The 144179-nt window shown below is 34.8% G+C and overlaps 10 protein-coding genes and 1 non-coding gene across 11 annotated transcripts; 4 read left to right on the top strand and 7 right to left on the bottom strand.

Annotated features, from left to right (window-relative positions):
* The first annotated feature begins 25889 nt into the window (after nucleotides 1-25889).
* On the top strand, nucleotides 25890-27690 carry LOC132055492 (gibberellin 3-beta-dioxygenase 1-like). The gene is made up of 2 exons (XM_059447346.1): nucleotides 25890-26503; nucleotides 26948-27690. Exons 1-2 carry the CDS (start codon nucleotides 26043-26045, stop codon nucleotides 27567-27569), a joined length of 1083 nt encoding a protein of 360 aa, XP_059303329.1. The 5' UTR covers nucleotides 25890-26042; the 3' UTR covers nucleotides 27570-27690.
* A 5615-nt stretch (nucleotides 27691-33305) lies between these two features.
* On the top strand, nucleotides 33306-33377 carry TRNAD-GUC (transfer RNA aspartic acid (anticodon GUC)). The gene has a single exon. It is a non-coding gene; the product is annotated as a tRNA-Asp (tRNA).
* Nucleotides 33378-34281: 904 nt separating this feature from the next.
* On the bottom strand, nucleotides 34282-37656 carry LOC132055491 (uncharacterized). The gene has a single exon (XM_059447345.1). It carries the CDS (start codon nucleotides 37642-37644, stop codon nucleotides 34501-34503), a length of 3144 nt encoding a protein of 1047 aa, XP_059303328.1. The 5' UTR covers nucleotides 37645-37656; the 3' UTR covers nucleotides 34282-34500.
* A 4399-nt stretch (nucleotides 37657-42055) lies between these two features.
* On the bottom strand, nucleotides 42056-43780 carry LOC132055490 (molybdate transporter 2). Its single transcript, XM_059447344.1, has one exon. The coding sequence runs from the start codon at nucleotides 43670-43672 to the stop codon at nucleotides 42260-42262; it is 1413 nt and encodes a 470-aa protein (XP_059303327.1). The 5' UTR covers nucleotides 43673-43780; the 3' UTR covers nucleotides 42056-42259.
* A 7838-nt stretch (nucleotides 43781-51618) lies between these two features.
* On the top strand, nucleotides 51619-56546 carry LOC132055188 (uncharacterized). The gene is given in 9 exon segments (XM_059446896.1): nucleotides 51619-51891; nucleotides 53366-53481; nucleotides 53583-53701; nucleotides 53842-54004; nucleotides 54093-54319; nucleotides 54454-54772; nucleotides 55088-55147; nucleotides 55149-56008; nucleotides 56070-56546. Coding segments are annotated over 9 exon segments (2283 nt in total). The 5' UTR covers nucleotides 51619-51732; the 3' UTR covers nucleotides 56330-56546.
* Nucleotides 56547-56728: 182 nt separating this feature from the next.
* Nucleotides 56729-59972, bottom strand: LOC132055489 (pentatricopeptide repeat-containing protein At1g15510, chloroplastic). Its single transcript, XM_059447343.1, has one exon. It carries the CDS (start codon nucleotides 59810-59812, stop codon nucleotides 57155-57157), a length of 2658 nt encoding a protein of 885 aa, XP_059303326.1. The 5' UTR covers nucleotides 59813-59972; the 3' UTR covers nucleotides 56729-57154.
* A 651-nt stretch (nucleotides 59973-60623) lies between these two features.
* LOC132055488 (root phototropism protein 3-like) lies at nucleotides 60624-64037 on the bottom strand. The gene is made up of 3 exons (XM_059447342.1): nucleotides 63679-64037; nucleotides 62703-63223; nucleotides 60624-61371 (listed from the first exon to the last, which is right to left on the bottom strand). Exons 1-3 carry the CDS (start codon nucleotides 63947-63949, stop codon nucleotides 60814-60816), a joined length of 1350 nt encoding a protein of 449 aa, XP_059303325.1. The 5' UTR covers nucleotides 63950-64037; the 3' UTR covers nucleotides 60624-60813.
* A 10277-nt stretch (nucleotides 64038-74314) lies between these two features.
* Nucleotides 74315-78281, bottom strand: LOC132055487 (plastidic ATP/ADP-transporter-like). Its single transcript, XM_059447339.1, has 5 exons — nucleotides 77395-78281; nucleotides 76110-76364; nucleotides 75882-76025; nucleotides 75446-75793; nucleotides 74315-74965 (listed from the first exon to the last, which is right to left on the bottom strand). Exons 1-5 carry the CDS (start codon nucleotides 78145-78147, stop codon nucleotides 74597-74599), a joined length of 1869 nt encoding a protein of 622 aa, XP_059303322.1. The 5' UTR covers nucleotides 78148-78281; the 3' UTR covers nucleotides 74315-74596.
* Nucleotides 78282-100032: 21751 nt separating this feature from the next.
* On the bottom strand, nucleotides 100033-102603 carry LOC132055486 (caffeoylshikimate esterase). Its single transcript, XM_059447338.1, is given in 3 exon segments — nucleotides 100033-100629; nucleotides 102038-102412; nucleotides 102414-102603. Coding segments are annotated over 3 exon segments (984 nt in total). The 5' UTR covers nucleotides 102570-102603; the 3' UTR covers nucleotides 100033-100176.
* Nucleotides 102604-121477: 18874 nt separating this feature from the next.
* On the top strand, nucleotides 121478-127156 carry LOC132055485 (uncharacterized). The gene is made up of 7 exons (XM_059447337.1): nucleotides 121478-122153; nucleotides 122898-123202; nucleotides 123466-124131; nucleotides 124615-124743; nucleotides 124981-125184; nucleotides 125841-126041; nucleotides 126763-127156. Exons 1-7 carry the CDS (start codon nucleotides 121886-121888, stop codon nucleotides 126880-126882), a joined length of 1893 nt encoding a protein of 630 aa, XP_059303320.1. The 5' UTR covers nucleotides 121478-121885; the 3' UTR covers nucleotides 126883-127156.
* A 2516-nt stretch (nucleotides 127157-129672) lies between these two features.
* LOC132055483 (exportin-2) lies at nucleotides 129673-135912 on the bottom strand. Its single transcript, XM_059447336.1, has 2 exons — nucleotides 132777-135912; nucleotides 129673-130167 (listed from the first exon to the last, which is right to left on the bottom strand). Exon 1 carries the CDS (start codon nucleotides 135716-135718, stop codon nucleotides 132794-132796), a length of 2925 nt encoding a protein of 974 aa, XP_059303319.1. The 5' UTR covers nucleotides 135719-135912; the 3' UTR covers nucleotides 129673-130167; nucleotides 132777-132793.
* Nucleotides 135913-144179: the final 8267 nt, after the last annotated feature.

Genomic DNA, 144179 nt, shown 5'->3' with positions numbered 1-144179 from the left:
CAATACAACCTCCTGCGTATTATTTGGCCATTAAGTTTGGGTATAAATGTTGGAATTGAGTTTGGAGATTGTGGTTAATACTAGTAGACAAACAAGTTTCAATATCTTGTAAACACAGCCCATAAGAAAATGAGAAATTACACTTTGTGTTTTACTCTCAATGTTGTGATGGTTAGCATCTTGATCTTCACATCAATATTTCAAATTGCAACTACTGCTGAGGGATCTACAGGTACGGATATTATTTTGTTGTGGTTATTACGTACAATACTACGTATATTAATAATAAATATTGACTAACGATCTTAATGTTTTTTCCCGTTTGATGAATGTAGGAGTATGTGAACAAGTGGATTGTGTCAAAGGGAAGTGTGTAGAAACAGGAGAATTTCTGGGGCTTGGATTCAAATGCGTTTGCGATCCTGGTTGGAAACAAATGCAACTTGGCCCAATTGGTTTTCCTGCATGCACTGTTCCTAACTGTGAGTCTCTTTGCCTTGTCAAATTTTCAAAATTCACTTTTTTTGAAAAAAATATTTTTGTCAAAAATGGAAAGGAAGTCTTGAAGCAACTATAAAATTATTTCTGTGTGACCTATAGCTTAAGCGTCTGAGTAGTGGAATCAGTCAGTAATACTTTTGAAATTGTAGGTACACTCGGCTGTGGGAGTTCACCACCCTCTCTACCTCCGTCTCCGCCAAACATTACTGACCGTAATTTCCAATATTGGCCCTAGCAACATTATTACTTTAATTGGTAGTGTACATAATACTTAGTAAAATCCGTGCCGATGGTAGAGTTTGTAGTTTTGTTTATTTCAATTTGTTCTTTTATCGTCGTTAAGAAGTAACTTTAATTTGTTATATGAACACTTGAGGGTGAACAACCCAAATTAGTCTATTTATTTTTGCTTTTATATTTTCTCACAGCTTGCAGTTTAATATGGTGTGGTAATGGAAAATGTGAAGTTGCCGGAAAGGGACACTACTGCAAATGTAATGAAGGCTCCAGCCAATACATGAATATGTCTAAGTTACCTTGTCTCGATGAGTGTAAGTTTCATCTCCCAACCAAATTTACTCTTTTCAAGAAATAAAATATTTAAAATTTTAAACACCAATTACTAATGAAAATATTCTTTTTTTAAACTTACAATTACGATCAAGAGGCTATTAAGATTCAAGCTTTGCACTATGATCACATGATCATGTTTAAAGATGAAATCTACTTTTATCAATTCTAAAGAAATAGAGGTGAATTTAGTGCCTAATGAGTGTCAAAGGTAAAGGTAATGCGCCTTTACTATTTATTGTCAATTTAGTTGGAAATCTTAAGTTTCTACCATGTCTAAATTAAGTTTTTTTTTTTTTTTTTTTTTTCACCACTTGAAATTTGAGTACCTAAAATTAATATCAAAATTAATTGTTCTTAATGGGACAGGCGTTTACGGAGCAGATTGTCCCCAGCCGAGCCTTCCACCCCCCGCATCTCCAGGGCATGGTACCTCATAATTAACCTAGTGCTAATTCTTTCTTAATCTTAGCTGATATAAAATTATAAATATATTTACGATATTTATATTCGTAGTTAGTTACAACTCTCCATGTTATCAAGGAGAACCAACATTTGAGTTGGAAAAGAACCCTTTTATTGGAGAATAAGTTTCTTGGTGAATTCTTGGAATTTTATTTAAGTTTGTCATATTGTTATGGTATCAGTGAAATCCGAGGCACATTACACAACCAAGTATCAAAAATAGAAGTTGCAATAATATGTTTATTTCCTTCTCCATGTGCTTTTGTTATGTAACTTAATATATAAATAGGGGCCATGTTCTAACAGCCTAACCCCACCCCTATGGTGGTCTTTTATTATATAAAATATAAAAAGAAAACAATATGGTCTTGGAACATTCACCTTGATTTGTAGGTAAGTTCTGCGATGGTTTGTTTGTTGTTGACTAATCTTCCAAACTGTAGTACTTAATAGAAATTTAATCAGGAGTCGTGCATGGCCCACATCAGAGCCCTCAATCCCATCTCCCTTTCTCGAATGGTAAGTCAACCAAGCCAAAAATCTCTTTGCACTTTTACTTTCTTTTCTTTCAGGAAAAATCCCTAAGACTAATTTTTTCGTGTTACAACGATAAAGTAATACGAAATACTTTTAGAGCATGTTTGGATGGGCTTAAAAAAAGCAGCTTATAAGCTTTTTTTTTTTATATAAACTTTTTAGATAATTTAAAAACATGTTTCCAATTAATTTTTGGGGGGCATTTTAAGACAATGGGCTTTGTTTGGCCAACAAACACTCAAAAAAAAGCTAAAACGAAACATGAATGACAACTTATAAGCCAATCCAAACGGGCTCTTACTTTCTCGAAATTCGAACTATGTCATGTAAATTAGAACGGAGGGAGTAATATATAGGGCTTTGTTTAGTCTTCAATTTGTAATATTAGTCCTGGCTATCTAAATACTCTTTCGGGCTCATGCTATATCACAAGATCATTAGTATTTGAAAAGTAACTTAATGTTGTTAAGCTTGAGATGTTGTGTTATATTGTTTGATGAATAGATGGAATATGCAAGTATGTGGACTGTGGAAAAGGGAAGTGCACAGAAACAGGAGAATTATTACCGGGATTCGAATTATTACGGGGATTCAAATGCGTTTGCGATCCTGGTTGGACACAAATACAACTTGGCCCTATCGCTTTTCCTTCATGCAATGTTCCCAACTGTGAGTCTCTTTTCTCATGTATGCGTGTTTGATACGATAAAAGTCATTTTTAATGAAAAGCAAATTCAAAATAGTTGTTAGGAAAATAAATTATACTCGTAACTCATAGGTAAAGGAAGTCATTTTTCTCAATTTGATTGAAAATGTTTTCCAAAATATCTCATAGAAAATGAGGTCGGTCATGTTAAGCACTTAATGTTGCTCCGGTATTAAACTAATGACAGAAAGATTGAACCAGCATGTGGAGGTGTTAAATAGAGGGGTTGAACTGAATTTGAGTGATTTAGGATGAGTTGAGTTATATATAGACGGGTTATTAACCCCGCTTAAAAGTTACTTGGGCTAAGATCATAGACTAAGTCAAGATGGGACAATGTGTCATAGCCTAACCCGGCAAACTATGATCAAGTATTTAATTTCTTTCTTTGTTTGCTTATAATTTGTTTAATTATAAAAAAACAAGTAATAAAAAATCTTTATCAAGGCTACATGTAACATGCCAAACAAAAAGAATTCTCTTAAAAAGTATTGTGACAAAGTTTCTCATGAGTCAATATGAGCTACATATTTAGCCCAAATCAATCTAACTATTAAACTAACTGAATTAAACGAATCAAAATGAACTGAGTTAATAAATAGACGGATCATTAACCCGCTCAAACTTAAACGGGTTAACAAATCATGCATGTTCTAATGGGTTAATTTGGTCCCTTATTTGCAGGTACGCTCAATTTAGGTTGTGGGAGTCAAGCAGCCTCGCCACCTGCGTCTCCAGAATCCAGCTTTAACATTTCTGACCGTAATTTTCTTTGTTCCCATCAACTTGTAGCGTTTCATTAATTTTCCCCCTATTAATTGGTAGATAATAACAAGTTGATCCATTCATTTTTGCTTTTTATTTTCTATTTTCTATCAGCTTGCAGTATAGCATGGTGTAATAATGGAAAATGTGAAGTTAACGGAATGAAACCTTACTGCCAATGCAATGAAGGCTCCGAAAATTTGATGGATATGCCTGCGTTACCTTGTTTCAATCAATGTGAGTTCCCTCTTCCAACCCAACTGTCTTTTTCAATTTCAAAATCTTGAAGACAAATTACTATTTGTGAACAATACTCCCTATGTCCCATATTAATTGTCCTGTTTTACTTTTCGAGAGACAATTAACTAATCTTCGGAGCTAAATTAGATTAGATCAGTTTCATATTTTAAAATTATAATTTAAATATTCAAAAACTACATGAAAAGTACTACAAGTTGCAATTTTTCTCGTATTAATATGGTGAAAAGTATATCTCAAAATACTGGTCAAGATTTATATAGTTTAACTTTTAAAAAAGAAAGTGGATCGGACAAGTAATATGGGACAGAGGGAGCAATTTGTTGTGTCCAAGGTTAATATTCTATTTCCAGAAGAGTTTAAATTCGGCATGTGTAAATAATAGATGCAAATAAATCGTTGTGATAAGCATTAACTGATAACTTGGTAAAAATAATTATCAACCTGTATCATAATTTTTTTTTACTATCAACGCATATAGCTACTTAACTAATGAATAGTTCTTAATGGAACAGGCGAACTGGGAGTTGATTGCAATGGAGTGGAGCTGGGTGGTAGCCCGCCGAGCCTTCCACCACCTCCGCCTTCAGGTGATATAGATATATTTACAACATTTATACCGGTAATTAATTACTAATTAGTGAAACTCTAACATATGGTCAAAGATAATTATTTTCATAATTAAAGCCATGGCCATGTATCCCTGCTAATACGTACCCGATGCTACAGAGAAGTTTCACATTGGGCCCTACCTTATAATTCGACCATTTTCGTGAGGAGGAGAGTATACAATGTTAGGAAAGGTTTTGGTTCTAACAATAGCATGGAACTTAGAGGAGACTCTATAAAGTGCAACTTTTCGTTCAGTTCCTTCATGTAAAACTGAGTTCTACTGAGTTTTTATATAGCAAAAGAAAAAAATGGCCTGGACTGGATTGAGCCATGTAATATGGGCCTTTTTCGGTCATGTTTTCATTTTGAGCATTTTACATAAATAGCAAACATTTGGGGTTTGATCAAACTGTATAGCTAATGTTTCAATATTTACGTTCAGAAGAATCAACCTTTTCCCACATGTGTATTCAATTTTCTTTTTTAGCTGTATTTATGAATACAATAATTTTTTTCATCGTATTCATGAAATATCTATCTGTATTCATAAACTGGCTTGTTGTATTCATGAATACAACGAGTAAAAATTGAATACATATACACCAATAATAACAAAAATACATCATATTTTCCGTATGTATACAACAGATACGGAGTGTAAAAAAAAATACGGTATAAAACATTCATACACCAAAAAATTAACAAAGATGCCATATTTTCCGTATGCATACGACAAATACAATAAAAGCATTGTATACACGGTAAATATACAACAAAATAAAGCGAAAATTTGGACTTTTTCCAGATCTGACCGGAAAAAATTCCGGCGAATCTAGATCTGACCGGAAAAAATTCCGGAATACGATCCGACCTAATTTCACTTTGATGGCTCGAGAACAACAAAACCCTAGTAAAACCAAATCCCCTAACCTTCTTTTGGCCATCGATTTTCGCCTCACTATTTTTTTTGTAGCGAAATCTCAAATTGTAAGTGCCTTCTTTGCTATTTGTATTTCGTATGGATTCCTCAAGCAAAAATGTGACTTTCTTTGACAATCCTAGATGTTTTTCACCGGACGTTGGAAAAAAAGCCTCCCATTTTCGCCGAGCTCGCGGCGGTGATGGGCGGTGGGCGGTGGGGAGAGCGGCGAGGAGGGGGGGGGGGGGGGGGGAATGGGATGAGTTGGAACCGAATAGTGGAATGAGTATTCTATTTTGTGTGTGTGTATATATATATGTGGTTACTAAATGGTATTAATACACAAACGTTTGCTATGAAAAGTAATTAAGTTAAACTATAGCTACTAAATGTCAATACCCACCATATGTTTGCTATATCACGTAGTTATCCCTTTCATTTTATTGTGTTTAGTAGTATATGTTAGGCCCTATATGTTATCATGCTAATGAATTGTTTTCTGCACGGCAGGATCCAGCGGCGTCCCTAAAGATCGCAACTACTCGAGGAGACTTCGTGCTTTGTCTGTTTTGCTGCTATTTACCATCTTCCCAGTTTTAATGTAGATGCTTATTATTGTACTTGAGCAGCTTATCTTGGTGAGAATAATTAAAAGTTGCTAAAGGAATTATCCACGTCTAGCTATAACAACTTTGAGAATATAAATGAGATATGCGAAAAAAATTCTGTCTACTTTTAATTACATGGGTTGGTTATTTAGTCTATTAAATAAAATAATGGAGCGGGTCATGTTTAGTTGGAATAAATATTGGAGGAAATTGTTTCCAAATGTAAAAACTCACATGTCATGTTTGTACCTGCGTGCATTATTTTATTGTATTGAAGTTGATTTCAGTTGTCACCCAACTATTGGTAGTTATCGTAGAAAGTCACTTTTTTTTGTCTTGCAGAATTTTGGCTGGGATTGGACTTAGTGAGAAATCATATTTTGTTTTTCTTTTCTTCTTCCTCTGATTCAGGAGCAACCGCACCTGCGAGCTATGGGCTGCATCTGCGCTTATCAAGGTTCTACTAGACATTGTTCTTGTACTCGTGAAACCGGTAAACCTAGTTATTGTCATTTCGCGTATCAAGTCACTCGGCTCATTCAAGTGATAATTCCAAAGAGATATTTTTGACGTAAATCTTTTTAAGACAAAATTTTTAAAAAGTAAAGAGATATCAATTAAACCAGTTAATTGACCCGCTGCACTTACCCAACCTGCTAGAATTAAATGGATCGAATATATAGATGTAACTGTATATTCACTCCTTAGATATATATACACTTATTGAAATAGAAGTCATTTAGGCAAAGAGCTTGAGATAGCCCTAATCAAAGGAGGAAGAAGATGCAAAAATAGCCTTAAATCGAGAGAGAGAGCAAGAAGGAATTCATGATTATTCTGACAGAGAGAAAGGGGTCATGTATGCTATATATTTGACCCGTTTAATTTTAACGGGTCAAATAAGTGGAGCGCGTCAATTTACTCGTTAAAATAGATAATTTTTTATTTTTTAAAAGTTTGGCTTAAAAAAGAAATTTTTCATCAGTAATATCTATCGGTAATATTACCTGAATTAATTAAGTGACTTTACAGGTGAAATGTCAATAATTAATGTCACAAAACAAAGCAAAGTACTTCAATTTTTTCGGATAATTACCAACAGTCGAATGACTGCGTGAGAAAATATCTTGATATTATTGCTAGCTAACTAAACAAACGATTATGGGCAAATAGGAGCAGGATCGATGATAGTCGGCAACAACTCGTCTGTACTCTGTACCTATACAGACACATAAATTTGGAGATTGATAAGGTTGTCGGATTGCAAAATAGTACATGTCCACAACGTCCCTTCCAATCAAGTGAATAACCAATGGAAGTATGACTGCAGGTGTGGCTCTCTAAATAATGCAAAAATTTAAAATGTATGCCAAAAGATTACAAAGAAATTTCAATACTGCTACTATAGTTTAGTACAACTTGTTACTAGAGAAACACAAAATTTTAGAAAAGTTTGGGATAGGATCCGACGTTTGTGGTAGTGATTAAGCTTGCGTTCTATGTATTCAAAGATTAACCATATCTCTGCTACATTTGGTCTTCAGCATTTTCGTCTGATCCCAGGATCTGATCTCATGTGTAATATATAGTAAGATTTTCACTTGAACGAGACAAATAGGAAAATTTAAACTTTATGAGTTTGAGATTCTAATCTCTTTAATTATTGGGTGTTGAATTACTAATTTGCACATATTCAATAAATTTTTTAATACAAATACAGAGTCTAGAGCAAAATGATTAAGTTGGCCTGAACCCAGAACCCCTGATTCACTCTTGCATGTGTTGGTACTAAGAAAACTGTTTTTCGAATCATGTTTGAATGCAGATAACTTTCAAAATATTTTCTAGGAACACAAATTCCTTAAACATCATGAAAATGACTGTCTTCGTGAAACGGAAACAAGTTTTACAGTGATTGTCTCCTCCCTATCTCCAACTTCATCCCTATCCTTAAATTATAAATTCAAAATTTAATAATCTTATTCATTGAACCTGATAGATAAATTTCCGATGCAAAGCAACATGCATATAGCCCAAAAGAAAGGTAGAATCCCCAAAACATTGTCTGTAGCCATTGGCGGCAACCAATGGGAGACTAGAAAAGGTGAAAAGTATGGGATTTAAAAAGTGAAATTTGGAAGATACATATCAGCGTTCAGGAAGATGGTATGATTTCTGCAGCTCATATACACGGCGGTGGCATCCGCCGCATACAGACGATTATTTATTTATAATAATTTATAAAGTAGATAGGATAAGAATATCATTCCATGCCGCCCAAAGGGTGATCATAATAGATCATCGTGTTTGATTGGCCCCAAGTATAGGAAAAAGGTCATTTTTGGAATTTAATAATCCAAAATAAAATTTCAAATGTTTGTATAATTATACAACATTTTAAATAAAATGAAAAGAAAAAATAAAATAAAATTAATTTAAATTAGAAAATATAATATTTTTTCTGAAACATTCGGTAGAAGAGTCATATAAATTGAGAGGGAAGAAGTATCTTGTTTGTACTCTTACGGGTCATTTGGTTGGAAACAAGGTATCCTAGGATAACTTCTCCTGGGATTAGTTATCCTGAGATTAGTTATCCACTCTCTCACAGGAATAAAATAACTACAATCCTGGGATAACTAATCCCGGGATTAATTATACCACCATTTTATTTCAACCAAACGTGAGATAAATTCATCTTACGATAATCAGAAATTATTTATCATTATCCTTATTGCCAAACGAGCCATTATACTTTTACTTCTTCAATCTTCTTGGCATTTCTGTTGGCTTGCCAACATTTGATTTATTTAACTGGAAGAGCATCGCTATGTATTTTTTACTCATGTAATGCAATCTTTAGATTTTTATTAAATTGTGAACGTGTGCATACGTATGTGATTATGTCATTATTTTGTGTGTCTACAGACTACAGTAGAAAGCATGGGGAAAACTGGAGTTTCCAGTTAGTGCTCAGTGGCAAGCCCGATGGGATTCAGAAAATTATTAAGAATGTCCTCCTGAAATTTCAACCTATGATCTAAGTATAATTGGAAAAAAAAAAAAAACGAATAAAAATATAAATATAATAAAAAATAACTTTATCTTATATGTCATACAATTGTTCGAAGTGGAAGCTGGTGGTGTACATGTGGAAGCTTTTTTTTTTTTTTTTTTTTTTTACTCTAAGAAGATAATCCAAATCTGTTATTTTCTTTAATTGTTCTCTCCTTCTTCCGTTCCAAAAAAAAAAAAAAAAAATACAATTGTTCGAAGTAGGTGATTCAATCGAACCTCCTTTCTTCAACTTAGTAGACGTTTGGCCATCAATTTTCAAACCAGCGTTTGGTCATCAATTTTCAGTCATGGTTTGAAACCTGGTTTGAAATCATGGTTTGAACCCAAATCATCCAAAAAGTATGATTTGGGGTTTGAAACCATGGTTTCAATTTTCTTAAATACAAAATTTAACCCATAAGTTGGTAAATATTTTTAACAATTACCCCCATTAATTATTTACCAATCTCATTAACTTCCACCAACCTTTATTTATGCCTACCAACCTTTAATTTAGGTGGGAAGATTATATTAAATAGTAGTTATATTACTATTCAATAAATTTTTTAATACAAATACGAAGCTAGAAAAAATGATTAAGTTGCTTTGAACCCCGTAACCCCGATTCACTCTTGCATGTGTTGGTACTAAGAAAACTGTTTTTCGAATCATGTTTGAATGCAAATAACTTTCAAAATATTTTCTAGGTGAACACAAATTCCTTAAACATCATGAAAATATCAGTCTTCGTGAAACGGAAACAAGTTTTACAAAATGATTGTCTCCTCCCTATCTCCAACTTCATCCCTATCCTTAAATTATAAATTCAAAATTTAATAATCTTATTCATTGAACCTGATAGATAAATTTCCGATGCAAAGGCTACATGCATATAGCCCAAAAGAACGGTAGAATCCCCAAAACATAGTCTGTAGCCATGGGCGGCAACCAATGGGAGACTAGAAAAGGTGAAAAGTATGGGATTTAAAAAGTGAAATTTGGAAGATACTTATCAGCCTTCAGGAAGATGGTATGATTTCTGCAGCTCATATACACGGCGGTGGCATCCGCCGCATACAGACGATTATTTATTTATAATAATTTATAAAGTAGATAGGATAAGAATATCATTCCATGCCGCCCAAAGGGTGATCATAATAGATCATCGTGTTTGATTGGCCCCAAGTATAGGAAAAAGGTCATTTTTGGAATTTAATAATCCAAAATAAAATTTCAAATGTTTGTATAATTATACAACATTTTAAATAAAATGAAAAGAAAAAATAAAATAAAATAAATCTAAATTAGAAAATATAATATTTTTTCTGAAACATTCGGTAAAAGAAATTATAAAATTGAGAGGGGAAGAAGTATCTTGTTTGTACTCTTACGGTCATTTGGTTGGAAACAAGGTATCTGGATAACTTCTCCTGGATTAGTTATCCCGAGATTGATTATCCACTCTCTCACGAATAAAATAATTATTAATCCCTGGATAACTAATCCCTGATTAATTATACCACCATTTTATTTCAACCAAACGTGAGATAAATTCATCTTAAGGATAATCCCGAAATTATTTATCATTATCCCTTGTACCAAACGAGCCATTATACTTTTACTTCTTCAATCTTCTTGGCATTTCTATTGCCTATTGGCTTGCCAACATTTGATTTATTTAACTGGAAGAGTATCGCTATGTATTTTTTACTCATGTAATGCAATCTTTAGATTTTTATTAAATTGTGAACGTGTGCATACGTATGTGATTATGTCATTATTTTGTATGTCTACAGACTACAGTAGAAAACATGGGGAAAACTGGAGTTTCCAGTAAGTGCTCAGTGGCAAGCCCGATGGGATTCAGAAAATTATTAAGAATGTCCTACTGAAATTTCAACCTATGATCTAAGTATAATTGGAAAAAAAAAACGAATAAAAATATAAATATAATAAAAAATAACTTTATCTTATATGTCATACAATTGTTCGAAGTAGGTGATTCAATCGAACCTCCTTTCCTCAACTTAGTAGGCGTTTACCCATCAATTTTCAAACCGCTTTGTCATCAATTTTCGATGGTTTGAAACTAAATTTCAAATCATGGCTTGAACCCAAATCATCCAAAAAGTATGGTTGGGGTTTGAAACCATGGTTTCAATTTTCTTAAATACAAAATTTAACCCATAAGTTGGTAAATATTTTTAACAATTACCCCCATTAATTATTTACCAATCTCATTAACTTCCACCAACCTTTATTTATATCTACCAACCTTTAATTTAGGTGGGAAGATTATATTAAATAGTAGTTATATTACTATTCATGTTAAATTTTCGATTTTATTGAAGAAAGTTTGATTAATTGATGTTGCATTTTTAGAAAAGTCTTCTAGTGGTGTACTAATTTTGTTATAAACTATGATTTGCTCATTTGGTACGATTGTATAAGATTTGAGAGTGTTTTGATAATTTTCACAATTTGTGGGGTTTTTATATCTATAAGAGAAAATACAACTTAAAATATCCAAATTGTATGTCCAAACATGATTTGAAACCATGGTTTAAAACCAGGTTTCAAACCGTGTCCAAACGGGGCCTTAGTAGGCGTTTGGCCAACCGATGGTTTGAAACCATGGTTTCAAACCAGCGTTTGGACATAATTTGGAACCATGGTTTTAAACCCCAAATCATCCAAAAAGCGTGATTTGGTTTAAAACCATGGTTTCAACTTTTTAAAATATAAAATTTAACCCATAAGTTTATATTTTGTAAAAAAAGACCCATAAGTTGGTAGATATTTTTAACAATTACCCCCATCAATCATTTACCAATCTCATTAACTTCCACCAACCTTTATTTATGTCTACCAACCTTTAATTTATGTGGGAAGATTATATTAAAGAGTAGTTACACTACTATTTATGTTAAATTTTTGTTTTTATTGAACTAAAGTTTGATTAATTGATGTTGCATTTTTTAGAAAGGCCTTCTAGTAGTGTACTAATTTTTTTTTATAAACTATGATTTGCTCATTTGGTAAGATTATATAAGCATCTGAGAATATTTTGAGAGTTTTTCACAATTTGTGGGGTTTTTATGTCTATAAGAAAAATACAACTTAATATGCTCAAAATTACATGTCCAAACATTAAATCACAATTTGAAACATGGTTTCAAACCATGTCCAAACGGGGCCTTAGCTTCGTCCGTGCTAATACTCACAAATTAAGAAATTATTTGTTATTCAGAAATATGGTACTTTAATTAGAAGTTCTTTGATCTATTATTAAATATATAATAATGTTTGACAAGAAATATAATGCTGGAACAACGCTACCAACACCATACAATTTATAATAAACTAATCTAATTTGACAAAACAAAAAATGGGGCTAACTGCTAAGTTTTATATCTCAGATAGATATAGTTGTACGAAATAACTATTAGAAGAACAAAAAAGACATTAAAAGGCTGTTTTAATTAATCAATCCTCGTTACCAATTTTTTTTTTTAAAATCAATCCTCATTTCCTCCACTTTTGGCTGCAATTATGAAACTTTTCAGCTTCATAAATAGAATTTGCCCTTAAAAGTTGTACGTAGGGTCTTGAATGGAATATAGATTTGTGGCGTTGAAGAAAATCATTTTCAAAATTTTCATGTGAATAAACGATACCACATTATAATTACTACCGTAGAATATTCAAAATAATACAATGGAGTAACTTTGTGCAAGACAAATTTAACAAACAAAAGAGAGAAATCAATAAAAGAGAATTCAATGGAAAATATGGAACGAATATGCAAGACACTTTCGTGTTTTAGATAATAATTTTCCCAATAATCGCGGCAAGTGGTTAACGAGAAAGTCCATCCCCGTATCACAACGCCTTCTGAAAATCAAAGTTGCACTCTTTGATTTCTTCTACCACAAAAACTCAACCCTATAGAATAGGAGATTTTGGAAGAAGAGAATAAGAGAGACGAAGGAGTATGGTTTTTAACTTGGAGATGACAGAATATTATAAAAACATAAATACGTGCAACTCCTCTTAAGATTTCTGCCAAAAGCCTTTTTATCGGAAAGGTTTCAATTCGTGCCAACGGTTGCACCTCTTTAGAAAGATCATAACCAATCACTTAAATTTCTTCTTATTAATTAAATACTATATATTTATATATATATACACACACACAACAATCCCCCACTTATTATTTAATAGTAATGTATTGACTCGAAACTGACAAATAACGGAATTGGGTATTTGTCTAACACATAACTAAAGGTAGCTAACAAGCCTTGAACCTTTAAAATGAATATGAATATAAAATCCATATTCGTATCATACATGAGTTCTTGTTCAGCAATGGTGGCGCTAATGAATATGGGTCATGCGCTCAATCCTGTTTCAGCAAGTACTCTAGGGTTTATCACTAAATCCACAGAAAATGGCATCTCACTTTCTTACTTGCATAGGCAGTCTCATCAATAGTGTCCACAACCGCTCTATCACTCCTCTTTAAACTATGAGACTGTTAAGAACAAAGTTCATTCTTCTCTTTGTGGAAAATCTGTGCATATGGTCAAATATGGGCTTTAAAGGAATAACAATTCATTTGTATGTATTATCAACCCAACAATTCCCTGAGTATATTTATGCACTGAAAATGTAACCTCGGCGTCAACATTTCTCGGATAATTCGTGAAGTCTAATCCTTAAACTCTTAGAATATGAATTTTCAGTTATGACTGACATTCACATGAAAGAGTAGACGTCATTCAAGATTATTTCTATCAAAGTGGTAATATCCCATTGTTTCCCATGACTACACTATCTTCTTACATAATAAACGTTTAGTAAGAAGATCAGTCAATATTTGATTATAAGCTACATTAATGTAGTATCACGATACATAAGAATAGTTAGCATCCCTTGTGTGGCCACACTTTATATATCAACCATTCTCTTCTCTTTTATCTCAAACTCTGCTAATATTTAATTAACTGCAGGAAGATACTCACCAAATAAATTCTACGTACCTTTTCTTCACAATAAGTATACTGCACATGATTGTGCCTCGATCATTTTCAAAGTACTTACTAACTGAATGGAAAGGAGATTTCTTCTTTATGAGGAAATTTTTTTGTCAACCTTTAAACCCTTGTTCAACTGATGTAGCGAAACAACGATCTTGTTCTCCAAACACGAGTCATCATCTTCCATTAGTTTTCAGCGGAAAGTATCTCCTTTGTATTTCTTGCACAACAAAAGAAAAACTCCATTAAACAGGAAATTTACTATCCTAAAATTATTATAGAATATTCAAAATAATACAATGGAGTAACTTTGTGCAAGACAAATTTAACAAACAAAAGAGAGAAATCAATGAAAATGAATTCAATGGAAAACATGGAATGAATAGGCAAAGCACTTCCAGAGAGCATTCTTTAGGATAGTGACTTCCTCTCCCCTCCGTCATCTGTGGTCGCCGCGAAGGGTCTCCCCTCCGTCATCTATGGCCACCACAGGAGAATCTGTGCATGAAGATCTCCCATCCCTCATTTCATTGTAAAAAATCCTACAATAATCCCAACTATGACCCCACGAAAAAAAATTCACTCAATCATCAAAATTCGAAGCATTTATTTACAACGTGTATTTACATAAATACCGGCGGTAACGCAGATCAATGCATAATCATCAAATCAACGAGGAATAAGGAGTGATTGATTTAGTTCCTGAGAAGAGCGGTAGGGGACAAGATCAGCAAGGAGCAGACAATTGCGCCAGAAACCGGTAGCAAAAATGCGCCGCATTGGTCCGGCGATCGTGCTGGAGCCAACATCACTTCCCGGCCGGAATTCATGGCTTCTTCTCCTTCTTGTATCTCAGATCTGAGTGTATTTGCTCAATTTTCAGATGAACTTTTACATCTCTGGCCGAAATCCATGGCTTCTTCTCCTTCTTGTATCTCAGATCTGAGTGTATTTTTACATCTCTGGCCGGAATCCATGGCTTTTTGTCCTTCTTGTATCTCATATCTGAGTGTAATTTATTTCTTGTATCTCCAAATCTAAGTGTATTTCAGTGTATTCGTCATTTTTTTAGTGTAAAAATAATGTATATTATTTGGCTAATTGTATTTTTGGGGCAAACTAGATGTAGTTGATCGTATGTGTTGTTTGACTGATCTATATACATATGCATTTGACTGACTGTATTTTAAACTGTGTATTTGAATACACTGACTCGAATACACGAAATAGGTAAAACATAACGTATTGGTATCGTATTTTGAAACGGTGTATTTGAATACTATCAAATACACGGGAAATAGCTATAAGGTAGCTACGAATGTAATTAAGGAAAAAGTAGCTACTATTGGTTAGAAGCCTAGAAACTATAACTATTTATGTAAGTTACCCTAAAATATATTACTATTAGGATTACGTAAGCTTTTTACTAAATTGCAAAGAGAAAAATGGCCAAATGAGCCCGCAACGTTTTACCGAAATCCCAACTACACACCTTATCTTTGTGGGGGTTCTATTACCCCCGTGGACATTTTCAAAGTGGAATTATTTACTCCCTGAAATGCTACACCCAAAACTGGAGTATGCGGTGACATACACGCGCCAACCAACATTTAACACGTGTATTTTTCATTTAAATCTGTTTTCTTTTAATTACTTTTTCCTTCCTTCTTGTTCTTTCCATCACCTTCCACCATTAAACAATTTCAAAGCTCCAAATGGAAGAAAAATTAGAAACCTGTAATTCAAAAGCTACCAAATCAACATAAAGATACGAACTATTGTTTCATTTTAAATCAAAGATTAGTATGCAATTATTAGCTATCAGAAAAAGGTATGAAATTCTTACCCGAAAAGATGAAATCTTTGCAATAGCTTAAATTAGATAATGTGATGTGGGTGTCAAGGATTAACAGTAAAAAAAAGGGAAAGAAATCATAATTTCAAGAAAAAGCATAGGAAAAAAGAACGCCGTTGTTGTTGTCTTATTATTGTCTTGCCGAAGTTGAAAAGGAAGATGGTGGAGGTCGCCGGATTTTCAATGAAAATCCTTATATATTTGTATGATATCTCTAACTTTAATTTGAAAAATATGCAATGGCCCTTCCCGATTTCACGATCGTTGTTGCCGACTCTCTCGCCATCGGCGCCGCCACCACTGACCACATCCTCTCAAAATTCCACATTGCTCTTAAGAAATCCAAAATGTGAAATCTAGAGTTTGAAAAATGCGTTTGAAGGGTCGTGGTTCCAACGGGCAGATCTGGAGAAAGATCGGTGGTGATGGTCATGGAGCAGGTTTGGAGGACTGAGGTGGTGTCACCGGTTATAATGGTGGCGGCGAGGTGATGAAGAGAGAGAGAGAAAGAAAACTAAACAAAAAATATATTTGGTTAATAGAAAAATAATTTCTTAACATTTTTTGGCTTCTCATTCTCTTTGGGAGAGTGGGATATACTCTCTCTGTCACATCAGCGCTCAAGGAGCAATATATTTCATTCTAGGTATTTCAGGGAGGGTAATAGGTCCCCCGCAAAAATAAAGTATATAGTTGGAATTTCGGTCAAACGTTGGGGGCTCATTTGACCATTTTCTCAATTGCAAATTAGGCACCACCTTATGGACCCATTAGATCCAAGATATCTTCTTTTTCCAGTGATCGAAGAGATAAGCTAATGATTGTAATTTTGTGGCCACTACAGATGATGATAAGAATCTTTCCTCATAAATAGATAACCTATGCATGGAAAAGAGAGAGCGCGCGACAGAGAGTGAAAAGAAATGGATATTGAGGTTGTGTTTGGTATTCTGCAAAAAGACTGGTTAAAATATTTTGAAAAATATGTTTTCCAAGAAAATAAGTTACTTAAAGATTATGAAAATGATTTTCCTCATTGGAATAGGAAAAACAAGTTCGCGAATATTTAAGCTCATGATCTCGTTCCCCTCCACACATGAACTCCCACATCCCGCACGACGGCCTCTCCCCTCCTCCCCCCCCTCCCCCCCCACCTCCGATTCTATAGTACTATTTTCCTATATTACACACACATATATATACATATATAAATGTTCTTGAATAAATATTTTTTTACTTACTTATCAAATACCAGAAAATATAGAAAATCATTATTTAAAAAAAAAAAAAAACATTTTGCTATCGTACAAAACACACCCTGAATCTAACTCAACCCGCCAAAAAAGCGGCTCACGAGTTTAGGCTTGCCCAAGATCCTATATAATGAAATCCATTTCAAATAAACCGGTGTGGCATGTGGGATCTAATAACACCCCATCCACGCCCATGACTGTATCTCTGGAGCGTGAATAATATAATATGAGAGTCCAACATTAGGTAAATTAGGAAAACTGGATGATGTTATAACCTAAGATCTGTTACCATGAGAAGAAACAAACATATTAGACGTAACTTAAACTCAAAAGCTAACTCATGATAAGATGATAATTGTCAAAGACGGGATCTAAATTCAAAGTCCAAGTAATGTGGGATCTAATAACACAGCGAGAGACAGAGCAGGTACAAGGTCATTATAGAGCAATTCGGGGATTAATGTGGAGCATATATGTATTTGTCATGGCCAAAAACAAATTGGAAGAATTGAAATACTAAAGCACGCAATTGATTGTTTAAGTTATGTTTTAGCTTAGAAGGTAAAATAAGAGGGTCCATGAGCCAAGGATTGAGAAGATTTGCCTCTATATTGTTAGTCTTTACTATTATGGATTTAACAACTTTTTCCCTCAAGAATAGACTTCCTCATAAAATACTGCAATTAGTTTTTCTTAATCAATAAGAGGAGTACTATCTAATGTTGTTCTACTTAACAGCAGCTTTCAAAACTTCCATTGTTTAATAAATTTCACGCTTAGAAAGTGGTAAGTTGTGTAAACGTAAACTTTCAACGATACCGTACGCGTTTAGCAAATATTTTAATTAGACAAATACTAATATTTATTGGATGAAGGAAATGTTTGAATAGTTGAATGGATGAAGGGTCTGTCAAAAGATCGGCTGCAGTAGAGTTTAACTACAACATATTAAGAATATATAAAGCTTTTTATATTATCATTAAGTTGATCATCTATATTTTTTAGATAACTGCTTATAATAAGTGGAATACTTGATAAAAAATTGCAAACAATTACTGTAACAAGTTAAATTATGTTATAATTTTGTTTTATTACTACTATATATAAGTGTCAATATGGGACTTTTGTAGTCCTCACATCATTTTTGACCAATGAGGCTGCTACACATCACAAAGGGCACCATAGAAATTTCAACATTTGTGCTTAATTACACCTGGCTGCATGCTCCAATTGGCTTTTCTACCTATTCTCATTTTTGTGCTTTGCTCATTTTCTTAAGATATTGTTGTCTAACCCTTTACTATTGAAGTACAGTGTACTTATTTAAGGATTTTGCCCCTTATTTGATTATATTTTATATTGTTTGTTCTTTTGGTAAAATTTAAACTTTGAAGCCAAATTATTTTCTTTTCTAGCTGAAGGGGTGTGTTTGGTATGAAGAAAAATATTTTCTAATTTTCTCATGTTTTGTTGGTTTTTTGGAAAGCATTTTCTCTTGAAAATAAGTTTCTTAAAAATAAGGAAGATGATTTTCCTAATGGGAGTAGAAAAAACAAGTTTCATAAATTAGCATTTTAAGCTTGTTCTCTCCTTCTCACCTTTCAATGTCCCTAACCCCCATCCCTACATCACCCTCGGACCCAGCTCTCCACCCCACCCCATATGTATAATGTTTTCCTAAATATTTCTGGGATTATATCTTTTTGCTTACTTATCAATAATAAAATAAATAAAAAATCACTTATCTTCCACCGCTCTATATTGTGTGTATTTATCTCATCCACCGTTATTGTTACTTTACATATTTTTAATTAGTATTTATCTCATCCAACATACGTTAATTTGTTGATGCACCTTACATCATGTTTTTCAACAAAACGCAAAACGCGGGATTTAAAGAAAATCAAAACCTTACTCTTTATGGGTTTAATTAGGAAAATGGTACAAAATATTTAAAATCAATTAATTAAGGTATTTTTATGGATACGATTTTTCTTCAAAAGAACATTTATTTTAATTCTGACTTTGGCTTAAACTTTAATTTCTTTGCATGCACAAGCCATTTTCTTATAGCTTTTTCTCTTTTTCTACAAAAAGTAGAATTTTTATTAAATATTTTTTTTTCCACAAAAAGAGGTTAGTGCAATGACTTTTAGTAGATTAGTGTATAAAATATTTATCAAGAAATTAATTAAAGTAATATTTTACATCTTTTAAAGAAAAAATACAAGACAGAACCTTAATAATTTTCCTTTAAAATTTGTTTTGTGCAATTACATTGGGGGTTGAAGAATTATATAGATATTATAAAAAATGATCTATTTCTCTATCTATAGCTAAACCCTAAATCACATGCCCACAAATGAAAATTAATAGATATATAAAAATCTATTTCTCTTGCAATTATTATACTTTATCGTGTTAGTTTATATAATATCGAATCACTTGTGTCTCTCTAGTATTTGTTAATTTTCTTGCTAAAATTGCTTCCTCATAAATAATTTTTTCTTTAAAACTTATCTAATTATTTGACTAAGAGACTTTATAATTATGAAAAATTGTAAGCAAAACATGATTTATGTGCAACTACAATAAAAAGATATAACATATATTATACTTTTATAATTTAACGAAAATTAGTTTTACATCTTGAGCCTCCTGCAACTAGTTATACTTATTACTACTATATATAAGGGAGAATCCTCATTTTTTGTAGTCCTCACATGAATTTTTTTTATCCTTTTTTACCCCTACTTGAAATTTTTATGACTTTATAAATTGTGAACACATTTTGATAAATTTTAAGAACTTTTAGGACTTTTTTTATGCCACTAAAAAAGATGATGTCATGAAAAATGTTATAGTGGCCCCCACAAAGCATACTCATACATATTTGAGTCTTTTATGTGAAAATATTATTAAACTTGTTTCAATATATCATTGTTAAATACTTTTAAAATTAATCAAAAATGTAAATAATAGCCCTTCCGTCTCAATCGAAAAATAAATTCCCAAGTATGGTAGTTAATTAATCAAATTTTATGTAAGCGCACTTATAACATAGAATTAGCTAATAAATTACTATATTAAAAGAGGAACTATAAGATATCTAAAAATGGTTGAAAAACATTGTATTTAAAGAAATATAATTTGATCTCGATACTGTAATAATACTAGACAATTGCAAAAAGTATATTTTTTTACTTTTTTTTACTATTAAAATATTTTGTAAAAAATCGGACAATATATTTTATATAATTTAGGAGTAATAATTTTTTTCATATTGAACTTAACTATTGTCTTAAAAAATAACATATGAATTATCCGTTATTTTGCAAAATATGTTTTGGTAAAAAATAAATTGGCCAATATGAGTTCAATTCAAAGAAATCAAAAGAAATTAATTTAACATTTGAAAAACTCAATTTTGATCATCCGGGACTTAGTCTCAAAAAATTAAATTAGAAGAGCGTTTAATTATCGATTTTTTCAAAAAAAAAATCTAATATATAAACTAAGAAAAATATTTTCATTTAATATACGTTTTTAAACTTTAATATTTTAGAAGTCTTTCGAAAATATCAAACTGATGTTACAAGAATAAAGAACCAAGAGGAGAAAAAATTTAAAAAATATCTACAAATTAAATTTTTTAATATCGATTTGGGTGGGAATTAGAATACTTCAAGTCAGTACTATACTGTATATAACACGGATAGCAAAAATTTGTCATCCTCACATGGGGCTAATTAGGAATTTTAAGTCTCTGATTAACACGTAGCTGCTGTACTTGAACTTTTCCTTGCATTGCATTTTCTGAAGACCATCAAATGGACCTTTATAGTTGGTGGATTTGGCTACTTTGTAAGAATGTCTTCTCTTGCAGTGGGTCCCACATCAATTCAACTTTTGCAGGTTAGTCATTACCCCTGCTTTTCATCTTATTTACTTCAATTACCTAGTATATTTTTGCAAATAACATCATCTTTACATGCCTTTCGACGAGGCTTAAATTTCTATTCCTAAAGCATTCTTGATCTAAATATAGCATAATTATTACATTTTAAAGCTTAAAAATGATTCTAACCCTTCACAAATGTGTTGTAGTCTTATTTTTTATCTACTCATGTATAAGTTTACTCGGGACTTGGGAGTATGTAGTGTTTATAATTTTTATAATTAGTAAAATATAAATGATTTTTACATAATTATAAAGGTATTAATAATTTTTTTAAATTTATTTTTGTTGAGATAAGTGAATTTTTGCATAACCGAGAACCCATAAGGATAGTTTAGTGAAAACACTTTTTACTTTCCAGAGGTGACTGATTTCTTAAGGGGTGTGCTCAAGCTAAAAATACCTACAATATGGACCGTAGGGGTACCTTATAGATTAATTTAGGTAACTGCGAGCAAAGTTTTCTTTTTTAACTGAAGCCTTTATTAGGTCTTTCTTTACATTTAAACATATCCCATGTCATATATTCCTCTCCATATTATTATCTCTATTTGTTTTAAATCTCCAAAATTTTACTTCTTTAATAAGCTCATAAATGCTTACAAATATAAAAAGTAAAAATGGTATCATATAATGTTGAAAATAAAAGCAGTGTTATCAATTAGATCAAATTGTCTTTAAAACCTCTTGTTTGGTCAACTAAGAGTTAATCTTTTTAAGCTTAAAATATATATAAAGAAAAATTGATTCTTAAGGTTCATTTTATTGAATTTAAGTTATATTTTGAATTTTGTTTAATATTAAGGTTAAAACCCCCATTTAATTGGCATCAAGCCTTGACATATAAAATTGAGTGAAAAATTAATAAATATCAAAAGAAGACTACCCTATTAATAAAAGTAAAAAATCACATGCTCACAAATTCATAAACATACAAAAGTATTTTTCAATTTATGATCTTCGCCGAGTTGTAATTTTCATACTTTATGATATTAATTTATAGAATATGAACTCACTCGTGTCTCTTTGATATTTGATAATTTTCCTACTAAACTTGTTTCCTCATAGATAAATCTTTCTTCTAAGATTATTCAAATATGTCGAAGAAACTTCAATAATTATGAAACTTATCAACAAGATATGATTAACTTACACTTTCATTAAATTAATTATGTAGTAGAAGAATGTGACATAAATGATGCTTATTTCATAAAAATTACGTACTATTTTTGAAGAAATTGCACGGTTTGCCTTTCATATGGACCGGTCTCTAATTAATTTTTGCCCTTCAAATGGGATGATCTTTAATATTTGCCTTTTAGCAATCGAACTTATGTCTAATAGCATAACTTGTGGAATATTATAATTCAACAATATAAATTTACGCTCCGCCGAAAAATGTTATTTATAATGAGGGTAAAAATTAAAGACCATCACAAAATAAGGGCAAAAGTGTAAATATATATTTTGTGCCCGGCCCTCCGGTAACTGGTCAGTATAAATAAAGTTAAATCCGACCATACTAAAGTATCTGACACTTTTTAACAACTACTATATAAGCTTAAGGAGACGACAAGTAAAATAAAGCAGAATATCCTTTTAAGTGTAATCCCAAATTAAAATATTAGCGGTTCATAAGCATAAACCAGTCCAAGTAAAAGAAAGAAGAGAAAAGACGCTGATTGCGATTAATGAAGTATATGATTACTCAATTATAGGAAAATCGTGGTCCCTCAATCTATACTAGTTGGGGTTTACCGACAGCTTAATCCGTGCAGGATGATATAATACCACAATTAAGTTCTCTTCTTTTGCGCTAGTAATGACGTCACCCAAAAATTAAAGTTAATATATCATCCATCAACTTGACAGTAACTTGAACTATGTGTTCGATCACATAACTGCAAGTCTACAATCATAACTGTTGGATGAAATTAATTTCTCATATAGTCAGGCATTTAATACTTATTATTATCTTAGAAAATTTCTTTTTTTTTTTGGCCAAAAAAATTGAAATCAAGAAGAAATGTGACTTTACAAGATAATAACTATTACTAGTTGAGTGATCATATGGGAAATCAAATCCCTGTCAGATGAGAATGAGTGAGCTTTAAACGTTGTTATAGTTTCTTCCTTTTTGCTCTATTCGATAACAAAATTGTGAAAGATTTGTGATGGTCTTATCAGAATTTATCAACGTGTCAAATTTTTGACGAACTCTTAGTCACAAATTTTATTTTGTATCGTAATATGTTGTGCACAATTTTTTTTGTTGTAAAGTGGGGCATGATATCAACTTATTGTTAGAATTTCCATAACCTCTTTTATTTGTAATTGTCAAACAAAGGGTTTAGTTAATAGTACTTTAAAAATTGGTAGACATGCGTGTTGGGACCGAGCAGACATGTAGACATATATTACCGGAGAGTAACACAGTCAAAGGAGAACCCAAGTGTAAGTAAACAAAAGCAATTAAATGTGACCATGCCGTATTAATGTAAAAGCTTATAACTTGTATCGGGTGTATATGCCACACAAATAGATATATGATATGAATTCGTACATATACTTTTATCACTTAACCATGATTAAGTAATGCATATTTTCACTATTAAATCACTAACTATAAAGAGTTAAATTGATTTGATGTAAATATTCGGTGAAGAATTATTTACCCTGTGGGAAATACTGCTCTGAGATCAAAACAAACATTAGTAGCCTCCTTTCGTAAAGTTCGGAACGATAGAAGCTTTCATGGCTCCTTCCGGAAAGGGATCGTAATGTGAGCGAATTTGAAGACTTCCGTCGAAGGCACTTTCGAACTGGCATATCTGGCAAACAACAATGCAGTAACTTTTTTCTTGAACGATATGCTCGTTGGCAAACAAAGATGTATGGCATTATATTACCCACAGATTGATTCAACTTCCTCTCTACTGTAGTATTACTTATGTGGCAAAAACATACTACATTAATTTCATATCGTCCAAGGACGTACGTTAGCCTCAATTTGTAGTACATTAGCCTAAAATATAATGTTGTAAAGCCAAAACACAAAAGCAAAATGCCCCAACCTAATCACGTCCATACCACGTGAAGTGCCTATGCAACAAGGTGGTTATTTCATTCATGTGTCCTTGTATATATCCTCCTTTTGCACATGCCCCATCCATGATATGATTGTCCCAATAAATGAGTAATGATCATAACATTGACGCTCTTATTAACGATATAATTTGTTCTCTTTATGTTGTGTGACCATCACCACCACACAATTTATAGCCGGGATAACAAAAAGAGATTTATAAAGAATTTTGTAAAGCTCTTATCTAACGTAGAAAAGAAAAAGTTAATGGAGACAAAAGCACACCAATCAAACAAAAAAAACTATAAATTGACAAATTAGTGATTGCTTAAAGAAAATTATATGTTTGATTAAGAATAGATATTTGCCCCACCAGTGTAAGATGGGACAAAAGACACAAAATCTAACCGTGAAATATCAAAATTGACATTACTGCTTGTCGTAGAAATGATCAAAATAGAAAAGTATAAATGGCAAAAAATTGCAATAGTTTGACGACAAAAATACCCTTGCAAATGCTTCCAATAAAGTAGTCATCTTCTGCCCTTTCTACATCAATCACGGAACAGGTGCAGTACAAGTCTTAACAAGTTCTTGAGTTTCATAGTCACCAGAGAATTGCAAAGATATATGATTTCTCCAATACCGAAAGGGCAAACTACAGAAATTATATGGAAGGGTATTACTGTCAGTTTAATAGGCCAACAGGAAAGGGGAATTTGGTTGTAAGATGTGGGACTTGTAGAAGGCATTATCTTGTAGGATTAAAAGATTAGGACCTAGTAGAGAAGTGATGACGTTGATGTTTTTCTGCTGAGGACAAGACAAAGGCACATGAAATAGAGAGGGATAGACTCTGCCGTTTCATGGAGGAAGGAGCGTAATACTCCACCCATCACTAGCAATTGCATAAAGTATCCCGTGTCAGGGGAAGAGCCGCACTTCAAAGGGTGTGATGTAGACAGTCTACCCTAATGCAAATATTAATGGCTGCTTCCATGATGAGCACTTAGAACTCGAAAGAAATTCGTCGGAAAATTTGCGTTTGACAAATCTTAAATCGGCGCAAGAAAGAAAAGTTAGGATCTATATAAGGCAAGATCAGAAATTGAATCGTTGGGGCGCTGATGTATTAAATTAAACCTAACTATCGAACAAAATTGTGAAGTGTGAAGTTTCAAAGGTGTGATCATCATAAATGACTTGGCCATTTGGCCAGGATTACTAGTAGTATCAAGTCGATATCTCGTATAATATGGTGGTGCGTGGGATGAACCTCAGCAAAAATGCTATACTAAAGAGGAGAAATAATGTGTGCGGAGGCGAGTTTATGAGTTTGAACTTGACACTAAACTCATAGCTTATTTTAGTTATTCGATTCACAATGATATATTTGTACATATTTAATAAATTTCTTAATACAAATATATATAGGATCTAAGCAAAACTTGTTGAATTCATCCAAATATGTACCTAATATCGTAGTTCCATCTCCCGAATGTGTCAGAAAGCATTGAGATGCCTTAACATGGAGTATATTTTATTTATGGATTTTATTTTCCCTAGAGGACAAGATGGGACAAGATGGTCCATTCAACTTTTGTTCTTTCGTTTGTCCAATGATAGTCTATCCCTTACTCGCTTTCATATCTTGTCCCCTTCCTTATATCGACACTAACACTTCCCCCAAACCACTCAAAATTTACAGTCCTTTCATTTTTATATATTTCTTTCTTCCCAGCATTCGTTGTCTCCATCCTCATACATCACCTGTATATATACTCTTGCCATTTCCATCACCTATTCACAACAGATTCCCACTGTTCTTCAATTCTTATCCACTAACTTTCTACAATGCCTTCAATAATCTCAGATGTTCATCAAAAACAACTTGACTTGTACTCAATTAAAGAATTACCCGAATCACATGCATGGAAATCATCATCATTAGATGATTATCCTTCAAGTGATTCGCGTAATGTAGAGTCTATTCCAGTAATCGATCTAAACGACGAGATATTCGCCATGGAAAAAATTGGCCATGCATGCAAAACATGGGGTGCGTTCCAAATCGTAAACCACAACATATCTCAGAGACTACTCAACGATATGAAGGCTGCCGGAAAGGGGCTTTTTTCCCTTCCGATGCAGCAAAAATTAAAAGCCGCTCGTTCAACCGATGGCATCGCTGGCTATGGGGTGGCTCGAATTTCTTCTTTCTTCCCTAAGCTCATGTGGTCCGAAGGGTTCACAATTTTTGGTTCCCCTCTTGAAAATGCCCGCCAACTTTGGCCACATGATTACAAGAAATTTTGGTAATTTAATTTATATCATCCCTCGAATTTTAGTTCTCATGCACGTCAATTTGTGTAGATGAAAATTTATTCAACTTTATAAGTACAGAGATGAATCTAAGATTTAAACTTCTAAACTTTTTACTTGTGACTTTTTACATACGGAGTATATCTCTATGATGCTTGTGTTGAAAATAGTAAGTTTAATTGAACTCGTTCCGCCTCTACAAGTGTTAAGGATAAGGACGTACGATTATTCAAGAACCATAAGAAAGATCAGACAGATGCTACACTGAATAAAATCCAATCCACCTTTTTCTCTTTTGTAGTTTCCTAAGTTCATAAATATCCATTAGTAACTAGCGTAAGTGCGGGCTTACGACTTTTTAAGTCACTTAAAAAGTAAGTAATGCTTATCCTTTTCTTTTTTCGTTTCTTTAATTTTTTTCCTTTTTGAATTTTCAGTGATGTAATTGATGAATACGAAAATGAGATGGAAAAGCTAGCAAGAAGACTGATGTGCCTGATGCTTGGGTCACTTGGAATAACAAAGGACGATGTGAAATGGGCTATAGGCCCAAGAGGAGGATGCTCAGCCCTACAACTAAATTCATACCCGGCTTGTCCGGATCCAGATCGGGCCATGGGTCTTGCTGCACATACGGATTCTACCATATTAACCATCCTACACCAAAACAATACAAGTGGTTTACAAGTATTTAAAGAAGGGAATGGTTGGGTCACGGTTCCTCCACTTTGTGGTGCATTAGTTATCAACGTGGGTGACTTGTTACACATATTGTCAAACGGGTTATACCCGAGTGTTCTACATCGGGCCATAGTGAACCGGACCCGACACCGTCTATCTGTGGCCTATTTATATGGGCCACCATCAGGGGTGAAAATATCACCACTTTCTAAATTGGTAGACCAAAGGAACCCTCCAATGTATAGGCCAGTGACGTGGAGTGAGTATTTGGGCACTAAGGCAAAACATTTTGATAAGGCACTTTCATCGGTTCGGCTTTGTGCTCCTCTTATTGGATTTGCCAATTCTAAAGATCAAAGTGGCGTCCAAGTAGGATAATACAACTAGTACTCAACTTTTTTTTTTTTTTTTTCATTTTGTTTTCTGAAAACACGTAGTAGTATCTTTTAGTGTTCCTTTTTAACCTTTTGGAAGAATTTTTGTTAATATCTTGAGAGAAGTCTTTGTTGTTGTCAGAATTTTATATTGTCAAAACATTTAAGATATATTTACAAATAATCCTCCATAATACAGTAAATAACATGAAGATAAAACAGTAACCTGCTACAACTTAATACAATTAATTGATAATGTAATTGCATGGTTACGACTTACGCGTCCTCATGATATATAGATGGATTGGTAAAAAGGATCAACAAAAACTAGAGCATGAGTTCAGAGATAAATCCATAACTTGAAGTTTATGGTTCCTACAATAATTTCAAGTTAATTATACAAAGATTAAATGAGTTCACAATCAAATATCTATAAAAGTTTAGTAAAGTGTTTATGTATAGGGAAAATACATTAAAACCCCCCCAACATATAGCCAGATTAATTATGATGCACCCAACCTTTGCGGGCGACCTATTACCCCCCCCCGCTTAATTTTTCTCGTATTTTTGTACCATTTTTTGACCGACGCGGCAAAAAAAAAAAAAAATCGTTCACAGATAGACAGTGTTGCACACACTCTCCGCCACATTGGTGCCACGCTGCTGCCACATCACTGACACGTCACTGCCACTTTTTTTTCATTTCATTTTACTTTTATTAATTATATTTACACTAATTAACCTCTAATTAACCATTAAACCATTAATTTTGTCTTCTTCATCACTAAACTCTTCTTCTTCATCACTAAACCCTTCTTCTTCTTCATTTCAAGAAATTCATAATCCATTTTCTTCCTCCATTAGCACACACACATTCAATCCATTTTCTTCCTCCATTAACACACACACACACACATTCAACCCATTTTCTTCCTCCATTAACAACACACATTCAACCCATTTTCTTCAACCCATTTTCTTCCTCCATTAACACACACACATTCAACCCATTTTCTTCCTCCATTAACACACACATTCAATTTAATCATCAATCATAAAGAGCTTATTTTCAAGAAACATTCAACTCATTTTCTTCCTCCATTAAAACCCATTTTCTTCAACCCATTTTCTTCCTCCATTAACACACACACATTCAACCCATTTTCTTCCTCCATTAACGCACACATTCATTTGAAGGCAAATCAAACACCAAAATATTTTTAACCATTTTCTTCAACCCATTTTTAATATTTTTTGTACCTCCTGTTGCTGCTGCTGCTGCGGCGGCGGCGATGTGGCGGCGGCGGCGGTATGGCGGCGGCGGCGGTGGTTGAGGAGAAAGAAGAAGAAAGAGAAAAAGGAGAAAGAAGAAGAAAGAGAAAAATAAATTGCATTTAACAATTGAAATGTGGAAGAGAGGGAGGGAAGTGTCTTCAATGTCTTCTTTCTCAATTTTAAGATCCGAGTTGCAACATTTCATTTTTTTCAATTCACTCGCCATAATTTTTTTTTTTTTTTTTTTTTGCCACGCGCCGAAAATGGTACAAAAATACGTAAAAATTAAGACCGGAGGGTAAGGTCGCCGCAGCAAGGCGCGTCATAATTAATCTCGGGTATACGTTGGGGGGGGTTTTATGTATTTTTCCTTTATGTATATATATGTGTGTATCTAATATATATATATACATATGCATACATATGTATATATATACATATGTATACATATGTATACATATACATATGTATACATATGTATACATATATATAGGTATATATATCTATATATATATATATATATATATATATATATATATATATATATATATATATATATATATATATATATATATCATATATGTGTGTGTGTGTAAAGTATGAGTGAAAACTACTGAATTTCTGTGAAGCCATAAGTTAAAATTTGGATTTGCCCTGCACGAGCTAGCTGATCTACCGACTTGCATGCAGCAGTATAAGTTAAATTACAAAAGTAAGGTAATTAATTCGAGATAGAGTGAGTAGGCATATACTGTACAAGACATTGGACGTGATCGATCGAGGGTTCCCACAGAAATGGGGCGCTTACTAGAGGATAAGTTAAAGATCAATCATATCACTAAAAATAATGAGATGCAAACAAAGAAACAGGCTGTGTTGGTTTTTCTGTCGCGGTGGGTACAGATGAAGAGGGAAATAAGATGAGTGAATATTTTAAGGTAAGAAGACAAAAGAAAAAATAGTATGTTTTTAGCCCCGTTACGAAATCCACACACTAGGACAACGCTGGAAGTACGTAAACATATAGAAATATATGGACAATTAATTCAAAATTAGATTGGATCAAATTAATATCACGACTACAAATCTACAATACGACCGCTGAGGTCAGGGGAAATCAATCTTTCCAAAGTCCTTTGCAAAATGATAGTACTAACCGAGTAGCAAAACAGAAGAAAACAAAAGCCCACTATCGTGAGAACAAGACTTGAAACACCATATAGTGGCCATGTTTGTCAGTTTTCAAAATTAAACGTACTCATCTTGAGAATAGGTAGGACGTACGACTAGCACTTAATTAGCTTCGTGTCTTTCTGTAAACCTGCTGGTGGGTGGACTCATGAGTTAGTGATGGAGTCAGAAATTTTATAAAGGAGTGTCAAAATATAAAAAAATAGACACATGTAAAAAATACAGGAGTCAACATATATTGTGTGTATATATATATAAAAAAATTAAAATTTTGACCAAGTTAAACAGTTCAATTTTCAGATGGGTGTTAATTGACAGCCCTTAGCATAATGTAGCTCCGCCACTACTTGGGGCCATGGGCAAAAGGTACCAGAAGGGGCAGGTTCATCTGGATCGCCTTCGTTGTAAAAATACACATATATAATTACATACAAGATTAAAATTATTTTTCATGTATATATAGTAGATGTTGAATCCTCTTAACTTCTTCATATGTTTATTTTTTTATTATATTTAGAATTATTTTACTGAAAATTCTGACTTCGCCACGAGGCTATTTTCGGAGAGGATGGGAAGCTATAGGTAGGCAGCGCCTTATCCCTCCAACATGCTAGTATGGCTTAGCCCAAATGATTTCCCTCAGTAACCATCTGCCTTTTCTCCACAAATATAATATGCCAAACGGCCACCCAAAAAATACCCATGTCTTCCACTGTCTTCACACATGCAAATTTGACGACTTATTTTGAATTTCTCGTATTGCATAGATCAAAAATATAATTTAAAATAATATAAGATAACGTACAATTTAAGTTGTTTTGGTCATCAATGTGAAATCCTTAATTCCAACCGAGGTCGGATAGGCCAAGTTTTCTCTCCTTCTACTTCTTCATCGTAATTCGTACGATATATATATAGTTAACAGTTTCAATGGGACCTGACTTGCCAAGGTTAGGGCTTAGGAGTGAAGAAAAGACTTTGCCATATATAGAGAGCTTCAAAAGTGATAGCCTGATAGAACCTCACATTATGGGCTCACAGGTCTATAACAAAGCTTACTTAACAATCAAGCTAAAATCTATACATGAAGTGATTCAGGCTCAACGTGAGATCTAATAGATAAGAGGCGCAAGTCATGCTCACCATCTATAATTTTTTATATCTGAGGAATTTAAGATAATGTTAAAGTCCTAGAGTCTTCATTGGACCGAGAGAGTTCTGCTTATTACTGAGCTATGCAGGCTCAATCATTCCCGCCCCTTCTGTGGGATAAAAAATCATGTGTACTAGACTGGAAATATTCAGGTGAAAATAATAGAATAAAACTTATGAGGCTATTGGATGGATGCGGTTGCGAATAATTTAGTGAACTTTCAGTAATTCAAATTGGTTGCCCTTTAGAAAATTATACTATATAATAATTAATCCGCAAAAATGTAAAAGTACCATGGTAAGACAAAAAGGTTGTGATGTCTTTTTAGCCTCAAATTTGATTATTTGGTCAATCAGTTGAATTACTTGAATAAGGTCACAAACAACGTAATTAATTCAATCAGTGTTAATCCTCTGATAATGTGAATAAAGCAATAATGAGATAATTGAAATTACGATGCGAACAAGTTTAAAGTAAATAATTGACAAGTGAAGCCAGAGAGAATGATTCTTATTGATTCTCCTGAGTTAGTTGATGAATATTGCCGAAGAACAATGATGATCATGATCAATCATGTTTACAGAGAATAATCATAAAGTTATGAATAATCAAGTAGTACAATTGTGGGGACGTTAGGGACTTTATATATGGGGTAGTTAACAACAATTATTTTTCGTGATCTCCACCCGTTTCAGCCGTTATAGGTATGGCTAGGATCGTGGGAGTGCTGGGATTAACTGGGATTCTTAGCATCTCATAGCCTGGCCGTTATCTGAGTTATTCTCCATCTTGACACATTGAACCTTTTCATATAGATCGTTTTGGATCTCCATCGTCCGGTGCTAACATAACACATATGGGTAATAACTCTCGGTTGGTCTACTGACATTGACCCATTCAATGGTTGGCTGTGATCTTTTCTACGCTTGCACGTGCTCGGTCAAACAGTCTTTCCTTCCGTCATATTCTCACCAACACAATGTCGTCATATAAAATTGGTAAATTTGCAAGAATTTATGTGATTATATATACGGAGTGATTTACCTATACTACCATTTATTTTAAGTTATCACATCAATGGTTTGCTGAATGAAATTATTTTCAAGTACATTTTAGGTGAATTTGACAAGCTTTCGTTAATCAACGTACTGACAGTTGTTAAGTTCAAATCACCAAATCTCCCACAATTGCTAAGCCTTAAAAATCTCTATAATCGCCTCCTTGCGTCTAAGCAGAAAATTGTAACTAAGGAAAATGGTGATGCTTGCGGGCCTATTCTTAATTTGTGTATATATGAGAAGTGGCAACACGCATACACACACTAAGCAGACAATTGAATTCATATAACGCCTAGCTAGCTAAGAATACAGTCATATACTATCATGACCTATCGTTTTCCCTTTCCAAATCCGTTTGTGTTCCATTATCTGGCCAAAATTAATGAAAAAGTTGTTTGCTAGCTGATCCTACAGAAATCAATAGCTTACAAGATTTCCTAGATAGCGCATTTCGGTTGAAAAGCATCGATTTATTGTTTTATTACATGTTTGAATTAAGACACCTAAGTTTCATCTTTTCTCTTATTTGTCTCCTTTTTCTCTAATTTGAAAATTCCTTTTTGTCTCTTTCAAGGTTTTTGGTATGCAGAGTTGACTAATACAAGGCTGTGGGCTTTGTGACTTTTTGGATGAGCTTTCGAAAGCATGTATTTTTATTTAGAGACAGCCTCTTCACTGATCATTAAGAGTTGCTAAATTTTGTTGTTTATGAAATTTATATGACTTACACATGTTGGATTGAGGTGTTAAGAAGGGAAGGATATTATTGAGGAGAAAATAAACAACAACAGAAAGTACCAGAGATTCGCAGTTGATAATTACTACGAAATTATAAAACTTTAACGGTATAATTCTTAGTATCAATTTTCAGTCCTCCGAATTTAATAGGTTCAATTACTTCAACATATAGCAATTCTACAGAATAAAGTTCTATAAAATAATAAATGTTTTGAAGAAATAAATTCATTTAACTATTTATAAACCAACAAACAGCTTAGGAACAAGAAAAGCCTTTCTTCAATCATTAGATTATATAGTTTGTGGCGTAAGTTATACCATCAAAGTCGTTGTAGTATAGTGGTAAGTATTCCCGCCTGTCACGCGGGTGACCCGGGTTCGATCCCCGGCAACGGCGTTTAAACACTTTTTTTGAGGCCAGTTTGTTTTGTTCGGGTTTGATTGTGTCGTAGCTCCTCGCTGGGTTCCCTTTCTAGTCTTTTAAAATTTTTGCGGGTTTCCTCTACAATTTTATAAAAATTACTGTACATAGCAATCCTTCCCCTGATTGTTTCTATTTTGATCTTTCTGCTCTTACTTTTGAGTTGCAAATCGCTTTTTTGTTTCATTTTTTATTTTTTATTTTTAAATAACAGAGCAAAGATTACAGAGCTATCGATCTTTCTGATATTTCTACTCTTACTTGAGCAAAGTATTATATAACAGAATAATGATAAACAATATTGTTTGATTGAAGCTAATATCATGTTTACCGTATTCATCTTTGATATCCAGTAGAGTTATTAACATCCTTGGTGCAAAATTTTCTACGGAATAAAAAAAGAGAAATGAAAAAAGCACTGTAATTAACATCTTGAGTGAGAAATAATTATTAAGCTCTCTATTTTTAGGAAAACTGAAATGTTAAGCGAGTTTTTTTAAGCTAAATAACAAAATGAAAAAAAAAAAATGCGGGTTTATGCGGGGCGGTGCAGGGCGGGTTGGGTTGCAAATAGAAAAAAATGCCATGCGGGGCGGGTTGAAGTCTACCGCAACCGCCCCGCCCTATTGCCATACAGACAGGACAGACTACTGGCCATAATGTTTACTTGGTTTTGGTTAAACTTCTGACACTATTTCTTGTCCATATAAGCATTAGTCCTAGCTTTAGTGTCACTGCTTCGAGGTCCATTATACTTTTTTCATGATCCAGAGAAGACGATTTAGCCGAATTCATATGTGAAGCTTTCAACGACTAAGCTCTCCAGAATCATCATCCTTAACATCTGATCCAGTTCTAATAGTTGCATCTCTAATCAGTGTTGCCGTCAATAATAAACATGTTAAAATATTGAAATAACTGGAGTACCACAGGACTTTTAGTAAATTATGTGCCTCATTATCAGACAGGTGAAAGCATATTTGAGAAAATAAACAAAATTCTGCAAGACTCGATAAAACTGCTCGAAATGTACATACAACAGGTCAGTAAACTTTCTTTTTCAAGAGTAATCTCACTCATCAAGTCAGTAAAATCTCACTCAGTTGACATCCCGGTCTTTGACGTGATTATTTACCCCCGAGGTAAGTTCAGCTTCAGCAGAAGGTAACCTCTCATATACTTTGGACCCCACTGGTAGAAGCTTAATGTTTCCCAGTTTAAGCGTTTCGCTAAGCTTCTCATAATTCCACCTCTGCTGAATGTACACTAAAACTGCCAGAAGAACTGCAGCCACCGGTATGGCGATGTCTCCAAACTTGGTGTAAAAATCAAACCGGGGGTTCACAAACTCGTATTCTTCAGAGAAGTAGGGATTAGGAACAGGAGATCTGATGTAATCATATACATGAGGCAGAAGTCTAACGGATGTAAGCCCGATATAGTATAGCTTTCTGAGTGGTTTGCAATTGATTTGCCAAACAAGGTTGCCTATTACTTGAGGAAGCAAAAAGAAATCTTGAATCAAACCCATGTACTCCTCCAACTCAGTTTCCCATTCCCTCAATGTGTGGAAATTTCCAGTGGAATCTACGTAATGTTCAGCATGAAGAGGTTTCTGACTTGTATTAAAGGAGTGCATAAACAAAACAACAATATATCCAACAGCATGTATTACCAGTGTACTGAGAAATACCCACTTGTCACTTGGAACACGATGTGGTTCAAGAGGGCTCCTTGTCAGTAATCTTACACGGGATCTCCACACCTTTTGGCTGAGCCTTGCTGTTACTAAAAAGGCAACAAGCACAAGAACCTTGACGGTATAATCGATCAGACGGATCCACTGGCTGTTATCAAGATCGTCAGATGGAGTCTCATTGACGTCAGCACCCATCATTTTGAACAAAGCCTCTGCACCTGTGATCAATGGCAGGCCGTAGCCAAGAGCTTGGACACCTAGCATGGCAAGCGAGACATAAAGAACCGATTCCGCATTATCTCTGATGTATAATAATTGGCTGAAAATGCAAAAGAGTGCCAGAGAGAGGGTCAAGATACGGAGAATTCCCTCTACGCCCCTGCGGGAAAGAATATCTTCTCGCTGCTTCCTGTACATAATGGGGAAAGTTTGGAAGTTCACAGGATTAAAATAGAGTGGATCATCCTCATTCCTTTGAGAGGATACGGATATTTTAGCTGTCGGATTGACCAACCAACGAGCAGTGGTTGGTGGGTATGCTATAACCACCTCAATTAGACAATCCAATCCAGCTTCAAGGTCCATACTTTCGTATAGGATTTTCCAGGAGGCTCGAACATCCCTGCAACCAATGAGGTACATCTTTCCGACATGTGGATCATATAGCCCCTCTACAAAAAGCGAAGAGATGTTGTTGTATGACGTCCCAGTGACAATCAGTTGAGCAGAAACATTTAAAAGAAGCTGTTTTTCTGTGTATTCAGCCTTAGCATGATAAGTATTCTCTTTTTCACCGATCGAACCATTTGACAAAGGCCCAAACATTGGACCAAGAGAAAGAATCTCAATTTCAATTTCAACTCTTTGGTTAGCTGAACCAGAGGCAACTGCCGATGTGTGAAGAGAGAGATCTTCAGAAAGAATCGAAAGGCTGATGGGAAAAGAATCTGCATCTTCCAGTTTTGGGAATGTCAACAGTGATTTCTTAAACATTGAACCAAAGTTGAAGGGCTCATTTTTTTCAAGGACTGTAGCAGCTCCATCGATTTTTGAGTACTTGTAGTATGGGCGAGAAGCGGTATATTCATCCCACAGCTCAACTGGGCGGATCAGTTTCTCAAATGATAAAGGGACGTAACTTCTACTGCTTCCATCAACGCTGGAAAAATGGCCAATAATTATGCTCCTTTGTGTTATAGAAAAGGAGAGGGGAACATACAAGCAGATTCGAGAATCGCAGTTGCTATCTTCACGGCAACCAACCATACAAAGCTGTCCATTGGAAGATTTCCAGATTCCCTCAGCCGAAAGAGTCATGTTATTAAGCCCAGTCCTTTGTGCTGCGGTGAACTGATTCTCCAATGGAGAAACCACTCTAAACATGGAAGAGATCCTTAAAGAAAAAGTGGCATTATCTTTGAAAGTGATTTTATCACATCGAACATCTTGAAGGACAAGTTTGACGTCGTTAAAACCCCCCTCCGTGGCCTTTATCTCCTTGTCTGATTTAAACGGACCCAATTGACTGCAAAAATCATCCGTACCGTTGCATTTCCAGTTTGGCACAACTGTTAAGGCTTCTTGGTGAGTGAATCTTTGAAGAATATTACAAAAGTCAAGCCCTCTATATGTATTTATCTCAGTACTCAAACTATCTTTGTACGGGTACGGATCACAAGCTTTTGACACAAATTTTTCAGACCCAAATTCATACTTTGATGAAGTTCCGAGCCAAGAAGACATATGAACTTCATCAAAGTATTTAAAACTGGTCTTTGGGTTTAAGCTTTTCATGGTTCCTAGAATAGCTCTATTTGTCAATGTATTTGTTTTAGGATAATGAAGCACGAGTAAAATTCGATCATCTTGCATAAGTGGTGGCTGATTAGTATAACCCGATTCCTTTACCCACTCCCATGGATCAGTAGACTCTTGCTGACGAGAAGGCAACATGGTGGATCCTAACAAACACATCACTCTTTCTTCTCGACTTTTTTTCGATTCAATGTATACTCCTTCGAAAGACACAGAAAGCTGGGAATGACTGGGCCATATATCAAAATGAGGACTTTTTTCGAATGGTTTACTCGAAAACAAGCCATCAAGGGTAATACCAATCTGCAATATTCCACTCACACTCACAGACCTTTTAATCCGATGGGCACGATCGACATTAGTAACCCAGAATGAAACTAAGTTCAACGGGGATCGACGATCTGATGATCTCTTTGAATCTCTATCATCAAAAGGCATTACTGAAACCCCATTGGACACTTGCCACCAATCACCATTCATAAAAGATAATTCTTGTTTTATGCTATAGATTCTGTTATCATCATCAGGTTTCAATTCAGAAGCATAGGCTAAAACAGAAGCACATTCTTTCTTGACCTCATCAGTTCTTTCATATTTGTAAGTCATAGAAGTTCTAGTCCTAGGTCCTAACTCTCCATCTACCATGTAAGAATTAACAAAATCAACTGACAGCAACATCAACCAGATAATAATACCGCCCATTGTCCAATAAGAAGGAAAAAAAGACATTTTCCCAAGAACAGCTAATACTAAATTGCAAAACAACCCTTTAATCAAGATTCCATGACTAACCCACTTTAGAACTAAGATTGAACAAAGCAAAACAGCAAAAACAAAATTGGGAACTTTGCAAAATTAAGTCTTTGTTCAGAGCTATATATAGCAAGTGCACTAACCTCGTTATTCAGTGGTTTTACTCAAATCTTGATAGCAAGAAAATGGAACCTAGAAACAAAGGGAAAGTGTGGTTTTGAGATGGGATTGTGAAAAAGATTAGTTGGTAATTTGATTTTGATTTTGAGTTTTGATTATTAGGGTAAGTAGAGAGAGTAAGGTGTGAAGTTGAAGTCAAGGCAAGTGATGATGGCGACACTAGTGAGGTTTAAGTCAATCTATTTCTTACAAGCCGTGTCTCTAACTTCTCTAATCTCTGTTTTTCTTATTCGGAAAAGGACAAAAGAGTTCCTTAATTGCTAAGCAGATCTCAGTTAATCACTTTACTTAAATTAAAGAGAATTAAACCTCCTCAGCTCTTTTGGAATGGAAAAATTATTGTGTGAATGTGATAAGCAATCCTCTTCAACTATTTTCTTTAGTAATTCTAGAACTTTGAGGAAATTTTTAACAGAGGCAAATCTAGAATTTCTAGAGCATGGGTTCACCACTAAAAAAAAAAAAGAAATATATATTAAGTGGGAATTGATCACTAGACCTCTAAGTAAATAACTCAACATTCAACCAAGTGCACCATTTAAATTTTCTCCCTTTGTAGAACATATTCCTCAGTTAATATTATACCAATTTTTAAAAATATATACATAAAATACCTAGTTTTACGGAGAGACCATGTGTTCACGTGATCCAAAATTAGTACATAAAATTGCCCCTGGAATTTTATATCACCTATAACTTTATTGTATAACAATTTATATTGTTATTTTTTATTTGTATTCATTTGATAATATGTTCAACTTATTACCAAAAATTATATAAGAAAATTGTATGAAACGATAAATTCTTTGCTTAAAATTAACTAGTTAAGTTAACTAGTGAGGAAAAAATAAGTACCAAGTCACATACGGAATATTTAAACTCAGGGGCAGAAAAAGAAGTGCAATAATAAAGAATGAGACGTAGAAACTCAAAAGAAAGCTAAAGAAGGAAAGGAATGTAAATTGGGTAATTATTTCATAATTGAAAGAGAACGTGTTGTGACTCATGATAATTGAAGATTATAGTATGATTTTTTAATTTTCGACATCAAGAATCTCATTTTGTTTGTTGATTTTCGACACCAAAAGGTTAGAGTGATAAAAGAGGGATTCCTTCAAACGAAAATCAACACATATTTCAGTGCAAGTATTACTTTAACAATTTGGTGGGGAGAAAATGATATTTGAGCGATAAAAGAAATGTTTCTTTTAAATGCAGGGATCTTGTTTGTCTCTTCTTCACCAAATCCAACCATCCATTTTGAAAGAAAAAAAAAAAGATCTGAATAAGTGAATGCGTGGCCCATGTGAGCTTCATTAGAATCTTAGATGGTGCGTACTTTTTTATTTTTATTTTTTAAATCTAAATGGTTGCTGTATTGAGATTGCAAGTTAGCACTGTGCAAATACTTTCTTAGTATAATTTTGCAACAACCTCCAACATATGAAAATATTTATAATGATTGGTGACAATGCGACTCGAATTCAGGCTTTATATGAAGGAATATTTGTTTTAATAGACCAATCACGTAAAAATATTTTGATAAAAATTAAGTAGCAAAATATTCCGAAGACCTCTGTCGTCTAATTTACCATGTTAATTTGACCATCCTCTTTGTCGATTTATGTTATTAGATAACTACTTACGGTTCCGTAGTTATAATTTCAACAAAAAGCACAAATTATGCGTCAATGTACTTTTCAAACTTGTTGGATTAAGATATTCACTTCCCTCAGCTTGCAATTCACAAGGGAAAGTTTATTGGCTAGAATGAAATAGGTGAGCAATTGAATAAGTAAATACAAAAGCTCCACGCGAATCCGGTTAATGGGCGCCAATAATAATAATGGGACACCTAAATAGGGAAACCAAATTTAAAAAAAAAAAAAAAAAAAAAAAAAAAAAAATCGGCATTGAATATAAGCACTTAAGTAGGTAACAATATAACTAAGGTAAAGACTAGAAGCGGCTTTAACAAAAATAACAGATTCTAAGGCCCCTCTTCCACATACTGCAACAACAACTTGAAATTGACATTATCTATCATAACTGATAACTGCAGAAAGATATCATTCTTTGTGAAGACCTTTATTAGTGCAAAAGCATGTCATCAAGAGCAAAGGCTCAGCAATTACACAAAGTTGAAGCTTGGATGATATATCTAAGTTTGACAGGAAAAAAATAACTAAGTGCTACACTTTCATCAGTACTTAGTAGGCGCTGAAAATAGGATCTCAGGTGGTGAGAGTCTTATAGAGGCGCTGAAGACAGGATCTATCAGGTGGATATAATCTCATAGACGCGAAGTAGGAGCCTCAGAACAAAGAATCCAATGAAATAAAATCTGCTGAATGGCTTAGCCTGGATTACGTTCCATGTTAGCAATTCGAGGAAAGAAAAAGCAATTCTGAATCGCACACCAGTACTTGCCAATTGAGTCACTACCTATGTTTCCACCAGGCAGCAAACAATGTCGCGAAAAAAGAGAACTGCAAAACAAATTGAAAGGAGTCTTTCATCAACCACCTGTTATTCTTCTTCGAGTAATCTACCTTGGCTTTTATTAAGCAATCCATTTTGTTCTCAGCTTTTGTGCTACTAGAGAAAAACTTGCTGGAACTAGGAAAATAACTGCAGCCTACATCTTCTATCACTCACAGGGATGGATCGTATCACTGGAAAGAAACAAAGTAGGTCACACTTCCAGTTAAGTATATTCTATCCGATGAGGCCCCTGGATGTCGAACAACTGACCTAAAGAGACGATCTCCAGTACTATGATATATGTTTGGGAATTATTTTATTCCACATGGGATCTGGAAGAGCTTTAACATGGAAAGATAGCTCATAGATAAAATAGGAGCGTTTAGTTTCTATTTCCTTCAATGCTTGAAAATTACATATCATTTTCTGCATCAGCAAAGTCGAGTTATAACTGTTGTTGTTTTTCATAAAGCCACAGGCAACATCTATTTCAGTGTAGCTGTAAGATAGGTAGGATTTACTGTACACATGATACCTGTCCTACATTTCCAGAGGATGCGATTCTTTTCTGAACTGCAAAGGACCATAAGCCTGTTCATGCTAGAGATGGTTCAGAATGAATGTTTTGCTGAGTGAGTGAAAATGTTCTGGGTTAACCACAAGTGTATTCATGAATCACCTCCATCAATCACTCTAGTCCCATTCAAACAAGCATGCAGAGCTTCTCAGAGGAAGAATGAAGAATCCCGTTGTTTTTAAAATAAATGGTTGTTCCAAAGATCTTGCTCATGAAAGACTCTAAAGGAAAGAGTGCTTTCAAGACAGAAGAAAAGCGTCATTTAGCTTCGTTTCTGGTGAACAACACAGATCTGTACTGAAGAGCTTATAATTCTTGAACGTGGCATCATTCACTTCAGACTCCCAGGCTAGGATGAATGGTCCCTGATTCTTACAAAAAAAATATGGCCATTTGAAACTATATCAACTTCAAATGCTTCTTGCATTGCAGAACTATCTTGACACAGGCATTTCTAAGCTATAGATGCCTGCTGTTAGAAACTAGCTTGTTTTTTAGCATTGGGCATGGATTTTGCCCAAGAAGTTGATGGTGAACGGAAAGATGTGGAAGATTATCCATAGTCATTACAAGGAAGATTGGTCTACTTAGTTCCATATAAGCCCTGGCTGCTCTGATCTGAGAATGTTTTTCTTGACTCTATGTAGTGGAATCCGGTAAACGAGAGCGCCTAATGTGCCTACTTTTTCAGAATGCTTTGAAGATTTCTATAATGGTCCTAGACTGACTGCTGCAGAAAACACATTTAGCTACTGTTCGTGAAGGAAAATTGGATAATGCTCATTCTTTAAATCCCTCAGACCTTAACTCTCGTTAGCGAGTGACTTTTGAGGGAAGAGAAGTCTAACTAGAAAATCAGACGCTAAAATAAGACAAGGTCTATATTATTCAAAGCTGAGCTATGACTCGAATTACCATTTTGTATCTTCAGCACCACTCAATCACCTGGAGGCGCATAAATTTTTCAGTAGGCTCAGATTGCTATCTTATGTATAAAAACTCTTACCATTATGAGAGTGTTATAGTTGGAAGAAGATCTTCCCCTCACTCGAACAAAATGTATTTCCTGATTCTTCCTCACCTTTTTAGAGTAATCTTTTAGTTCAAATATATATATAAGTTCAAGTTGTTTCCTTTAGTGCAGGATCAAACAACAACTGCTTATTGCCTCCTTGGTATAGTCTCACATGCTGAGAACAATATCCATAACAAACAGATATCAAAGATACATAGATTTTGAATGATCGGAGCTCAAGAGACAAGCGATTTTGTACTTACGCAAGGAATAGGTATACAAAGTTAGCATAGAACATAAACAATTTCTTGAAGAAATCTATATCTTCTCAAATCTTACGGATTGAGACTAGCTTCATCAATGTTTGACCTGGAGTTTGATCTCCCAACGCGGCCACCAAAGCAGTCCAATTGCCTCAATTTCAACAGCAAAAATAGCACAATACCACACCCAAATCCCAGTGCAGCACTAGACCCTGTCAACGATACAGCCGCACAAACCAACATGACAAAAGATTCTTCCTTTGTGTTCATATCCCTTGAAGCCATAGCCAATTCAATCCCAGCAAACAACAAAAGCACCCCAAGTATCCCAATAGGAAACTGACTCAAAATCCTCACAAATGAACTCCCAAATACCAATCCAAGAACCAATTTACCCAACCCAAGAAACGCCACAGATGCGCCACTCCTCCCACCAAACCTATATTGTCCGGCTAGTCCTCCTGCCCCGTGGCAACACGGCATAGCTCCAAACCAACAACCCACCAAATTCATCAACCCAACACTCACAGAAACTCTCGTAGCCGAAACTTCCTTTTCTGGAAACAAATCAGCTGACAATTTACACACAGCAATCACAGAATTCAATACGGATAACGGAATCTGGGGAATCGCACCCCTTAAAAACCCGGTTTTCCAGTCTTCCCACGTGATCTCCAATACATGGATTCTTGATGGACCAAATTTAATATCGCCAATAATTGAAGGATCACGCACAAAACAGAGAATCAATCCCAACAAAAACACAACAAGAGCTGCTGGAATTGCTGATAGTATTCGTAATCTGCTGCGTCGAACTCTACTCCGATCAATTCCATTAGTACTATCTTCATCGTCCTCAACGACTTCACCAGAACCAGTAACAAGAATAACAAAAGATACGCAAGTGAGAGCCAAAATAACTCCGTCAAGACCAAACCATGCACGTGGGGTATTACTGCTAGCCTTTGTAGTACTAGCGAAGTCTTGATTATACCGAATATATTTGATAGCAGAGAAAGCAAAAGCTAGGCCTTGAGAAAGCTGAATACCACGAACAACAGGGAGTGGAATAAACCGATAAAAGAAGGACATAAGTCCGGTAACTCCGAGGAATAACAGTGTACCAGCTGTGCATATTCCAGCAGCAGCGATTTGAGGAACAGTAAGATGAGGTGTCTCAGAGACAGCAACGGCAGCAATGGATTTCATGGGTTGGACAGGCATAGGGATACCGAAAAGAGCACCGGTTATTATGTTGTAGAATGCGGTGAAGATAAGGGTAGTGCTGAGATCAAGATTGGATACTAAAGTGAGTGCTAAGACAATTGGGATGTATGTGCCTAAGTCGCCGACTGAGCCACCAAGTTCGGAGAGTAGAGAGGTTTTTAAGCGGAGTGAGGCGGTGAATGGAAGGGTGGAAAGGTGGCTGCGCCACCAGTTGCGGTGGAGGAGGGGAGTAGTATGGTCGGAAGGTTGAGAAGTCATTTTTGCTTGTGGGAGTTGGCAAGGGAGGGATGGATCGCAAATGATTAGATGAAAGTCGCCCGCACGCAAACACAAGACACAAAGCCTTTTCTAAGCAATCAGTACTCCACATGTTCAATCATATCTGAACTTTTTTGGGGGTCAAACTTTATAGTAATTTTTATCTTAAATTTTGATATAAATTTTTTAAGTTTATAAATATAAAATTGATATAAATATAAAATTTATATATTTATAAACTGTATTAAAATTATCATAAGTCATGATAATTTATAATTCAAATAATTTAAAAGAAATATAAGAAAAATATGGTCAAAGAATCGCCTCTTAGACTTCCCAAATAGGAAAGGAACATAAATTAAAATACAGGGAGTATTTCATTCTCACTGTTTCTTTATCAGTAACACATACCAAAAAGAGTAATAGTACTAATTTTGTATTTGGACAAAATTTATAGTATTTCTTTCGTGCTAATTCATGTGACGCTCTCTTAGTTTTAGTCTATTCAAAGAAACTTTTAGTAATAATTTAAGTTTAAATTTTATTCTTTACTCTTAATGAGATGATTTATAAAAATAAAAATTAATGAAAAAGATGATTTATAGTCACGCAAATATATATAGCTTATTGTAAACCACAAATTTTAAAAGTGTTCCTTTCATTCTTGAACTTCATGACTAGAGACAATTTACCAAAAAAAAAAAAAATTATAGCCACACAAATATTAATTTAATAATGTTTAAAACAAAAACAAAAAAAGTTTCCGTTTGTGATAAATCTATATATAATATAAAGTTAAGCATAGCCAAGGTGATGTGACACCTCTCTATTTCCTTCATTGGCATTTATCTTTTTACTCAATTTTTTTGACTTTTTCTCTATTTTTTCTTTATTTTTCTACTTCTCAATTATTGCATCACAAGAGTGGTTACATATATATTTATCATACTGAAGCGTTTAATTTAAGTTAGATTTTAAAATTGTTCTTAAAAAACCAGTAAATGAATGCTTCAAAAAACCTCTACGTGGGTGGTTAATTATGGGTGCTTTAAATAGCCTGTAAGTAGATAATTTATTGCTGCTGCTATGTGTAGCCTTAGGTTTGCATATTCCAAACAGCCATATATATTTATTAGAAATAGAGGTCAAGAATATATCGGCTTTCCTACCTCTTTGTAAGCATTTGTTACATTTAGCCTTTTCTATTTGTGCCATCATTCACGCACTTCACAAGGGTAATTACATGATACTATCAGTTCTTTTTTTTTTTTTTTTTTAATTTTCAATTCAGACTTTTTCTTTATTTTTCTACTTCACATTTTATTGTTTTGATCTTAAATCCTTTATCTTCCTCAATTTTTGCTACCTAATTGTTTAACTTTTCGTGTCGCATTAATAATAGTATCTCTTCGTCCCAATTTTATGTGGTGATGTTCGGATTTTGAGAAACAAACTATTGTATATTTGATCGTGATCTTTTATATATCTTTTAAATATCTTAAATTATAAATTATTGTGATCTATAGATTTTTATATATCTTTATAAATTTTATTTAAAAAGTTGGGAAAATACATAAAAAAAACCCCAACGTATACGTTTAATTATGTACGCACTAACCTTCGCCAGTGATCTATAATTTTTCTTTTTAATTTTTCGATTGAGTTATGGCGAGTGAAAGCAGTAAAAATATTTGTTATATTTTAATAAAAATTAATTTTTAAAAATTTATTTATATTTTATCTCTCACCCACCCCACCCTCCCTCTCTTCCACATTTCAATTGTTAAATGATTTATTTTTTCTCTTTCTTCTTCTTTTCTCCTCAACCACCGCCGCTGCCTGCTGCCTCCACACCGCCGCCACACCGCAGCAGCAGCAGAACTAGAAGAGGATGAAGAGAGTTTTAGTAACTGAACAAGGAGGAGAGAAATATGTTGGCTTGTTGACAACACAAGAAGAAATGAGCATCACTCTTTGTAGCTCTATATATATACTAGTATATAACTGGTAATTTGATATATGTAGTGGGTATGTGATATTTTTAATTGTGTAGATCAAAATTTCAAACAATGATGACGGGTTTGGTAGGTGGGGCAAGTGGGTATATTTGATGGAACGATGTTTTTTTTTTTTTTTTTTTTTTTTTTGCAGGGGTAGGGGTAGGGCGTGTGGAGGCGGCTTAAGAGTCGTGTGAATTTTTTAAGGAGAAAATAGGAAATTTTTGCTGTGAAAAAATGGTAAAAAAGTGAAGATGATGACTATGATTTGAGGGGGAAAAGGATATACTGGGATTTAATGCTTTAGAATTTAGATGATTCAAAGGGTAATTTAACAACTTTGGAATTTTGTGATGTCAAGTAAGTGGATGTGAAGAGATGCAAAAAAAATTAAAGTTACTTAATAGATATAAATGGGTTGAAGAAAATTGGTTAAAGTGTGTTTTTTATTAAACTTTATGATTGATGATATATGTGTGTTAATGGAGGAAGAAAATGGGTTGATAGTGTGTTAATGGAGGATTCTGGGTTGAATTTTAAAGGAAGAAAATTTAATGCGTGTGTGTTATGGGTTGAATGTGTGTGTGTTAATGGAGGGAAGAAAATGAGTTGAAGAAAATGGGTTGAATGTGTGTTGTTAATGGAAAAAAATAAATTGAATGCCGTGTGTGTTAATGGATAAGTTGAATGTGTGTGTGTTAATGGAAAGAAAATGGATTGAATGTGTGTGTCCATCATAGATTCGAAATGAAGAAGAGGAAGAAGGGTTTAGTGATGAAGAAGGAGTTTAGTGATGAAGAAGACAAAATTAATGGTTAATTAGAGGTTAATTAGTGTAAATATAATTAATAAAAAGAAAAAATCAAATGAAAAAAAAAAGTGGCGATGACGTGGCAAGAAGTAGCGCGCAACACTCTTGAGTTTTTTTTTTTGGCCACGTCCTCTTTAGGTTAAGGCTGGGTGCAATTTATGTTGGGGGGTTTTTATGTATTTTTTTTTTTAAAGATTTTGTGTTCGAATTACGATCAAAACTTTTGACTCTCAAATTTTAAACTATGACACAAAAATTGTGACTGGGAGTACTATTTTGAATAATGAGTTTAAAAGATGTTATCTAAATTCTAAATATTCATCTAAAAAGCAAGTTACTTAAGATATATGCTTTTAGTGTGTTTTTTATTACTTTATGCAATATATACATAGTTATTCTAATTTTAAATTTTACTAATATTTGTTCTCTAGGGAAACAAAAGGGAAAAGGATCCTAAGATAAGTTGTCCAGTTAAGAAAGAAATCTTCCCATCAAGATTCGTTCGTTGCGGAAAATTCACTTGAATATAAATTCCACAAGAAGTAGCAAGAGTTTTTTTTTTTTTTTTTTCTCTTTAGGTAGGCTGTGTTTTTTTTTTTTTTTTCATTTTCTTCTCATATCAAATAGTGTGTTACTAATTTGGCAATTACTAATTTGTAGCTTGCTTGGAACTATATCCCATTATTAATTCTTTCTTTGTCCTTGAGGCAAACATGATCTAGACATGAGCTGTTATATTACTGAGTTGTGTTTCTGTTAAGGCTTCCTAAAACATCTCAGTTGTCACTGATGTGAATGTGTGTTAATGTGTCCTTCACGACATGTTGTTATTTGCTCTCGAAATTATAGTAATATTTTGCTTACTGTAGAGTTCTTATCTTCATTATGTTTGTGTGAAAGACTTGAGTGTGCAACATACAGTAAATCATGGTCTTTTTTTTCCTTTTTTTTTTTTTTTTTTTTTTTTTGGTTCCAGAAGTTATTGGACAAAATCTTAATCATATATTAATTCGAAATCTACTCGGTTCAAAAAAATGTGTGCAGCATTGATTTTGATGAAGTACCTGCTGAATTATTAAATCAAATGTTCGTTGGTAACTGTTATTAATAGTGTAAAAGATAGACTATTCTTTGTTAGCATATCAGCAGTTATAACTCTGATCCTCTCAAATTAACGTCCATTGTTCAATTGGTGCAAGGGATTTTGATGTTTTCTTGAGGTTAGTAATTTTTTAGACTCGAAATTCGAATATTGTACACTTTACTTTAATTAAGCTCGCGGTCAATTGTTATGTACATATATCTATGAATACGTACTTGAATTAAAGTGTTAATTCAACAAAAGTACTTGAAACTGAAGAGAAAATGTTCATAGTCCACTTGGTGAGGGTATTTGGCATTTTCTTGTAGGGTTAGAAAATATTTACATTGGAAATTCGATTGAAAGTAGTATCTTTCTGATCTAATCAATATAAATAAAATTAAAATATGCCCATTTTTCTCAATTAAATTTATAAAATTATTATTTCTAAATTTATTGAAAAATTTTATCGCGTGAAGAAATAATAAATTCACTAAAGATAGGAATATATGTAAGAAAAATTGTTTAATAGGATATTTAAATACGTATAACTAAGCGCTATCGGCAATTAGATCATATTCAATTACAAATTAGGATGCCCTTTTTAACTGGTGAAGGTTGGAATATTTCTCTGATTTAAGATATGTGAAGAGTCGTTGATATTTCGATCTGTGATAGCAGTTGATGTTGATCGACAAAAGCACAAACATATATCTAACCCAAAGCCTGTAAAATAGGTGTAAAAACGTTAGGCCAACTGGACAATTTAAGTCCAAGATAAGGAAGGTGTCAAAAGAAGTACAGGTATCGAGCTCTTATTTACACGCCAATAGTGACCTCGCACAATTAGCTTATCACTGCACGAAAAGCCAAGCACACTTTATAAATTGTGACTTCAAAAAATCTGAAAGGCGCTTTTGCTTTTGGGTTGAGAGTTCAGACTGCCCGTTCTTTGCAAAATTGGAAGGTGGTGATATTGCCCCATCTATTTAATATAATATATTTTTAGGTTATGTAGCTATAACAATCCTATTTATAATCCAAAAACTGCAAAAGAGAGTAGGAACGGAGTTCGCTGTCATAATTGTTGTTGGTTAGTGAAAAGAAAAGGAAAAAGAAACATGAGAACTGTTAGGCTCCAAGAGGGGCAATTAGCAGGAATACCCTATTGTGGGGTGGTCTTTAATTTTTTGCCATCAAATTGGTGGTCTTTAATTTTTATCCTTCGCCTAATATCACGTATATTTGGGATTTGAACCCAAATTAGTATATAAAAAAAAAAAATTTTTTAACATAGTTAGGTATTCTAACAAAGTTAGGTTTATTGCATAGTTTCTTTGCAAAAAGTTAAGCCTCATGCATAGTTTTGCAAGTCGAAAAAGTTAGGGCTGGAGGCGTAGTTTTGTGTGGATAAGGCAAACTATACCCGATTGGGGTAGAGTTTGCGAATCTAAACCTCTGCCTTGCGATTTTTATTTTATTTTTATCTGAGCGGGGATTCGAACCCGGAACCCATGGGTTTTTAGGCGAAGGCCAAAAATTAAAGATTTCAAATTTGAGGGACAGAAATTAAAGACCAATGCTTTTGAAGGACAATCGGCACAAAAAAAAGGAAAAGGACACTGTGTGTCCAGTCAGTCAGCCATTTTCACATTTAACCAATATTTGGGCTTAATACCACAGGTTGTTCGGGTGGCCCAAATTAATGTCAAAAAATGGCTTGCCCAACAACAGGAGCTTAAAAAAAAAAAAAAAAAAAACTTTTTCGCCACAAAACGCGCCACTAAAAGGCTACAAAAAAATCGAACTTTTTAGTGACAATTAAAAAAGCGCTACTAAAGGTTAAATATCCCAAAACATGTATAATATGTGTATATATTGTAAGAAATATCCCAAAATATGTATAATATGTATATATTTAATAAGTATATACAAGAATGATACATTTTTATATATATATGTTAAATTATATATATATTCATATATACAAGAATGATACAAATTGTTTGTATTCATATGCTGGAATTAATTGTACACTTTATATACAAGAATGATGCAGTTTATATACATATGCTAGAATTAATTATACACTTTATATACAAGAATGATAAAGTTTATGTACATATGCTGGAATTAATCATACATTTATTATACATAAATTATACGTTAATTATACATTTATTATACACATATTATACAATAATGATATGATATATTTTTTTACATATACAATAGTGATACATATTATATACCACAATGATACGATTTCTATGATACATTTTTTATACGTATGATACACTTTCTATATAAGATTGATACAGTTTATATACACATGTTGGAATTATATATACATTTTCTATACAAAAATGATACATATTATATACAAAAACGATACAATTTTCTATTCTATAATACACATTATATACACAAATGATACATATTATATACAAAAATGATACATACCTTAATGATTCATATTTTATACAGTTTCTATACATTACAGATAGGTACTGATACATATTTTTATGCACAAATGATACATATTATATACAAAAATCGCCTCAGAATTTTTTGGAATATTTCTTATTAAATATACACATATTATATATATTTTGGGATGTTTAACCTTTAGTGACGACTTTTTTAATTGTCACTAAAGAGATTGATTTCTGTAGCAGCTCTTTAGTGGAGACTAAAAGTCGCCACAAAGAGTCTGTTTTTTTTTTATTTTTTATTTTTAAAGCGCCTGGTGCTTTTAGTGGTGACTTTTTAAATCTTTTAGTCGCCACAAAAGACTTGCTACAGATTTTGGCTAGCGAATGGAAATAGTTTATGGGCTAATTTTTGGATTTGGGAATAGATGGGCCAGCGTATGGGATTATTTATGGCCTAGAGCCATTTGTGTCCTTTCCCCCACAAAAAAACGCTCCAAGAAATCCCAAGCCCACATACGGCTGGACTTGGATTTGGAATTTGGGCCGCGGACAAGTTCGAGAAAGATTTGGGCTTGGACCTTCCAATTTTATACGGATAGGTCAACCCGCCTGTAGCTTGGACATGTGTTAGTTGTGGATGAAATTGACAAATAGCTACTTTTTAGATAGCTAATTAAGCTTTAGTTAGTGTTTGTGTTGGAATTTAAAAAATTTACATGTATAACTCCAATACGATGTGTCAGAATTCGTAAAACTTCTAAAATTTGAAAATATGCAGTTTAAATTCTAGAAAATTCATTAAACTTTCAAACTCCATCAAATTATAATTGGAAGTTCACGTATGAAAATTTGAAAATTCATATTTGCCCATTTCTTCAGTTGTAACAGAAGTTGATGTCTTTCTAGAATTCTAGTCATATCCAAATAAGAATGTCAAAAAACAAAACAAAAAGGAAATATCAGTATTTATCGCGAGTGCATTGACAAAATTGGAGCTTTTAGTACATGAAAAATTTCGTGTACCGTAATTAGTTATTTTATATAATGTCTCATTCATATCACGATTAACTCTTGTATCTGTGTGTGAAAATCATACAAAGAATTTATTGCTAATATCTTTTAAACAAAAATGCTTGCTTATTTCCTTTAAAGATAAAAAATAAAAAAAAATTAAAAAAAAAGGGATTCCCCTCCTACAATAAAAAATAAAGTACTTGAACTATGCAGGTATGACAGACATCGAATTTAGGTAGAGCCTTAGATGTGTGTTGGAATGTACTTGATTTGTCGTGCTAAAAGGAACTTTTCACTTTGACCTCTTTACTAGGAGTAATAGATTTGGTTCACTCGTTGGTTTTCTTTTAAACTCGTTCAAACTTAAATGATGACCTATTTTACAACGGTTCCATTTCTTGGACCAAATTACCCCCATAAGTTATCAAACATCCAGGTCAGCACATATCTTACTTCATAAGGTTAATATTGTCATTTTAAATCTAGTTAGACTTTAATGACAAACATCTGAATTTATATGGGAGAGCTGTTATTGAAGTAGGCCAGCATATCTAGCCGTTACACCTCTAAAAAAAAAGCTTTAAACCTTTTAAAAATGACATGACCGTTGGTCTCGTATTTTGTTTCATCAAAATCACCTAATTCTCTCTTTCTGTGTTCTGTTCTGTTCAGTTCTTGTTTTTCATTCTTCACTTTTCAGCAAGAAACAGAAGCCCTCTCTAATGGCTGGCGATCTTGTTTTTACCCCTGAAGAAATGGTGATTGATCATGGATTGGGATACCCAAAAGCCTATTCGAATCTCTGTAAAGATCGGAGTTTTGGTCCTTTCAGCCGTGGCCCTCCTTTCACTTTCACTCCCTATGCTTTACCACAACATGAGGTAACGTGACTTGATCTTTTTTCCAAGATTAATCAGTTATTTATCAGAAGGAGGAATTTCGTGTTCGAAATTATATCAGATTTTGATTAAATTAATGTATGGAGTACTTTGTCTTCTTCTGGATTACCATATGGGGTGGATTGATCTGTTCATTTGGATCTTCTTTGCCCAGAACTTTGTGTTGAATTTCACTGTATCTGTGGTGCATATGAATTATGATTGCTAGTTTCTAATTGTAAGTTAGTAGGCGTTTGGCCATGCGTTTTCAAACCATGGTTTGAAATCATGACCCCAAACTAGCGTTTGGACATGCGTTACAAACCCCAAATCATCCAAAAAGGCATGATTGGGGTTTGAAATCATGGTTTCAGCTTTTTTAAATATAAAATTTAACTCATAAGTTTATATTTTGTAAAAAAAGACCCATAAGTTGGTAGATATTTTTAACAATTACCCCCATCAATCATTTACCAATCTCATTAACTTCCACCAACCTTTATTTATGTCTACCAACTCTTAATTTATGTGGGAGGATTATATTAAAGAGTAGTTACATTACAATTCATGTTAAATTTTCGTTTTTATTGAACTATAATTTGATTAATTGATGTTGTATTTTTAAGAAAGGTCTTCTAGTAGTGTACTAATTTTGTTATGAACTCTGACTTGCTTATTTGATAAGATTATATAAGAATTGAGAATGTTTCACAAGTTGTGGGATTTTTATGTCTATAAAAGAAAATACAACTTAAAATATCCAAATTAAGTCTCAAAATACTAAAACCAAACATTTCAAACCATGTCCAAACGGGGCCTCAAAGTCGCTCTCTTCTTCCATTATAAGTGAAAGCGACCTTAATAGGTATCTATTTCGCAAAGTGGATATCGCAATTATAATCAGATCAAGCGACCATTATGTTCTCACAATTATTCTCAATTCACATTTGCAATAACAAGTTCAGATTTTAACATTTGTTGAAACTTTAGTAATTTTCTTACATATATATATATATATATATATATATATATATATATATATATATATATATATATATATATATCTTGTGAATATTATCCGGTTTAGGCTCGAATTTCGATCCGTGATTTTTTCAAGTAGAAGTTGCGGTGCAAGAGGCGGATCTAGAATTTGAGTTTATGGGTTATGAATTCTAGAAAATATAGCTTATTGGGTTTAGGATAAATTATTACTCCAATAAGTAGATTTCTGAACACAAATATAGGATTTTGGCCAAAGTTACTGAATTTTGTCGAACCCACTGCTAAAACTCTAGCTCTGCCCCCGTGTTTCGAATCACTTACCTGATCTTGGAAAACAATGGTGTCACAAATTGTAGTTTCATTTAGAACAAATTAAGCTTAGAAAGACAACGTATTTACTCCTATTCCTGTTTTTTGCCCTGAGGAATTATGTGCTGTCTGATATATTGATCGTTGTTATCTTGATTGGTAATAGGTTTTGAGAGCCAAGGAATTGGATGACATGTTCCCCATCATTGATCCGAATGCACAACCCAATACAAAGCCCAAGATTTTTGTGTCTCTTTTGTGGAAGCAACTCAACCACCTGGGGTAAAAATGGATTCTGATGCAATAATTCTATTTATCCAATATGAATAATTAGGAAATGCTTAAAAGGGGTTTCTGATTCTTGATTATAATTTGAACTCCAGAAATGCAGGATTTGATCCTGAAGTATTTCGAGTAGACGCATACGGCAATGTTCTGTATTATCATGCTGATTCTGCTTCACCTCTAGCATGGGAAATTGATCACTGGTTTCCTTGCTCCAGTAATTACTCATCATCCTTCCGACTTCTTAACTCTATCAGTTCACCTTTACCTGTTATAAAAATTTACACAGCCAGTTTATATAAGTTAAACTTTCTGCATAGATGAATTTTGAACATATGATATTCGGTGAAATTGCAGGAGGAGGACTAACTGCTCCAAGCAATCTGAGAATAATGCAGTGGCAAGCATGCAAGAACAAGAATAATAAGCTGGAATTTCTTATACCCTGGTGGGATCTGCAAGTTGGAATATCAATAAACCAGTTTTTGTCCATCTTTTCTATATCGAATTCAGATTTCAGGTCGGTTGCTACTGTATGTTTGAGTACATTTCCAGATTCAAAGTGAGATTTTGCAACTGCTAGATGCTCACTGTGTCCTTATTTTCAGGCGTAGAGCATTTTCTTGGTTGTTCTCTGAAGGTGAAAATGAAGAACTTAACGCCTCACAAACTGTTGATTCACATGTTTTTCCTCAACATTTTGTTGAATCAAAAGAAAAGATTGGCCTCGCTCCAGCAGCTGTTGTTCTATCTCGAAGGGAGTCTTTTGATTCTTCCTCAACTCTGAGATCATTGGATATCAATAGAAGACCAAGATCAAACACTCCTATTGTAGGTTAGTCTCCAAAAAACAAAAACAAAAAATTGACCATTACACGTTTCTTGGTTTCAATGTCTTGTGAAACCAGACAAATGAGACCGCTCTTTGTTTCTTCGGTATTTTTTCTTCTAATTCTTCTGTTGTGACAGCTTGTAAAAGATCAAAAACGGATCTGAAAGAAAATGAAGATCCAGGGATGGTAACCAATCCATACCAGGCTATTGTGATAGCTAGAGATTCTTTGAGACACAGAGAAGAGACAGCAAAGATGCAGGCAGAAATACAGAGATTAGATGATGAAGTGGGTGAATTAAAGCAGAAGACTGAAGAGGAGAAAGCAGCAGCACAAGATTTGGAGCTAATCCTAACAAAGAAAAGAAGGAGAGCAGAGAAGTGTCGACGACTAGCTGAGGCACAATCTTCTTATAGAGCTATGCTAGAGAAGATGATTCGAGATGCCATGCACCAGTAAGATCTCTGGAAAAAACATGCCAACTAGAAAAATAAAAATACATGTGGACTTTGTTTTCCTGATATAGTGTATTTGAATATAAGTCGATTACATTTTTGGACCGCTCTAAAAAATAATAGCTTGCAAATATATATATTTTGTATATTAAGTATAAATATACATCAAATATATAATATACATAAATATGCATATTACATACATAGTCAGTATAGGTTTTGTATATTTTGGCTAGTGCCCGTAGTTAATTTTGGTCTACAGGACAAAAATGGAAAAAGCCTAAATAAAATGCATGTGGTTTATGTGATTTGCAGGAGTATTGTGTATAAAGAACAAGTGAGGTTGAATCAGGCAGCAGCTAACACCCTTATGGCAAGAAGCTCAAAGAGCAATTTGTGATTCTGCAGAGAGAGACCTACACAGGAGATTCAAACAGAGAGATGAACTCGAGCAACAGATAAGACCTGAGTGGGACCAAACAAGAAAAAGATCTAGGATGGATGAATTTCCGGATGAAGAGGGAGGAGATGAGAAGACTCTTCTCTTTCTGCCTAGCAGCTGCTCGGGGGCAGAATTAGAGAACGATGATAAGAGAGTTCTATGCTTGCCCAAGATGGATCCCAAGGACAGTATGCATAAGGAGTTAAGAATATTTTTGGAGGAAGAGCAGAAAGCATACGAGGATAGACTATCTCTAAATGGAGGAAAACAGAAAGAAACTCATCACAGAATCAGCATGGGACTGCCATCTGAACACAGCAACAAGACTATTGTGCAGGCAAAGGATGAGGATCCAGCAGAAGAGAAGGTTCAAAATTTAGAAATACAAGAAGAAGGGATAACATACAACCCCGGGTTTCCCATTTTTCATGAAACTGAAAGAGAGGAGGAGGAGGATGAAGATAGCAGAAAGCAACGTGGGAAAGGAAATATTGAAAAATGGCTTCAGTTGCTTCTGGACAACTCTCAAGAACCTACCAACATTCAGACTGCTGAGGAGAATGATAGTGGTACGAGAACTCTTAATGCAGGAGAAGAAGATAAAACTGATGAGATTGATGGCACAATAACAAAGCTGAATTTCAAATATCCACAAAAGGAGATGAAGATATCTAAACCTGAGGAGACAGGATTAGTTGAGGATGTGAAACAGTCACAGAAGGTGCAAAATAGAACGGAAGCTGTCCAAAATCAAGTAGGAACAAAACGAGAGGAAGTTGTCGAAATGAAAGGAAGTTCCTCAAACAGCAAAACTTCTAACAGAGCAATTCCAGACAGGAGAGCAGGGCTTCTAAGGGAGATCTAACAGCTGTGAAAGAACTGAAAGGAAGAGTGAGAAGGAAAAGGAAAGGGAACTCTTGAGGTCGGACAGTGCTAGGTTGTTTAGGCGTATCCCGTCCTCCCCATCTCTCCTCTTGAGTGGCATGAAAAAGAGAGTGGATTGCATAAGGAAGAAGCCCTCAGTAGTTGGTGATGATAGTGATGAAGGACAGGTAGGAGGTAACGGCTTCATAAGGTCATCCATCAAAACAATCAAGAGAGCAGTGAAGATGTAGGACCTGGATATAGAACTAAGTTTTTCATATTACCACCAAAATGAGTGTGAATGGTGCTTTGTGCTTGATTTCTTTGTACAATAGTGTACTCTATTATTCTTTTTGAAAGATTTGTAATAACAGCTAGTTGTTTGACAAAAAGATCTCTAATAAAGTGGTTATATTGAACAATTTTAAGAAGAGTAGTTTGCTGGTCAGATACCACAAGGCTAAGCAATAGTGAAAATGTCTTTAATTCTTTATGCACATCCACAATATAGTGTGGATTTCAGCAGACAATACAAGACATCTTTCTCCTTCAGACATTCTATTTGAAGGCAGAAGATTTGGAACATGTTTATGAGAAACCAATGTTTGTTTTCAAGACCCTCCATGTTCATGCAGTTCTACAAGCAACAACATATGCTATAATCTAAACAAGTTTCCCCGCTCTTTGAGCACCAGTCATACCACCACCAAGATATACAAGTTTCGAAATCCACTTCGCTAAAGTAACAAAGAACTAGTGCCTATCTTCAAGTATGAGAGAAAGGTATGTGCTATTTACAATACGTCAGGCATCTCTATGTTGAGTATCCACAAAGTGTCTTTTGATCACAATATTCTAGCTTTCGAGAGCATTATCACAAGGGAAATAACCAGTTGATGCTGTCTGTGGAAGCAGCAGATGTGCAGTGCGGGATTGTGGATGAGACTTTGCAGTCTACCACATTATCAAATATCAGGGCACCTTGGGGCGTGTATCTCTAGCCAGGAGCTAATTCAGCTTCCATTCTAACTACGAATACCGGCCTCTGCCTGTCACAAGGAACAGATTCTATTTTGTCACCTGTGAATCGATTCTTTCTGGTTATGACTTGCAAGTTTTCCCAAATAATTTTCATCCCCACATGTGCATCTTCCATCCTTAAAATGGTGGAAATGCTCAGTATCTCTAACTGAAATCTCCCTCCGCACAACCTCAGAGATAAACTTGATTGTGTCGTGACAGCTCTTGCACATATAAAGATTCTTTGTGACAAAAATTGGCGTCCCCGGAGCCGTATTTATAAGCCCAAATGCAATAGCTAGTCTCTCACTGTGTCCACAAAAGATCTCGGCTTTTGAATCTTCAACCTCATTCACTGTATATCTTTCTGATTCACTATGATGTGCTGCCTTCATTTTTTCATAAAATCCTTCTAGAACTGCATTAATTTCCTTACTTTGGGGGTGTAAGTTATCACCAATAAGAAATGCGTGTACATTTCCCTTTACTTCTATCCAGCTGCAACCAGGATCGATAGTCAGTCCTTTTTCTATCATAATCTTCCTTAATCTTACAACTTCATCCCATCTGCCATTGTCAGAATAGAAGTTGCAGAGGAGAACATAATATCCGACACCCCTCTCATCTGTTTCAAGAATGTGTTTAGCTGCTAGTTCTCCAAGTTCAACCTGCCTGTGGATCCTACACGCATTTAATAAAGCCCCCCAGATAGCGGAATCGGGTTTCACAGGCAATGATACAATAAAATCATAAGCATCGACCACTAGACCTGCACGGCCTAGCAGATCAACCACACAAGCGTAATGCTTCAGATTCGGAATAATACAATATTTACTCTCCATGCTATTCAAATAGTCAAGGCCTTCAGCCACTAAACCAGATCTACTACAAGCACGTAACAGAGAAATGAAAGTAATCTCATCTGGCTTTACTCTTGAAGTTATCATTCCATCAAAAAGCTCAATTGCAAGCACACCTTGCCCTCGCTGAGCATAGCCAGTCAGCAAGATATTCCAAGCAGTAACATCCTCTTTCTGCATATTAAACAGATTTAGTGCTGGGGCCATCCTTCCACACCTCACGTAGAAGTCAAGGAGTGCATTGGGTAAGAACCCATGAAATTCCATTCCGTTCCTCAATACATATGCATGTATTTCTTTACCACACATCAGTGCACCGATTCTAGAACATGCAGAGAGGACAGACACTAAGGTAACAGAATTGGGATCCTGATGGCGTTTCATTTCTCTAAAAAAGATCAAAGCTTCCAAACTACGATTATTAATCCGGAGACCAAGAATAATAGAAGTCCAAGATATGACGTTTTTATCCGGTATCGTGTGAAAAATTTCCAACGCCTTGTCAATACAGCTGCACTTCGAGTACAAGTCGATCAGAGTGTTTGAAACAATCACGTATGATATAAGTCCTCTCCTTTCAGCTAGTTGTTGAAGCTTAACACCCATTTCTAGAAGGCCTAATGAAGTGCAGGCAGATAGAACAGAAGCAATAGTAATTTCATCCGGCATAACACCTTCTAGCTCCATCATTTTGTACGTATTAATGGCCTTCTCGGGAAACCCATTACTCTCATAACCCGAGATCATTGCAGTCCATGAAACTACATCTTTGCACTTTATCCTATCGAAGATCTTTTCTGCTTCCTCCCAATACCCAATAGCTGAATAAAATTGAATAAGAGAGTTGTGCACCGAAACATCACTATAAAAATCCATTCTTGACACATACCCGTGAAGGGCCCTCCCTAAACTCTCATCCCCGAGAGCCTCACAAGCTGAAATCACACTTGTCATGGTCATCAAATCCGGAAAAAACCCAACTTCCCGCATTGACGAGAACAACATTAACCCTTCCAAAAACTCACCATTCTCAAAGTAACCCGAAATCATAGCATTCCAAGAAATTCTATCCCTCTTAGACATTCCATCAAACAACACTCTTGCATTGCCAACATCACCACACTTCACATACATCGTCATCAACGCATTAACAACATCAATTTCCGACTCATAGTTAAACCGTATTACATGACCATGTATCTCCCTACCCATTCTCCAATCAGGCAAACCCCCACAAGTCCTTAAAACACAAGGAAAAGTATAAACATCAGGTCTAATACCAACCCACAACATCCTTTGATACATATCCAAAGCCTCATCAAAATACCCGTTTTTCGCATACCCACCAATCAAAACATTCCAAGAAAAAACATCCCTTTCCTCCATTTTCCCAAAAACATACCACGCATCACCCAAATTCCCCAACCTAACAAACATACTCAACAAAGCATTTCCTAGCCTCAAGCTCAACTGGTTCATACAATTAACTATGCAAGAAAATACCTCACATCCCTCATTCGACGCCCTTTTAAATTCACAAAGCCTAGCTAAAGAAACATATGTTTCTTCTTCTATGGTGCCATTTATTGACTTTAAATAGACTATTGCTTGTTCTAGCTGGTTTTGAGAGCATAATTGGATAATATGGGAATTTGGGTCAGTTGTAGGAGTAGAAGTGGATGAGTTGGAGTTAAGGAGAGAATTTTGATGGTTTTTTTTAAGGGAAAAAAAGTGGGATTTTTGGAAGATGCTAGAGAAATTAAGAGATTTAGAAGAATGGAGTTTAGAGAATTGAGGGTTAGGGGGGTCTAAAGGGAGAGATGTAGTTGGGGTTTTAGCAGAGACAGCAGCCATATTGGGAGGTGTAAAGAAGGAGCATGTTGGTTTCCAGGCGGGGGTTTAAGGAGATGGTTTAAACGGCTATCAAACACACTGGGGTTTAGCAGATAAGAGGCACTTTGAAATCCGTTATACGACGTCGTGTAGAGTTTCTATATTTTGGCCAACCATATCAGATTTTAATTGATACAAAATGGAATTAGTTTGTTGCTATGTTCTAATCTCTCGGCTTCTTCGTTTGATTAATAATTCAATTCAACTAGTATATTAGTTATAGGGGTTTGAAATTGGTTAGTTTTTTCATTCAAACTAGAGCAACCGTTAGGGGAGGCATTTTTTAGTTAGTTGGCTAATGTCGAGGATATAATTGAGCTACTTATTAATGGTAAGGGTGCATCGTTAAATACTTAACCGCATGGTATTTACAATGAGCTAATTAAAATTAACCATGGTTAGATGATTTAATAAAGTGAAAGTATGCATTAATTAACCATTGTTAAGTAATAGAAGTGTATGTGCAAACATATATATATATATATATATTAGGGCAAAATTGGTCCTATACCATAAAAGTATTACAGTATCATTTTAGAAGCATTCTCCTATAAGATATTTTTAAAGCATCAAAAATCGATTAGAAAAATGAAGCCTTTTTTTTTTTCATATAAATTAATCTTAAGACACTGCACGACATTTGACGCAATGTAATCTACAAAGTATCTGTTAATATAATTAGTGATTGATACATTGGATAAGCAATATGTCGATCATCAAACATTGCTCGTAAAAGCGTGCACATCAAGTGCGATAATAGTGCTATCACGAGTGGAATTATTTCCGCTATTGACAGAGGAGCAAATTTAGATATACATATCTTTAAATGAAATATAAGGTACTAGTCAAATTTAGGAAGATATTACAATAATTAAGCTTATATGAATCTTAATTATTCCTAGTACTTTTACATTGACTGATAACCTGCACCTATTCCAAATTCAACGCTCAAAATTTTCTTTTCAGGACAAAGATTTCCTCCACTTGTTAGAAGTTTTGCCTCGAACAAGCCTAGTCTTCATATCAATAGGAGTTTGTCTTCCAATAAATCCCACATCAGTTTCTCTATCAATTTCTCCATATTTATCAGCCTTATTCACTAAGGAAGGCACAATAATTTTCTTCCAGCTAAAAAAACGGCCACCTCGTTTCTTGTCCAACAACTTCTCAATTTGCGCTTGCATTGCCATACACTGACTCTGTAACCTCAAAACATCTTCTTTCAGCCTCTTTATCTCCATCTGTTGGATATGTATTTCGCGCTTAGACGTACACCGAGCTGAAGGCTCAGTAAATCCCTGATTATTGGGGCTTCGTGTTCCGCTTACAAAAGAACCGCTCCAATCAATTTGCTGCTTGTTGTTAAGCTTTGTTTGTTCGGATAACAGTACTTGAATTACTGCTCGCACTGGCAAACGTTCGTTTTGTGCTGCATGTAGGGACGCTTCAGGTGATAGCTTTCTGCTGTCGATCAATCTGCATAGGGTTTTTCTTTCTTGTTTTGTCACCCCGGGATGCGCCTGCCATATTCAACGTCAATTCACTTATAAGATAATATTAGCATTAATTGGCTATACAACTTGATAAAAAGGTGTTAAATTGTTCTGACGTGTTACAAATCTTTACACTATCGGGATATACACTTTAAATCCTATTTTCAGTACTAAATCATTTAGGTATTATATGAATGTGTACTTAAGGCGCTAACAAACTATAAACACAAATTCTCATGTCTTTGTATAATTTAAACAATAGCATATTCTCGTGGATGTATGGTGTAAGGTGCGGGTTCAAGTGTACTCAATACTTTTGACACGTAATTAAAATACTCCATGTGTGGACAAGAATTACTAAAATGTCACCAAAAACCACATTTTGAACTCATAATTTTAAAATTACAATGGATTCAAGAGTAAGAATAAAGATTAAATCCATCATGTTAAATTCATGAATTTACCTCTGCATATCCTCTTGATTGATGAGATATAGACTAAAGCTTTGAGGACCTTCTGACAAAATTTACTGAATCAAGTGCAGACTAATGCTTCATTTTCTCCACAAATTACTCTGGTAATATTAATTTCAAAGAGCCACAAGAAAAGCCAAATTTAGGATAATAGTGGTTTGTGTTGGGTCAGGAACTAGAAACTTGGACAATACTTGAAAATGTACCTTCTCGGTTTGGACTCTTTGGCTTTCGGAATCTCATAGTAGGGACAAACCCAAATCTTGTACCCCTAATCTAGACAAATAGGTACTCGATCGGTTATTTTCCTTTTTACAACCTCTTTTAGGTTTCACATCGATTTTAATTTGATATCTCTTTTTTAGCTTTAGACTAGTTTGGAATCGCTCCACACCACATAAAGCCCAGTAAAAGTAAAAATATTTTTTATTAGAATATTTTTCAACTATGAACTCAAACTCGAAATCGTTATAATTAAAAATAAAGGCATCATGATATTCATTTAACCACAACCTTGATAGATAATTTTTACAACCATTATCCACGTCATCCACCCCAAATGCTCTTATGGTCAGGACGAGTTGGTCACACCGGCAATTTATAAATAAATATAATATATACTCATGTTGTCCTATTTTATAAGATACTTTTAACCTTTTCAATATTTACCCAATAAAAATGCCACACTATATAATAATTGAAACTTTTTAACCTTAAGCTTTTTAATTTGGATTTAATCACATGCTAATATATATTCAAATAAATATCATGACATGTTTAAAATTACTTATATTTTTCTTAAACTCTATATCTAGCAAAATACCCCAATAACCAAATTTAAGGAGCTATAATTAACAATCAGGAAAAAACCAGTTTTCCACTTACTTTGAGGTAGGTATCAATGGCTCTGTACAAGCCATCATCTGTAGAACGAGCATGGCCAGGAAGTGCACTAGCAAGACCAATAAACTCCAACAACGTCAAATTCGCATCAACAGCAGCTTCAGCTAAGTAATTATCCACAAGCTTAGCAACCTTAATTAAAGCACTTCCACTTCTTACACCTTCATCTAAACTCATAAACCTCTCAACCAACCTAAGAACAAGTTCAACATCCAATAATGTCCCACAGGTGTGAACAAAAGATGGAATCATTAGTTCCTTCAGTGTAGCCTGGTCTAGTTGCCATGATATCCGTTTCTCCAATTCAACCCGGTAACTAGGCTCGACCCGAACCATATTGGCGATCCGAAGCAACCGCAAGAGGAAATTGCAAGGGATTGAATCTTTCTCAGGTGGGAGAATTCCGACTAATGTTTCTACAAAAAACCTTTTCTTCATCCATAACGCTGTTACGCTTTCCAGTGAGTCCTCAAAATCTTTCGAGCCTATTAACACTGGTGAACCTGTCGAAAAAATAAACTAGATTCATTTCGAGTAACGTAATTTAGAGTTAATGGTCAAACATACACCTGAACTATCACTTTTTCGTGAGTTTCATACTCCAACTAGTTGTTCCCTTTTTCCTACCTGAACTATCACCATTTATGTATTAAAACACACTTCGAAACTGATTAGGCCCACTACCAATTGTTCTCTTTTCTGGCCTAAACTATCACCATCTACTCAACTAGGGGTGATTGTTCTCTTTTCCTGCCTAATCTATCAGCATCTACTCAACTAGGGGTGTTTTAGTTCATAGCTGGTGATAGTTCAGGGTAAGAAAAAGGGAACAACTGATAATTCGGATATGAAACTCGCGAGAATGTTTAGGTGTGTTTTTGACCATTGACTCTTTAAATTAAAATAAATGTACTACAGTACTAGATTAGATACTTATTAGAAGAATTTCCATCAATACCTTCGTCAGGAGACAGGTCCGGAAGCCATTTAGATGCATAGTGAGTTATAATCGAGCCAATAAGGTCGGGACGAACACCTTTGGCCTTTATGCCGGAAAGTGTCTTGACAAAGTAGTCCATGTCGAGGATACATGTGTCGTCGAACCAACATTCGGCTGAGAAATGTGTGGATTTACCGGGAAGAATGTCGGAGTCCGACAATGTTGGTCTGTTCATTTTAGAGTTTGTGTGAACACTAGAGTAATAAGTACTAGCTAGTAAGTCATTCATATAGATGAAGAAAATTTCTGGCCAAGGATTTTTTGTCTTTCTCGTTGTTACGTGAGGTTATTACCTTTAGTGGCTAAAAATTTGTTACGGGTGACACCACCACATAATGTTGACAACATTGTTTTTATTAGTAGTGACAAGAATACTCTCAGAAAGTGGCGTATGGTGTTTATATGGAGTCCGCAACTTTTTTAACCCAAAAAGTGTCCAAAGGCACCAAAATACCTCGCTAAAAATAAAAAATATAAAAAAATATTAAAAAAACAAACTACCTTTTGCGCGCAAATTTAGTGCGCAATAGGATCAAAGTGTAAGTTTACACTTTGGCCCTATTGCGCACTAATTTTGTGCGCAATACTAGCTCACTAAAATTCCCATGCCTTTATTCTTTTGAATAGTTTTGAAATTCATGTTTTTTCCGTACTTTGACCAAAGATTAGTCATGTTTAAAAACACCGGAATATCAATATTATATATAGAACCTGATATCTTTTTCTGCGAACAATAATGTAGGCTTAATGCATTAAGTATACCTATACGTTTGGATCGTCGTTTCAGGAGTTGTAAAGTGTCCCGAAGTAAGTTTTGTTTGTTTGGAAACTTGTTATCTTTAGGTTTAAGTATTTTATTTTATAGGGTTTTGATTAATTTAGGATGTAGCACGAGTTACTATTAAACGATAATAAAAACTAAGATAACTAATTATCATTAAAAAAATAATACCAAAAAAAAATATAATATTAACATAAAATGTACATCTTATTTACAAATATACTATCTCCATCCCCCTAGGTCCCACACGTGGGAGGCTTAAGAATAACCTTAGGCCTAAGGCGAACTCCACCACCCCCACCACTCTTACCATCATCTCCATCCCCCCTCTTCCTCTTAATTTGTGCACGCTCTATGGCGTGATCATCCTGCGTTCTCTTCGTAGGAGGCTTGTTCAAACCATGCTTCCTATGGGAGACGACGGTGGCTGAAATGTGATCTTCAGGAGATAACTCTATCAGAGTATGAGAGGGATCCACAGGTGCAAAAGAATGTGCACAAATAACATATAATCAATTTAGTTTATTTTATGCTAAACTAAACATAAAATAACATATAGACAATTAATTTAATACACTATTTTATTGTAAAAAATCAAACATGTGTGTCGATGGGCTCCCGAGACGGCCGGCTGTAGGATCCTTAGAGGGCTCGCGAGTCGTCTGTCTCCTAGTTGTCTCCCGAGTGGGCCGGAGCCGGACGTAGATGGTGCCGGAGCAGGAGATAGGTCCACAGGCGCAGAAGAATGAACCTAAAATAAGATATAAACAATATAGTTTAGTTTTATGCTAAACTAAACATAAAATAACATATAAACAATATAATTGTAAAAATTCAAACCTGTGTGTCGACGGGCTCCTGAGATAGCTGGCTAGAGGGCTCCTGAGATGGCTCCTCAGCGGTCACCTGAGCGGGCCCTGGAGCCGGAGACATGTCAAAATTCTCGAATAAGAAATCGAAGTCCAGCTCCGTGCCACCCCGTAGATCGCGAGTTGGTCGCTCACTCTGTGGATGACGAACTGGCGGCTGTGCAGGCGATGGCCAAAACATGTGACCTGAAAATAAATTCGGCGTATATACAGGTGTCGACGGACGCTCTGAAGTAGACGGGATCTCTGAAGTCGACGAGCGGTGAAAAGTCGACGGATCTCTGAAGTCGACGGAGGTTCTTTGGCCGTTAGCGGTCCCGGTATATAGTCGTCGAGCTCATCTACTAGACCATGACCCCCTCTCGTGACCGACCCAGGCCCTACCACCTGCCACCTCGGCCCTTTCCGCACGACCACGAGCACCGTGCCGCCAATGCGGACCTCTAGAATGTGCTCGTCGACACGTCTCTTCGCGCCCGCCGCATACCACCGCGCCGATCCGAACCATCCGCGCTGCATATCCCGTTGTCTTGGAGGCATCCATATGATCCATGCTCTCCTAGCGCATCCTCTCCGTACGGTCGTCCGTACCGCATTTGTTTGCAAATATTAATGATTGAATAAATTTGAAACTTAATACATAAAATGATTAATTAAGTTTGATGACTAATAAAACTTACCAACGCGTCATACCGTCCCGAGAGAGCCGCATATCTCGGCCGTACGCACGAGGCCTCGCGGGGTTACAATCAGCGCGAGTGATCCGAGCATACCACCGTACGTCCGTCGGGGACCGAGTCGCATGTCCGACGGCTAGCCGTCCCCACCTTCTCGATCCCAACGGTGGGACCTAAAGCCGCATAAAGGCCCCCCGCATCGACGGCCGTCGCTGACGTCCCGTGTAATGGTTTGTGCTCCCAAGTCACCCACTGTGTAAATTCCGTACATGGCGAATCGTCTGTGAAGACGCGGTGCGCGCGCGTGCTCCTCAACGATGTCCATATGTATCAACGGACACCGCGACCTCCACAAGGGCTCACCAGCCCTACAAAATATCGGCAGCTGATCCAAAATCTGATCATACGGCGTCCATAAAAAAGCCTGTAAAAATAATTGAATTAATTAATAATAAAAGACTAAAATAGTAAAAAAAAAATAAAAAAAAATAACATACTAATGTTAAATAAAAAATACTTACCGGGTCCGACGTCATACGATCTAGCTGATCCTTGAACGGGAGAATACTGTGCTGCATATCCACATCTCGAATAACGCCTCCTCTCGTCCATCTCCACGCGTATGGCATCGCCTCAACAATATAATCGAGTGGAGGGGCAGCTGCTATGGGCTGAAAAGGTCTCATCCTAGTCCATACCCATATCTGAAAGGGTTATTAAAAAAATATTTTATTAGTCATCGTTTCAAAAAGCTATATTTAGAATAAAATTACACACACTTAAATATAGTGCCTGGAGGAGCGGGCAAAATGCAGCGATATCGGTCCTCACGCCAATAGATGCTCGACAGAATCCGCGATACATGAAAGCCAGAACAGCAGCGCCTCAACTGTAACATCCCAACTAGTCCGTATGCTTGAAGGGCAAATACTATCGAAGCTCACATACGAACCCGATGTGTTCGGGAACAGAATGCCCCGAATATAACGAGAAGGTACAGACGAGCACGTCGGTCAATATCAGCCTTAGGTGTGTCCTCTGTAATCGAATGTTGCATGTCTATGAGGCGCAAATGCTCGAAGAGGAAAGACATTAACAGTCGACTTTGTCCCCATATATGACCTCCTAAGGCGCGAAACCAGTGAGCCTGGTCAACTCCTGCCAATACGACGGCATCTGTTGGGCTCCTCAATATACAAAGCGCGTCTATCGACCTAGAGACCATAAAGGACCTCCACGTCCTAAAAGGTGATGGTGGCCTCACCAGTACGGAGATGATATGTATGGGTCTCTAGTCGCCATCGCTCAATCATGGCCGTCACAAGAGCCCTGTCATGCTGTACGTGACCAGCAGCGACGCAACGGTAGATACTGCCCCTATATAGTATCTCTAAGACACGAGGATGTGGGAGCCGAGCTGCTAAAATATCCCATGCTTGCTCCACAACCCTGGGACGGACCAAACGGGTGGGATTTATATCTGAATCCTATACTAGCTTGGACCTATGCTGCTGTTGTAGGTGAAGCAACTACGCTCAAAGGGTCCCGGATGAAGGGGGAGCGGGATCCATGGAGGCGTTGTATCTGTTTTACGCATTTTTAATTAATCATTAACATGTACTATTAATTATGTAATCTTTTATCGAAAAAATTATACTAAGAATGTTCAATCCTAAACTAAAGATGTTCAGACCTAAATTAAGGATGTTCAATTATACTAACTAACTAAGACTTTAATGGGAAATTATATTAACTATCTAAATTTGCGAATTAATTATTTTTAATTAATTATTGTACTAACTACAATTAACTAACTAATATTAAATTAATGTTATTTTAACTCTTAAACTAGGGATGTTCAAACCTAACCTAAGGATTAAATACAATTAACTAACAAATAAACTAAGGATACTCATATATACTAACTAACTAAGACTTTAACGAGAAATTATATTAACTATCTAAATTTGCGAATTAATAATTGTTAATTAATTATTATACTAACTACAATTAACTAACTAATATTATATTAATGTTATTTTAACTCTTAAACTAGGGGTGTTCAAACCTAACCTAAAGATTAAATACAATTAACAATTAGCTAGCAAATAATTAACAAATAAACAAATAACAATTAGCTAGCAAATAATTAACAAATAAATAATTAATTAATGAAACTATTAACAAATATTTAATAACTAATTAATAAATAATTAACAAATAAACAATTAGTTAATCCGACAATTAAGGGTTACAAAATAAATAATCAACAAATAAACAATTACCTAATAAACAATTAACAATTAATTAATAAAAAAATTGAAAAAAAAAACAGTGGACTGCCCATTGCGCACAAAAAAAGTGGGCGATATTTTTTTTTTCTTTTCATAATCCACAACTATTACACAACAATCATACGTATGATAGTAATATATTGAACAATGTAATACAAAATTCGTAGTGAAATACCTAGAATGAAGGTGGTTTTTAGTTTTTGAAATAGAGTTTTACGCCGCTTTATTCCGAGATCAAAGCTTTAAAACTTGTTCCTTGCCTTGAATATACCAAGAATATTGACTTTTAGATTAAAAAATAACACGAACTAGATGTTTTTAGACGGTGGGACCACTAGAAAACGACTTGGAAAGTCTTTTTTTTTTTTTTTTTTTTTTGGGGTTGTCGGGTGGGAAAGAAGACGAGGGGGGTTTTTAGTAAACCCCTATTGCGCACAAAATTAGTGCGGAATAGGGCCAAAGTGTAAATTTACACTTTGGTCCTATTGCGCACTAAATTTGTGCGCAAAAGGTAGTTTGGTTTTTTTTTTTTTTGGAGTGGTATTTTGGTGCCTTTGGACACTTTTTGGGTTAAAAAAATTGCGGACTCGTTTATATGCTATGGATTCTACTGAATCCAATGTTGTAGACGCATAACGTATACACGTATGAAATTCTAAATTTGTTAGATATTATATTATAAGCTCATAATTTCAAAAGTGTTACGGTTAATTTAGAGTTAAGAACCATAAGTGTTGAATTCAACAACATACTCCGGGTAATCCTATGTACAAGCAAAGTCCGGAGAGGATAGTAGGTAAGCAGACCTTGATCCCTTACCACTATCTTGTACATGTAGTGAGGTTATTTCCGATAGATTGTCGGCTCAAGGATGAAAATTGAATTCATAAAGGATGAAAATTGAATTCATAATGACTAAATTAATTAGAACATCAGATGACGTTTTCGTTGAACGTCCATCGGAAACAATTACTATGAGTACGATTCTGATATATTTTTTTATGAAAAGTCCCTCAAAAATTCTACTTTCTAGTAGTGTTACCTGATCATATATGATAGAACTGGGAATAAGAGCAAAAAATCATATAGTAAGCCATAAGATTTGCTGGATTCAGGATATAAATTTATGGGTTCAATATTTAAAGTTCTTAATGTTAAACCCGTTGTACTATTAAAACATTGGTTCATACCTATTTAATGCAATTTTAATAGAATTTTATACATAAATATATACTCCACGTTAAAAGTATTGGGTTCAGATAAATCCGGTGCTTACATGTTGCATCTGCCACTGGCCACTGCCAAGTTATACCTGAATAATAGAATTTCTAGTAGCCTTTCAATATGAATGAAGTGTTAAAACAGAGAGAAAAGGCTGAGAGACATAATAAAGTCACAGCCTCAAAGGGAAAGAAATATTAAAAGGTACGTAAATGTAGATTCATACTTGATTATCGCAGATGTATTAGGAAACACATATTAGTGACATCAAAAAGTGAAGACATAATAAAGTCCCGTATAAGTCGTTACTGTTAGTAACGTATTAGCCTTAATACGTAACTCACAGTAACGAATTATAAAAACATTAATGACAGTAACGTTTTATATATCCATTTGCTCCGTCAGCCGTTAGATTTGTCCGTTGGATTTTTTGAATAAAATAATGTCTAATATGTTACTAGAAAATACGTTTATACTAATGTAATATTTCGTTAATTCATTTAAATAATGAATTATTTTGGTCAAAAATTCTAAGTACTAATTACTAGTAAGTCATTCATATAGATGAAGAAAATTTCTGGCCAAAGATTTTTTTTGCCTTTCTTGTTGTTACGTGAGGTTATTTACCTTTAGTGGGTAAAATTTTTTTACGGGTGACACCACCACATAATGTTGACAACATTGTTTTTATTAGTAGTGACAAGAATACTCTCAGACAGTGGCGTATGGAGTTTATATGCTATGGATTCTGCTGAATCCAATGCTATAGACACATAACCTATACATGTATGAAATTCTAAATTTGTTAGATATTATATTATAAACTCTTAATTTCAAAAGAATTACGGTAAATTCAGAGTTAAGAACCCTAACTGTTGAATTCAACAACATACTCAGGGTAATCCTACGTACAAGTGAAGTCTGAAGAGGATAGTGGGTAAGCATATCTTGGTCCCTTACGACTACCTTGTACATGTAGTGAGGCTGTTTCCGATAGACTGTCGGCTTAAGGATGAAAATTGAATTCATAAAGTTTAAATATTGAGTTTTTCTTTTGTTTTTAGGGATCGGATTCAATATTGAATTAGTCCTTTTCCCCCTTTTTTTAGCCCCTCCTCATGAGCTCTCTCCTTGATTCCTTGATGATTTGAATCCACAATCTTAGAGTTGAAGGTGGAGAGCGCTTACCACCTGAACAACCCTCTTCTCGAATTCGCCTTTGTTCCAGAATTAATTTGGATGGATTTGGAAAGAATTGTTCATGACTGTTAGTGCTTTCAACATGGGTGATGAGTGCTGTAGGAAGAGGGATGGAAAAAGGGATAAAAGGCCGGGAGTATTGAAGACAAATGATTGGTTCAAGTCATTTTCCTTTCTCATGTGGAGATTATTATGAATTTTGTTCTCTATACAGCAGAGAAGAAGCCATGATATGTCACTATATACACAACGGAATATTTGCATTAATTTTACTTGTCTTCCTTCTTTTTCACCTCCTCCCATGAATAATCAATTGCTATCCCCCACACGGCAACACACTTGGGGTCTAAACTTGTTTCTTTTCTCTTTTGCTTGCTGGAAATTTGGATTTTATTACTAAGTGATGGGAAGACTAATGCAGCAAGTAGGCAACAATTGGAACTACCGAGTATGGATGCTAAAAGGGTTAGGATTGAATTTTGGCAGGTCAAGTGGTTAAATTAATAAATATATGAGTTACTATTAATTTGCTCAAAGGTAAAACTTTCATAGCGGATATCCTATTTGGATACTGCTATTTAACTTGTACTTAATTCTTTAATATTATTTAATCAATACTCATTGTTGAAGTTGTTAGATATTCTTTAATGTTGTTGGAAAAGCTTAAAAACATTAAAATATCATCATTGTTGCAAAATGGATTTTTTGATTTGTTCTTGTTTTGACAAGTTAATGATAAGGGTTTGTTGTTTTTTAATATTTGGAACTTATGTCTCAAATTTGAGCTCATTTGGGCGTTGAATTATGTGTTGGATTGTTGAAATTCAAATAACAAATTTTAGTTTTTGGTCAAAAGCTAATTTACCTGAACTTCAAGCATAAATACCTAAACTTCAGCCACATATAGCCGAAGTTCAAAGTTCAGACACTGTATGTTTGATTGTTCCGAATTAGGTGGACTTGCAAACATTTATAAACCTAGGGCATAACTTAAATAGCGATTCCTAAATCGAGTATTTGTGCACCTAGCCGCTCAAAGGTTACTTGAGCTCATCGGATGAGTTGGTTCAAGATGAGGTAAATATTACTAGGTGATAGTCCAATCCGCTCAATCATTACCAAGTTTTAATGTATGTTTTGATTAATTACCAAACTGAACTAACAAATCTTTTTTTCTTCTTTTATTATGGATACATATAATATATCAATTTTTCTCGTCGTCAATTTGGTCTAGGCTCAACATTTAAATGAGCTAAACTGAATGGGTCATAATAGACTGAATTATCAAATAAGTGGATCATTAGCCCGTCCAAAATGGAGCGAATTTGGCAGAATCATGTTATCGTTGGTTGATTTTATCAACCATATTGCACATGATAATTAGGGTGATAGGAGAAATTTGTGAGCTATGAAGAGTGAATAGATAATTGATTAAACAGTACGACGGACGCTCTGCCTCATTTAGGATTACGCGATGATTCCAATTTGTACGGAACGTTTTGAAGATGACATGACCTCTTACGTTGAATAATTCTTTTCATACGAGACCTACTTCTGTATATGAACCGCACATGTTTAAATCACAGAAAAGACATAAGTTAGGCCTGGCGTGATTTATAGCTTGTTTGGCCAAATTTTAGGGAGGCCAAAAGTGCTAATTTTTTTAATATAGTGCTTGTTTAAAAAAGTATTGGAAAAGATAAAGAGATTACTCTACTGAAGATATTTCACTGGACACTCTCTTCAAATTGAACTTTTTGGTTCGTTAATAGTCGGATTGAGCTGAAAAATAATTATTAAAATTTTAGGGAAAGTGTCACGTAGATAGGGTTGGTTCGGATTTTTTAAACACCAAACCAAACCAATTAAATCGGGTTTTAAAATTTATACACCAAAACCAAACCAATAAAATTAAGTTTTTCAACGTTTGTTCGGTTTTTCGATTTTTTGATTGTTTTTCCGGAGTAGTCTTGATACAAAACATATAACTTTTACTTTAAATATTTCTTTAGTCCTAGTAAGATACAATTATATAATTAATGTGTTTCTTAAGAAAATAACACAAAATGTGAGAAGAGTGATGACATTGTATTAAAATATTCAACAAAAGCTGATATAGTCGGTTAAAATAAATATTGCTAATTAACAAGCCATAAAAGAAAATGACCATAATCTAAAAATACTAAGTCATGCTAAAATAAGTATTAATTATATGACAAAGAAAAAAAACTTAAGTTATGTATTTTTATTCTCTAAATCAATTATGCAAAATTAAAGAATAGATATCCAACATTATTGTCATTTCTAGTGGTAAATTGAATTTCTTTTGTTAGGATTAGTGTTGAGTTGGTTTTGGTTTGGACTTTATTTGAGTTACTAACATCCATAGGATATAAAACTTATTTCAAAATTCTAAGTTCAAGCTTGAATAATATGATAATAGATAAAAAATTACGAAAAATTTAAGAAATATTTATAAATTACTTTACAAATAAATATTTTTATGTATAAAATATTTTAAAAATTGAATACATGTAATGTCGGGTTGGTTTGGTTCGTTGACTTTTTTTAGTTAAAATCAAACCAAACCAATTAGGAGTTCTTTTTCCAACACCAAACCAAGTCAAACCAAACCACTAGTCGGGTTTTTTTCTCGGTTTCTCGGTTTATCGGTTTGGTGCGGTTTGTCGGTTTACTTTGTACACCACCACTAGTCGGATTTTTTTCTCGGTTTCTCGGTTTATCGGTTTGGTGCGGTTTGTCGGTTTACTTTGTACACCCCTAAAGCTGGGTCTTACCTTTCGTTCTATGTTCTGAACGGTAAATGTTATGTTTGAGGTCTAAATAGCTCTATGTAACCGTTGTTCGGATCATGAAAACTAGCTAGTTTTTGTAAATCTTTCTCATTCTTCACCTGTTCAGTTGTTGTTTTTGTTACTATAATTTCCCTTTATTTGGCGTTGATATTTTGACCATTTACACGCATTTTAGAAGACTTTTGTGGCTTTCTTTTGATATAGTAGAACCTTTTGTTGGACTGAAGGTTCTGTTATTCGAAGAGGTTTCCACTTAAAATCTTGGTGCTTCTTGTGTGTGATTGTTTGTCTGTCCAAAATTATTTTGTTGCATATTGTATTTGTCGCCCACGTCAGTTTGCACTAAAATTTCTTTACTCTTATTCAAATAGATTGGAAAAAAAATAAAATTCCGACTTGTGTGTGCCACTACAACTATATCTTGCATTATTTTGGACTTTTGGTGATTTCTCTTCCCAACATGAACTTATTTTGTATCTGGTATTCTAGTTCCAAGCTGCTACAACATAAATGCCAGGACAGGAGAAAGTGTTTCAAGCTGCTACAACATGAATGCCAGGACACATTTTAAATAGCTTTTAAAAGATAATTAAGATGGTTATAACTAATCCATGTCAAACATAATCTCCTACAAAATCAGTCAAAGGTTCTTTTCCAGTACAAATTCTTGAGTGAAATTGAAGCACTCCCAGACAAACTAATTTTCTGGAGACACAAAGCATCTTATATCAACAAGTTTCAGCTAATAGCATTTTCATATCATGTAACCAACGTACTCAAGCGAGCTATAAAGCTGAATTGGTTACAACTACTCCAATATGCTTACAACATCTAAGGGCTGTCAAGTCAGCGACATTCTTTCTTCTATTTGTATTTATTTCTATCTGATTAAAAATAAATTCCTACGACCAAGAAATCCTTGGAAACTTCATTCAATTGTTGAAATTAAGACCAACACGCATCACCTATTCTTCTTTTCATATTCCTCCTGCTTTGCAGGTGATATCCAACAATGATATTATACATTCCTTGGGGAGGAGGGCTCAGATGAAGCACTGGCTGAGTCACCTCCCGTGGGATTCAGTGATGACGAGTCACTTGTAAGAGAACCATTTCCACTTTCATCTTGTGACACAACAGGGATCTTCACCGCTGCTCTCTCCATTTCCTTCTCGATCTCTTCCTCACGACGCAATGCAGTAAATTGGCCATCTAAAGACCTGGCTGCTCCCAACCATGCAAGGACAATTACTAGGAGCACACCTCCAAGGTAAGGAGTTGAATTGGCAAGGGAACCAAAGGTCAAAATCATGAATTGCTGTATTAAGGCTCCTCCAGACTTTCCCAATGGATTGCAGACAACATCAATTGCTGCCTTCCCTTTAACCTGTTATTACAAGAAAATAACCAAGCTTAAATCTCAGGAAACAATTGGATGTTAAGTAACATCTCTGTTTTCCAGTTAGAAAAGTCCGTACAGAGGTATTTGTCAGTCATATAACCAATATTAGAAGCGGCAAACGGGCGGGTCAAAACGGGTTAAACAAAAACGGATATATATACGACCCGCCCATATTTAACACGAATAAAGAATGGGTTAACCGACTGGATAATATGGATGGTTTCAGGAATAGCCAGGTGAGAACATAAGTTAAAAGCCAAAATAAGCTTAGACTCCAAAAAAGTAAGAAATCATGAACAATAACAAGCAAACAAATGGGTATTATAATTTGGATAACATATTATCCATCTAGATATCCATTTTTTAGTGGATAATATGCATATTTGATCCATTTTTAAATGATAGTTAACCAACCCATAGAGCACTGATTCAATACAATTTTAAGACAGGAGTAAATTAGTATACCTTGGTGTCTTCATCCAAAGGAATGTAGGCCATTTCTTTGCAAGGATCAAACAAGCTGTACTTTGCACTCTTACTGAAAATGTTTTGCATTGCACCTACATAGACAGCTGCTAGAAGAGGAGTCATTCCGAACTTTGCAAGAGTAGGAGCTAGAGGGGCACCAAACAAAATCAGGGAGAAGAATCCAACTCCAGTAAGAAGCAAGACCGTCGGTGTTATCTTAGCCGCTGTTCCCCAACCATATTTGTCAAAGATCCACTGGCTTAACAGCATCATCGTGAAAGTTGCTATCCCAGTAGCAGTAGAAAAGTCGCCCATGAAGGAAGAGTATTCATTTGGGCTAGGGAACTGCAGAGTTAGCAAAGGGCAGAGTGTGAAAATTAGAGACAAACTAGGGTTTACATATAAAAACGCATAACACCTAGTAATAACTTACCTGAGCTTTGAGCTTAGATTTCCATGTAACCTCAACAAGGTTGATACTAATACCATATGCTACGACTAATGTTGCAAGATCCCTGATATATTTTGAAGAGGCCAAAATTTTCAAGCTCTCCATCGTACCCAGGTTAGGCTTCTCCTGCAAAAATACATTTTCAGTCAGAAAATGATACTAATAAACACAGCTAACGTGATCATTTAATAGCTCCTCATGGCTGTTTACCTTCTTCTTCTTGCTACGGGTCGGTAGAGGAACATTGTGATTCACCCACCAGTAAATGAAACAGATTGCAGCACCCATCCCCACTACAATGCTCATCATTGCTTTCAAGGAGACGGCCCAACCATCAACTCCAGGACCCAATGATTGTCTCAAATTCGAGAAGTACTTCACTGTGCGCCCAGAGAAAATAAGAGCAACATTTGCTCCAAGTCCAAACAAAGGATAGAATCTTTTAGCCTCATCAACTGTAGTAATCTACAAAATAAAAAAATTTAAAGGCAACTTAAAAACAGTTTTCTCCCAAAATAAAGCTCAACCACCGATAATGAAGATGTCTAGATGATTTGACCAAGTTCACAACTGGCCCTTCAAACACATGGAAAAGGAAAGAGCAGGTGATAGACCGAAACCTTTGTGAATTTTTATAACTGGATACAATGAAAAGATAAAATATAGACATGTAAAACAATGACGAAAACCAACGTATTAGTAATTTATGAGCAGAACTGCAGTATAAACGGGACAGTCTCCCACCTTATTCCCAAAAATGTGATGCAACTTATTCCAATATTTACTCTTTATTAGTGTACTACTCCGTCTGTTCAAATTTATATGACATAATTTTTCTAGTCTATCAAGCTAGATCCTCTGAACTCTCCAGTGAACAGATAGCATAAAAAAGAACGATGAAGGAGGATAGTTGTAACGTCTAGGGGTGGATCCACCATTATGGTATGGGGTTCATCTGAACCCAGTACTTTCGACGCGTAATATTATGTGTAAAAATCCACTAAAATTGCAACAGAACGTAAATAGGAACCATAACTTTTAAAATATAATGGGTTCATGCAAAGAACATTAAAGGTTGAACCCGTAGAATTTAAATCCTGAATCCACTTCTTGACTACCATCTAATCCCAAAAGTAATCTAACATTAACCTGTTCATATCACCCTAAAGTGTAGCAGTTTAAGGAATCCATTTAAATAATAAACAAAGAGCTGAAAATTCCAAACAAAGAGCTGAAAATTCCAAATACTATGTTCTACTCCTTAAATTAATACAAGAATCTGACAACATGGACTAACCAATAAAATAATTACATAACCTATGAAATGATTACCACTTATCAGTGAACAAATGAACCATCCTAGAGTAAAGAAGACATTAGGAATCTAACAAACAGGATTTAAATGGAATATACTAAGATATGCCACCTAAATCAAAATAGTAAATCAGTTCTTAAAAGGATCTAAAAAAAAGGATGAGAGTGATCATATATTTACCTGATTAGCAAAACCCCAAAAAAGCACTGAAATCACCACACTTCCCCAAAGTTCAGCCATGACATAGAACAAACAGAAACTCCAGATCCTTAAAATAGCTATTGGCCCAAGGAACCTTGGACCCAAAATATTCAAAAGTTGATCAGCAAGAGCTGTAGGGTGAAAATAATTGCTTAGGGGATACAAAACAAACCCAAATGCCCCAAAGAAAGCAATAAAGGGAAGTATAACAGTATAAAAAAGAGCCTGTTTTGACAAAACATTAGCCAACTTTGTATACAACAGCATGAACCCTACAGCCATAGGCAAATTCACCCATGTTTTCAAGAAAGGTATAATTTCAGCACTTGACCCTTTTGCTGTTACAACCAATACATCCTTTGTGTCCCTAAGGATTGTATAATTAAAGAGAATACAAAAGAACATAGCCCCAAGTGGAATAATTTTCTTGAGGGTCACAATTTCAATTCCCATAAACTTTGGTGACTCATTTTCTGCAAAAATTTGTTCACCATCAGTAGCAGCAGCACTACAAGCTGGGAAAAGTTTGTTTTTTTGACCAACCAATTGTGGCTTAAATTTTTGGAACCCATTAGAAGATAGAGATAAAGATAACCCTTCAAGGGGTTTAGGTTTTAGAGAATTAATGGAATTAAATCTATGCCTTAAAGACCCTTGAGGTAATGGGTAAAATGCCCTGGTTTTGGGTTTTGAAGGCAGAGAAAGAAGGCCTCTTGTTTGTAAAGCTTCCATTTTTCTCTATCTCTACAAGTTCAAGAAATGTAAATATTTGAGCTTTTTTAAGAGGTAAACATGAGAGAGAGAGATAAGGTTGGCGATGCAGATGGTTTTTTTTTTTTTTTTTTGGAGAAAAAGCTTTCGAGAAGAAAGAGATACAACAATCTGTTTATAAATGTGTCATCAAGAACTAAAACCCTTGAATGAAACTGAAAAAGGACAAAAAATGAAAATTTAGTGCATAATTTGCTTTATAATTGTATTAAGAAAAACGTTGAATGTGGGGTAAATTCTCTGTGACAAGTTGTGCACATGCACTCAACAACTCTTCAATTTGGAATTAGTGCTAAAATTGTTGGTTCTTAATTTAGTTCTACAAAATTAGGTGTTTAATTGTAGAAGAAATCTAATATTTGATTTATTGAATCTAACATTTCCTCCAAAAAGAAAAAAACGATTGGGTGGCGGCAGAAAATTTGATTTTTTTTTTTTTAAAGAAAATTTACATTTGTAGCTCTTTATAAACTTGTTTTTAGTTTTATGTTTTTATAAGAGATATTAACCTTTACACATAAAAGATCTTTCAATTTTACATACAATAAAATAATCTGAAAATGTTAATTCGTTATGTGTTCATGAGACCATAAGAGATCATTTTCTCCCAAATTCACGTTTTATAAAAGAGAAAAGAATCACGTCAACAGAAACTATGAGCTCATTCAAAGGTGACCCCTCAAGTGTCAACAATGATCAAAATGAGGGACGTGCACTTTTTGTAAACAGCAATCTAAGCCTTTGGAAGTAAATGTCCCATTCGCAGTCGTTGGTGAACACGCACCAAAATCCATTTTTTTCTTTAATTAATTTTATTTTTCTGGTCATAAGCGAACACTTCTAGAATTAGTATAATCGAATCTTTTAGAATTTTCATATCACTTCTGACCAGTTTTCGTTAAACATTCTATTAAATTTCTTTAAATACAGCTGATGTAAAATAATATTTTAGAATGACTAATTATTTTTCCTTCTTAGTCAACCCCAAGAGGATAATTAGTGGTTGTCTACTTTTTTCCCATTTAGACCCCAATGTTTTTTTTTAAAAAAAAAAAAAAAAAAAAAAGAGAGATTAATTTCTCCTTTTTATTAGCAGGCAAATTGGTCCAATAATTTTGCGAGAAACGAGCAATCAGGTTGACAATCCCGACTTACCAGGGATTGATCACACCTTATCAGCTTTAGGGATAAGATTACATCATCTTAAAAGCAAGGAACCTGAATTAACTTCATAGGATTAGTTTCCAGGGCAATTAAATAGATACAACAAACCAAATTCTTTTTATTGCTCCCTTCGATTTTATTTAGTTGTTACTTTTATTAAATATAATTGTTCAAAACATTTTGGTCGGTATAGAAATCAAGAAAGAAATTTTCCAATTTTACTAGTATTACTAGTTACTAGTCTAAAATGACAAGTACATAAGATTTGAGGTAGCCAACTCAATTTCAGACTCTTCCTAGGATTGAAAAATCAAAATCAAGTTGGATCTTCACAACAAGTTCACGTTTCACAAAAGCTTTGTGGCTCACGTCTTGTTGTCTTGAATCTAGTCCATCGCTCGTAGTCTCAAAACATTACATTAAATATATATATATATATATATATCTTTTCCAATATATATCACTTCTTTTTAATGAAGATTTCTTTTTTTCATATGTCTTTTAAATGTTTTAAATTATTAATTATGATAACTTATAGTACTTTTTATGTAGTTTTCAAATATGTAAATTTTATTTTGAAAAATTTAAAGATTATATATTCAAACACACAGTCAAAATTAAAAAAGTTGATTCTCGATAAACGAAAAGTGTCAAACAATTTGGGATGGAAGGATTATTATATTTTATATATAGATTAAAAAATTACTTTATATATATATATTAAACTTTGAATATCCTTAGTGATACTTCTGACCTTATCACGGGTTATTCCTTCGTAACAGTAATTGTTCTTTAAATTTATTTTCGCTTCCTTTTGTTTGAATTAAGGACTTACATTAATGTTAAGAATATTTAATCTACACGGCAATTTAATCGTGTGAATTAAAACTAGGCTGTCCAAACAAAAGACATTTCAATCGCTTGAGAAATAGGCTGTCCCAACAAAATAGAGTATTTATGTCTGGCCGAATAAGTTAGGAATAGTGGGAACCCAAATAAAAAGAAATTTTAATAAAGGGTACAAGCTATATTGCAAAAAGACTCTCATCAGCGGTAGAATTTGAACGAAATGAACACGTTTATTTATTTGCTGTCCTTTGAATAAAGTATTGGTTGAACATATATTGGTCAGACATGTCTAATAGGCATCAAATATGAATCGCATTAGTAAAAAAAAAAGTTGAACTATATATATGTATATATAAGTAGTTTTCTTTGAATATCCTGGCACCTTGCAATGCAATGCGCATAAAGTCTTTTCTTTATCGAAAAATTCAATTAGTTATTTGATAAAAGAGTTTTTCTTATTGCTGATTACTTATGTAACAAATTTTAAATACGGAAATAATTTCCTTCCTTCATAACCTATTTATATTTAATTAATCTTAATATTAAATAGACTAATTTTTACTCAATAGCTTACCATTTTAAGTTTGGAAAATAATATTTCAAATGTTAAAAAGTAGTAACTTTTAATTATGAATAACTATTATAGAGAAATAAATAAATCTCATCTTAAGCCCTAATATTATCAAATAAGAAGATAATAACTTATTTAATTTTTGCATGAAATGAAAAAAAAAAACTTTGAATTAACATTTCGGGTGGTTTTCAAAACTTTGAAATATCATATAACCTATAAACTATATTATCATTCGAAGTTGTTACTTTTTAATTTTCAAACTAATTACCAGGCCTAAAAAATAGACGAGTTGAGATAAAGTTTCAGTACTAATAACTACACAAGTAACAAAATGATCACGACATATTTAAAGTATGAAGCGCTACACACACACACCAAAAAAATGTTAAAAATTAAAACTTAAAAGATTAGTCCCTGGTAGTTAGTTTGAAAATTAAAAAGTAACAACTTCGAATGATAATATAGTTTATAGGTTATATGATATTTCAAAGTTTTGAAAACCATCCGAAATGTTAATTCAAAGTTTTTTTTTTCATTTCATGCAAAAATTAAATAAGTTATTATCTTCTTATTTGATAATATTAGGGCTTAAGATGAGATTTATTCATTTCTCTATAATAGTTCTTCATAATTAAAAGTTACTCATTTGAAATATTATTTTCCAAACCCAAAATGGTAAGCTATTGAGTAAAATTAGTCTATTTAATATTAAGATTAATTAAATATAATTAGGTTATGACGCGTGCAGCAATGGTTGACGAATAGGCTAGAGGAAATTATTTCCGGTATTGCCAAATTTAGCAACTTGTACATAGTAACTATGCAATGGCAAAAAACTCTTTGGTCAAATAACTAATTGACCTCTTTTTGGATAAAGAGTACTTTATGCTATTGCTACCGTAGGTGCCATTCTGTGAACTATTCACGCATTAATTTTATAAGTGATGGCCAAACTATTATTTTGCAGTTTGGTCCTTTCACGCACTAAATTAGTGTGTGAAAATTACTTATGTATTTTTTTTTTTTTTTTTGTTATATACAAAGTCGCGGATTCCATCAAATATAGATAGCAGCCTAGCAACCATTGCCTTTTAATACGGCCACACCAACTCATGAGTCATATCATCTGAATTAAGAGTGTTTATGTCAAATTAATAAACTTAATTTACAGTTATTAAATTAAGAGGCTAAGTAAGATCGACTAACCGTAGGGAGATGAAGTATAAGTTAGGGAAAACCATTCAAAAATATGATTGGATAGATGAAATTCCTTCATGATGTACTAGAAGTCTCGTGCTTAAATTTTAAAATGGAGAACTACTTGGCAGAGAACTCTTTTTCCCTTAGTGGCCTACTTGATACGAATTCAAATTTGTCTAATCAATCAATTTTGAATATTGTATGTATAAAAAAATGGTTAGATAAACCAAAAAGACAAATTCTAGCGTTATTTTTTAACCAACCTAGCTTGAGTTGTTCTGAACCATTTTTAAAATTTGTGGATTTGTAGGTAAACAAACAGTCACAACAAATGGACATTCATATATTTTGGTGCGCGAACTTTATGGCATAATCCTTTGACTCTTTGAGAATCAAAAGCAACTCACATGAAAGGTCTGTAAGTTGTAAGGAAGACTTTTTTCCTCTTGATGAATCTTTATTTATTTTCCTTCTTCTAGTCGGTGAATCTTGAATCCATGTGTATGTTTAAAGACTTTTAAAATAACAAATAATTTTAAAATAGAATTATTTTTTCTATTTAAATTATAAAGAAATATATCGACTCATTTTCTCCTAAATTGTACGTGTCCCAACATTAGCACGTGCAAGAACAGTGTAACAAATAAACTTTTCTTTTGGTACCTAATTAATTAGACATATGGGAACAACGTTCCTGACAAATACGAAATCCAAAAGAGTTGGGATGAATTTCAATGGGAGATTTGTTAGCGCAGTTTTACTGTACTACTACTATTCCACCTGGCCATTGGAAATCGTAGTATATTTGATTTTACGAGACATGAATCAAAATAGTAAAACACGTATAGACTTTGGACTTGGAGAGGTAACAGTATTGTCAATTCTTTAACACTCATTTCTTATATCTCATATTATCAGAAGCTGATAATATCTTATGGTCTTTAATATTTTGTATTGATTCCCATGTAGAAGGCAATGGATATGCTGAATTAAAGAGTTTTAAATGTCAATTTTTCAACAGACCAAAAGGAAAGAGGAATAATGTTGTAACATTAACAGTTACTAATAAAATGGCAAGGACTTGACTTTGTTTCCTGCTGAATCTTTTTCTAAAACTGTTAGAGCGGTAGTTTCATATAATATCATAGATGGCTTTGGCTATTCTGATTAAATTATTGGAATGTGAGCTTATCTTTCTCTTGTTTTTTCTATCTTTAAACCTTTTCTTGTCTTGCAAATAAGACTCTAAATACAGAAAGAGGTTCAATAAACATTTCTAATAATCAATTCACTATGAACCTTTACAATGGATCTGGCTCCTCTCCATTTCTCTTCTCTCCATTTTCCCCAAGTTTTTATTTGGATAGGTGACATGTGCTTTATTTTAAAATAAATGGTCTAGATTAAATTAACTAGCCCATGGGTCTTAACCACAATTAAAGTAATAAATATTTCCCTATATTTCTCTCAAAATATTTGGTAAATTAAGGATACAATAATTAATATTCTACTAATAACAAATTATCCCGCAGGAATTAACCCCTCCAAAGTTTAACGTTTTATATTTACAATTTATTTTTGCCAACTCTCTTTTTTTATCATTGAACTTGGATATTTCAAGCTAATCAATTTTGAGAACATCTCTTATTTCTTTTGGTGGCAGAAAGCTACCTTTAGATTTTTTATTTTTTTTTTACCATCGATATACAACCTATATATTAATTAAGACTTTTTATTGCGCGTGATGTCAAAATGAGATATTTAGAGCAAAAATCAAGAACATACTTTCGAATATGAAGTCAGATTTATAAGAGATTGATAATGATTTTTTTCAATTTTTTATAGAATAAGAGAAAGTTCTTTTGAATTGATTAACATGAAACAACCCTTTTTCAACGATAAAAGAAAAAGAAAAGCATAAGAATAAATAATTTAGCTACAATGATTGTGGAATATTGTCAAAAAATTTTGAAGCATATATATATAAAATATTTGGGAGTTCTTTAAAGCTATAAGGAAGTAAATATATTGAATTATTAATTATCTAAATCATGTTAGGGTCTTGCTTTAGTTAATTAAATTTTAGCCTTTAGTTTTAACTCATGCCATGTGTCACCAATCCAAGTAAGAACTTGGGAAAAGGACTCACATAATAGTAGTCATACTCACACTCGGCCCTCAAATCGTGATACAACTATACATAACAAAATTTCATCGAAGAATAATATGCTTTTTTTTTTGCTTTTCTTCAAATCAAATAAAATCTTGCAACATATGAAACTTATAACACGACACATAATAATATACCGGCTTACATAGCCTTCTACATAACCGACATCTAATACCCACAACACTGTCTGCAAAGTCTCTAACACGGAACACGAATCCATATCATAAAGCTCAGACCCGGCAGGACTCCGGAGAAAATGGAGCTCGCCAATCCCGCTAGACATCTTCTGCTAATATCTTCAACTCGTCTGGGTGTACCTGCGCGGCATGAAACGCAGCCCCCGAAGAAAGGGGGGTCAGTACGGAATATGTACTGAGTATGTAAAGCATGAAACATAGTAAGCGGGATCATACTGAAGTAAAGAGTACGGAAAAATCATAAGACTTGCCTTTTGAAAAACATTTGTCATACATATACATATAACGGTAAATAAAAATCATGTCATAATCGTATCATCATATTATCGTACACATATACCGTACCCGGCCCTCTAATGAGGGGCTCGGTGAGTAAAATCATATCATAGTCATGTATGCATGCAGATGTACATATATACATACCGTACCCGGCCCTTCAGTGAGGGACTCGGTGAATAACGTACCCGGCCCCGCTAGCAAGGGACTCGGTATGCCATCCTGACCGCCATCTCCATCATCACATCATCATATATATATATACATGTATAGCGTACCCGGCCCTCTAGTGAGGGACTCGGTGAACAATGCAGAGAAGTGTGCACGATTTCGTACCCGGCCCGGGACTCGGTGAAAGACGTATTAAGCTTGCACGAACAGAGTAGTGAGAAAACCATATGCAATACATAACATACAACACTTTACAGAGACTCGAAGGCGTAGCACAGATAACAGATCTCACGGCGGACCTTTAATAATCAGAGCATAAGTCTTTCGGATGTCGAAATATTTCATGTCAGAATAATCTTTCTGGAGCATTTGCAAATTCCAAAGTAGATCATCAAACTCAAATAAATACATATAACAGTTATTCTGTAGAAATTAGAAAGGTAGCTAAAAACTCTCCTTAGTTTTTATTTATTTCAAAAATAGTTCAAACGGAATAATAGGAAAAACTCGGACAACGTGGACCCACCTCGGTCAAATGAGGTGGCGTAGGTAAATTACGCATATCAAACTTCATAACGTCATCTACGAGTATTTTAAGGTAATCGGGTCTCATTTGCACAAGTTTTAGAGATTAAAGCAATCTTTCCAACTATTCACACCATAAACCATTCAATTCTTTTGAATGAAAAAGGGGCGTTTCTAGACGTAGATTCCGAAGAGTAGAGTTGCCCCCAAAGTTCAAACTCGAGCCTAGTACATCTAAGACATGCCAAGAGAAGAAATGGGAGAGCTTTACATACCTTATTCGTCCTTTACGCTCGTCCAGCTTCAAGTCCCGTTTCGTCCAAAATCTACATTTGGTCATATTTACCAAATATTAATCATAAGGTTTTAAGGATTCGATCTTAACCAATTCTTGGCTACAAAAATTTGGGCAGCATCTCCCCTATACATACAACATCCCCGAGATTTTTAACTCGGCCAATCAACAACAACCAAGCCAACAACCATACTAACAATATCTATAAGTGATTCAAAATGCATCCAAACATTAATAATTCCTTTCTACACAATCCGGCGACATTCACATATATTCAATTCGGTTACATATATCCAACTAATATCAACGATCGCATACTCAAATAACAATCCAAAACCCTTCAAACATGATTCAAGAACATTCCAAGCAATCCATACAATATTCAAAATAACTCCAACAATGTACTACTCCACCCGAAACTATCTAAACTTGGCAAGAACAACACAATGCATTCTTTTCTTCCAAATTCATCAATGACACCAATAACCCATGCATTTACAACATTATTTCCATAATTTCAAGCAACTATTTTAAGATCATATTAACCTTCAAATCAGCCCACACGTTCATAACCTTTACTTGAATCATTAAGACTCCATTTTACGTCCTAGAATTCATGACGACGACAACTAAAGTACTAAATGAAATTTGTTCATTCCTTAACATACAAAACCATCCATTTTCGGCTAACACCTCCACACACAAGTTCCATGATTTTTATCCATTTCCACACACTTCAACGACATACAAACATGCTAAATACAATGACTTCACCATTCCTATACAACACCATACTCACACGGCCACAACACACTACACACGGCCACAACACAATACTCCATATTTTCATGAGTTTCACTTGTTTCTACATATCACAACATGCATAAACATCTATAAAACATATAAAGAAGATTAAACCTCACCTTGTTTCCACCTAGTTCTTCACACGGCTAGTCTTCTCTATGGCAACAACGAGCGGTTTTCTTGTTCCAACAACTCTTCCACGTTAACGAGGGCCTTCCAATTGATATGAAAGCTAGAAGAAAAAAAAAATTTTGATCACTCCTATGGGGCTGGTTCGGCCAGCCCCTTCTTGGCTGTTTTTCTCCTTCTATTTTTCTCTTCATTTCTCTCCACATTTCTTGAAATTTCTAGGAGATTAATTGGCAAAGATGACTAAGTTGTCATCTTATATTACCATGTATTAATAATACATGTGGCCTATGGCCCACATGTCACATGCAAGGCCACATGGCCAATTTTTCATGAAAAAATAAATTTCCAAATTTTCACTTTTGGCCCCAAGTTTTCATGAATTGCTCATCTTTCCATAATTCATTTTTGGTCCCATATTTCATGAAATGTAAATTTTTATAATTCCACTTTTAACCCCAAATTTTTCTTAACATTTCCATCCAATGAAATTCATAAGCAACTTATGTCCTAAAACAAAGTCGGAAAAATAGCCTTGTCTTTAACTCGTCGCAAACAACTTAAAATATTCCGACGTACAAAACGCGAGGTATAACATCCTTCCCCCCTTTAGAACATTCGTCCTCGAATGTTCAACTAGTCGTATAGGGTTTCAGGGATCTCGAGGGGGGGGGTTCCCTTTACTATCATAACATGCAGTCTCTTTTATCAACCATAAGCGTGTCCCCTTTCGTTCTCGCCTAGTTCCACCTCGGTGATTTATCTCAAACCATCCTAACATCCTTCCTTAATGCACCCGTAGTATTATCATCGTATTGTCGTTACCGACTTTAAACTTTTCTCGTTAAGCATTTGCTTGGTCTCACCTCCAAGTGTAATTATTCGTAGATAACATGGCTGCCCTTGCACGGTACATTATCTATTTAATCTTAGCCACGATCGTTCCTTCTCCTGACTTGTACTATTTCATCATGTCTCCGTAAGCTACTCGTTACTTTCTTTTGTCGTATTCCCTCTTCAAGTCTCCATTCCCTAATATCCTGTTACTCCGGATACTTACAATTAATTCCCAGTGCCATCTCGATTATTACCTTGACTTCTATTCCTTTACTGCTGACTTTTCGATCTCCCTAGCTTGTCTCAGCACGGAACTTTACCTGCGGCCCCAAGCATGCGTATCCAGGACATTGTAGCGTCACTTGTCTTCATCTTACACTTGTATCTCTTGCTTCCCCCCTTTAGGGGTGGACTCATTCCATTGCCCAATGTTACCTTGCCCTAAATCCGTATTTTCGATCTCAATTAAGCAGTACTTTTATTCCGACATTTTAATTCCCTTGCCATTCATTTACTCATTTTCTTTCCTTTCCAAGTATCGTCATATTAACACTTTCCAAGCTTAACTTGTAGTGAAAACAACATCAACTTGCCTTGTGTCATTTGCACTCCTTATATATTCTTTTTCCACTCGAACCTCATTACTCTGTCCGACTAATGCCTTCCATTTACCGCCACGTGGATTATCAGAATACATATATCTGCTGATCTAACTATGTGCAGGATATCCCGTGCGTACTTGTGTACACATATAGTCCCTACTATCTTGCTTACAAGATATCTCCAACCACCATTCCAATTCACCCTAATTCTAAGGCTGCGATGTACCTTTTTCCTCTTTATCGGTCTAATTCGCCCCGTTCTGCGCGATCTCTTAAGGTTTCTGCTCACTCTGCAGAATCTTAATTTGTCCTTAAATCACTCTGACTCCTCATTTCCTTCTTGCGTCTGAATTTGTAGAATTTTTAAAAACTTCCCAGGGGGTCACCCATCATGAAATTGCTCTCACCCCAAAGACGCTTAACTTTGAAACTCCGGTGAAATTCGACGCTTTAACACTCGTATAACTGCGTCCGCCCTACCGCATCACCTTTGTCACGTATTCTGGAGTAAGTCAAAGTCTTGACGGATTTCGAAACGCTCCCATGGCATAATTACTATTTTACCCCTCTTTTGGTCCTTGGATTTCTGCCCTCACTTTACCTCGTTCCTCGTCCTTCCTATCACTGTGTCCTTCGTAGTTCCATCATTTACAGTACTCGTATCCTTGACTACACGTATTATGGCTTATTACTACACCATTATCCCGCTCCCTTCTAATATTTTTCTCAACTACGCTTTCCTTTCTCATACTCGCTATCATTTCCACTATTATATAACCCGTATTCCAAACTTTCCATACAAAACTTGACAAGCTTCCCTTATTCGCTCTCCAGCTCGCTTTTCTGTTTCGCACTTGCTTTTATATTCTAGCTACATCGATCATATCATAACTTTGGCCACCTTCTCCCTGGGCTTTACTCATCTTCATAACCATTCTCGTTATATTCGTATTATGTCGTATCCGTCTCTTACTCCTATTTCTTAACCTTTTACCCCTTTTCCGATCTACTTTATCCTTATCGTTCCACAGGCTGCCTTATCTATACATTCGTGCCCGTCACAATTCTTTTCTCGGTGTCGGCCGTACTCGTGATTTAGTCAAATCTTATCATTGTTATTGACACGACTTTCCAGGACATATTACAAACTTATATCTTATTCTTCCTTTAGTTCTAGAAAAATTTCGGCAGAGTTTCCTCTGTAACTGTTACTATCTCAAAACCTGTACACAGAAATACCAGCAATGCCTCACAGGGCCAACATATATATACGCATATCATATCATATCACAGCCTCACAGGGCTCCCAACATTACTGACAATACAAAAATAATGAACATACCTTGCGGGCTCAGCTCAAACTGCACCTATTACACTTTCTCGTTTACTTTCCCCTTTGATCTTTTGTTCGTATTCCAGCCGTACTTCTATTTCTTACCTGACTTGTATCTTTCATACCGTCACTTACCTTCATGCTTTATGGCTTCCAATAGCACCAGTCGTTTTCTTCCGTCGATGCCATTTCTCTGCTAAAATCAGAGGTTAGCGCAAATAATCTCATTTCCTATGACTTGGCTCTATGGCACGATCTAAGATGTCAAGAAGAGTAACCATCCTAAATGCCCCGTAGCCTCCTGTTTATAAATGTGGCGCGCTTCACACCATAAACAGGACTCTACCGGACACGACTTTGCAGACAACCCCCAAGACGAACCGCTCTGATACCAATTTGTCACACCCTAATTTCCGTTAGGGCGTGATGGGCACCCGACCCTTACTTAGGGCCGAGCGAACCCGCGGACTCACATAATAGTAGTCATACTCACACTGGCCCTCAAATCGTGATACAACTATACATAACAAAATTTCATCGAAGAATAATATGCTTTTTTTTTTTCTTTTCTTCAAATCAAATAAAATCTTGCAACATATGAAACTTATAACACGACACATAATAATATACCGGCTTACATAGCCTTCTACATAACCGACATCTAATACCCACAACACTGTCTGCAAAGTCTCTAACACGGAACACGAATCCATATCATAAAGCTCAGACCCGGGACTCCGGAGAAAATGGAGCTCGCCAATCCCGCTAGACATCTTCTGCTAATATCTTCAACTCGTCTGGGTGTACCTGCGCGGCATGAAACGCAGCCCCCGAAGAAAGGGGGTCAGTACGGAATATGTACTGAGTATGTAAAGCATGAAACATAGTAAGCGGGATCATACTGAAGTAAAGAGTACGGAAAAATCATAAGACTTGCCTTTTGAAAAACATTTGTCATACATATACATATAACGGTAAATAAAAATCATGTCATAATCGTATCATCATATTATCGTACACATATACCGTACCCGGCCCTCTAATGAGGGGCTCGGTGAGTAAAATCATATCATAGTCATGTATGCATGCAGATGTACATATATACATACCGTACCCGGCCCTTCAGTGAGGGACTCGGTGAATAACGTACCCGGCCCCGCTAGCAAGGGACTCGGTATGCCATCCTGACCGCCATCTCCATCATCACATCATCATATATATATATATATACATGTATAGCGTACCCGGCCCTCTAGTGAGGGACTCGGTGAACAATGCAGAGAAGTGTGCACGATTTCGTACCCGGCCCGGGACTCGGTGAAAGACGTATTAAGCTTGCACGAGCAGAGTAGTGAGAAAACCATATGCAATACATAACATACAACACTTTACAGAGACTCGAAGGCGTAACACAGATAACAGATCTCACGGCGGACCTTTAATAATCAAAGCATAAGTCTTTCGGATGTCGAAATATTTCATGTCAGAATAATCTTTCTGGAGCATTTGCAAATTCCAAAGTAGATCATCAGACTCAAATAAATACATATAACAGTTATTCTGTAGAAATTAGAAAGGTAGCTAAAACTTTCCTTAGTTTTTATTTATTTCAAAAATAGTTCAAACGGAATAGTAGGAAAAACTCGGACAACGTGGACCCACCTCGGTCAAATGAGGTGGCGTAGGTAAATTACGCATATCAAACTTCATAACGTCATCTATGAGTATTTTAAGGTAAACGGGTCTCATTTGCACAAGTTTTAGAGATTAAAGCAATCTTTCCAACTATTCACACCATAAACCATTCAATTCTTTTGAATGAAAAAGGGGCGTTTCTAGACGTAGATTCCGAAGAGTAGAGTTGCCCCCAAAGTTCAAACTCGAGCCTAGTACATCTAAGACATGCCAAGAGAAGAAATGGGAGAGCTTTACATACCTTATTCGTCCTTTACGCTCGTCCAACTTCAAGTCCCGTTTCGTCCAAAATCTACATTTGGTCATATTTACCAAATATTAATCATAAGGTTTTAAGGATTCGATCTTAACCAATTCTTGGCTACAAAAATTTGGGCAAGATCTCCCCTATACATACAACATCCCCGAGATTTTTAACTCGGCCAATCAACAACAACCAAGCCAACAACCATACTAACAATATCTATAAGTGATTCAAAATGCATCCAAACATTAATAATTCCTTTCTACACAATCCGGCGACATTCACATATATTCAATTCGGTTACATATATCCGAACTAATATCAACGATCGCATACTCAAATAACAATCCAAAACCCTTCAAACATGATTCAAGAACATTCCAAGCAATCCATACAATATTCAAAATAACTCCAACAATGTACTACTCCACCCGAAACTATCTAAACTTGGCAAGAACAACACAATGCATTCTTTTCTTCCAAATTCATCAATGACACCAATAACCCATGCATTTACAACATTATTTCCATAATTTCAAGCAACTATTTTAAGATCATATTAACCTTCAAATCAGCCCACACATTCATAACCTTTACTTGAATCATTAAGACTCCATTTTACGTCCTAGAATTCATGACGACGACAACTAAAAGTACTAAATGAAATTTGTTCATTCCTTAACATACAAAACCATCCATTTTCGGCTAACACCTCCACACACAAGTTCCATGATTTTTATCCATTTCCACACACTTCAACGACATACAAACATGCTAAATACAATGACTTCACCATTCCTATACAACACCATACTCACACGGCCACAACACACTACACACGGCCACAACACAATACTCCATATTTTCATGAGTTTCACTTGTTTCTACATATCACAACATGCATAAACATCTATAAAACATATAAAGAAGATTAAACCTCACCTTGTTTCCACCTAGTTCTTCACACGGCTAGTCTTCTCTATGGCAACAACGAGCGGTTTTCTTGTTCCAACAACTCTTCCACGTTAACGAGGGCCTTCCAATTGATATGAAAGCTAGAAGGAAAAGAAAAATTTTTGATCATTCCTATGGGGTTGTGGTTCGGCCACCCCTTCTTGGTCGTTTTTCTCCTTCTATTTTTCTCTTCATTTCTCTCCACATTTCTTGAAATTTCTAGGAGATTAATTGGCAAAGATGACTAAGTTGTCATCTTATATTACCATGTATTAATAATACATGTGGCCTATGGCCCACATGTCACATGCAAGGCCACATGGCCAATTTTTCATGAAAAAAAATAAATTTCCAAATTTTCACTTTTGGCCCCAAGTTTTCATGAATTGCTCATCTTTCCATAATTCACTTTTGGTCCCATATTTCATGAAATGTAAATTTTTATAATTCCACTTTTAACCCCAAATTTTTCTTAACATTTCCATCCAATGAAATTCATAAGCAACTTATGTCCTAAAACAAAGTCGGAAAAATAGCCTTGTCTTTAACTCGTCGCAAACAACTTAAAATAGAACCGTGTCTAAGAAGAATACCGAATAATAGAGGTGTCAAACCGAAATAACCGGATAGCCGACAATGCCCAAGGAATTTGGGAGCTCGCGAGGCCGATACGTGCGATTCTAAATACCAGTCATCAACACAGTATATTGTTGCAGCATCGCGACGCAGCCCCCCAAGCAATAAAAAAGGGCATCGACATTTGAATTGTACCGGTATGTAAAGCAATCTTATTTGACAATAAAATACGAAAACTAAAATTGAAACCGATAATCGTAATCGTAATAGCAATGAAGTAGAGATATGAATACTCCCCTCTGTATCTGAATCATCCGTATTATCCGTGTTTGTATATGTGGGCCTCGATACCAATAATAAATGCACGCTATGGCCTCGGCCTAGTAGTGCGTGCGTCACCAACGGCCCTCGACCATGTATACGTATACACAAGATCGTGTTGTGCCCTCGGGCAAAATCACATATGTTTAATTATGGTTAATTAACAAGGATCGAGACCATAACAATAATGAACAATCCGAACCGAAATGTATATCGGGATCGAATTGAAAACACTGATCGTTTCGAGCATATCGACTTTCTGGAATGAGACTCATGTGGTAACAATACATAAGTCTATAAAGATTACGTGCCGAGTTCATGATATTCAAACCGACAACCATGAACGAATTCTCAGAATCGCAACCCTAGAAGATAATGCCTTCTACAACATATCATAAAACTAGGCTAAACCGTATTCCGAGTCAAATTACCGACAAGATGAAGGATGAGGCGTGAGAATCATGAACATTCCCTAACGTAGATAGTTAGCCTCACATACCTTAATTCCAGTCTTTGAGCGTATTACAATGTTCGTCAACCCTTTCAACTTTGATCTATATCAATACAAGTCAAAGGGATTCTATATTAGCAATAATATTCATGCTTTGGTCATCTAAGCATTTTATCAAACACTTGGTGGGTACTTAAGCTCCACCACCTTCATTAATGGTGTTTTCTTCACCCAATCCCCATTCTATTACTTCTAGCTGATTCTACAATCTCAATTAGGTGTAATTAACATCATTCTCCATCACCCATATGATTATAACAATCTCAAGTCCACAATCCAAAACCCTACTATAGTTCGTGTAATTCTCTTTACTAAACCCATCTACTATTCTCCCAAACTCATCAATTCACTATTATGAATGATTAGAGTGTAGAAGCATTACCTTTTGACGTTCAATCCTCTTGAATTTGGGTTCTAGGTTTACACATCCAACAATAATGTTCCAATCACAACTCTATGGATTAGAAGGGTTTACTCAAGTTAAAAAGCGATTAGGGACTTGAATTCAACCTAGAATCATGATAAAACTTACCTTGGAGGGTTCTTGAGGCTTGGAACTTGTTCCCTCTGACTTTAGGGTGATTTTTCGTGACTAGGGATGTTAGGGAAATAAACCCCAAGCTTAAATATAACTTTAAACGCGAAATCCCGACATTTGACCCGAAACCCTACCTTTTGCGCGTTGGGTCCGCGATGCACGGGCATCACGCGATATCCTGCAGGTCAATATTCAGATTGTGCGATCGGCCTGCGATGCGGAGCCATCGCACGCGCCCACACACGCGACACATACGACGGTTATGGTAAAATAGGAATAACTTCTTGTACATAGCTCAGTTCAAGGCGCATAATATACCGTTGGAAAGATATTTCAAAGGGCTACAACTTGTATGTTTTAAGTTTCCTCAAATTCCCAACAGATTTTCATGAAATTCGATTGGAAGGCAGACGTATCAAAACTTAGCCGATTCTATAGACTTTTAAACGCCTTACTATTAGCCATATTGAGACGATCATATCTCCTGTTCCGATCTCTCGATTGGCCTGGTCCTTATATCATTAAAAGCTATTTTTACGTACTACAACTTTCATTGAGGGTACTTTCCCAAATTCCTAACTAATCAAGGAGTTATCACTGCCCGAAGTAGGCCTATCAACCATTTTCGCAAAACGTTCAAACCTTCAATTTTTCCACTTAAACTCTAATAATATGAGTCTAACCTTAGTTCTAAGATACGGGTTGTAACAATTCACTTATTTGTACGGTCTTGTAGTATCAAATAAATTTAAATATAAAGGAGTTAGCAGTAAGTATCATCTTTGGTTTAAGCTGGCTTACAATTTTACAACAACAACATACTCAGGTATTCCCACAAGTATAAATAAATAAAAAAAACATAAACGGTAATGAATACTACAAAATCAAACCTTTGACAATGAATTCAAAAAAGTAAAGCAAAGAGAAGATTTTTCTTCTGCAGTAGTTGCACTTTGTTTATGATCACTATTTTCTAATTAATTCTAGACATTAATGCCCCGTTTGGATATGATTTCATCTCATGAGATGAAATCATGTTTGGATATGCTTGATTTACTTTGTTTCGGTAATTTTTTTTATAAACATAAAAAACCCCACAAGTTGTGAAAACCATCAAAAAAATTTCAATTCTTATACAATCTTACCAAATGAGTAAATCATAGTTCATAATAAAATTAATACGCTACTAGAAGGTCTTTTTAAAAAATATAATATCAATTGATCAAACTTTAGTTCAATAAAAAGAAAAATTTAACATGAATAGTAATGTAACTACTCTTTAATATAATTATCCCACAGGGTACGAACGATCTCTTCACGCCGAGCATGCATTTCCCGGTTCGTAAACATGATTCGTAAATATATCTACCAACTTATGTGTCTTTTTTTACAAAAATATAAATGTATGGGTCAAATTTTACATTTATATTTTTTGAAATTATGATTTCAAATCCCAAATCACGCTTTGGATTGATTTAAGATTTCATCTCATGAGATTTAAATCGAGATTTAAATCGCACGTCTAAACTTGTTCATCTACAAATCTCATGAAATCGCATGTTCAAACGCCTACTAATACCAAATTAAATTATACTAAAAAACAATTGAGACAAAGATAGTACTTTTCTTTTAGGAAACAACCATCAGACATTTAAGATGGACGGACGGTAGTGTTGTTGCCAAACAAGCTGGACCACGTGCTCCAAAAGTACATCACATATATTCTCTCGTGACATATTCTCTTTTTCTCCAAATTTGTGGTTATCACTAGCAATTAACGGCCAGTGCTTCATTCGGTGTTGCAATTGGGGCAAAAATATCAATCACCGTCACTTCCTCGAGACTTTAAAAAATAAAGCCCAATCACATGACCCATTCATTTTTTACGGTTGATTTGTACACGTCACCTTATAAATGTAAAAAGTACTCTCCATTTTTGTTTGCGGTTCCTTTTGCGTATAAGAAATGGAGTGTCTGACCCTGGAGGGGATTTGGTACGTTATTGATATAACACTACGACTTATATACAGTTGATGAACTGAATTTATTCAAAGCTTATATTATTACTTTCGAATTGTAATGGTCGATTGAACCAGTCACGATTTAATTAATCTTTATAAATTTTCGTACGTAATGTCAATTGTGATTTGTAACATGTCAATTGCACTGTAGAAATCATTATTAGCGTTAAGTCAGCTATTGCTATTTGCTAAAGAAAGATGAAACATGAGTGGTCCCGGGTCGAGTGAAGGAGTAGACCAGCGGCTTATATCCAAGGGCGAATCTACCATTAAAAATAAATCACGTGAACGCATGATCATCCGACTAAACTCGACATATTATGTATATAATTCTTAAAAAATATCTAATATTAAGTGTCAAATTTAATCCCTTAAGATTGTAGGATTAAACCCTACTAAATGCACTTTTACGTCTTTTTAAAAAAATAAAAAATCTAGGTAAATTCATCCTCTTGAAATCTTTATATCCCATCAACTGATTCTTGCTCGCTTAGGAGGAAGAGGAAAGCTCTTGACCCTAAGTTAGTCGAAGGAGCGCAACTGATCGTTTCACTCAAAGGTGAAATGATAAAGAAAACCATTCAACTGGTTGAAGAATCACCTGGGTTTTGAAGAAAAAAAAAAGATGCCATTATTTAGGACCAGTTTGAACAATGCATTAAAGAGAATACTCCTTTCGGCTATTATCAAAAAAGTTAAAGACTTAAATGGATCAGATGTAGTATATTATTTCCTACCTATAAAAGGCACTTTAAATCAGAACATCGAAAAGTAAGAAAAAGGATAAGGGACAGATACTGAAGAAAGATTCGGGCTGCAGATCATTTGCAATTAATTTGAACTATATGTACATAATAAGAAATGATAAGTTTGGAACTACATTTATATGAAATTAGTGCAATGATACATCAAACCTCTTAATTCAAAATTTTGAATTTGTCTGTGATGACCACTTGCTATATAATGAGCATGGCATGAAAGGAATGTTCAACTCTTCAAGCACAAGGCTTAGATATAAGATTTTATGATTACTTTTAGTCCCCGTTTGGCCATGAACAGTATTCACTTTTTCTACGGAATTTTATTCTAGAAAACTGTTTGGATATAGAATTATAATAATTCTCCGGAACTCGAAAAATTTCAAAAAGTTATTTTCACAATTTTTACTCCAGATTACTCACATAAATCGAAAAACAACTTCAATTTGTATTCATGTGGAAACACAACTCCAATTTTCACATACCTATTTCAACTTGAAAACAAATATTCCCTGATCCGTCCATTTTTAATTGTCATGTATTGACTTAGCACACCCTTAAAGAGCCATAAATAGAATGACAATTTTACTATATTACTCTTAATTACTATGTCATCTAATGATTAAAATCAATCAAACATACTTAAAAAGTTGTGCTACCACTAATAATTCCTTGAAGTTTTCAACTCAATAATAATAATAAGGGTAAAATAAGTATGAAATGGTACATTATTTCTTGATTTTTCAAACTGGACAAGTAAAAATGAATATCTGTTTTTAATATACAAGACGAGAAAAAATGAATGGAGAAAGTACTTTTTTCAATTTCACAATTCTTATGTCCAAACGCCCACTTAAAAAAGTTGCTAAAGGTTTGGGGTGGTTGTGAAGAATTGCGTGAAGCACATGATTTCTCTTGAAAATGGGACCTTTTTGGTGAACACCTATCCAGATTGCCAGAAGTAGTGCAAGTTACTCCAATGTTTTTTTGTTTTGGTTTGGTCCTCTGCAACGAGGCAACCACCCTTGCCTCCTCGCCTTGCACTCCACAAGCCTTTAAGGTATACTCCACATTTTCCTCTTCTTGCAAGGAGAGGATTTCCTGGATGGTTATTGGTGCTATCTACAAATTTATGGGATCTTCATATTTTAGTTCGGAGGCCCTAAGAATTTCTTTTACCCACCTAACTGTAACCGTTTACAGACATCCCGATAAATACGAGTACAACTAGTGTATAACGGATACAACGGACTAATATACAGATTATAACGTGATTATGCTGACCTAAAATTTGTAAGAAATTAAATTTGAAGTTAGATTTTATTGTGTTTGTTGGGCTGCTCTAGTATTCCTGGGCTGGTCTTGTATGAATAAACTAAGAAAAGTTGATTTTCTTACGGCCCAAAATTAATCTTTTTTTTTTTTTTTTGCGCGGATTATCCTTCTTTTGGGTTGGTCTTTAATTTTTGTCCCTCAAATTAGTGTTCTTTAATTTTGTCCTCACTTCTTCTCCTTTGCCTTCTTTCTCAATAAGTTATTTGGTTGACTCGAACATTCAGATCAAAGTAAAAAAAAAAAAAAAAATTTGCAGGCGGAGGGTTCGGTCTGGTTGTAGAGTTTTGCCTTGCGAATCCAAACTCTTTGATTGGAAGTGAATAATGTGATTGATAGGGTATTTTATTTTATATATATATATATTGTTATAAGTTGTATTTAACTTTACGATTTTTCTTTTAAGTTTTGTTATGCTATGTAGTAATCCCAACTAAGAAAAGTTGGAGTTATCCTTCTTTTGAAATTTTTTTGTCGCGAATTTTTACAAAAATTAAATACCAAACCCGCGAAGGACTATCTTGCAAATTGCCCAAAATTAATTGGATTTCTTCTTTGGACTTGGATCAGTAGCTCATGCATAAGGCTGCATGAGTCACTGTGTTATTCACCTCTTAATTCCATTCTATGCTGTACTATAGATGTCGACACGGGTTCACATATTACTTTGTCAAGTTCTATAGCTTTTCTGTTCTGTTCATTATAGTAAATTTTTCATGATTAAGTTAATTGCAACCTTAGTTCTCATTTTTCAAAGTTGGAGCAGTGTGCTGAAGGAACCGAGAGCATACATTGTTTTAGGCAGCTAAATAGACAAACAACTTCGCTCAGCTTCGGTTTTGCACTCTTGATTTCTTTACAAGTATAGTGTGATACTGTAAGGCTAATTCATATTTGTTCAAAACCTTCTTTTTCCAGCTAAATTAAAAGTGGCCAAGCTGCTGTTGGCACCTCAACTTGTGCCTGTAATTGAGATTTGTGATTTCTTAAACACACTCTCTTCAAAACAGTGGAAGAAATCAAAGGAAACGAGCGATGGCTGTCGGAGGTTTGCAAGCCGAGGAACGTTTGCAAAGCACAAACAGCTTACTTTAAGTGGGATTTATTTCCAAAGCATACAAGGATCCAACTTCAATTCATTAATCGGATCTCAAACTGATATAAAATTCCGGTTATGGTTCGCAAAATGAAAATTCGGGTCAAGCATTAACAACTTCCATTAAAGTTTCTGCTGCTTAAGGCGAAGAAGTTTTGAGTGCAACTTAATATGCCTCATTGTCATCCAAAATTTGCAATCTCAACAGACCTTCAACGAACTTATTCAATAAAAGTTCAGAATGAACTAAGAGACCTAGGTTATAAGATCGGTCCCCTGTTGCTTCTACCTACCTATTGATTATTAGGTTCCCCATTTCACCAGAAATGAAAGAGGAGTATAGTAGTTGCCATGTATTATCGAGATGTCAAAATATGCCTTCAGTTGAACTCTACAATCTTAGAACTAGGTAACTGAAAACCACATATTTCCAAGAGTCTTTTGGAAGACGAGGATAGGGACTTCATACCTGGAAAAACATCTTTGTTTTACCTACACTACCCCCTCCACCCCACACCCGCAACAATACCCAAAATCATGTTTTACCATGTTTCTGTCAATCGCCAACCCTCTTCCAGTCATAGATCACATTTTCAACCAACTACTACATTAGAAGACATCGAAACACTATCATATTCAATGAGCAAAATAGAGAGAGTATCTGGGACGAATAATAATTAAAAATACTAGGGTTTCTTTTTTCTGATTATATCTTGGCTTTAAAGGCATAGTTGTTAAACGTAGTCCACTGAGCCACCAAATTTGGGGTCAAGCACCAAAGAATACATCGGTTAAGCTGAGTTCAAAGTCGAAGAGTACTATGCAGAGCCATTGCATTTTGGACCATACTTCTCAACCCTCTCATCAATCCAAGCCCTCATATCAGCTAAAACAAGATTGGCAGCATCATCAGGTTCCCCTTGGATCAATGAATGATACATTCCATCATAAATCTTGAGGGTCTTGTCCTCACTGCTTGCCTTCTCGTACAACAATTTCGAGCCAGTAGGGCATGTAACACCATCCGAGGTACCATGCACTGTCAAAAATGGCGCAGTGACCTTGTGGAAATTGTTCTGGACGTATTCACATTGCCTGGCAATCTCCCTCATAGTTCCAACCCTTGGCTTCCCGGTATATCTCCTGGGATTGCTTGCGATTATTTTCAGTTTCTCAGGGTCCCTGATAGCCTTGCCCACCATTTTGTTGTCCGGCATTGCCGCCCATGTATCGGCAAATCCAAATAGCAATCCATACATGAATAAATGTACCTACATGTAAAAAAAGTAAAGCTCTCGTTATTGACATTCCCTTCACCAGAAATTATAGTCCCCTTCTTTTCCGAAGAGTTAAATAAAGTAATGTTAGTCATGATTTTCAAATATATCCTTTAAAATAAGAACTTTCTGCAATCCAAATTCTATTCTCAAAATGTGAATTAATATGTTGTATAATAACAGACTGACAATTTGATCAAATTGACGAATAGAAAAGGAGGTAAAACTTTGGATCAGATGGGGTATGTAGCAGTCCTCTTTACATTAGGGTGGTAGGTAAGCAGCATTGAAAGAGAGAGACATAAGAACTCTAAAGCGGATCAAGTATAATCTGAAACATTTATGGGATCCTCCTAATGGCAAGCCGAAATACTGATGTATATTGCATAGACCTTCCAACAACAAAAAAATTTATGACCCAAAATTTGGGAATGGAGAAGGAGGGATGTCAAAAATATGAATTAGGAGTTCTTATGTCTCTCTCTCTCTCTCTCTTGTCTGTTGCACAGAGATTGATACCTTCCTTATTTAGAAACTATTTACAGTAAATTTTACATTTTTAATTAGTCATTACCTATATGCTCTCTTAAGAATCAACATGGACTCATCAGGAGGTCAACTAAAAACATAAAGAATTAGTTTAGCATTAAGGATATATATATATATATATTTAGTATGTGTGTCGAAATTCTTTTTTTCTAAACGCACATACTAATAGCCACTACAGAACAAAGCTTAGCTATCAATTGAGACCTCACTGGAATTTCACAGATTATTATCTCTTAAATCAGTAAGTATTTCTTATGAATAATAGCGCTTACAATTTTTTACTTAATTTCACTTGAATGCAGAATAGGGTCCTTTAGACCCTTTATCTGCTTTCAAGTGGATTAGAACCAATGACACAAGGATTCTTAGTTTTACGTTCTAACTAGCGAATGTGTACCTCTATCATAAAATTTGAAAAAAAGAAAGTTGATTTCTAATCGTAACTAAATCTTCAATTTCTTATTTGTAAAGAAGAAATTGAAGCATGATAGATGACTTAGGTGTACTAGAGACATCAACATATTATTTTAGCTCGGTTGAAACAAAATCCTATCTCTCAGGATCCTATTAAATAGAAATCGAGAACATGTTCTATTTAAATAAAATTGACCTGAAGGGAGCAACAACTCAGGGTCCACTCGCAAATTTCATTAAAATCTAACAATAAAATTGAAGATTATGGTCAATCCAAGAAGGATTTCTATGTAGAATATATCATCAAAGTATCAACCAATAAAAATGAGCCTTTTACTATCACTGATTATATAGCAACAGGCAAAATTATAAGTCAATTTAAGCAAATCAATCCAGAATACTGAGAAACAACTAAATAAACAGAGTAATTAAACCGTACCTTAGAAGGCTTCATAGGTTCAGGAATGACAAAAAGCGGGGCGGAAAAGATCAACCCGGTCCAAGTATCCTTTTCCGACTGGAAATACATAAGCAAGGTAGCTAACCCACCCATAGATTCCCCAAACAGAAACGCAGGCAAATGCTTATACTCATCACTATCCCTCACACTCTTAAAAAAGCACAAGGAAGCCTCAGCAGTCTTCTCCAATTCACCAAGATAACATCTAATCCCATCTGACCGTCCATGTCCTAACAGATCAGCAGCAAACACAGCATAACCCCACGTGGCGTAACTGATACATATTTTCTGGAATAACCAACCGGTATCCGACCCGTATCCATGGGTCATGTAGACTGTTGCTTTAAGGGGTGTGTTTGGATCTAAGTGGGAGAAATGTTTGAGTGAAGAGTTTGCCGTGAGGTGTAGAGAAGTATGATTTGGAGTTGCGTACTCCTTGAGAAGCGTAGTATTCTTCTTCCGGCATGTCGCCCCAGTAGTTGGCGGCGGGTGACGGCGTTTCTGACGTCATTTTCCGGTGGGTGTGGAGTTGGTGAGCGGGATTTGGGAGTTGGTATGAAAATTATGTAGTGATTGGGGGGTTTTTAGTAAAATGGTACTTATATATGTACTAGTGTTTTCATCTAAAATGTACTTTTATAATATCCGAAGTGGTTTCACCAACCGCTTTTTTTTCTTTTTTCTTTTTCGGTCAATTTCAATAGGATATTGAGTTATGGCTTGTGGGTCGTGCCTTGGGGTTGGTGAAGGGAGTAGGTGAAACAACTATATCCTGTTTCAACTTATTTTAGTGAGATATTTAATTTAATTTAATACTGAGCTAAAAAGGACTTTTCATTATATTAAGTGAAGTCTCAACGGATTATATCATAAAGAAGTAAAATATAAATGCAAAAGTTAAATGCATCCTCCATTATTTTTTAACTTTATTTATTTATTATCTAAAAATAAATTTTCGTTTTTACTCGCATATCAAGAGCAATGTTTTTTTGTTTTACCTTAAGATTAACTACTACTCTCAAATCATTTTCTTAGTTCATTGATACTATACGTCAATTAAAATGTATTATGATAAAATACGTACTTTATTTATTAATTTTTTAAAAAAGTAAAAGTCGACAAAAATAAAGATGAACGGAAAGAGTTGTTTTCGAGATGGGTCAAAAGGCGTGGAGTCACAATGTAAATTAAGAGTTCCACATAATTCAATAATTTTAACTCAAATCGTATATTTATATTAAAAAATTATTAATATGTTAAATAATTTATTCAAAACTCAAAAATAAAAATGAATTGTGCTTCAACTTTGTCATTAAAAATCACGATTACTCAAACATAGTGGCTTTATCGAGCGGATAATTACGCGTAATGGTTTAGCTTATCGGTTATCGGCTTTTTAATTGTACTAATCCGTACAATAAGATATCGGTTGGTTCGGTATCGGGTTAGCAATTATCTTGACGTTATCCGACGTCGAAAATCTAAGAGAAAGTGAATTAAAATCACATGTAATCGAACTTCCACGATTTTGAGTTCTTCAAATTCCTTATGGAACTTCAAATTCCACGGTGTAGCAATTATCAACTAACCAATTAGCATATTTATCCAAGCAATATTAAGGGAACACAACAAATAACTAATTAGGACAAATGAAACATATGGCTAAGACACAGACACAATTTAATCCAAATCGGTGAGAGGTGGACTACTTAGACAACTAAACAACTAACAAAATCACAACTTCTAATCATATTCTCGTAGAGCATCACATTCTTGGAATAAGTTATTTCCATTACAATACATATTTTGTAAGATATGATAATTAATTTAACGGTTTATAAGAAAATTGAAATAATTAACTATAAAATTTTAATCCGTTCACCAACCGTTAACTCGATAACCCAATGCCGATAAACCAATAAGCTAATTTTGAATGAACGGTTTTTAACGACCTACTCAAACATACTAAAAAGAGAAAGCTAAGACGTTGGCCCTTGACAATAAGGTGAGTCGGAGGACATATTTTTTAACCTCAATTAAAATCTCTTGTCCTAAATGTACCTTGAGTTTATACATGGTGGAGTTTTCTAAACTTGGTTTCTCTCTCATTTTACTTTTTTTGGTTTTGGGTTGTTTAGATAAGAGGGATTTTTTTGTGCAATGAAATTACTACATATGCAAATTATACGGGATAATGTTCCCGAGATATATATGTATATAATATAAATTACAAAAAAAAAAAAAAAAAGGGATAAACGGAAGCTTCCATGATAATTTTAACTCATCAAACGTGCGGAATCCAGAACACATTTCTATTACAAAATTATATAATGGAAAACGTTGGTAGGTAAGAATAAATCAATATTATATGATTTGGGAATTTGAAAGAGAAGTTTGAACGATATTAACATTCAAATTAATTGTAAAATTACAAAGTATTCATTAGAGATGGTAATGTAAATGCATATCCAACAAGTCAAAAATGAAATGATGCAGTGAGATGTTGCGGTATTTGGCGGATCATTGAGGAAATTTGAAATCGATTTTGACTATGGCTACAAGAATGAAGAAGACGGTGTTTGATTGTGGTTAGGGTTTTGCCATGGTTATGTTTGCAAAGGGAAATGAAGACAAAATGGTAAAGGAGTATTATTCCATATGGACTTCTGCACATATCTTCACGTTTGGGCCTGACTTGGGCTACACGAATTGAACAAAGCAGATCAGATGGAAATGGAAGAATAAAGGCCCAAAGTTAGAATATACCACAGCTGTACATATACAATATCATCATTATATTCCTTGTAATCATTCCTAGTTTGTTAGGGGTTTAGCAAATAGAAAATAGCCAAGTGTCATTTCTGTTGTAAAGGAAATGCCTTCATACTTGTATAAATATAGGACCATGTACAAATTACGATCATCAATCAAAAGCAAGAAAATTTTATTTACATTGTTCTTCATTTATTTCTTCATGATATCGAGCGAGTGTAAACGTTTCGTTTCTTTTCTTGTTTTCTTTTTTACATCTCTTGTTTGCTAGCTTTACATATTTATTATGTCTACTTTACGTGTAAATACAAATGAAAGCAATGAAGTAAATGGTTGGTGATCTTACCACCTGGAACTACAAAAAAATGTAGTTGATTCTAGTATCCTTTCTATATACATCTCTCGGATTATCCGGGGATGAGTCTTGTTTCCACGGTGTTTGATGGAAGAGGATATGGTCGGAGAAGAGCGGTTCATCGCTCTTTCGACCAAGAACAAAGATTTCATGGATCTCCTGACTTCGATCCAGTTCGGATCGGATGTAATGACATGGTTTTATCATGGCTTTTTAATTCACTAAGGAGATAGCGAGAAAGTGTCTTGTATCCTTTGGAAGGATGCGGAAGATAGATTTGGTCGGGCATCTGGTGCAACCGTTTCAATTACAAAAAGAACTTAGTGCCGTTATTCAAGGAAACACTGTGAACTTAACTAAAATGAAAAGTCTTTGGGATGAATTAGATGCTTTAAACACCTTTTCCAGTTGCACTTGTGACTGTATCTGTGGTGCGAAAAAGAAAAGTGTAAAAGCTCATGAAGATGAAAGGCTACTTCAGTTCATAGGGGTTAGAAGTAATATTCTCATGTCTTCTCCCTTACCCAGTATTGGTCAAGCATATTCCCTTATTGTTCAAGATGAAAAACAAAAAGAAATTCATGCTAATCCCATATATCCAAGAGACTCAGAAGCTTTAATGAGTAACACTTCAACAATGAGAAGGTTTAATAGGGACAAAGGAACAATTATGATGCTAAGAAAAACTCTCTATTTTGTAACTATTGCAAGAAAACGGGACATACTATTGACAAGTGCTACGAAATTTTTTTCGAGGATTTTAAGTTCAACAAACCAAAGAAATATCAAGGAGTAGCACGGATCTAATAATGTTCTTGCTTCGGAGGGTAGCCAATGAAGATGACATAAGTTCGAAATCTAATTCTAATTGTTTCAATTTTCTACAACACGAGCAAAATGAACCAGAATGGTGCATCAAATATTTACGCAAATTTAAGTTGTGTTGGTATGGTTAAGTTTTTCAATACTTTGCTTGTCTTTTACATATTAACGGTGACTGGATACTAGATAGTGGACAGCATATGACTTTTGATGAAAGTTTCTTTTATCTATTAAGCCCCTTCCTAAACTCATTATGAAAATCAATTCACAACAAGTAAAAGTTACTCATTCAGGATCTGTTTCTCTTATCCAATCTAATCTTACAATGTTCTCTCTTATACCCTCTTTAGGTTCAATCTTACCGAGCCTTCAATCATATTTGCTTTTCACTCCTAACACTTGTTTTATGTTACGGGGCCATTCAATGAAGAGCCCTCTTTGGTTCTTAGTAGGCAACAAGGAGGTCTATATATTCACAGAGTCGGCCCAGCGAAGTTACAAAGAGTCTACCACAAAACAACCCTGATAGCCTATCTTTTAATTCAGCTCATGTATTTTAATTCAGCTCATGTATTTACTTCCTATTTTAGTTTCTTTGATTCCAATGTAAAAGAAAAGTTGTGGCATTATAGACTTGGCCACATGCTTTGAGTAATATGAAGAAAATTATTTCAGATTGTGTTTCTTATTTCCCTCTCCTTGTGTTATTTGTCCTATGGCTAGACAAAGCAAATTACCTTTTCCTACAAGTACAATTTCCACTAAAGCTAAATTTGAGTTAATACATGTATACATAGGACCATATAAAACAATCACCCGATGGTTTTAAGTATTTTGTGACAATTGTTGATGATTTTAGCTTGACCAATACCCATTTAATCGGTACAAAGTCCAATGCCTTTTCCGTTATCCAATCTTTTCTTTCAATGGTAGAAACACAATTCATCTAAAGTTAATTAGGTAGTGGAAAATTACAATCGATAGGAATAATTCATCAAACTACTTTTGACTCCAAACAAAATGGAGTTGTGGAAAGGAAGCACAAGCATTTGTTAGAAACGTCAGAGCCTTACTATATCACCATTTTGCTATTGCCCTCTTTGGGAAGAATGCTGACCACAACAACCTATCTTATAAACGTATATCCTTCTAGAATACTCAACTATAAAACACCTTTTGAACTTTTATTTCACACTAAACCTTCTTACTCTAACCTCAAGTGTTTTGGGTGCTTATGTTTTATTTCTACCTCACCTACTCATAGAGCTAAGTTTGATCCCAAAGCTTTACCTTGTGTATTTGTGGGTTATCCCTATGGGAAGAAAGGATATAAAGTTTTGAATCTTAAAACCAAAAGAATTCAAGTTTCAAGAGATGTTGTTTTTCATGAGGAGTACTTTTCCTTTTATTCGCCAGTTCCCAACCTAACGATTTTTCTCCTACACTAAATAATGTTTATCCAAATTTTCCTTCGACTTCTCGATCCTTTTATCGATTCTCTTCATTGTAAATTTCCCTAACACAGATATAAACTCTAATTCTGGTTGTTCTGAAAATGATGATCCTTCCTCCATTTCACCTATATGACAATTCTAGTCCTTCCTCTTTTCCCCATAAGTAACCTTCCACTACTCTATCTCCCATTATTCCTGATCCTCCTATAGAACCTATCATCCAAACCATTCTCGCATCTCGAGCTCGCCCAAGAGGCCAACTTACTTAGATGATTACATTTGTAATGCCTTCAACGGATGTTAGTAAATTGTTTTCTTAGTCCTGTCCCTAACGCTTTATCTTCTAAAAATTAGATAATGCTCAATTCTCCGTTTCTAGTATACAAGAACACGTTAATTATGTTCGGAAGAAGACATCATCCTGGATGGCGAGAAGCTATGGATAAGGAAATTGGCAGACTTTAGGGAAATTGTTGTCTTGCCCTACTTGATTGTAAAAGGCTCTACCATCTAAGTGGGTTTATAAAGTAAAGCAAAGATTCTGATGGGAGCATTGAGAGACTTAAAGCTATGGTTGTGAGGAGATATACAAAAGAGGTGTGGATTACAATGAGACATTTTCACCAAAGTCAACTATTATTTTGATCTCTTTAAGAAAGAGGCCGGGGACTCTTCCAATTAGATGTAAATAATGCATTTTTTTGCATGGTGAGCTTGATGAGGAGGTTTACATGACCACACAACCTCTCCTCCATCACCAAACCGTGTCTTGTTCTTTGGTCCCTTTATGGACTTAAACAAGCATCTCAATGTTAAGCTCACATCGACATTAAATTTTAAAGGTTTTAAACATTCACTCAATGATTATTCTTTATTTGTCAAAAGGCAGATAATTCTATCTCTATTGTGGCATGGACGACATACTATTGACGAGCAATAATGAATACTTACATTCTTAAAATTTTTCTGGATGAAGAGTTCAAGATTAAGGATCTTGGTTACCTACATTTTTTCCTTGGTATGGAAGTTGTTCGAGAACCTCAAGGGTTGATCCTCTCTCACAGAAAATTCACTCTGGCTTTGCTCCAAGATTTTGACTCACTTCATCTTTCTCCGATGCTTACTAAAATTAGTTGCTATCAAAGATCCAACCTTTTATCGACATTTATTAGGTAAGCTCAATTACCTTTTATATCTCTCTTCACAAATAAGAATACATGCGGGACCCTCGAGAGCCTCATTTGACTCAGGTGTTGTGGTATTTGTTGAAGGACCCGGTGACTTGGACTTTTATGTCGACTATAAATTAATGGCTTTAACTCGATTGGGGAACGTCGTCCAAATTCAAAAATGCATCGGTGGTTACTACATTTCCCTTGGATCTTCTCCTATTTTACGGAAATCTAAAAAACGAGACTTCTATATCACTTAGTTCCGCCGAAGCAAAAACGGATCTATGGATCGTTCTTGAATTGTTCGATGATCTCACGGTCCCCATTTCTGCACGGAAGCTTTACACTCGAGGTATCGCGACAACGAATCTAAGCACGTCGAAATTTTTGCCCGCCATTTCGTTCATCGAAATATCTTGCGGAATTTCACTATCCTATGTTAGATCTTCATCACAACTCGGCGATCTATTCACTAAATCACTCACCGGTCCCGTTCAATCAAAATGTTTTGGGCAAGTTGGGTGTTTGTTCCTCCCCCTCCAACTTAATGTTGCGGTATTTGGCAGATAATTGAGGAAATTTGAAATCGATTTTGACTATGGCTACAGGAATGAAGAAGACGGTGTTTGATTGTGGTTAGGGTTTTGCCATGGTTATGTTTGCAAAGGGAAATGAAGACAAAATGGTAAAGGAGTATTATTCCATATAGACTTCTGCCCATATCTTCACGTTTGGGTCGTGCCTTGGGGTTGGTGAGTTATGGCTTGTGGGTCGTGCCTTGGGGTTGGTGAAGGGAGTAGGTGAAACAACTAATCCTGTTTCAACTTATTTTAGTGAGATATTTAATTTAATTTAATATTGAGCTAAAAAGGACTTTTCATTATATTAAGTGAAGTCTCATCGGATTATATCATAAAGAAGTAAAATATATAAATGCAAAAGTTAAATGCATCCTCCATTATTATTATTTTTATTTGTCTATTATACTAAAAATAAATTTTCGTTTTTACTTATTCGCAAATCAAGAGCAATATTTTTCTTGTTTTACCTTAACATTAACTACTCACTCCTCAAATCATTTTCTTAGTTCATTGATACTATATGCCAATTAAAATGTATTATGATAAAATACGTACTTTATTTATTAATTTTTAAAGAAAGTGCAAAGTCGACAAGTAAAGATGAACGGAAAGAGTTGTTTTCAGATGGCTCAAAAGGCGTGGAGTCACAATGTAAATTAAGAGTTCCACATAATTCAATAATTTTAACTCAAATCATATATTTATATTAAAAAATTATTAATATGTTAAGTAATTTATTCAAAACTCAAAAATAAAAATGAATTGTGCTTCACTGTCATAATCTAAAAGTCACGACTACGCCTCTTGACTCAAACATAGGGCTGCTTATCGGGCAGGTAATTACGCGTAATGGTTTAGCTTATCGGTTATCGGCTTTTAATTGTACTAATCCGGTAGCCACCCGATAAGATATCGGTTGGTTCGGTATCGGGTTAGCAATTATCGGACGATTATCCGGCGGCATATCGGCTAAATCTAAGAGAAAGTGAATTAAAATCACATGTAATCGAACTTCCACAGTGATTTTGAGTTCTTCAAATTCCTTATGGAACAGATTCAAATTCCACGGTGTAGCAATTATCAACTAACCAATTAGCATATTTATCCAAACAATATTAATGGAACACAACAATTAATTAATTAGGACAAATGAAACAGATGGCTAAGACATGGAAACAATTTAATCCAAATCAGGCTGAGAGGTGGACTACTTAGACACTGGAACAACTAACAAAATCACGACTTCTAGTTCTGCAAGACCTCATATTCTCAGTAGAGCATCACATTCTTAGAATAAGTTACGAGAATCACAACTTCCAGTCACAAATTACAATACATATTTTGTATATCTAGGGGTAAAAATGTAGATATGATAATTAATAACGGGTTAACGGTTTACCCGATAAGAAAATTGAGTAATCCGTCCCCCACACCGATAAGCCGTTAACTATAAAATTTTAATCCGTTCACCAACCGTTAACTCGATAACCCAATACCAATAAACCAATAAGCTAATTTTGCAGTTGGGTTATCGGTAATGGTTTGATTTTGAACAGCCCTACTCAAACATACTAAAAAGAGGAAACTAAGACGTTGGCCCTTGACAATAAGGTGAGTCAGAGTGACATATTTTTTAACCTCAATTTTAGTCTCTTGTCCTAAATGTACCTTGAGTTTATACATGGTGGAGTTTTCTAAAACTTGGTTTCTCTCTCATTTTACTTTTTTTGGTTTTGGGTTGTTTAGATAAGAGGGATTTTTTTGTGCAATGAAATTACTACATATGCAAATTATACCGGATTATGTTTACTCATTTCTGTGCAGAATTATATATGTATATAATATAAATTACAAAAAAAAAAGAAAAAAAAAAGGGATAAACGGAAGCTTCCATGAGTAATGAACTCTATCAAACGTGCAATGGAATCCGGAACACATTTCTATTACAAAATTATATAATGGAAAACGTTGGTAGGTGAGGAGAATAAATCAATATTATATGATTTGGGAATTTAAAAGAGAAGTTTGAACGATATTAACATTCAAATTACCATACAATAACGCACAAAATAAAATAGTATGCGTCGTACGTACAAAGTATTCATTAGAGATGGTAATGTAAATGCAGATCCAACAAGTCAACAGCTTCCTTTCTAAATGATGCAGTGAGAACATTAAGATGCTTTTATACATAAGAAAGTAGGTGTGACACATATATAAGGAAAGTGACCCCAAATTCTATTTAAACATATTCAAGTGTAAAAAAAAGATAGTTCGATGCACGAAGCATCCCGCATTCATGCAGAATCCAAGGAAGAATTTTAATTTTAGCAGCCTAAATCCCACAATTCAATTTGTAATCTATAAGTTACGACTATTATAAAATTTCCCTTCAAACTGTACTTTAAAAAAAAAAACTATTTTCATGTCTTTTTTTGAATTACACAGGGGATACGAGAAGTGGAAATGAGGGAAGAACACTCAGCAATAAGGTGAAAGTTCATGTAGCCAACCAACTAAGCTATTAAGATCCCCTATTTTCACGTCTTTGGTTTTAAAATAGAAAAGTACATGTTTCTTTGAAGCAAAGAATGGAATCAAAATTCTATTTTCGAGTTTATGAAATTTCATCCAATTTCGGCTCATAAAATTGTGGCCAAGCGTGGCTGGCTATTGCTCTGGCACTACAACGTTAAGGCCCAAAAGAAGTTTGCCTCTTGAACAAACCAGGCCCAAAGATTTACCATATATTTGTTATAAGAAAACATGCAGCCCTTAAACAGAAACCATGCCATCTAAAACTGTTGCGAAAATCCAGTCCCTACTTAGGCCTTACCACTATTTGCTTGCTGGCGAAGTACACAAATAGTCGCTTTTAGAATCTCTATTTAAAACTTAGTCGAAATTTAGAAATTATTTAATATTTAAGCGCCTTTGAATCAAAACTTCAAACATGACTACATGAGGTATGAAGTTTTAACCTCGGATATTTTGCAGTTCAAACTTCAGACTCTTCAGGTCTGATTTTTAGACTCTGACAATTTAAAACTTCAGATACACGAAGTTTTGAGAAAAGAGGAAGCAATAGCAACTCAAAGAGGTTTGAAGTTTTGCCCCATCTAGTTAAACTTTAAATACAGAACAAAAATTAATTATAATTGCATGTAGGTTCTCATTCTAATTTATTTTTTACTCCCAGTTATACTTTTGACTTGAATGTAAAGTTGGGCCAAATTAAAACAGAGTTGTACGTGATTAACACTAGGTAGATGTCTAAAAAGGAGAAACATTAGGTAAGTTGGTGAAACTAGGCTTAGTAAATTTTGAATTATATCCTTCTAATCATCACTTAGCAAATTAACGTGTTTCACTTATTAAAGATCTCTCTTTTAACTGTTTCCAAAACTGGCTAAATAAGGAACGTTGGACGTTGGACCTAGTCTATTTTAGATTAATGTTTATTCTCGAACTAATAATGCTTTAGTGAAATTCAAACATTCTAATTTTAGATCCAAATCATCTTTGATACGATGGTGATATACTCATTCTGCCGGGTCAATGCAGGTAGCTTCATTGTCATTTGTCAATAACGGAAATAGTTCGGTTATTCTGGATTCATATTTTATTTTCTTTCAATTAAATATTCCATTGTGTGCTTATCAATTATTTCCAAAAGGACCACACCTACTAAACATGGTTTAATTTTACCAAATGAAATGACCGGAAGTCCCTCTGATAAAATTTGTTGACACGGCACTACTCCAACTTATAAATTGAGCAGGCTAATCACTTGATGATTCGGTAGAAAATGGAAACACATAATTGCTTCTATAAACGAATGATTGAGACTCGTGATTTTTATCGAACTAGAAATTCCAACAACACGAGAATCCAAAAATCGAGACTTTTTCAAAGCAAGGCTCAACTCGTATCTGACCAACTCCTCGAACAACATATATTCATATTTTTGTATTTTGCAACATGCACGTCTTTAATTTTTATGATAATTTTCCCAAGCAGTAACAGAATATCTACATTAGATAATTTGTGAACTTTTTTGCTTATGACATTCACTTCCTTACTGATCATACAAAGTGGGAGGAAAAGGGATCACCAAAGAAGCTTAAGTGTCTTAAAGGTATATTATTGTTTAGGAGATTGAAATTCGTTTTATAGATTTCATTGTCATTTTGTCCTTGTTAATATTCTAATTTATTAATAAAACAATTTAACATAATAAACAGTTGCGGAAAAAAAAAATGAAAAAAAGGTTAGATTGTACAAAAATGGAGGACATATATAGTGCACGCAAAACGTTGCATACATCTGCAAGGAATCAAAATTATTGGTTGTCATTTCCATTTTTTTGACAGAAAATGTTGAGAAGGATAGCTAAAGGTGCAGTGACAAATACGGAAAAGAAAAGGCAGCGAAATCCCGAAGAGGATATTTTCACTCACGAGGAGAAGAAGAGCACCCCCCACCCCAACCAACCCAAAAAAAAAAAAAAAAAAAAAAAAAAAGGAAAAAAAGATGGGGGGGGGGGGGGGGGGGGGGGGGAAGAGCACAAGTAAATAGCAATTGAGTTTACGTTATGTTTACCCTGGGGTAAAGAATTATTTTACATATTAAAATTATCTCATTATTTTACATATTAAAATTATCTCAATGATATTTATAGGTAAATCTCCACAAATGTGAAAATTGTAACTTAAAATTAAGACAAACTACATGTTACAACAAATAAAGGCGATCTAACAATATAAAAATATTTAAATGAATATATATAACTTAAACTCATAACAATTTCTCCAGACTCTTTTTTCTTGTTTCCAAATCTTGGCCAGCTTTCGTCAATGCCGATTAGGATACTAAACCCATCCAATGCATTCTCGAAAATATATTATTTTTGTATCTACCTATCGCCTATGATTAACACTTCTATTTATTTTATTATAAGATCAATGTTGCAACAGTTCTAATTTATTTGTCAATTTTCCCTTTCAATCTGCAATTGCGATTAGCACTTTGCACCTTGAAACGCAATAAACCACTTATCCTGTAGCTACAATAATCGAAAGAATTGATCTGAAAAGATTTTTTAGTAACTGAAGTAAGAACTTTCGGCAGTTTACTCTGATTTTGAACTATTTTATTTTATTTTTATAAAGATAGCCTTAGCACATTTATAGAATTTTGATTTACCGCCTACCTTTATTAAGTCTATTAAAGTAGTACCTTTAATCTTCGAGACAACAAAAATTATGAAAAGAAGGTGTCATGCGTGGTAGGTAGGAGTCATTGATCTTACAACTGCTTTATTATGTAATATAAAATCATCATTTTGAAACATGGTTTTGATAATTTAACTCAAGACATTATTATCAATCTCGCATTTGAATTCTAATGACTAGGTCCCTAAATTGGTAGCCCTTATATTATATACCGCCGAATGGAGACTTTGACGAATGGAGACTTTGATTATTGACTGTTAATTTAATCTTAAGAAGGCTAAAAGGATAAGAAAAAAAAATTAATAAAAGGAATAATGTTCCCTGAAACAATCAAGAAGAAACTGTTAGGAAAAAGTCCAAAAAATGCAGACACATTCTGATCCAAGTTTAAATTTTGAACCTTTTTAGATGACGAAAGGAACTGAACACTGGACACACTCAGCATATGCCAAGCAACGCAGAAACAAACTTAAGAATATTTAATCACTTAGAAAGTCAACCTGTAAAATTCCCAATGGTTACAGAGCGAATTACACAGCTTCTCTATCTCTACGAGATAGGGTTTAGGTCTGCGTACACTCTATCTTTTCCAAACCCCACTAGTGAGACTACACTAAATTTGTTATTGTTGGTTTACGTATACAATAATTTATTTTTATTATGTTCCACGAAATGGTCGCTTGTTAAATTTATTTTAACCCCCACTGCGGGATAGATAGTCACGTTAATGTTTCAAAATATGGAAGGAATCTCATGTATATTTTATTGGTCTACAACTGCCAGAGATTAATACATGCTAGAATTTTCTCTATTAATTATAAGTAGAAACTGCTCTCCCAAAAGATAACATGGTGGAACTTCCAGTTCTAAAGGTGATATCTTTCAAAATTGTACAGCATTAATACGAAATTGGGGTCCTTATTTATCTTTCAGAAATATTTGGCTGTTGGATTTTACTTACGAAGGACCTTAAAGTCCAAATGTCACTTATGGTTTTGTAATAGCAATGGGCAAAGTAATGTTACTATCAATTATAATTATGTAACAATAGTTCAATTTGAATTTGTTCAAATAAATGGAGACTATGAATCTGCATAGTTTTAGATGAATAAAACACCTTGACTAATATTTCAACGTGGAAAAAACTACAAGAGTCACAGTGGAGTTGGTGGTCTCACTTTTGTGAAGCAATACAAAGACTAAAGAGGACCATGCCAGCATCAGCAATCTAAGATGATTAATGGATTTATCAGCTGGCATTTGGTCCCAGCTAAATCCTTATCTGTCTCCAATATTATCTCTCATGTACAAGTGGCTAGTGGCGGGCCACTAGGTATTTTTAATTCCGAAGCGGAACTAGAATTTTGAGTCTATGAGTTTTGAAAAAAATGATTTAATTTGAATTAAAGCTACTGAGTTCTGCCGGACCCGTAAACGAAGTTGTGCAACTTCCTATCACTTTTTTTTTCAGATTATTAATTCAGTCTCAGTGTCTCACTATATATAATTTAACCCCGATAGTATTACTGGTTAGTTTAAAAAGATGTCAGGTCAAGTCTAAAATAATAACGTAGTAATACTAGTGATTGTTTATATTTGTTTGAATTGTTAGAGAAAGAAAGATTTGTAATTTAAAGACACAAAGCATTATTTATTGGACACAGAAGATTCAAGTTACTAGAATGGAGGAAATCTATGATATTGTATTGTAAAATATACCGTACAGTTTGATCAGATATTCACATTATTGTGCAACCTTATTAATGTCAAAGTCATTAGTAAAGCCAGTGGCGGACCTTATTAATGTCAAAGTCATTAGTAAAGCCTTTATCTTCCACAGAGAAATAGACGTTGTTGCATCTTTTTATCATCCTTTTTATCTGTAAAGCGGAGGTCAAATGTGTTAAAGTTCCTAGATTAATTTCTCTTTTTATTACTTAAGTTGAGTCCAAATTTCACATGAATTTTCTCGCTATTTAATACTATATTTCACTGCTCTAGGCTGTAAGGCAAAGCAAATACTAATATGATTAAGGCAAATACTAATATGATTAAGAGACGAAGTCAAAGTTGAAGTTAGGTGATATGGCCGTTGTGGCTAGAAATGGTTAAAAAACTGCAGAAAGTTTGGTGTTATTACGGGACAGATTGTACAGATTAAAATGTGGAATAGAGATGATGGAGACGTGAGTCACAATAATGTATGTTTATACATATTTCTGGTCCCGACCTGCCATCTTCTGCGAAACTAACGGTCACGTTCTTACGGCGGCGCTACCTTTAAATTTCAACTCATTCGCGGCCCAATGCCCCCAAAATACTACCTCGCTAAAAAAATTATTCACATATTTACGTCAAATCATGTTTAACATGAGTTCCGAATCATAATTTTTGTTTGATTTTGGATTGATTATTTTATATGTATTAGATGAATTTCTATAAACAAATACAAAATTTAAGTCAAATTATTGAATTCTATCAAACTTGTAACTCGAATGTTGGCACTTGGCAGAATTAAGTAACTTTCGTGTAAACCCAAACATAAAAATTTTAAGTTTTTAAAATAAATTTCATATATTTAAAAATTATAGAAAAGTATAAGTGTAATTACTGTATGCGATAATACTAGTTAAGAATAATTATTTGATACTTACTCATGATTGATTAATGAATTTTTTTTTTCATGAGCACTCCATCTTCTCTCTTCCTACTCTGGTAGCTAGAGGTGTACATGGACCAGGTTGGTTCGGATTTTTTAAACACCAAACCAAATCAATTGCGTTGGGTTTTAAAATTTATACACCAAACCAAACCAATAAAATTCGGGTTTTTCAATCTCGGATTTTCTTGGGTTATTCGATTTTCTCAGATTTTTCGGGTTTTTTTTTTTTAGTCTTGATAAAAACATATACAAATTTTAAGTTTATATAATTAAGGTAAATAACGTAAAATGTGAGAAGAGTGATGACATTCATAAATATTAAAAATAAAATCGGTTAAAATAGATATTGCTAATTAATAAGTAAAGAAAATGACCATAATCTAAAAATACTAAGTCATCTAAAATAAGTAATTTACATGACAAAAAAAAAAAACTTAAGTATTTTCAAAACTAAACCAAATTATACAAAGTAAGAATAGATATCCAATAATACTAGTTAAGAATAATTATTTGATACTTACTTATGACGTTGATATGATAATAGATAAAAAACTTTTTTTTATAAATTACATTACAAATAAATATTTTAAAAAAGAGCACTCCATCTTCTCTTTCCCAAACCAAATCACGCTGGTAGGTTTGGTGCTTTGTCGTTTCTTTGTGGGTCTATGTTGTATAAATATTCATGCAAGCCTGGCAAATGACAAGCCCTAACAAACATTCCTGTACTAATTGTTCTTAAACAATAATTGGTGTGTCTTCCAAACATATTGAAGCATCTAATGTGTCGTTATTCAAACTCATAAAAGACACAAAAGCTATTTAACATACTATTAAAATAATTTTACTTAATAGTATTAATTTGGTTATAAAATGCATCACCTAACAAGATGCTTGTTCTTTACCAGCTAGAATTCCGTTGTAAGGAACGAACTGCTTGATGGTTCTACTCATTTGTCGTTACTCTGTTGTGGTTAATATATACACTTTTAGCTTTTGTTTTTCTATTTCATTTCTAGCCCTTATTAAAATCATGTTGTAACCAAACGGAATAAAATTCGAAATCTTCGGGGTTGTTTCTGAATTGTGGAGGGTATAGATAAACCACCTTACAATATTACTTGTTTAAGTTTGATCAGCTTATTTGACTTGTTTGGGGATTCGGTTAAATTCACATTTTTTTGTTTGATCAATTTATTAGTACATTTTTTTTACCAACATAACTGATTCTTTAAGCGGGTTCTTTTAGCATGTGTATGCTTGTGTTATGGTGGAAATGCTTATTAAACTTTGGCTAATTACCTAGATAACCTCTTAAATTTCACACATTTTGTAGGTAGCCACTTTAATCTAGCTAGAAATCAAATGGACACTTCTACTCTACAGAACTATCTCGCAACAATTTTTATATATATAAGGGAAAATTTCAAGAGACCTCCCCTCACGTTTTCCCTCGTTTCACTGATCTCCCTTCACGTTTGTAATATTACAGCTACCTCCCTTATTTTAACTTTTTTTGTAATAATTCTTTTATTCTATTTATTACTAATGAAAAAGTAACATTCATGGACCGTTTTGCCCTCCCTAAGATTATGCTCTTTGAATTAATTATTATTTTATTAATATCTCATTTCCGAATAAACTGAAAACAATATATGCCAAAATATTCTTCAGTCTTCGCAGCAAGGGTTCTCTTTTCCTATTTCTCTTCAACCCTCCCCAGTGTTGTCATTATATTTTCTGGAAAAAAAATTATTTTTTACTGAGTGTGTCTTCAACAAATAAAGGTAATTTACTTGTAATCTTTTTTGTAAATAAGTATGTCAAGTGCCCCTCGTGTTTTTGCTGCTAGGAATTAAGTAGTATTCTGATGGACTGGATTTGATGAATTGGGTTTAAGAGATAAAGGTCTCTATACTGCCTCATCATTTAAAGATGTCTTTTTATCAAAAATTTATCTAGCACGTGTTGTTGGATTTTGCTTGCAATAAGACATTTATATTTTTAACATATAAAATTTAGTTTCAAAATTTTTCTATATTTTTTGATCAATCATAGAGTAGTTGGCAAGATACTTTCTCTAAAATGTTAAAACATGAAGAAACAAAAAGCTAAATGTTAAAACATGAAGAAACAAAAAGCTCAAACGTTGGGAACGTACGAGTGAACAGCCCATGATAACAATTCCTGGAAATAACCTTTTAAAGGAGAATTGATAAAATAATAATTAATCAAAAAACATGATCTTAGGGAGGACAAATCAGTCCACATATGTTATTTTTTCATTAATAATAAATAGAATAAAAGAGTTGTTACATAAAAAGTTAAAATAAGGGAGGTAGTCGTAATATTGCAAACGTAAGGGAAAGGTAGTGAAACGAAGCAAAACGTGAGGGGAGGTATCTGAAATTTTCCCTATAATTCTGAAAACTTACAAGTAGCTAAATATCACTGTCACCAAATATTTAGAAATTACTCGTCTTAAAGGCCTTTTAAACTTTTATGATTATATCAAATGTATATATGTATATATACTACTAAACTGCTAATCATTCAAACATTCTGGCCAAAGAAGGGGAAAAAGAAAAAGTGCGAGGAGTGAAAGGAAAAAATGTACGCGCACAATCTTCGGAATACACAAAAGATGCGAGGAAAGATAATGGCAGCGCATCCGATAGAGAAAAGCCTGCCAGGCAGTTAAATGGGCCACCGTTAACGAATTCCAGCAGTTTCAACTTTTTTTATTATTTTCTAATACAGGATTGTCAACTAATTTAATTACTTTCACACCTCGACGAATGGAAAAGGAAAAAGAATTTCAATATGGGAATGGAATCGCATAATTTCCACTAGTATGTAACTACAATAACATACTCAGTAAAATCTCATAAATAAAGGGTAATGACAATCTTAGAAGGTAAAGAGATATCAATATAAGGACAAAAAATTCAAAGTAGTATAAATATCATTGCAAAATACTATAAAATTCATTACAAAGATGGTTGAAACCATTAGTAAAAAGGTAAATATGGACAAAGAACTCCATATAAGTAAAATATATAGTCTTTCAGCTATTAAGACTTCTCAAATATAACTGCGATATCAAAATTTTAGTAGACATATAAATTCTGTATGTTATTAAATATCTTTGCCACGATTCTAACCTTTCTTAATTAGTTTATGTGTTGGTGAAATGTGTCAAATATTCCGTGAAATAATTGACATGTGTGTAACACCTCTAACGTTTGGTTACCATTCAGAGACAGATTGATAGTTTTTTTTTTTTTGACCATTTTAAGTTAATATAATAATATAGAGTGACAGAATTCATAATTAAATATTTAATATTTATTATATATAAGAGGGAATGTGAGGACTTTTGTAGTCCTCACAATAATTTCCCAAATTTTTAAAAACTTTTTCATTAATTACTTTTATGTCCTAATTTTATTTATTTAAGATTTTTTTGGTTGAAACCATAATTTTCAATTTTTTTTAAAACTTTTTAATTAATTAAGGAATCTTATTTATTTATGTCAATTTTTTCAAACCTTTCATTTGTTTTTCAAACCTCCTACTCCATATAAGTAAATATATAGTCTTTTTTTTCCATATCCATGCTATTAAGACGTCTCAAATATAACTAAATAACTTTAAAATTAGCGATATCAAAATTTTATTAAAGTAGACATATAAATATCTTGTTGTTGTGTTATTAAATATCTTTGCCAAAATATTCTAACCTTTCTTAATTAGTTTATGTGTTATATATATGAAGATGAAATGTGTCAAATCAAGACTGTTGCCGTGAAATAATTGACATGTGTGTACTCTATCTATTTTAATTTGTGTAATTTACTTTTCATTTTAATCTAACGTTTTTAGTAAATTATTATTTTCAATATTTTATCAATGACATCAGAGACAGATTTTGATTATAAGAGTCAAAGAGTTTTTTTTTTTTTAATTTTAGACAAGATCATTTTTGAATTTTCTTAAAAATTTTGTTATTATAATAATATAGAGTGACAGATTCAATAAATTCATACAAACATATCACTTAAATTATTTAATATATATATATATATATACACACACACACACCCAGAGTCTATTGAGTTCTCACAAGCAATAAATTACACTATAGACAACCTCTTTTACTGTTGAGCATTGACTAATTAGACTTCTCCAATTTCACTGTAAACGATTGAAAAGAAATAAAAAAAAAAGGTATCTAAAAGTAACCGATACAAACAAAGCTGACTAGTTATTTCATTTCCCTTTAATAAAAAGGTGGTAAAGGAGAAATAAGAAAAAATACAGCTCAAAACACACACAAATAAATAAAGAGTGAGAAAGCGATAGTACAAAAACTCCATCGACAACCCCATTCCGCCTGTCTATATTTAAAATTTTTCTGCTCATCATTTTTTTCATAAGAGAAAGCTAAGTAAACAGTTACACTCTCCATTTTCCTTAAGCTTTCTACAACTAAAACCCTAAGCACAACAACATCTTATACTAACACTGAAAAACCAAAAGTTACCTTTTTTTTTTAAATTAGAGATGGCCTTTGAGCCACCGTCTCTAATTTCATTTCATGTACGATCTAATATTATTCTCCAAATGCACCTGAATTGTACGAAAATGAGTTGTTAAGACAGGAAGAAAAATCGTTTTTGTAATTTGCATTGGCCCAATTACTTATTAAACAGAGCAGAGATATCAGCGCCTCAGCCTGAAGATAATTTATTTTATTTTCACCAACATTACTAATGGCTTCGATGGGGAAGGGAGGGACGGAGAAGGTAAAGAGATGTTTGAGGACTATATATTTCATGGTTGTGATGTTGGCGTCGCTGCTAATGCTATCGGCGCCAATGATGGTGTCAATAGGGGATTTTCTGGTTAGTAGCATGTTCGTTTCTAGTTTTACGTGCCTGAGATGTTACAGTTTTAAAGAGCATTTGCACAGATATGCGTTCAAAACTTCATTGACGGATATTCCTCTCGTTTCGATCATGAGATCTCTTATCATCACCTGTACGTGCTTATTTACCACTTCCTTTTCAATTATTTTCCTAGTTAGTGCCTGTTTTACATAAATCTGAGCATCCTCTTGTATTCATGCTTGCTCCTTCTAGTTTTACCTTTTTTCTCTCATTTTTAGTTTTCCAGTTTGATTGGAATTTTAGGTTATTGTCTCAGTATACTTGAAGTTTGATGTGTATTTTGGGTTGGCAAATCGAGTTGGTAACTCCAATTGCAATATATTGAAATATGTTACTGAGCTAGATAATGTTGTGAAACTTGAAAAAAGACTTTTTGAAGTTGTGTTGAAAAATAATTTTTGGAACTTCAAGTTGTTTTTGGACATGCATTTTACTTGAAAAAATTTGAAGTTTTATGAGTATAAGAAAAAATTCACCCAAAAACCGGTCCAGAACCATTTTTGGAACTTGAAAGTTTTTCTTCAATTTTTTTTTCAAAACTGATCAAATTCCATGGACAAACAGTGTTTTCAATTTTTTCTCAAAAAAAAAAGCTTCCAAAATCTATGGCCAAACGGGAGCTGAAAGTTAAAATCATTTTCGCCTAGACTTGCCCTTCTTCTTCTATGGAGATTTAATATTGTTTTCTTTACTGGATTTTGTGTTTAAGTATTAGTTCCAAATGTGTTGATGTTATGATTCAAATTGGAATTGGTTCTTAGGAGTACTTTTTATTGGTTGTGTTATTTGGCTATTTTTGCCTCTGGAACTAATCCATATTAGTTTTTGATTATAGGTGTTTATTCTATGTGTGATGGACCTGCTCTTTCACATGGACCATATCTCGGAACTGCTACACTCTGTTCCATTATATCCATTATTCTTGTTTCCGTAAAGGCGAGTGTTTTTTCTGGAAATTCATACATGGAGGCTGAAGCTTCATCTTCTATTGAGCAAAAGCTTCACTTGGAAAAGTCATGGGGGATGCCTGTGTTGTTTCTATCATCTATAGTCTTTGCTGTTGGACATATTGTTGTTGCCTATAGAACAAGCTGTCGAGCTAGGAGGAAACTCTTGTTTCACCGAATTGACCCCGAAGCTGTAAGTTGTTATGTTTTTCTCCTTCTAGTTTCCTTAACTTATTGGACACATTTAATCCTTGATGATACCAACTGGACGGTTCTGGTTTGCATTTCTTTGAAAGAAGCTAACTACTTTTCCATGAAATACTTGTGATTTGTCCAAGATAATGTTAACCATGTGACGATAATCACTGGTGTTGGTTTATTGATTTACTCATTGACCAAAGAAGCAATTTAATGGAACCTATAAGTTTGTAACAATTGATTTATTGGAAATGACAGGTCCTTCCTTGTAAAGTTGTTTTCTCTGCATACAATAAGCTACCACGGTCTCCAACTCCTTCTGCTGGGAAAGGATCAAAATGTGATAGTGAAATGAGGAGGAAACTTGCAGGATCAGCTCGTGAGGACGGGGAAATCCCTGCCAAACTGCTTGCTGATGTTGACAGCTTATTTATTTCTTGCTCAGGGCTTACTCTTCATTACAAACTTAGGTTGCCTGGATCACCTTGCCATTCCTTGTCCTCCACAGCCCATGTAGACAGGCCACTAAGTCTTTTATCAAATGTGGATTATCGTATTCGGAGGAGCTACAGTAGTCAATATCCTGCAAACTGTCTCTCCACACCTTTATTAGATGGTTTTCACCTGTCTGAAGAAATGCCTAATCTCAACCTAGATGAAGTTGGTGATGGAGATACAGTTAATAGGTCGGGGTCTCCTCGTCTTATACAAGATCTGGAAGGTAATGATCAGTTTGGAATTGTTTTGGTACATGGTTTTGGTGGTGGGGTCTTCTCTTGGAGAAATGTGATGGGAGTACTAGCTCAGCAGGTAGGTTGTGCAGTCACTGCCTTTGACAGGCCAGGATGGGGATTGACATCTAGGCCTTTCCGAACAGACTGGGAGGAGGATCATTTGCCCAATCCCTACACGATTGATGCTCAGGTAATGTCTCACTTTCCAATTTTATGTTTTGATGGACCATTTTCAGCATGAAACCAAACAAGAGAGGTGGCTGTAATGAATTGAAAATAAATAACAGTGGAATTACCAGGGTTTTTTTTTTTTTGGTGGGGGGCAATGAAAAGTGAATTACCCATTGAAGCTGCAAGCACCAGAAGAATGAGTCTGTAAGCTTTAGCACATATGTTAAACAGAGTGTTCAAGGCTCTAATTTGTAGGAGCTTATGTATATAAGTGTAATGCAATGCATGTGTTGTACTATATATGTAGGGAGTTTCTTTAACTATGAGAACAGATGGCATCTGAAAATATCCTTTTACAATTAGTATTAGAGAATCTGATTGTTGGGCTATAGACCTATAGTTGTCCTTCATTCAGACAGATAGTGTAATGACATAAGGGCTATCGTTTTCCTTTCAAATGTCTTGGCTTTTCTTTTTTAACAGTTGAAATTTCACTTGTCAGGTTGACCTGCTTCTGTCCTTCTGTTCAGAGATGGGTTTTACTTCAGTTGTACTTGTTGGCCATGATGATGGTGGACTGCTTGCACTAAAGGCAGCACAAAGAGTCCAGTCATCCACAAATTTTAATGATGTGAGTGATCGGGGTGTGTGTTTTAACATGTTTTAGTTGGCACCTGGTAAATTATGATTCATCTTGAGAAAATATGTCCGTAGCCCGCTTTTTGGCATATGCTTATACATTTAGTATCATCGTTGAAGAAGAGTGTGTTAAATCTTGTGTGCCCTTAGTTTTGACAGGGTGTTCAAGTTTCTAATATAGAGTTGTTCATTGCTTTGACTATTTTACTACTTTTGCCTTCTATATTAGGTTAAGATCAAGGGGATTGTATTATTGGGTGTTAGCCTGTCAAGAGAACTGGTTCCTGCCTTCGCAAGAGTATTATTACGCACTTCACTTGGAAAAAAGCACTTGGTCCGTCCTCTTTTGCGAACAGAAATTACTCAAGTTGTTAATAGACGAGCATGGTATGACGCAACGAAGTTGACAACTGAGGTTTTGAGCTTTTACAAGGTATGGTTTCTTATTCTTTAAATGTTAAGTGTGCTAATCTTTTGTTTGATTGACAAGAAACATCTAAATCTGTTGTCTATAAATTTCATATCTTCATTTGGTGTATCCTGGGATGCATGATGTCATAGCCCTTCTTAATATAGACTCTTTGAATGTGCTGCTTATTATTTATTGTTGAGTGGAAGTTGGGAAGAAAAAGAAAAGGAGGTGCAGGGCACATAACAGTTTCATCAATCTTCTCTTTGATGGTTTTTCAGCTCTGCACACATATTAGATGATTCAGTTCAATATACATATTCATGTTCAAGGAGCTTCTACAACGTGTGGTTATCTGCCCTTCGTTTCCTTTCCTTTTTCTTCCTAACCTCCACTCAATAATAAATGATCAGAGAAAATAGTATTTGTGGGGGTTCAACATTTGATATGGATGAACTGAAACCATTATGGAAAAGTTTTAGAAGATCAACAGTTCTGGATTCCCTTATATATGTGTAATAGATTGTCATCGTCAAGATGGAAGTACTCACCACTTCCGGCATACAAGATGCCTATAATTTTTTTGCGAAATGGTTTCAGGCCTCTTCTTTCGGCATCTCTAGACTCTTTATGTGTGTCATATTCCAATCTTAATTCTTTCTGCTTGTGTATGTAATCAGGCACCATTATGTGTGGAAGGTTGGGATGAAGCCCTCCATGAGATAGGGAAACAATCATATGAGACAGTCCTCTCCCCAGAAAAGGCAGCAGCATTGCTAAAAGCAGTTGAAAGTTTGCCAGTTTTGGTGATTGGGGGAGCTGAAGATGCACTTGTATCTTTGAAGTCTGTCCAAGCTATGGCTTCAAAACTTGTAAATTCTGTGAGTTGTCTCCATCTCTCTATATCCATCTCTGCAGCTGTAGTCTATTGTATGTCATTATCTAACTCTGTGTCATGCGTTGGTTTTCACAATAGAAGCTGAATTACTTGATCTAGATCAGTGAAACTGGTTATACCCTTGATTAATTATTTACTAATTTTTCCTTACACAGTCTGGAAAAGTTCAAAACCAAACACCACCTCGTATGAGTATTCTTGCCTCATGTATGATTTTACTCATCTGTAACACACCTCTTACCGGGGAACTTTAAAAAGTTATTGTGTAATTGAACTAATTGAAATTGGGACTACCAAAGCCATTAAGCCACTATAACCCCTGAACATTGATCTATAAAGCAGAAAATTAAACTGAAGATCCATAGTGTCTAAAAGATTATTATCAATGTGGTGATAATCACCAAAGATATTGGAGAATTGAGCTGACAGCACAAAAGGACACATAGATCACAGCTTAGTGTTGATTTTCTTTACTGACTTCTAATTGTTTCAAGGATGTCCTGAATGACGCATTTATTCTGTTGAAAATCCTGTTTCACCGTGTAGACTTGTATGCACATAATATTGATAATGCGTAGCGAATATAAATACTTGTACCATCTGAGAATGAAATTGAAACGACATTTTATGAGCTTGCTTCAGATAAAAATCATAATGTTGTTAGAGTCTCAGGCTATTAACTGTGATATCTATTTAACGTACAGAGACTGGTTGCAATATCGGGGTGTGGTCATCTTCCGCATGAGGAGTGTCCCAAGGCATTGTTAGCGGCAATGTCACCCTTCATCAATAGAATTTTAGTTGAACAACTGCAACACCAATAGGGTGCTCTCTGTCAAGTCAAGCAGCATCCCGTGGATTTATTAATATCTTTTTGTATTTTGCTTTATAAAATTTACTCGGAAGGTAGCTCATCTTTAGGTAGTCTTGCTGATAGTTTGGAGCTCTGCTTTAGAGCTTTTAGTTATAGTTTCTCCGATTCTTAAGCTTGTTTTACTAGTTTCTCTTATCCTTGGTTATGTTATCTGCCACATAAGGAGTGGGAGATAACTTTCTATGTACATTCTTTCAGCAGTAAAGTGCAGCTTATTTCTCCAAGGTGGATCTATTTCCATCTCTCTTCCCTCATTTGTGTTCTTTTACCTGAAAACCATGGTTGAGTAGAAGACAAATTGCTGTTTTGAGATCATGTGTCCATCATTATGTCTCAAGTAAATGTACTTGTTCACCTATGATGATGATACCTTTACTTGTCAAGAAACATTGTTCATTCCCATTAATATCCTCTGACTAAACATCCTTGTCAACAATCTCTCCCACTACTTCTTTCCCTCTAAAGGTAAACTTCACCAATTTTATTGAGAGTTAGATTTTCATATAATCTCGCAGGAGTTTCTTTGTATTATACTGTGATGTGCTCCGCCCCATGGCTTATAATCTCGCAGGAGTTTCTTTGTACTATACTGTGATGTGCTCTGCCCCATTGTCATTTTTTGCATTCCACCATTATGTAGTAAAACATTTTCAGATGCTTGACAGGGTATCAACCAGCTACAAAGTTATCGTCATTCCATTAAACCGGTACAAAAGGTGATTCGACCAACTTATCGTATAATTGCAAGAAAATTTGATGAAACTGGCTGGAAATCATCCTATTCCATATTTCCATGAAAACTATTATTTTAAACTAGAAAAAGTTGCCTGATCCAAATAAATTACCCTGGCGGAAACACGACCCGTGACATTAAAAAAATTAACAAGCCTTCATAGCTCCCCAAACCGAGGTTAAGTAGCTAAAAATTCCCAACCTCTTTTCCTATACAAACAGATGAGTGCGCAGAGAATAATTCTTCACCAAAAGATATTTATATCTCAATGCCAAGCAATGCACGTAGACAAAACGTCACGTATATAATTTGCTGCTCATTGAAACAAACAGGCACAATATTGAATTTTTAGTACTTAGTATTTCCCTGAATTTTAGCCTTGTTACAGAATTACCTTTTTATATTCGGAGTTCCGAGTGGTTCCTCAAAGCAATTTCATATCCAAGGTACGACATGAACTTGAGAAGCGAATCACATAGATAATTCACCACACATCCATACACAAAAGAAGGCTAATGAAATCGTCTAAAAGCTGGGAACTACTTTCGATTGAGATGGCGGCGAAAGGGTTTTCTGTACAGCACCTACTATTCGTATTATATACAAGGAAAAAGTATTTTCACATTTGCACTTTGTATAATACTACTGTAAGATCACCGGCTGCTATCCCTGACACTCGACTTCGAGGTCTCTTTGCATGATGTTAGAAAGAGAAATTCCTTCCGTGTGGAAAAATTATACTGTTTTTATTATAATTAAACCTGACTTAAGATCTGTGGAGAAGTAGAGAAATGCTTTAAGTTTAAAGAATATGAGTCTTATGATAAATTATAACTTATCAGGGACCTTGTTTGAAAGTATTTACTTGGAAAGATCATTTCACAATATTCTTGTAATTCAGAGGAGTCCAATAAGGTCAAAAACGAAATAATGAAAACTCTGCACGTCTGCAGGTTCTCATTTCATTAGTACTTAAGGCTCAGGTAGTGTTCTGATAATTTTCGAGGATATAGTACCTTTTTGGAGAACATCTATTGAAATGTTTTCAGAAAACAACTTATGTTTGGAAGGCCGTCTTTTAAAAACATTTTTATAAAATCATCGTGTTTAGATTGTGTCTTATTCTTGAAACAACCTCTAAAGCAACGTGTATTAATACTAACAAAAAAAATTATACCACAGCAGAAATATTACATTTTGAAACAAGAAAACCTATGAATAACAGAAAAAAGATTTACCGCGAATATTATGGATGATAAAACATGTCAAAACTCATTAAAACGAAGGGCTAAAGAGATAAAAGTTGCTCCACAAGCTTGTGAGTAATAATGATGTTAGGTTTGATAATCTTTCGGTTTTATCCGAAATAAAAGACTAAGGGGTCGTTTGGTAGGAGGGATAGGATGGGCTAAATTATTAATCCAATGGGATTGGAATTAATCCTATATTTGGTTGGTGGGATAACTTTTTAATATCCCATCCAATCCCATGTAGATGCAATAAGGTGGGATAAGGTGAGATTAATAATCCCACATAAAGGGTGGGATTAGTAATCCCTTCTTATCCCACCCAATCCCATCTATATGGGATAAATTATCCTCCTACCTAACGACTCCTAACGATTTTGGTTGTCATTCAGTAATTTGATATTATCAAGATGTGATCCCAAAAGCGTTTAGTTTGGATAAGAAGAAAGGGTATATCAGAATGAATATTCAGGCCCCACCATTGGTCACACTCTTCTGATAATTTTAGGCCAAGAAGTTGATTGCTACTATTGTTATAGGCTTATTGGCATCAGAGGAAGAAAAGTATGCCTTTGAAAACATCAACAACTCACTAATAGCTATTCGATCTTTTAGTCCTGCTAATTACACACTAAAACGATGAGCACTCACCAATCCAGGTTACTATGCTTACTATTGTATGCATAATGACCTTGAAAAGAAAATCTATAAAAAGGAGGGGGAAAGCGTATAAAACTGCTCTCCTGATGCAATATCCAGATCTAGCAATCATTATATTCCATCGTAGATGCAGCGAGCAAAAAATTTAACAAGCACAAGACAGCAAAAAGACCATGACAACAGCTCAATCCCAAATTTTATAGGTGTTTGACCATTTCTATTTTACTTGACCACAGCGACATCAAATTCCTCATGAAGCAAATCCATGACTAACTCTCATCATGACTAAGAATCACATATGCTCTGACACTCCACCCCAAAAAACAAAAAACTTTCTCCGACCAAAATGTCAGTGGCAATAGAGGCTACTGCCACTGGCGACAGGAAGACGAAAGAAGGAAAACTGGAAGCACAATGCCTACTCCATAACAGCAACAGACGACCTGCAAACTAGATCAATTGTGCGCTTCACCCTATCACATAGACAAGAGCTACATGCTTCATCAGATCCATAAGCAGCATAATCAGAGAAGTGCAAGGACGGAAAAATCAGATTCCGGAGTACCCCACGCACCGGTCTTCTTGACCACAGGTCCTGAGAATTCAACCAGCGATTAATTAGGCATATAAAATAACTTAAAGGCATATAAGTTCAAATGACCCTGTGGATAAAGTAGATCACAAAGATGTATTGAAATGAGAAAACAGAGGCCAGACAACAGATGAAGAGCCTGTTTGGATTGGCTTATTTTAGGTGCTTTTAAGCAAAAATAGCTTTCAAGTACTTTTGTAGTGTTTGGGTAAGATAAAAAAAAGTTTTAAGGCACTTGTTTTTAAGCCAAAATAACAAAAACAAGTTATTCCTAACTTTATAAGCCCATCCAAACAGGCTCTAAGACCTTAAGAAGCGAAGTTGTCATAGCCCAAAACAAAATAAAGGAACCAAAACATGAGAGGAAGATGGTAAATGCAACTACGAGACACAATTCGACAACAAAGGTAAAAACTAGGTGCCTGACCCACTTTCATGTCTTGAGCACGAATAGAAGTACAAACTTTTTTTTTTCTTCAATTTAACCTAGTGCGCTAGAAGATTCACAAAAGAAAATCATCAATTGTCATACTATGTGACTTCAAAATTATAAAGAATACAAAGCCTGGAAGTATGTATGATTTCATGCCAGCATAATGAAGTGATGATAAACCAAGATACAAACACCCAAACTAAGCTTGACCATCAAATGTTACATGTTGCCAGGCACCTAATAGATACTCGATAAGATTCATATTTGACACCAGCATGTGTCCTTATCACCAGCTTGAGCGATACTTCAAGAGGTGTCTACAGGTATCAAATCATGGCTAGGAACCAAAAACTAAAGATTAATCTTTTCAGAAAGCATGCTTAGCCTTACGTTTAGAGCTTTTTATTTGCAAGTTTTTGGTGCAAACTGGTTTTTGACTATGTTGCTTGGACTCCACTTTTGGTGCCGCACCTGTGGGATCCATACCCGATCTGATCAACCAATTTTGGGTACTTTACCAAAACCGAGGGAGAAATCCGGGCAGATTCAATGATGAGTTGCTCGGACTCTCCAGAAATGCTGCCGCACCCGTGTCGGATCCTCCAAAAATACACTACTTTTGGAGGATCCAACACGCACCCGTCAATATTTTTGAAGAGTCCGAGTAACATATTATTGATTACAACAAAAGCTATGGTGAAACTGAAGAAATTGGAATACCTTGTATATAGAAATTTCTATATGACCCCTTTTCCTTTTATCTCCTCTTGATTAATATTTTCTCCTCAAGTTTTCCACATAATATCTCATAATTTAGGTTTTATAACTCTATTTTTAGATATTTGAATTATTTTAGCCGAATCCCCGCACCCTAATCCATACTTGGATCCGTATCCCCGAATCTTAAAATTTAGATCATGAAGGATCCGACCTCTAGATCCGCACCCGTATCGGACACCCGCACCCGAGTCTGAACAACTTAGGTTTTTGAACAGGATTCAGATTCCTTGTTATACATGAGGAATTTCACAAAATGTAACTATTCAGAGACACACTAGCTTAGTGCATTATCTAAAACAACTTATGCTTTTTATCCAAAAATCTTTTCACAAAGCACTAAATTCTTTTCAGTGAGAAAATAAATTGTGTCTTTCCATTGGTTACCAAAAAAAAATCGTCTTTCAATCAGGCTACAAATCCCCATCAGACAACTCTCTATCTTCTGAAGAAAGGACTATGTTTTCTACCAATAACTGAGAAACACGGCTTTTTTAGCTTTCAAACTTGGTGGATAATGGGCAAGCCCCTCTGCCCTCTCCACTTAAATACTAGACCTGCTCCACCAACCAAGTTTTGAACTCACCATCCCCAGCTGTACTGTCTTTACCATAGAACAAAAGCACTGGGGACTGGACAAAGACCTAAGTTCATCAGCATATGTAATAAAGCGCAACTCTTCTCCTATTACCGTGGGCCAGCATCATGAATAAACTTACAACTTATCATAAGCAAAAAAGAGAAAAAAGGCTTGGGCTTGGCAACTTCCAAAATGATCCCAACAACGAACCTCGAACTGCAAACTAACTTCAATGAAGCTACTTACGAAGAAAATATCAACCATAAGGGTCTGATATCAGCAACTTGGCGCACTAAACTATCAAAATCCCCATAACAAGATATGCAGCTAGACCAAACAAAGTAAACGTCCTACCCTTTTTGTGTAAGTTAAACTGTCTTACTTTTTTAGCACTTAATAACATGACCAGACTCTACAACTCAATAAGCGCCGTTCGATATAATAGTTATAACTAAAACTGCAGATAAGGGGAAAAAAAAAAGATTGTTAACTCAAACAACTTTCCTATCACTTTGATAATTAGGTAATATCTGCATGCATATCTATTACTATATCATTTTTTTTTTAATCAGTAACATGCACAATATCAATACCAATTCACCTTCCTTCAATTAGAGCAGCAATATAATAAATAATTGCTGACAACCTGAACGCTGGATTCTAAGCCATATTCAATGGGTCTAATAATCAAAGGGGTAGCACAGTCTAGACAAAACTCCAACCGTACAATTAAATTTTGATCCTTCAAACATGAGGTATATTCCTTCCACAACGTAAAATGACAATTAAACAGAATCAAGAAGCACAAAGAAGAATGCATACCACCGCATGGGTTTTTCTCAAACTATTGAGAGATTATAGGAGCTGCAGAGCTGAAGGAGTGCTGCTTGATTTGCTGCCTCAACATTTTCTCTAATAAGCTGTGGATATGTTCCAGGGGAAAGAGCAGCAAGATTCGCCAAGGAAGCCACCAAATATTGCTTTGGGTCATTCACTTCCTTCAAAGGGTCCTCTTCTTTCTTCCCAGCATTATAAAGATGAACAAAAGTAGCATTATAACCCACAGTCTCCCCAAAGTCCGGAACTTCTGGCTCCTCCGACACTCTCTCTTCCTCCGGTCTAGAGAGAAGAGTAACAATACTGTCAAGCATTTTGCCCCGAACCTTGGAATCCAATAATGTTGAAGATTCACATATTAGTTTAGTTGAAGCAACTGAAGTCAGCTTGAGTTCAACAGATCCTGTGATTAGCATGAGGTTAGGTACCCAAAATTGCTCCACAATGGTCTGAAATACATCCTTCTGAACAGCATTCATTGAAACCACGAGATTCTGTAACCCATGCTTGACCAAGAAAAAAGACATAAATATCACAAGATTCTTCAGAAACTTCACTGTTCTGCCATGCTGCAGCCGATTAAAAAGTGAAACCCAAATGTGGCCCACAAAAGGTGATATTACATCGTACCCAAGATTTTCAATAACCGTGTTGAGCACATAAAAACCTTGGTCATCTGTGCTGGGAGATGAAATCAGTGTATTGAAAATACCCAGAACATTGGACAGCCTGCCCTGCTGGTTAAGCTCATGGGGTGCCTTCCGAAGGAATGCTTGGAGCAATCGGACAAGAGCTGGAACATTTGCGGACTTTTTCCATGACTCAGGTAAAAGGAGAATCTCAAAAATCTGCACGTAGTGCTGAGGTAAAGGAGGTCTATTCAACTCAACAAGCTGAGCCAACAGCTGAAATGCATAAGGAAAGAATTCGCTCACATCATTAGCTAAGACCATCTGGAGGCTAGGGAAAAGGCTACCTTCAAAAGCAGATATAAGAGTAGGATCCCTCTCACAGGCTCTCCTAATAAGAACAGCTACTGATTCAAAGAGATAATGGTTGAAAACGGGATTCTTGGGGTTCTGGCAGACTCTGGTGAGAACATTTGTCAGACCAGTTATGCAAGCTGAGGCAACATCACGAGAAATTTCAGCAGCTCCAAGCACTCGCATGATACACTTCATTATATATTGATTCTCCTCCGATTCTGGCTTCTCCATGGCACTAAAAAGGTTAGTCATCAACACTAGCAAAAAAGGACTAATATCTGCCGCTGTATATCTTGCTCGTGTCCCATCATCTTTGACAAGCAACAGTTTCTCAATGCAACTCGCAGCATAAGAATGAACCACATTTGACTCTGAAGTAAGGAAGCGCACAACATCTGGAAGTAATGCCATAGCAACAGCCTTTGGCAGCTGATTTCTGAACATAGTAAAGAACTTCAATGCACCTGCCTTCAACATTGGAAAAGCACTCACATCCCTACTTTGCAACTCTGGTACAATAACTGACCCGAAAAAGTTCTCAACATCCACAAGATCAGTTGATACTGAACTACCACCTGCCTTTTTAGTGGCAAGTGAGACAACCAAATAGATAGCGCAATCCTTATATTTCCAATTTGCGTCTGGATTCTGAGAAAACAAGCCCAGACAATTTTTTATCTGAAGGGAAACCTTAGCCGTGACCTTATCTTTGTAATGCATGCCAATGCCCTTGAGTAGTTCACATGCAATCCTCCTCCTCGTGTCAAGATCACTCCCTTCCATATCCCTTCTAATAAACTCAATATAGTTCATTTCAAACAACTCCTCATCCTCGTCCCTCAGCATTACATTGGGAATAACAATACTCTGGCAAATCTGTTCCAAAATGTCATCTCTTTCAAACAAAGTATGATGAACACTAGTACTAACAGTGGTTAAAAACTTGATTGCAGTAACAGTAAGTCGTTCCCTACTAGACGATGCAGACGAAACCACAAGAAGACTCCATACAGCCTCCACAAACCCGCTTAAATACTTTTGAAACAATTCCTCCTCCTTCTCCATATAAAGACCAATATTTTCACAAACCGCAGCACGCAACCCATCAACAACAGCAAGGCCATCATTCCCACTATCCTCAAGCACGGGGTACTTCACAGTAAGATACTTCTTAAACTCAATCATCCACTCATCCATATGATCCTCGAAAAACTCGGGCAACTCTTGAAAATTCAAGGAATAAAATATCCTACAGCACAACCTCTGAGACTCTACATACAACTTAAGCGTCGAAGCATTTGCACCAGACGCGACAGCCTGATCGATCAAACTAACAGTCCGTTTAAACACTTCCAAAAGCGGCTTCGCAAAGTTATCAAGACAGTATTTCAAATCAAGAAGCAACTCATTCGTCTTAAACTGATACCTAAACTTCTTAAACAACGAATTAATCGTAGCCAACACACCGTTAACAGAAACATAATCATTCCCTCGCGTTAAACTATCGAGATTCGCAACAAGCTCAGGCAACAAACTCTCCCACGCTTTCGGGAAATCATGTTTCCCAATAACCGCCAACGCCTCACTTAACTGTGACTGTATCTTAGGTGAAGACTTAAGCATAAGTGAAACAATTAAGCTCTTAATGAGTGCTTTTTCCGGGTCGGATATCGGGTTTTGGGCCGGAACATTGGGCTCTCTAGGTGGGGACGGCGCCCAACGGGCTTTTAAATGATTTTTAAAGTTAACGGCAGCAGATTGACGGATCTGTTCGTCAACGGAAGGTTCAGCTACTAAATGAAGAACTACAAGTCCATAGTTAGGTCTATCGGAAGCTTCGGAAAGTGCATTTTCAGCTTGACGGCGTGGTTCGGGTAACGGAGAGAGTGTGTTGAGGAAGCATTGCGAGAGGAATTGTGCGGTTTCAGTGTTCCATTCCATTTTCTAGGGTTTTACGGAAGAGTATTGTATTGAAAACGTATAGTATATGGATATAAATAGGGTTTTTGGGGATTGAAAAGGAGGAAATGGAAATGGAGATTGAGAAGAGTAGTACCTTTTTGGAGCGATGGATTTGAGATTGTGGCGTGTCAGAGAAATGCAAACAGTTTGAACGACTGAGTGATTAGGGGGGATTTTTGGAACTTAAGCTGGTTGTTTGTTAATGGGCCTGGGCTTATGTTTTTTCTAATTGAGCCTCTCAGGCTTCCTTTTAGAAAATTTTAAAAAAAAATCTCGCAAGGCAAATTTAATTTTCGCTATGCAACAAGATTACACTTGTCATTTTACCATGCCTTACCGGTTCAAGATAACTTTGATAATTCCTTCACAAAGTTATGCCGGTGGGGGTATACTTTTAATGGACAAACTTTTGGCGGCCGGACCCGCATAACTAATTTATGGATTATGCCAAGTTCCGTCCATATTAGGGCAACTTTATGCGCCGGATCCGCATAAACTTTTGAAAATTAATTACCTAATATAGTTATATTATGTATTTAATTACCCACCATAGCTAATTACTATGTATTCATATACAAGGACAAAAATACTATCAATTTAATTACCTACCATAGCTAATTACCGTGTATTCATATACAAGGACAAAAAATACTATCAATCTCTTCTCACGTAACTCTCTCTCTCTCTCCTTTCGCGAATAGTATTGACTCCGTACTGTCCGAAAACTAAAGAAACTGTGTGAATTCTCCATCTCTAGTTTAATCCAAGTTGGCCTTTGTGATCCAATTCCAGTGGTTACAAGGTTTTCATTCATCACCGGCGACATGAATCCAGTATAGTCTCCCCCACCGCCACCGAAAACAAAGTTCCTGTCGGAGAAGAAACATTAAATCGGTAGCATATATAACTTCCGGCGACCACACCGGCCAGATCTAAAATGGATTTTCTCATATCTGAGCATGTACAACCTCCGTTCCCCCTCTCTTCTCAATTTCATGTTCTTCAGTGCAAAATCCAGAGAAAAAAGTGAGGAACTTGAAGAAAGGTTGAGGAAACTAGAAGAAGCTTCGGAGAGGAAAGCTTCTCAGATCTGGACGGATACCGGAATTCATGGCTTCTTCTCCTTATTGTATCTTAGATCTGAGTGTATTAGAATGTATTCGTTATTTTTTTTTCTTTGTATACATATGTTGTATTTTAAATCTGAGTGTATTCGTTATTTTTTCCTCTATACACATAATTTTTCTCATATCAAAACTAGATGTATTTGATTCTATGTGTTGTTTGAATGATCTATATACATATGTTTGTATACAATTTTTTCGAGTAAATACAACGTATTTAAATTTTGCATCTGCAATTTTGTTGAAATACATTCAAATACAGTCAAATGCATTCAACTTTGCAACGCCAATGGCAACCTTGCTGATCGGAGCTCGAATAATTCAACTACAGCCAAAACAAAAGGATATATCAATATATAAATACAATAAAACACACAGCTCCGTTGTGTATTTAAATGCACTGGAATACAATCATTTTAAAGACACATGTATTCAGAGAAATTAAATTTGCATGTATTCAAATACACATGACATCAGATAAGGTTGGATATAACTGAACAATATATTCAAATACAACGAATTTGCCATAAACTAGCTACAAATTGTAAATTGATAAAAGGTAGCTACTAATTATCAATAACCCGTAAAAGGTAGTTATTCTTGTAAGTTGCCCTTCCTTTTACTTCTCATGGACTGGGCTATAGCTACTGTCAAAGTAGCAAGTGTACGATAGCCAATTTTAGGGATGTAATTGCACGGTTTTCCCTTCAAACGGTTCGTCAATTTTTATCTAACCTTTTGTCCTATTTTTTCTTGAGCCGTGGGTCTTTCAAAAACAGTCTTCCTACATTCCAAGGCGGGGTAAGGTCTGCGTACGCTCTACCCTCTCCAGACCCCACTTGTGGGATTACACTGGGTATGTTGTTGTTGCCCTTCAAATGGACTGGTCTTTAAGCTTTTCCCCTTCAAATGGGCTGGTCTTTAGTTTTTTTCCCTTGAAAATCGAACTTACGCCTAGCGAGGCATAAGTTATTTAAGGGCGCCAGCATAACTTGTGGATATTATAATGCATGACCCTCTAGGCATAAATTCGATTTTAAAGGGCAAAATTAAAGAGCAGCCCATTTGAAGGACAAAAATTAAAGACCTAACACAAAATAGGGACAAAAGTGCAAATGACACTTTAACTGGATTGCGTTATAGCCACTGCGTCTAAGGGGAAAGTGCACGGAGCCAAGTGTAGGACCTCAATTTAAGACATAACCGAAGTTTATAAATTCAGGTGTAAAAAGTAATCATTTTTTATATTACAATTTAAACAGCAATTAACTATTTAAAAAGTCTCATAAAATGGTCATCCCACGCCATTTAGGCAAATGTTGTTATACCATTTTGTTGATCCATATAAATGTTCCAAATATTTTGAGTTTTTGACCTCCAAACATTGCAATCGATGGCCCATGAGGTTGGCTAACAGCCAAGCACAGTCAACTTTATCAACCAAAAATAACTCAAGTACCATATGTCAAATTATTACATTTAAAAGGAAATTAGCAATTTCGTTCATTATTTTTCACTTGCCGCGTGATCTTTTCTTTCTCAGTCTCTTGTTAGGTTAATTGCAGAAAAAGAGAAAGGACACAATAGTGGATTTGAGCCTATGAGTTTGCTATTTGAATTTTCATATTTTGATCACTGTTTTGTCTTGTTAAACAATGTGCTAAGCTTTCTTCATTGTACTCATCCTTAAGCTTAATTGATACGTGACAACGGTAAATAATGTTCGTCTCATTTAGCTGTACTAGTACTAGTTTTACGATAAACGTCATTAGATATTATATTTAAAACAACTCTTTCTGTATAGGTCCAACCAAAACCCAAGAAGAAACAAGGGCTGACAAGTAAGTTCTCGGACACGTCCTTTGGGTTCAAACTTCAAATAAATATAGTCTTGTTAACAAAGAGCCTAAAGCAGAAACCAATTCAGGGACTTTTACATGATCACGTAGGCTGAGTAAAAACATTATCTGCAAATACCAATTTACAAATTTGCGCATTAAAAATTCTGTAGTACAAATTTGTTGTATACTTCAGGGTAATACAATTCATATAGTTGTATACCCGGAAGGTATACAACGGTACGATTAGTTGAATCCAACTGTTGTTTACTACTATGTTAAGCTAGAAGCATATTATTTTATAGTGTGTAAGAAGCATATAGTAAAGAATTTCAACATTGAGTTACAGAGTCTCCTTCTCCGTTAATTGTTACATATAGATGGATGCTGTTGGTTCACATTTGAAACTACTGGCATGCTGTAAACCATATTCTACTTGTTCAGCATTGAAGTTAATTTGTTAGTATTATTTATCAAGTGATGATTTTACTTCTTCATATATACACAGTATATATTGTTGTAGAAGTGGTACTAGCTAAACCTATTGTAAGGGCACAGTTTAAAACATATAGGTAAACCTATTGTAAGGGAACATTTAAAACATATATAATTTTTAAAAATTACTTAAAATTTAGCTAGTTTCGGATAACATCAAGACAATCTGTTGTTGTTTCTAATTCTTGTAAACCATATTCTACTATTTCCTCATTGAGATTAATTTGTTATTGTTTATTACTTTTGAGATAGGGAGTCAGACTACCGACTCGAAGCACTGAAGTTTGAATCTTCAAACTCGTGATTTTTAATTTCGATCTTGTATATTTGAATTTCCTTTTGAGATGGCTAAACTTTTAACACTTCAGTTATTCGTTAAAGAAGTAATTGCACGGTTTGCCATTCAAATGGACTAGTCTTTAATTTTTGTCCTTCAAAATCAAACTTATGCCTAGCGGGGCATAAGTTCTTTAGGCGGCGCTGACATAACTTGTGAATATTATGATGCGTAACTTATTCCCCTCTAGGCGTAAGTTCGATTGTGAAAGACTAACCCATTTGAAGGGAAAAAAATGAAAGACCGGCACAAAATAGAGACAAAGTGCAAATGACCCTTCTTTAAATGGGGTCCTAAAGCGGTTACTTGTGTACTTGCTCCATTCATTTAAGACTTAGACCTGAAAGTTGAGCTTGAATGAGTTTGCGTGGTTTTTCTTTCAAAGGTGCGGTCTTTAATTTTTGCTCATCCCCTAAAAAAGTGATCAAAATATTCTATGCTTCGATTTCAACCCCGCCAAAAAAAAAAAAAAAAAAAAAAATTCGCAAATATGCAAGGCTTTCGCGAATCCTTTGCTTTAAAAAACATTTGCCCAAAATTAGGCTTATTTGGGCAAAAGCTAGGCCTAAAACCCTAATTTTGTGAAAGTTTGTTTTAAGGCAAACCTAGGCACGGCGCCTAATTTTGAAAATGTCTGTCTTCAGGCAAACCTCTGCCTTAAGGCATAAGTTTTGCCCGAATATGCTTAATTTTGTTGCGAAACTCTGTCTTGCGAATATTTTTTTTTAATGAGCCGGGGTTTGCATCCAAAACCTCGGGGTATTAAGCGAAGGACAAAAATTAAATACCAACAATTTGAGGGCCAAAATTAAAGACCACCCTCCGAATATTGATAATCGTGCCAATTGCCCAATGATACTGACCTACTTATAACCCACCAAACGATTGGGGCTTTTAGGGTTTAGGCCTACACATTAATTTTCTATGGTTTGAAATTATTCTATTGACATGGCGCCCCACGTAGCACTTCAAAAGATATCTACCATGATACCATCCCACCCCAACCCCCTTTCTATAAATTTTTGTTTGACAGATAAACTCTCAGCTTATGATTAGTTTATCTCACCTCACATTTAAACACATTAGTATACCTTGGCCCCAGCATTTGGCTGAAAACGACGAAATCTCCCTTGAAAAGAAAATATGCCATACAGTCGCATCATTTTTAAAGTAGATCTGCGTTCCAGTCATCAATTGATTGTTTGACAAAAGTGGATAATCCATTCAAACAATTTATTTCAATTTGTTTATGCACTTTGCTTTACATACTTTATTAGGTTCAAGTCTATATCACACCCTTGAATCCTGTTGGAAAAATATTAGAGATATCACATTAAGAAGAACAGATAGCATACAAATAAAGTATAGTAATACCAATAAAGATAAGACAAAGTTGAAATTGGAAAATCTGGTGCAAGGCACGCTATGAATGGCGTTGTGCGAGAAGTAGATTTCCGTCGCTACCCTGGTGCAAATAGCGAAGTCACGTTCTACTTCCACGATACAATGAACCACTCAGGAATTTTCTAATGTGCACTCAAATAGAAGTTCCAGAGAACCCTTTCAATATCTCAACTGCTTTTATAGGAATTCGGAATAAGAAATAAAACGGACTCTTGAAGAGAATGAAATGATCAAGAGTCTAAAGATCTATAACTGTTGTTAATTAATTTTCTGCAATGGGATAGGTACTTAAAGAAAGTGCAACACACCTTTTCATGAATGGATGTACCCCTTATGATTGGATGACACATTTTCACAATGAATAGGTGTATCCTTTAGAGAATGAGCAACACCTTTTCACAACATATTGTGCCTTTTCAAACGGTGATTTTAAATTTTGAATCAATTCTAAATAAATTCCAACAAATTCAAAATTTATATTCCCTCAAATCCAGCAAGTAGGCTACTAATGAGCTATGAACACGTGTGTCGTCATCGTTTAATAAGTAGGACGGGAAATAATTAGCTCAAGCATGTAGGACGTGTGCGAAATAGGACGTCTAAGCAAAGAGCTCGAGCAAGTAGGACGGAGAAGCAAATAACTCAAGCACATAGGACATTTAAGCAAATAGGTGAAACACATAAGTGAAGCTAGTCGGTCGTCTACCTTTGTCTGACGTCTCATTCATTTATGAATCTCATACCTTAACTAGAGTGAACATTTGCATACACTTGTACTCTTAGGCAGCAACTATAACCTTATTCTTCCACAATCAAGTAACTTCGTCGACTTCAACTTCGTCGTACACATGTTGAGAAGTACGGGGTGTTAAATTATCCCCCTTTGGATCATTCGTCCTCAAATGAGAAGCGTATCTCAAGGAAATACTATCTTATGGAATTCTAACACATTACTTGCGCACATAGGGCACAGTCGATATGATAGAGACTTCGCGGTTACTTATCGCTCTGGTCGGAATTGCACGAAATAAAATGATCTCTTAAAGCATAGCTCTATCGCACGATCTAGAGTATGAAAGAAGGGTAACATTTCCTAAATGTCTTGTAGCCTTCCAATTACAAGTGTGGCGTGCAACACCCATAAGTGAGACTCTACTAGACACGGCCCCATAGACTCCCCACGACTGAACTGCTCTGATGTCACTCAAATTGCCTGATAGTATATTGAATTGCTTTACATGTATTTCCAAAACAGAAGTACTTCAAATTTGCCGTAAACAAACAATATATTACCTCATTATAAGCAGACAAAATGTCTGCGGTATTTTACATTTGCATGCAAAAATGTTTGAAGTTTGAGACTACAAATTAAGCTTAAGCTAAAAATGTATGAAATTTGGGATTATCAGGCCATACTTTAAACATAAATTCTAAAGTTTACTTGCTTCACATTAAGTGGTTTTTAAAGTTAACGGCAGCAGATTGACAGATCTGTTCATCAACGGAAGGTTTAGCTACTAAATGAAGAACTGCGAGTCCATAGTTAGGTCTATCGGAAGTTTCGAAAAGTGCATTTTCAGCTTGACGGCGTGGTTCGGGTGACGGAGAGAGTGTGTTGAGGAAGCTTTGGGAGAGAAATTGTGCAATTTCAGGGTTCCATTCCATTTTCTAGGGTTTTACGAAAGAGTGTTATGTTTGAAAACGTATAATACGTATAGTATATGGATAGAAATAGGGTTTTAGGGGATTAAAAAGGAGGAAATAGAAATGAAGGGATGGAGATTGAAGAGTAGTACCTTATTTCGAGCGATGTGATGGATTTGGGATTGTGCCGTGAGAGAGAGATGAAAAAGTTTGAACGACTGAGTGAAGGAGGGATTAGGGGGAGTTTGGAAAGGAACTTAAGCTGTCTGTCTGTTAATGGGCCTGGGCTTATATATTTCTAGCGGTCCTATCACGGAAGTAATTGCACGGTTTGGCCTTCAAATAGACTGGTCTTTAATTTTTTGTCCTTCGAACTTATGCATATCGGCATAAGTTTTTTTAGGGTGCGGGCATAACTTGTGGATCTGCCTTGCGATTTTTTTTTTGTTTTAGGCTCGAACCCAGAACTTTGAAGTATTAGGCGAAGGCCAAAAACAAAGACCACCAATTTGAGAGACAAAAATTAAAGACCAGGGCTTTTGAAGGACAATCCGCACAAAAAAATGAATATTTGGTTGACCTCCAAACATTGCAATTGATGGCCCACGAGGTTGGCTAACAGCCAAGCACAATCAATTTTATCAACCAAAAATAACTTCTTCTTTTTTTGCGCGGAGTGCCCTTCTTTTGGGCTGGTCTTTATATTTTCCCAACATTTATGACTTCTTTAATTTTTGCCCCTGCCGCCTGTTTAATGAAAGTTTTTTGACGAAATTATCCTTACCCCATTAAAACCCTTTCTATTTCGTTATTTTCCGTTTTTTTTTTTGCTTCTTCATTCCTCCTCTGTTTGTGTCTCTCTTATATGTTCGGAAATTTAGGTACGAATTTGGATCTTTTGCTTGTTTCAATATTTGTTTTTATGTTAAATTGTTGTTTGTTGAATTGATATCTTTGTCTTCGTTGTTTTTTATATTTAAAACTATTTTTTAATGTGTTTTGTTAAAGTCTCTATGAGCCGTTTGGATGCTTAAAAAAGTAAATTATGAAACAGCTTATAAGCCAAAAAAAAATAAGTTGGTGTAGTCCAACTTATTTTTTTTGGCTTATAAGTTGTTTTCGCCTTATAAGTCGCTTTAGATAAGTTAAGAGCCAAACAAATCCAATTAATTTTTTGGGCTTATTTTTTAAGCACAAAATGACTTTAAGCGGGTTTACCAAACAATCAAAAAAGCTGAAAACAGCTTATAGGCAACTTATAAGCCAATCCAAACGGGCTCTATATGATTTTTTGAACGCTAGTTTCGTTCCCCATGTTATATCTTGGTTTTTTGAATGTCGTATTATGTTGTTGCTATGTTTTTGTTGATTTTGATATGCGTTTTGGTTTTCTCTGTGTTGAATCTTTGAAGTTTTGCCTGTGAACAGTTGTTTTAGGTTATTGGTGTTGTGTTTGTTTAATCATCTGGTTTTTATGAAGAATGTGTTTGTGTGAGGCAACATATGCTTGTTCCGGCAATTTTTGCTTTTTGGCGGGTTATGCCTATTCCGGCATAATTTCAGGACTTAAGTTAGTTTGTATGTGTTTTGGTTTTTTG

The sequence above is a fragment of the Lycium ferocissimum genome, chromosome 5, assembly GCF_029784015.1.
Source record: "Lycium ferocissimum isolate CSIRO_LF1 chromosome 5, AGI_CSIRO_Lferr_CH_V1, whole genome shotgun sequence".
Taxonomy (NCBI): Eukaryota; Viridiplantae; Streptophyta; class Magnoliopsida; order Solanales; family Solanaceae; genus Lycium; species Lycium ferocissimum.
This window is presented reverse-complemented; position numbering and strand designations above follow the sequence as displayed.

Bases quoted from the DNA above. Each gene is read 5' to 3' on its own strand.
- LOC132055492 (XM_059447346.1), top strand. From the start codon at position 26,043: ATGCCTTCAATAATCTCAGATGTTCATCAAAAACAACTTGACTTGTAC. The intron at 26,504-26,947 runs GTAATTTAATTT...TTGAATTTTCAG, and splicing joins CATGATTACAAGAAATTTTG to TGATGTAATTGATGAATACG.
- LOC132055491 (XM_059447345.1), bottom strand. From the start codon at position 37,644: ATGTCTTTTTTTCCTTCTTATTGGACAATGGGCGGTATTATTATCTGG.
- LOC132055490 (XM_059447344.1), bottom strand. From the start codon at position 43,672: ATGACTTCTCAACCTTCCGACCATACTACTCCCCTCCTCCACCGCAAC.
- LOC132055489 (XM_059447343.1), bottom strand. From the start codon at position 59,812: ATGGCTGCTGTCTCTGCTAAAACCCCAACTACATCTCTCCCTTTAGAC.
- LOC132055488 (XM_059447342.1), bottom strand. From the start codon at position 63,949: ATGAATGACTTACTAGCTAGTACTTATTACTCTAGTGTTCACACAAAC. The intron at 63,224-63,678 runs GTATTGATGGAA...TTTTTTCGACAG, and splicing joins GGACCTGTCTCCTGACGAAG to GTTCACCAGTGTTAATAGGC. The intron at 61,372-62,702 runs GTAAGTGGAAAA...TGAATATGGCAG, and splicing joins CCATTGATACCTACCTCAAA to GCGCATCCCGGGGTGACAAA.
- LOC132055487 (XM_059447339.1), bottom strand. From the start codon at position 78,147: ATGGAAGCTTTACAAACAAGAGGCCTTCTTTCTCTGCCTTCAAAACCC. The intron at 76,026-76,109 runs GTAAACAGCCAT...GTATTTTTGCAG, and splicing joins CCCGTAGCAAGAAGAAGAAG to GAGAAGCCTAACCTGGGTAC. The intron at 75,794-75,881 runs GTAAGTTATTAC...CTAACTCTGCAG, and splicing joins AATCTAAGCTCAAAGCTCAG to TTCCCTAGCCCAAATGAATA.
- LOC132055485 (XM_059447337.1), top strand. From the start codon at position 121,886: ATGGCTTCGATGGGGAAGGGAGGGACGGAGAAGGTAAAGAGATGTTTG. The intron at 123,203-123,465 runs GTAAGTTGTTAT...TGGAAATGACAG, and splicing joins ACCGAATTGACCCCGAAGCT to GTCCTTCCTTGTAAAGTTGT. The intron at 124,132-124,614 runs GTAATGTCTCAC...TTCACTTGTCAG, and splicing joins CCTACACGATTGATGCTCAG to GTTGACCTGCTTCTGTCCTT.
- LOC132055483 (XM_059447336.1), bottom strand. From the start codon at position 135,718: ATGGAATGGAACACTGAAACCGCACAATTCCTCTCGCAATGCTTCCTC.